The 132,188-nt window shown below is 33.8% G+C and overlaps 3 protein-coding genes across 7 annotated transcripts; 2 read left to right on the top strand and 1 right to left on the bottom strand.

Annotated features, from left to right (window-relative positions):
* Positions 1–16,589: 16,589 nt before the first annotated feature.
* LOC132552423 (centrosome and spindle pole-associated protein 1-like) lies at positions 16,590–100,066 on the top strand. Of its 3 annotated transcripts, XM_060216595.1 has the most exons (43): positions 16,590–16,643; positions 16,967–17,167; positions 17,865–17,984; positions 19,525–19,698; positions 31,775–31,930; positions 35,412–35,465; positions 37,458–37,550; positions 39,635–39,757; positions 42,097–42,195; positions 45,208–45,261; positions 45,921–45,989; positions 49,056–49,165; positions 49,448–49,523; positions 49,777–49,823; positions 51,344–51,446; positions 53,298–53,327; positions 54,829–54,897; positions 57,480–57,558; positions 62,673–62,769; positions 63,488–63,652; positions 65,395–65,610; positions 68,456–68,562; positions 69,132–69,225; positions 70,584–70,607; positions 73,038–73,164; positions 73,529–73,578; positions 73,740–73,837; positions 74,466–74,653; positions 74,994–75,047; positions 75,246–75,395; positions 75,774–75,911; positions 77,067–77,135; positions 80,010–80,096; positions 80,906–80,942; positions 81,979–82,067; positions 82,982–83,028; positions 83,179–83,294; positions 88,664–88,795; positions 93,903–93,992; positions 95,683–95,780; positions 96,152–96,260; positions 96,543–96,612; positions 97,272–100,066. In XM_060216595.1, exons 1-43 carry the CDS (start codon positions 16,599–16,601, stop codon positions 97,333–97,335), a joined length of 4,218 nt encoding a protein of 1,405 aa, XP_060072578.1. In that variant the 5' UTR covers positions 16,590–16,598; the 3' UTR covers positions 97,336–100,066. The 3 variants fall into 3 exon arrangements, with proteins under 3 accessions (XP_060072578.1, XP_060072576.1, XP_060072577.1); XM_060216593.1 differs by lacking the exons at positions 39,635–39,757; positions 42,097–42,195; positions 45,208–45,261; positions 45,921–45,989; positions 80,010–80,096 and adding an exon at positions 38,027–38,119; XM_060216594.1 differs by lacking the exons at positions 39,635–39,757; positions 42,097–42,195; positions 45,208–45,261; ... (1 more) ...; positions 70,584–70,607; positions 80,010–80,096 and adding an exon at positions 38,027–38,119.
* A 1,830-nt stretch (positions 100,067–101,896) lies between these two features.
* Positions 101,897–114,456, bottom strand: LOC132552458 (prolactin regulatory element-binding protein-like). Of its 3 annotated transcripts, none has more exons than XR_009554330.1 (10): positions 114,328–114,456; positions 112,420–112,618; positions 111,859–112,073; positions 111,409–111,492; positions 110,987–111,102; positions 110,149–110,325; positions 109,870–109,942; positions 109,220–109,379; positions 103,026–108,257; positions 101,897–102,985 (listed from the first exon to the last, which is right to left on the bottom strand). XR_009554330.1 is itself a non-coding variant. In XM_060216628.1 (9 exons), exons 1-9 carry the CDS (start codon positions 114,454–114,456, stop codon positions 108,172–108,174), a joined length of 1,239 nt encoding a protein of 412 aa, XP_060072611.1. In that variant the 3' UTR covers positions 101,897–108,171. The 3 variants fall into 3 exon arrangements, 1 of the variants encoding a protein (XP_060072611.1); XR_009554331.1 differs by having other exon boundaries at positions 102,846–102,865; positions 103,475–108,257; XM_060216628.1 differs by having other exon boundaries at positions 101,897–108,257.
* A 657-nt stretch (positions 114,457–115,113) lies between these two features.
* LOC132552473 (protein phosphatase 1 regulatory subunit 42-like) lies at positions 115,114–130,523 on the top strand. Its single transcript, XM_060216647.1, has 9 exons — positions 115,114–115,132; positions 116,170–116,398; positions 116,781–116,950; positions 117,605–117,743; positions 118,170–118,404; positions 119,326–119,460; positions 120,087–120,173; positions 124,939–125,053; positions 129,985–130,523. The coding sequence occupies exons 2-9, from the start codon at positions 116,264–116,266 to the stop codon at positions 130,127–130,129; spliced, it is 1,161 nt and encodes a 386-aa protein (XP_060072630.1). The 5' UTR covers positions 115,114–115,132; positions 116,170–116,263; the 3' UTR covers positions 130,130–130,523.
* Positions 130,524–132,188: the final 1,665 nt, after the last annotated feature.

Genomic DNA, 132,188 nt, shown 5'->3' with positions numbered 1-132,188 from the left:
TCTATCCAACTTGTTTATAGTAGACTATGATATAAGCATTATATCTATGAGGCGCTATTGTAATGAAAAAAAATTAAGGATTAGATAACAATAAGGAAAGTATACGTATGCGAACATAGAAAAAACGGAGAGATTATACAACCTAAAATAAATCTCAAGGACGTACAGACCGTACTGAAATAACCGATATTGACTTCGAAAAACTTCTATGCGCAACCGTATTGTAAATAATCGATAAGCATCAATCAAGGCTAAGCATAAAGCTTAAAACCACTCATGTTCATACGTGTCTATATGTCATGTAAAAAATATCTATGGCAAGCCAATTTGTCATTTTGTCAATATTGATCAAATACTTAACCATATTGTGTAAGATATCTTAATTCTTTTTATCACATAGTCGATCCAATAAATTCCTCCGTGTAGCTTTTTTTTCATTTGTAATATACGTTGGAACGCTTTTCATTGGCTGTGCCAGTCAGAAATCGATTATGATGTCATTATACGGCAATGACGTTACGTCACGAATTGAAAAAAATGGCACAACGAGATGGCTACCGCCAAGCACAAGCGACCACTACAAACGTAGTTCACAGAATTAGATTCCAAATGTGTTACCATTCGAAAACAAACGTTATGAAATCATAGCAAAGTAAATAAACTGCGACACATAACGTCGAAATCTAGCGTTTTACCTGGAAGGCGCTGTTTGACTCAAAGTAGGGTGAATTCAGTTTCAGTTGGCAGAATGACGAGCAATATTAACCAAAAGCGGCATGCCTGGAAACAAAAGACATTCTAAATCCGAAACGTAATATTGTCATGACAAGAGAATAGTAAGAACAGGAGAAAGCATCGATGTTTTACTCACCACTTTCCTCCAAAGCGGACAATAGTCGTTATATTTGTATGTGCACACAAAATTACGCATAATGCATACCAAATACACCGCCCAACTGTTTGCAAAGCAAAGATCTCTGCAGTCATAAAACGTTATGCTTCATAAGCGAGGTAATCAACAGAGATATGATATACAGTGTACTTTTAAGGACTTTCAGAAGGCGTTCGACACCGCCTCAGTCATAAAGCTTATAACAGCGAGACAGACCCATTTAATGGATCGGCAAGGGACTTCTTTTCTAAGATAGAAGGCAAATTAGTCACGGTGAATTGAAAAAATCATATTGGTAATGTGTAGGCCAATGGCTGCTTCTTCATGTGGGATTTTTATCATGATATAAAATAAGCAACGATAGTATTTTGACTTTAAATATATTTCATATAATCGAAAGGATAAAAGGATTAGGCACAAAGTATACAATTTATGAAGCTTTCTCCTCTAAATATTACAGAAACATGGGATTAGTAGACAGTTACAAGTAACTGCTATATAAAATCTCGTAGTAGCATTTTCACTCTCATCTCATTTTGAGGGATCTGATACCATTCATTGAGTATCTGTAGGTAACAAGCTTATATTAAAAATCTCCCAGTAGTATGCACACTCTCGTCTGATTTTGAAGGGTCGGATACCATTCCTTGAGTATCTGTGAGTTTAAGAATGTTTAGTAAAAAATTAACTCTCCTTCAGTCTTGTTCCATGACTTTCTAGCATCGATGACCATGCCATTGCTTTGTTTCTCGGGTGTAGCTCGAGGATTGCTTTGAATAGATTCAGAAAAATATCATTATCTACGAGATAAAGGTTCTCAACAAACTGTCGCCAAATTTCCACCTGATAACAACGAAAGGTCATTTATTCTATTTCGTTTTTTCTAGAGGTTCTATCTTGCTAGATGCTAGGTAGGTGGTTGGCTCCTTTTTTCAGTTTAATTTGCCAGGATTTTATTCAAATATAATCAAGCGATATGACATTTTCCGAGGCCTTTGTCAAACTTTCGTAACTTCAAGAAGCTGTATCACACAAAATCTATACTTCTGAAATCATACTGACGCTATTTTAATAGGTCATTAGTATCAATATGTCTTAGAATACCCAGTTATAGGCTGATGGCAGTTTGATGACTGTTCTCGGAGCAAGTCTTAAAATAGACGTGATAGTCTATACCTTTTATCAATTTATGTAAAACTTCGCCTTTTCTTGTGGGGGTCGTCTGGTCCTGATTTCAAGAAATTTTCTTTCTAATCTAAATCTATAAATTGATCTCGAAAAGCGAACGTTCGGAAAACTTTTCCATAGGACTGTAAAAAATTTCCGATACACGTGTGTTTGAAACATGTGCAACACGCAGGGCTTCGAAATCAGCGCCAAGATTGAAGAGGACAACAGACTTTGAACGATTATTAAGGAAACTGTCTGTCCACTCGGCTACAGAAAGCTCAGTCACACTTTTTTATCAGTCAGATGTACAGAATTATCACTTAGTATATTACAAGGAAGTGCACAGCGCTAGAAGCTGTCTTAGGGGAATTATACGTGCTTCTAATATAGGCTCTACATTTATGAAGACAACTTCAGAACTTGTGGTATTAGCGTCGATCGTAAATGTGTTCAAAAATAGACTAGACAAACGATGATCAAACCGATATGTAGTATGCATAATGACGTTAAATACGAGTAAAGAGATAATGTTGGGGCAAGGTACGTGGGATGTGAGGAAGACCATAGCTAGGCGAGGATAACTAGATCTACACAGAGGTCTCGAGACCCCTTAAACATATTCTAAGTGAGTAAAGTTTCCCTTTTGTCAGTTGGTTGTCATAATTCGTGGAGGTGCCGAACGACATTAAAATGTTTGTTTCTAGAATGGCCCAATAGTATACATAGCAGAAACACAAGAGGCAAAATGGCACAGAATGAATCTGTCACAGACTTTTAGTGGAGACTGAGTTATCTCATTCTATCATTTCCAGTTTTACCTCCATGTAAAATAAACATTCGTTTATACTTTGTTTCCTCTTGTGTCCATTTGCTAGTCAATGTCCAGACGGATCCAAGTCAAAGTGGAACGGCGTCAAAATACGTTGCTATGCTAGACATGGATCAGACTGTGTGGTGTTATAGGACAACTCCTGTGTTTTAGAGTGGAAGCCTGTATGCCTAAACAATATATTGATTGTGTGTGGAAGTGTTTATTTAATTAGTGTATAATTACACTAGCGTGTATCTTCAGATCCCTATACTGCTATGTAGATCTCTAGCCCTGATACAGGAGACGAAGAGGTATGAAATATGCATAAGACACGAGGTTGATGATGATGGTATTACAACCCAAACGACATGCATCTGTACTTTTTACAATTTTTACAACTTCAATTACATTTGTTTTGCACCTCAATTTCATTTTGCTATAAGTGGAAGCAAGGAATTAAATTGTAAAAATGCAGGTTCAATGAGAACGAATGTACATTATTTTACAACATTTATTTCATATAGAGCAAATGGACTTGTGTTTGTTAACAAATCATGATATTTCTGTGAAGACATTGAAAGTGATAAGAGGTGTGTAATGATAAAAGTGATCGAAAACCAATAAAATAACGATAGAGAACTAATTACATATTATACAATTTCTCAATAAACGGAACGTCCCTACTTGCCAACTTTCTCTATTTAGGATTCAGATATACAGGGAAAATTTTGGTAATTGTTTTAGATTTCAATAATTTAATAAAACCACCGTAATGAACGACTGAAATAATCTTAACTTAAGGTACTTTTTTCTGAGTCTTGGTGCTCCAAATACGCCCAAACTACCCGGTGAAATTTTCATTGTCTGTGGTGAGATATCTACTAGCAGGATGTTGTCAAATGTTGCTTTGTATAGTGGGAAAAACACACGTATGGGCTTTATCAAACAGGTATTGATTGAAAAGCGCTTGCGTCGTAACATGTAAATTAGGGCAAGCAATGTTGTCATTAATTCATGGGTGTTGATCCAGGACTTGACCGAATTAATTAATTTCTTAAATAAGACATCTTACCCGTTTGTTAAATATCATATCTGTATTTAATGTTTATGATATATATAATTTATTAAATGAGATATATGATAGGAAGATATATGATTTAGAAAACAAGATATTTTATTCAATAAATAGGATATTTTATTCCATTTTCTTTATAAGTTATCTATTCTAATAAATGATATATCTGATCTAGTAAATAACCTTATTTACTAAAACAACAAGAAAATATCGACATGTCAACATAATCATAATTCAAACTCAAATTCAATAAACCTAGAACAAAATATGAACAAAAGAAAAATGTACAAGGAGACTTAGGAACAAGTACTAGGGGAATAAGACCATGTGTTACGTAAGAGTAAGCGTCTTCTGTTTTATCGATGATACTCAACATTTATTAATGGTAAATCAAGGTAATTCAAGTCAAGTTCCAAATGTGAATAAGAACCATCATGCATACTAACGAGCATTAAATATGCACAACTTGTAGTACATTTCTCGATGAGATAAATATGACGACCACATACCTTTTACATGATCTTCATCAAACCATATATTGTGAGTCTATCTGTCAGCTATCTTCCTCTTAAATGAAATCCGGATATCAACTTCGATATGTAAACACTGTGGGCTTGGGAATGCTGGATATCGCTATGTAGCAATGGAAAATCCTCCGTAGGTAAATTGAAAGGTAAGATCCGAGGTTAGCTGCTGATGCTAAATATTCTGTCGTGTCCTTGATTTTTCAATTCTGATGTTATATTATTCTTAATCATTTCCTTTTTAGAATTTAGGAGTAATGTTTAGTATCTATTAAGAAGGCAGCTTTTTGATTTTGGCTATCTAGCACTGTTGTGTAACGCGACAATGTGGCTTCAGTGTCATCGTTCTTCCGCACTCATTGCGTCGCATTTTCAAGATATTGTGTTGCACATGTCTAGTTACGGGGTGGACTAGGATGTCATTCTATCATCATTTAGTTTCAAATGTAACATATAATGATATGTAATATAACGAACGGCGATCTGACTGTGACATAGACATGTACTTGTATAAGTAACACTGTTATGTTCTCATTTGATAACGACGAACTTATCTTTTCAAAAGTTTGGAAAATTGGAGATTATTTTGACAATATTTCACTGAAATAGGTATTGACCAAAAGTGTGAGAGCTTTGTAGCCCTGTGGGTACTTACCTCGTTTGTAAATACGTCCATCACATTTATAATTCATGAGTGCATTGATAGAAACTGCGAGTACCTGTGGCCTTTAAAACTGCATTTCAAGAATGCTGCACTAAGTGCAGTTGAAAATACATGCCACTGAAATCTTCTATCATGATGGAGCTGTTCCAGCCTTATGTTTGTGTTGTGTATCAATCTTGATCTCGGCTGACTGGTAGTTGTTCTGCTGTCCTCTTTATGGTGTTACCAATTTAATAGCATGATTTTATTCCGGGTTATTAACCATATATTGTGCTGGCATAACTTGAGTTTCTTAACAACATATTCTTCGTGTAAGCCTTCCCATTTATAGCAGTTTTTTTGTTGCAGAATCTGCAGACAGATCTCCAATTTGATATCAGAATCCTTGTCAGATATTCTGCCGACTGATCTCCAATTAAATGTAAGGTTCTTTGCTTTAGGTTCTGCAACATTCATGATGGAACTCTAACCAAATTTACCCTGAAAATCATCACTGAATAGTGTATGGAAATCGAAAGAAATTGCCACAGAAGGTTGACCGCCACCCAAACAAACTACGAAATATTTAAATGAAAACCTTAGAAAATTGTGCACGGTCACGTTTTCCTCACTTTTTTTCTTTCATCCGGGCCAACTACAGTGTTTAATATAGGATGAAAGATTATTAAGCAATTGTTGTAAAATAAATAAAGTTTATATGAATTGTTATCTAACCTTATCTATCTGTGTACCGATCACTTCTATGCTGACCGTCATGACCAAAGCCATTTTTTCAGCCAGTGAGAAGTGAATATCATTTTCGCAACACAAATTATACTAATAAATTAAAGTTATTTATCGCAAAATGGACATGAGTCGATTGAAAATTTCTCAGCTTTTTAATGCTATTCTTCATATTCTAGATTTAAAGTGGTAGGGTGGTATTTCAGTTGTAAATAGCTTAAACCAAGGACTTAGACATCTAAGTATATATATATATCTAAATCCGTACTGAAACATGCCTTTTGTTTTATGAATATTGAAAATTGGCAGAAATTATTTGTCTCAAAATTAAAGTGAGGCACAATCAATTTTTCTACTACTGTTTATTTAAAAAAAAAGTATTTTTAAGATTTTTGTATAAACACAGCAAGCCTATACAACTCGAATATCTCCAGCATAAACTTACAAAGAGATATAGGCAATTTCATATTCCTTCGTATTATAAGTCCGTGGATATGAAATTCGTTGTTTTTGTTTCCGCAAGCGGGTGTGGGATTTAGAATGACCTGGCAGCTATGCGCATGTGTACTAGAGCATTCCAGTTGCACTTCCTGTTCAAGTTTGATCTCGTCAACGATAGAAAGTATCGCAGATTATTTAAATGTTGTGAATTCTATTGGATTATTCCACATTACAAGAAGGACATATATGTAACAGTTGTGAGGTTACCATCCGTAGATATACAACAAGTCAAGCAGGAGCCTTATAATAACTGTGTTATCTTGTTGCTATAAACGCTTTCCAGACATCACACCAACATTGGCAAGCAGTTCATTTAATGTTTTGGTATTCAACTCACAGATGCAATGGCCGTAGATTTTCAAGATATCGGAAATAGAACATTTCGTCAATTTATTAACTTTTCTTGTCGTATGTCTGACTGAGTTTGAAATACATTTGGATATATTTAATTAACACTACCTCACAAAAAGGTAATAAATTATAATTAATGTACAGCACCTAAGGTGAAGTGATGCATGTACATTAGTCTGTGTTGATGTTAGATAAATTAATATTATGATGCATTTGTTTATTTTATGTAGAATATAAAGCGCAAAACCATAGGTATATCGTAATGTCTACAAGTGTTAGCTTCATATGAATAGTGATGTTATAGAATATATAGATTGATATCATTTTCTGATTGGTAAGGATATAGTGGCACTCCAACCCATCCTCTCAACTTGAAGACTTTTATTTACAAGTAGGTAAATAGGTCACTTTATAAAAATAGCAATAGAAAATGATAAAGTATCACTTTTTTATTAGACCTCATTGTATACCCTATTAAATATATATGTATTTACTGTGCATGTTAACTTATACATGTACATTTTGTATATAAATATACTTAAATGTACATTATAAGCAGCATTGGTGTTTGTAAAGAAAAGTTTCTAAGATGTGTTGTTGTGGCTAGTTTTTAATACAATTAGAATAAGATACACCAATACACTCTTTACTCTTTTCATAATTGGTTACAATACATTTACAATATATTGAATCTCTTACTTGTGCGTGATTTTATTGTGGTTGTCCATCTGATGATACTTCGGCAGTAGATTATTGAAGATTTTTATTTTCTATACTTATTTTCAAAAAGCATTACATAATTTCTTGTTTTTGTGGGAAAGAAATTGATATAAGCTCTTCGCATGCTTTTCCATCCAATATGTAATGTTTGTATGTGTAATATTGCATAAAGATAGTGTAAATATATACAAGTAGGTCTGAGCTGAGAAGTCAAAGGATGTGTTTGGAGTTTCAGTACATTCTTAGGTGGTGTGCTGTACAAATCGCCCTTCACCTATGGTCCATCTGTGAACAGTCGTTGATATTGCCATTGCCTATGAAGTCATGCATGGATCTTTCTCAAATTTCATATTTAGGCTCCTTTGATCCTTTGTTGTGCCTGTTTGATTTTGAAAATGACCAGGAAAACAAAATGGCTATCAGGTGGCCATTTTGGATTTGGACAATGAAATTTTTTTATCGCAGTATACATTCTTAAGAAATACTAGATGGAGCTTTCAAATTTGGTAAAATGGTTTTCCCTCTGTCCTTTGTGTCCTCTTGATTTTGGGACTGATCTAAAAAAAATGCCAGAATGACTGACAGACAACCATCTTGGATTTGGTAGTTAAAGAGTATAACTGTGGGATCTTTTGTCATCAATGATAGAGTACCATATGATCAGAATAGTATGAAATGGATGTGCACATCCTCAATTTATACTATCAAGCATAATCGTATTACAGATAAGGTTCATATAGTTGTACATAATATATAGATATATGTGTAAGAAAGATGACATATTATCGATGTCATTTATATATGCACCAAAGACCTAGTCTGATTTCCTAAAAGTGGTGCCTATGGGATCCATATATGATAAAGTTACAGTAGGAAAATAGTAATGAAACTTTAGTAAGTTCTATCAGAAAAAACTTAATGAAAAATAAAGATTTTATAGTCTAAGATTTAATATTGAAGATACACTTGTGTTATAATTCATAACAATTTCCTAGATAATTACTGGCAGTCATGTTTTCCATTCATTTTCAGATAAAAGTTCAAAATGGCCGCAGCAGTACAACAACGCCAGGGTGACGACATTGACAGATTCATCAAAGATCAGCGACAGAAAATCCAACAGGAGAGGCGTACAGTTAATGTAAGCATATAACACATAGCATATATATGATTAGTGTAAACTTTGAAAATATTATTATACGTCTGTTTAAGCAATATAATCAAAACAGTTGTATTGTATTTGTTGAGTGATAAGGTAAACAGTGGTATCTTATCTCTTAGGCAAACATTACTATCATAAATACTTTAAACAGGAAAGATTTCATAGGTTTTCTTTTCACAGTGAAATTTCTTTTTGTGAAATATGCACCTTATTTGTTATAGGTTTATTTTCAGTGCTTGTTCTTCTAGATTTTAAGTAATTACCACAATCCTCTGATGTATAATATCAATATAAAAATATCAATATTTAAACAGAATTTATTGATTTCATTCATCATAAGTAACTTGTGCTGGTTTGTTGACATTACAAAAAATTGACTTTATACTCAACTCTTTGTCTTACATTACAAATCAAGGTGCCAGAACGATTTCATCAATTCATAAACATTAACACTACTGGTGTGGACATTTTATACTAATCAGTGATGTGTCTTTAACAAAAACTGCTAGTAATGCAGGATCAACTCAAGGTTTATAACATGCATGATGTTTGTAGGCATTGTACATTTTTCTTCACTTCCACCAAATACCCCAGTTAGTTATAAGCAGTATAACTGATATATAATATATATCTTTACATGTACTTGTGGTGTGAAGTAACATAAAAATTAATGCATTCTGTGATTGATTTATAACATTAAATGTGGTCTAGGCTTTACTATAATCATAGTGTTTCTTATTGCCTTTGAGTGTAGTTTTGTCTATGAAATGGGAAGTTGATCCCGTAAAACTGAAAAGAAAAGTGTCTGTTTAGTATTCCGTGATGATATCATGAGACATAGCAAAATTAAATGGGAGTGGTGGCAATGTGGAGACTATGATCATTTACATACATAATTAGTAAACCAGATAGATACTAGTCTTGTTAGAAGGCATGTATAAGCAGAGTTTGGATTAATTCCTTTAGACAACTTGTGCACTATATTAGAAGTAACATTTTGGCACTACAGGGACAGTATGTATTTCACTGATATTGCTACTTGTAGAATATCAAACCCTGATGTCTTGCAGATTGATTATTAGTCTAAATTTTTATCCAATGATGAAATAAGGAGAAATTCTCCCTTGTCAAGTAAGTAGGAAGTGGTGAAGAGTGTAACACTTTACATTGCTTGTTAGGATGTGTACAGTGAAACAGACAGGGGTAGGAGGCGACAATGGGACAGATCAAGCAATAATCAGTATGCAGAAGAGGTATATAGACACAATTCTACCAAAATATCTATACTGCACTTGTTAATATCAACACTTTTATTTCTCTTTATTTAATTCAGTCTTATCTCAAAGCATTATCCAGATTCTCACTTATGATTTGCATCATACACCTGTTTTGGGAAAGCTTTCTGACTCTGTGCTGGATACTGTTTCAGTCCTCTCTACACACTTGTATTTAATAAACTACTGTTTCCATAATCATTTTTTAAACAAAACTCAAATTATTCAGTATTTTTCTCACATATGTAATATTCATCAGTTTTTTTTAGACTTACAAAATACTCTTTGTCAAATGCATCAGATAGATAATAAAGAAGATGAGAATGAAAATGCGTTTTCAAAACGATGTCCGTCACCAGAGATCAGCTTACGTTTAGGACAGTATGAGAAAGTACGCTTACGTCTAAATGCTGAACGTCAGCAAGAATATAATGACCTTCAGGTATTCAATTATGTTAGAGGCCATTTACAATTCTAATTTGGTTTAGATGGCTCCTTCAATTTGCATGAAGTTGAAATACATTTGTATTCAAATTTGATCAATGTTCCCAGTTGTTTGTGATTCATACTAGCTCCCTTCAAGTCACATAAGTATCATTCTGCATGCTTGTGTGATTGTTGTGTTTCTGATCTGTTATTTTCTGTTTATTAAGCAGCTTTACACGTACATTTACACCAATAGTAGGTACTTGTCACAATCACTAACACATCACAGTTACAAATCTTTAGATAGCATTGTATTTTTTTTTCTTCAGAAAAAGGCACCAAATGTTGGAAAAAAGGTACATCATTGTTATGCATGTCCAAAGGTTGATATTATATATACTTTTGAATGGAGAGGGTGTTTCATGGAATGATGTGGCGGCTGAGCCAAGCATGGGAGCTCAAGCTTGTCTAATGTTACATTCACTGTCATTGTTTGTTGTGTGGTTGCATTGATTTACTGGAATTTGGGGTATTGCGTTCAGATGTTTATTGAGCGAGCAATTTATAATCATCCTATCATTCTTGGTGTAGGGTGTATATCTTCGTACAATGTGTTGAAAATAATGACTGTGTGGACATTAAGGTTAACATGCATGCATCTTGTAACAATTGTCCTGGGATGATGTCTGGAGTAACTATTTGTAACATAATCCAACATTGGTCACAGGTCATTGTGATCTGTACATCATGATGTAGACATTCATGTTGTAATGATAGCTGTCAGTACGGAGGTTTCAGTGAACACTAACACAGCATGGGTTATGGTGATTGGTGCCTGGACACTTGTATAGTTTTTTGTCAAATTGATTGTCACCATGCTTGATTTAGTACCAGCCTCATTGATACAGCATCTATTGTATATCAAGGATGTATACATGTATTATTCAACACAAAAATCCATTATTCACCATACCATATCGCCCCGTATAACAATATTGTTGACTTGTATGGACATCAAAATTGGTAACCAACAACCTGAATTCATGTTTGTATACAAAATTCCCAGACAGGAGGAAAAAGATACATATATATTTGTACTTGTATCTTACATGTGTAATGGATAATATGTATTTACAGAGCACGAGAATGTAATATGTTATAATGTGTAAATATATGACATGATTTATTTACATTAAGTGTATATTTTGTAATATTCTGACTTACTTTGACATCAGCAAATAATGATTAAATGATATTTCAGGCTTGATGTTTATGACATGACATCACACTGTAGACAAAGCTTCGAGATTCAAGTGAAGGTACAAAAATGTACATGTATATTTGTATATATACAAGATTTCGGAAGATTTAAAGATTTCAGTATTGAAATGAAAAAGGTGTCTTGAATATACAGTATTCATAAAATTTCTTGATTGCATGTAAAAAAAAGGTGTTTTCGCCTCTATATGAAATATTCAGAAAAAAATTAAAATCGGACACATTTTAAATAAAAGGTGTTTCCTCAATTCACTTTGGGAACTGAAATAAAGTGAAAACTTGTGCAATAACCTGTGTCATTTTATTTGAACTACCTAGGAACTGTACTATCATTTACTTAAGATATTGAAGAATCCATTGATACAATGAAATTATTTTTCATTGATTGCATTTTAACAGTTAACATCACTTGTGTATTTATCTTAATTGTTGATTTTATTATCATGCACTTATCATAATTAACATACATATGTAGATGGCTACTTACTATTACATTGTAGGTGATTGATGATGGTGTGATATGATAAATATCTCCCCCTTTTGCCTGTATTATTTTGAGTGTATGATTTATTTTGTTTCATATGTAATGTATAAATGTGTTTGCATACCTGTTCAGAATTTCTGCAAGTTCTTCTAATATTGTAATTTATTTCCAGATGTACAATGTATGTTTAATTGTTCACATGTTTCCTTACATACTAAGCTGTCACATGAACATTCTTTTATTCTATTTGTATGATGTAAGCAGGATATCACTTATGAAAAATTCTGAGTTCAAATTATGCTTTAGTAGTAAAGAAATATTTGATCTTGAATTAAAAAATAATTCTTTTGAGGGGAAATAGCTGCCTTTCCAGTTAGATCTGAAGTTTCTAATTTTTTTTTTAAATCTATTCACCCAGTCTGGCAGTCACATGATATAATGATTCTGTTTGCCCTTCGGCCTTTGCATCGGTATTTCTGGTATGTGGAATTGATCGATTGAAACAAGGGAATTTCGAGAGTTGATGAACTATTTTACTATGAATAGATTCTGTAATGATAGAAATGAAGTGAAAAGTTATGTCACTTATCAAACATCAAAAGTAAGCCAAGAGCTAAAAAAGACTGACTCTGATCTTTTGGTTGCATCACAGCATCTCACGGCTGAAGGATAACTGACACAGTATTTTTACCAGTATAATTTTATAAAACGGTCTTCGGATATGGCTAACTTGAAAGACAGCTATTTCAGTGTAAGGAGAATTGTAATTGGCTTAGGTAACAGTTTTTATTGTTTATCTATTACATTAAGCTTAATGTTTTTAATGTCATATTCATTTCCATGATAAAGATGGTTGTTTACATTGTTAAATGTAAATAAAATGTGTCGTACCGACAGACAGACAGAGGTCACAGCTGAGTTGTAAACAAAATAGTGAAATATCTATGAAGGACACACTTACAGTGCAAAGAAATAATTTAACATGATACAGCATTTTTTCCTTCTTATTGTTACTTGATATATAGTGTAGAACCTTTCATCCATATTGATTCTGACCAGCCATTGTTGTGGAGAGCATTATTATACATGTATGCTGTCAACATATCAAAAGCCATGTAGGTAAACTGTCCCAGTTCTGATAAATGTTGAATTTCTAATTGAAGACATATATGAAACAACAAAATCAATAACGATATCCCGTGACCTTTTCTCTTCAAAATAGTGACATCTTTAACCTAAATATGTCCTTCTCTCAAAAGTTTTTCCTTAAATGGTAGTGTCCTCTGTAGCTATTTTCACTATGGTTTGCCAGATTTGTGTTGCAGTGTGTCTAAACTAATTTATATCATTAGACATTATAGTTTGTATTGCTTTGCTAGAACTTACAGCAGTCTCCAAGAGATTTGTACGACTATGATGTTGTTAAGAGGGAAATGAATGAGAACAAGAGACAGGCATATCTGGACTATCTACAAAAGGTACAGGACAGGGAGACATCTTTAACTGAACAAGGCTAATTTATGACCCAGAGTCATCATACATAGTTATACTCTGCTTAACGGGGAATTACATCTCATTACATAACACAACCCATTTTAACCATAAACTAGAAACTTAGTGGTTCTGATATCAACACATTAACTTTGCATGTCCTTACACTTAAGTATTTGAAAAAAATGTTTAAAGAAATTTGGAAAATAAGTAATTAATAACTAATTATATTCTGGGGTATACTGTAATTGAATTTCCTCTGACACAGAGTACAGACTGTCACTGTAGATTGTTCTGATTATAACTTTCAGTGACATTCCTTGCTAAACCTAACAAGTATGTGGTACTGTGGCTGACCAGTGTTGTGTAGTGATGTAGATGTTACTTGTGTGTACTACCCTCCTTTGATATTGTAAACTACACAACAGTGCTTGATCCAGAAGTTTTCTTGCTATATATGTTTGATTTATTTTTTGATGAAAATCAACAAAGCTACACATGCTTGCTGTAGTCATGAGAAAAAATCTAGATCCACCACTGTACAGAAACGATAGTTTGGAAAAATTTCATTTTTAATCTGACCTCTCTTTGAGTATTCTCTATTTCATGACTTTCAAATCTGCTTCATACTTATTGAATAATAGACATATTACAAAACATGTTTACCAATTTGATCCTCCCTAATATGGAAGAAATATTATCCGTTATTTTGTAAATCAATATTGAAATTTCTTTGCAATGCATAATTTCAACATTTACGAGAAAAAAGAAGACTTAGATTACTGTGTTATTTTAAGGTAAGAGGTTGTGAAAAGGAGTATAGCTGGTAGTATCTGATACTTTAGATATTGAAAGTTTTACTCTTGAAAACTAAAAAAAGACACAGATAAAGAATTTAGGTCAACTTAGAACAGATGTCTTAAGTAAGGTTAACCACAACTAAAATTTGGATTGAAGATTTAGAAAAAAAAATGTGTGGAGTTTGCTTTTAGCCAAATAATACTCTAGCTAGTTAATAACTGATTAAGTTTTCATTCTTAAGGTATGTACATGTTTGTGTCTCTTGTGATGCCCTGTTGGGAATCCAGTTATCTTATATCACAAGCAATGCCTGTTTGGAACTTGGTTATCTTACACCTTACAGAGTGTGTGTCAAGTGATGGCCTTTTGGGAAATCACTTATATATTACAGAGAGTGTTTCAAGTGATGCCCTGTTGTGAATCCTGTTTCCTTGTGTCACAAGTATTGCCCTGTTACAAATAATTTCCAGTTGCCCTGAAGAGGTCTTTCAATTCTTTTGCTGGTATGTCATTTCCTTGTCTCACCATAGGTTTTGAGAACAGAGGGATTCCTAGATAGTGATGTCAACCAAGGAGGAATATTCTTAATTTTACAAACAGGCTTGAGATTATTAGTTGCTAAACTCTCTACAAGCGTTGTATTCACCAAACTTCAGTATCTTCCCCCATAGATAAGGATTCCCATTTTTCACCCCAAGAGGATAAAAAATTATAAGTATCTTACAAAGATTATTTCAAATGATCCTTGCTTGGTTTTGTACAATAGTTGTGAAACTAAGATATTTCATTCAGAATACATACTACTATAACCACATGACATTGGGTAGGTTTCCCTGTGTTTATCTTTGGAGACAATTGCACCCTGTGGTTTTAGTAGTATGATGTAATCATATTCATAATAAAATTATTTTGGTTTTACCTTGATTGTACATGTATAATGTCACATCTTCGGATTATATCCCTTCGTCAGAAATATGGTACAATAATTAGAGCTATTTTAGTGACAGTACTTACTTACAAGTGTCTGTATTGTTTAGTTGTCATATCTTTGGTATCTTATCATTTGGTTTAAAGTTATGCGGTTGTTTGTTGCGCTGTTTCATGAGAAATACTCTATCTTCTCTCTGAAATATGAGGTAGGTAAACAGTGTTCCATACAGAGTGATTGTGTTTAATGGCTAGTTTGACAACAACTCACCATTAATCGGTGAATGTGTTTTTTGCCAGTGTATGATTTAGCCACTAACACTCACTCAGCTGTAGACGGCTGTCTGCCATTTAGCAGGTCCTACCAGTCTGGTTGGTTCACTTGTTAGTGGTATATTATCAGTCCTGTCTCATTTTCTGCTTCCTTGCCACTTAAGGGCCAGCCTGGTGCGCCCAGTGGTAGATTAACCTGGGATCAAACTGGACAGACCCAGCTTCCTGCTCAGCAGGGCAACAGAGGCAAGAAACATACTGTCAACTTTGGAGAGTGGGAAAAAGGATTTCAAGATGATAAACGCAAAGATTACAATAAATACCTCAAAATTAAACAGGTAAAGCTTGTGATCATCTCATGTGGGTGATTTTATATAAAGACTGATCTGTATATTTGTTCTTCAATTCCACAGTCATTCATTAGCAGTCATGACAAACTTTTAATTTTTAAGATTCAGGTTTTTAATGATAAAGGTATAAAAGTAAATTCCACATACAAAAACCCAACTTTAAATCTAGAAAAATTTGTAACGGTCTACAGTAGTTGTTTGTGGTCCATGGTATTTGATCAGAGGATGGATGAAGTACACAGTAACAGCATCACCTTACCATGTACTTGTTGGTGTCTAAGCCAAGGATTTCTAAAGTCAGATGGTGATAGATGTAGGGTTGATGGAATGCTGCACAGTTTTCTTCTATTTAGTAATGATGTAAATTATCAAATTATCTAAAGAGGGCTTCATTATAACTGAAATGCTGTTCTCACTGAAACTTTCAGGATATTTCATGAGACCTATGTACAGTTGTGAATTTATCAAAGTACAAATTTTATAAGCTATAACAAAAATAAAAAAAAAAGATTAACAAACAAAGATATGGAATAATGAAGTGGATGAAGAATGAAACAAGTTAAGATGGAACACTTGCATGCTGAATGATGGTTGACCAATTGTAAAATCTGCTTTAGAACCAGGGGCGTGTCCTGAAGAAGGAACCAACACCCCCATTAGAGGGCATGAAATTTGGGGAGTATGAGGAGTTTAAACGAGAAATGGAACCTGACCGCAGGAGACAATACAAGGAGGACTTAGAAAAGGTATGATAAAGTCAACTGTCTAGAATGCCAGCAGACAGACTCTACTTAACCAGAGATTCTGTTTCATCTAGAGAGTATTTTATTGGACAATAGAGAAATATGTTTGAAATCAAACAAGCTACGAGCAAATTAAACATTTATGTGATTACTCCTACACTAAACTTAGCTATCTCAAACTCTAACAAGTCAAAGACATTGTTTAACTTGGAGTTTTATCCAGTCCCAGTCAAATCTTCTCTCATAATCTTAATGGAAAGGTTACATTCCTATTGCTGAATATCGCAGTCAGTTGGTGAAATAACATTCTCCTGATCATTTCATAGCAAAAACGTGAACAAGCTTTGATTAAGATGAAGAGAGACTATCCCAACAAACTCCCTCTTACCAATATCTCACCTCGAAGAGCGGAGGCAACAGATCGCAAGGAATACCAAAGCCAAATCGATGAGAGGAAACAGAAACAGTTCAGTAAGATGTTGGCCCAACAACCAGCAGTGAGAGATGTCCGACCTCAGAACACACAGGTATCTATATAGATTTAAAAATTCAAATTTCCTGCATCAAAATATGTATGTTGGCTGTATAGCTAGAACTAACATGTCACAATTGTTATATTGTACTTAGTGTTATTTGTCCTACAATAAACCAAGGGAAAGAGGGAGGGAAAGTGAGGAGGGAGGGGGAGGGAGATTCAGAGAGGTGCATCACCTTTAGGATTGTACAGAACATTGAAGTAACATGAAACAGCATTTGTGAGAGATAGCATTATTTGTGAGTGATTTACTGAACAGTAATATTCTGAGATTTAGCCAAAACTTCAGAAATATCTATGATTTACAAGAAAAGGTATGGAAACAACATCAATTTCTAAGTGTAACAAAGCAATAATGGCTGTGATCACAGATAATCAATATAGAGATTAAAATTAATGTTATGACAGGATCTTAAGGAATACAGACTTCCATATCGTACAAAAGACATTAGAGACATGAGCTTAAACTAAGCACTTTTACATAACAAACATGCCAAAAATTGATTGATATAGTAAAGACTAGAATTATTACATTGCATCAGTTTTAGGAGTATTTGCCTGTCTCTCATTTCCTAATCTTTTCACCTGAAAATTCCTTTAGCAAAATGCCACTTACCCAATACTAATGAATGTTACATACTAATGTACTATGCCAGCACCACCCACCACGCCCATCTATTCTGTTCCAGCCCCGACGTAGGTCGCCCTCACCAGAATTCAGTGACCCAGGGATGCAGCTCCAGGCTGACCGTATACGAGCAAGGATAAGAGATCTACCTACACGTCCAGAAGAAGTTGAAGAGCTGCAGGTATACGTCAAGGTCATACGATCAATGACTGGGTCAAGGTCAATAAAAACAAGTGACTTATCAGACTACATGGCCTTTGATTGCCTTATGTATTAATATTATATATGTTGTAGGTTTTAGGGACATTGAAAAATCTGTTTCTCTTTTCAGGAAATCATTGAAATGTGGACTTTAAAGTTGATCACATTGCCACAGACAGAGCAAGAAATTTGTCTCTTTTTTTTTTATATGTATACAATACAGAGATTGTGTTCAGATGGACAGTCAGTGTACTGTCAATTGATTCTAATGGCTCTTCAGAGTTATGAGCTATTTAGGGTGAAAGTGTTTGTGAATGGAACTTGGTCATACATGTATTTGGTAGGAAAGTAGGTGTGAAATTCCTGGCTGGAATAGGAGCTTGCAAATCATGGGGTTTTTTTGTGAAGAAAGGTGACAGATTTGTGAATGTGAAAAAAGGTTTACACCCTCAAAATCCAAGAATGCACATCACAATTTTTGCATGTTAAGTCTTTTACAAAGCACTTTGTACATCAATTTCAGGGGATCACATTTATATTCACAAACAAATACACAGTCATGTTATGTTTTGTTCCTTTCCTTTATTTTTTTCTTTCATTTATCCATAATCACTAATGTTGGTGTTGACCAGAAAAATCTGCAAACCATTTCAGAACTGTATCTTTTGATGTCCTGGGGATACTGAATAAGAGAGTTTTCCCCGCTTATGAAGGAGATTTTTCTTACCAATTTTGGCAGAGTCTGTTTGAATGGGAAAGTCAACATAGTGTAATTATTCTCAGAATTACCTGTAAGTAGGTAACTGATGCTTTTTAATTTCTCACAGTTTCAAAACATAAAGAAAAACTCTTCTGTTTTTGTTTGGTAATTCTAATTATGGAAATTGTGAAATTTTAATTTAATTTGAAAAAAAATCTAGTAAAGTCATTGTTGTGTTAAAAATTGTGATTGGATATCTAATGTATTGCATGATTAGCCCTTATATAAAATATCCACCTTATAGAATTGTTTAAAACAGGCCAGCGTAGTTCCAGCAGGACATGAGAAGAAATGTTAAGAAATGGTTTATTTAAATTAAGTACCTTCCTACTCAGACTCTGTTATATCAGGAGCTTTGAAGATTATGACGAGCGAAACTGTAACTGCTGTACATGAAGGCTTCCTTTCTTCTGATTTCTTTTTAACAAAATACTAGTATAACATTTTCAGAGAATTTTGTCTTTTACAAAGAAAACTACATAAGTGATAATATGATTCAAAGTATTCATAATGTTGATATCATCAGTGTAAAAGATCTGGTATAATTTCATTCAATTTAAAACTAAATGGAAAGTAAATACCTTTTTTTTTTGTATGTAATGAGTTGAAAAAAATTAGTTCTCCAGATTGATAAAAAATTTCTGTATTGTATTGTAATTGTGTTGCCAAATTTATAGGTATACATTTATGCATATTTTTTTAAGATGGAAGTATTGGGGTACAACAAAGGTTCCATGTGATATCTGTTTTCTTTTATCAGCGAAGACAACAACAACAAGATGCTCTAAAGAGAGAGTTGGATGATTTTTCACCACGTAATTCATATGAGGAGCGAAGGCCGCCTGTGGACCTCAGTCCTAGACTCGATGACTATGGCCCAGGCTTCTCAGATAGATATCCCCCACCCCAGGAGGACTACAGACAGCAACCACAGGTGAGTTTTAATGTAGTATTACAGAAAACGAAACTTTTTTTCCAGACAAGTTCAGAGACACGTTCAAAGCAGTTTGATGGAAACTCAACACCCCAGAAAGATTACAGAAGAACATGATAATTTGATATTTTCTTTTTAAACTTTTGTTGAATTCACAGGTGGATATGGTGTGTCTCATAATGGGACACTACACAAACACAAGCACCTGTTGCTGTATGACCCCCAGCAGTGGTCAGAGGGAGTAAATATCATCATGTAGAGAATTAGACCTGTGTCAGTGGTCTGTAGTCACTGGGTTAGACCTGGTAGAATCAGTTGTGTACCTATACATTTTCTGGTGTGTGGTATTGTTTTATATATATGATATACAGCAAAACGTAGCAAGCATACATTGCAGGCTTGAAAAACATCATCTACATCATCATGTTCATTTCTCATATAAATCCATGGAAAAGAATAAATGTAATATAGCTAATTTAAGGCAAACTGTTTTATTGCGTTTCATTCAGTCTGAAGTATCTTTAGGTGATATATATACAAAAGTAATCTCGGAATGGAGGGACTTTACTGTTTCCCTGTGCATGGTGCTAGTTTTCAGACAAAGTTTTGCTCGTTACTGCTAACAGAAATCAGATTTTTTCATGGATGTGATTTAGCATGCTAACTAGTCAGATTCGTATCAGGGTCAAGGGTCAAGGCCACAGCCTCATTTTGAAGACAGAAACCAGAATAGGCCCGAACCTCAGACATATGATGAGGATGTGCGGAGACATGTGGAACATCAGCGCCACCTGAAGGAAGAGGCAAAGAGGCGCAGAGAAGTAGAACTTGAAAATGATGAAAATATTAGAAAGCAGCTTGAGATTGTTAAACGACGTCAAGAGTTGGAAGAAAAGAGGAGGATAAAAGAGAAACTTGAAAAAGATACCAGGAGGCAGATGGAGGAGGAGAGACAAAGAGATGCAGAGCGGAGAAAGGAAGAACAGGAAGCAAAAAAACTGATAGCAGCCAGAAGACAACTTGAGGAAGAAGAAAAAAAATTACGTGAGAGAAAACACCAGGAGAGCGTCAAACGACAGATAGAGGATAAGAATAGGCAAGAAGCAGAAGAGAAGAGGAGGCTGAAGCAAGAACAACAACAGGATGAAGGGATGTTTAAGCTGCTGGAGAAGGGGCGGCAGAGGGAGGCTGAAGAGAAACGAAGAAAACAAGAATTTGAGGAAGAACAGTACAGACAGTTAGAGGAGTCAAAGAGATTATTGGAGGAAGGCAGACCATCTACTGTCCATGTCAGGTTCGATGACTATGCAGAGGAGGCAGTCCCAAGGAGACAACGTCCATCCTCTGAGCACATCCCAGGGTATGGAGCTCATGAAGAGCGGCAGCTGGAACAGAGGAGGAGAACTAAGGTACATAGGACTGCCACTGATGTGGGTGAAAGGTGTGACATTAATGTGGGTTAATGTAGTAGGATAGAAGTGTGATGTGGTAATACATTTATGACAGAAAGCTAGGTCAACATCAGAACAATTATAAATACATATTAGTGCCATGCAGACCTATAGAGATGATCTTTCAGGGTTATCAGGAAGTTTTGAATTTATTTGCTTAAAGTCCTATCAACAGCTAGGAACTTTTAAACAAAATGGCTTTATAAGGAAAAGCCAGTAATTTGTCTGTATGTACATGTATTACCAGCACCTGGGACTCTATATACCGAGTCAAATTAGGCAGAATGTCAGAGGTGTCTTCTTAACAGCTTATTAACATTTGTGTCATGGCTTTTAACATTGTCTGTGTGTTACAGTGTTCACCTGTTGTAGGGACGAATATCTTCGGCCGTGTGTTATGTAATAAGTGACTTAAATCATGCTGCTGTTTATATATGTCTAGCATTATCATGTAAAGGTCATATAACAGTGAAATGTTGGCTATATGCCTAAAATTGATTACCTACCTTGATTTCTATACAGGTGAGAGATTTTTATAGTTGACATGTATTGTGAAAATCCTTATCAATGAATGATTGATTTGTACTGTCGGGATTGGTTTCAAGTAATTATGGATTGCTATTTCTTGTGAAAAGATAAAATTTGATTGAACTGTACAATTCTGCTCTGTATGTATTTGGATTTAAAAAGAAAAGAAATTGATTAATGATGTTGTAATCATTTTGTTGTGTTTCTTAAAAAGACAACAGAGGAACATCGGAAAGATAAGATTGTTGTTGAAGAAGGTGTTAGCCTACCAATATCTAGTCATAAACAACGAAAGAAAAAGTTGATGGAGGAGAGAAATCAAGAATATAATGCTATTCTGGCACAGGTATTCCTGCACTGTGAATGACTTTGTGTGTATGGTGATGACCTGGCCTATTATCTTTGTGTATAGTGGGGATAGTTTGTTTTGTTAGACTCGTTTAAAGTTGTATTGTTAATATGCAGAACAACCATGATGCAGTTTTAAGATTTCCACAAAGGTTCAGTAAACTAGAGAATATTTTTTATAGCTAACTTATGAAATAATTTTACACTTTTTAAAACAGGATGACAGGGGTCCAATAGATTTTAGTTTTTGCTGCTACACATATCTTTATTCAGAATTAGTGCATGCTCAGTAATAATTTTATTTTCTTTCTATTATTTAATTTTTGCAATTTTGTAGTTGATACCAATGGAAATAAAGAAATGATAGCTTAAACGATTTGTCACATGCGTATGATATGTGTTGATATTAATCTGCTTTTTGGAATTTTTAAAATTACAGTTATTTTCATCATAGATATGAAAAAGTTTTATTATTCAATCATTTGCATTTTGTAAATTAGGCAAGTTTTAAAATTTACCAAATTTATGTACAAATGCTACCACCAGGACAATAAAAAGGACAGAACCAAACAAGAATATTCAGGGGAGGGGTTGAGTCTGCGCGTCTCAGACTCGGGTCACAAACAGCGAAAAAAACAGCTTGAGGAGGAGAGAAATAAAGAGTATAATGAATTGGTCGCCCAGGTACTTCAGCACTTTCAAAGTTTTTTTTTTTTCATTTTTAATTAAGTGTTTTTTCTCGATAGATCTTGTTTTCAAGGCAAAATTCAAATATGATATTAAAACTTATTCATTACTTAGCTCTATGTGAGTCCCATACCAATCCTTGCAATATTCATTATTGTTCTCAAGTTTGTATTATTGTTACAAGGAAACAATATGAAAAAGAAAACAATCAGACATGAAAGCAAAATTAATTAGTTTGAGATATCACACGCTCGGGCCACAAGCAGAAGTGGAAAACACATAGAGAAGGAGGAACTCGGACAATGTCATAAAATGGTGGCCAAGGCACAGTCCTGATTTTACTTCTTGAAAACTAAAATGAAACAGAAATGGTTTTCAGTTTGAGTTTTATATTGTAGGGGATAGAAAAAGTAGAATTGTAGAATTGGTAATTATGACAGATTTTTTTGTGGTCATATCTGAAATTACACTCATACAGAGTAAAAAACAGGTAGATAGGGAAGTGGTCTTATCAGGGCAAGGGGTTAGTCTGTATATATCAGTCTGGTTCTAAACAGAAAAAAAACAGGAGGAGGAGGAAGGAAACAGATTATAAAGTAATGATAGCTCAGCTTTAAAAACACAATTTAGATTTCTAGAAATTTTCTATTTTTCTCTGAAAATTCTCTTTTTTTAAAGAAATATTGACATTTTTTCTGTACATGTATCGCCACTTACTTTTTTACAATATAATATTTGCCATTGATATGAGATTTTAACGTAACAATTTTTGATACATGTAGCTAGCTGTTATTCGATTTTGTTTTTCTGTTAATTAAACGTTAATTTATGCTAATTTGTAGGGCAATTTGAAATGAAAAAAAAACCACACAGGTATTACCAATTTGATAATTGTAAAATGTGGTATAGAATAGTAATTCTACCCACATAGCAGAAGAGTTTACCTGCTCTCCAAGTATTTTCAAATAATTATTACTTTTTTTTTGTTCATTATCAAGAAAAAAATCTGATTTTCATACATAGGACACAAAGCAAACCAGAAAGAAACCTGAAACATTAGGTGAGAGGGTGAGTCTAGGTATATCAGACTCGGGTCATCAACAGAGGAGAAAATTACTGGAGCAGGAAAGAAACAGAGAATATAATGAAATAGTTGTAAAGGTATAAATGCACATTTTAGACTTAATATAATTTTTTTGTGACAAACAGTTGTATATTTTTGTTATAAATTGGTAGTTATTATAAATGTATTTGTGTAAAATGATATGTTGAAACAAAGCTTTGTATTACAAATTAGATCACCTTCTAATGTTGAAGCATATTACATATATGTATCCTTCAGTTCTTTAAAAAAATTGTATATCTTTTTTTAAACAAATTACACACATTTTTAAATAGAATTTAAAGCAAGCCAGTAAAGAAACCAATTTATCAGGGGAGGGGGCCAGTCTGCGTATCTCGGACTCGGGTCACAAACAACGGAAAAAACATTTGGAGGAGGAGAGGAACAAAGAGTATAATGCAATGGTCACCCAGGTACATACGCACATTTTTGTGTTTCTAGATGTTCATTCTGTGACAAGGTGTCATGTTTTTTGTTGTAGACTACAAAATTGTAAAATGTTACAGGATTAGATTTTGTCATGACACTGTCAGATAAATATCTTATCATATTGCAAACTATATTTTGTAATATTGTTGAAGCATATTACATACATTAACAAATCAGTTATGTGTAAAGTAGTATATTTTTTAAGATAATTACACTCCTCATTGAATAGAATATAAAGCAAGTCAGAAAAGAAAGCTATTTATCAGAGGAGAGGACAAGTCTCTGTATCAGGGACTCTAGTCACAAACATAAAAAAAAACCCAAAGAAGACAGAAATATAACACAACAGTCACCAGTAGCAAATCCTCAGTATAAGTTTTACTTTGATGATGAAACATCTTATCCCTAAATATCTTTTGTGTAAAGTTTTTGTGTGATTTTGCAACAAGTTCAAATTATATATTATGATATTTTTCTTTAAAGATAGATGACAGTTGTGTGTAAAGATGTACATTTGTATAAGGAGACACAAAGATAAATTTTGAAATATAAGTAGTCATTTTAATCATCAACTACTTACATGAATAGGGCATGAAGCAGGCCAATAAGAAAACCAGTTTATCAGGGGAGGGGGTCAGTCTACGTATCTCAGACTCGGGTCACAAACAAAGGAAAAAACAGTTGGAGGAGGAGAGGAACAAAGAGTATAATGAAATGGTTGACCAGGTAGATTTGCACATTTTAATGTTGGTATTTTCATGTTGTTCTTTATCATTAAGTTTTTTGTAATTTTATTTGGCTGGGTATTGTTAAGTTATGTGCTGGTAATTTTATTTCATTTTCAGTTGAAATAGTGGTTTACAAAAAAGAATTATACACAATATACAGAAAAAGGAAGTTGTTGCTATTTTCAGCCTCTTTAAAATTCAATATTCTAGCTTAAACTTCAATCAAAAAAGAAAGATGGCGATGATTTGGTAGGGGAAGGTATAAGTTTACCTCTGTCCGACCGTGAAAGTCAACGCCAGCAGCTTAAAGAGGCGGTGAAGAAAGAATACAATGAAATGATTGTTCAGGTATATACCTAGTCCTTAAGGTCCACTCATTTTAGAACACTGACCAAGATAAACCAGAAAAGAAAAAGGATAATCTACAATTAGGGATATCAGGCAGATGTGGGTCAAATTTTAGCTCCAGTTCAATGTACAAGTTATATTACTTGTAAAAAGAAAACAAAAATATTTTCTTATTGAATGAGTTTAAATCTTTTTAGTTTTTAGTCATTTCTTTAATTTGAAAGTTGAAGGAAATATGTTTCAGTCTTGTAACATTTTTTTGAAATGTTTATAAAATATGAATGTGATTTGTACCAGGGAAATAGTTTGTGTACCCATAAAATAGCAGAAAATCAGAAGATGAGACAATGTAAACAGAGTAACGTCTGCAAACAGATGTCATGCCTCTATTGTAGCAAGGTAACAACACATTAGACAAGGACAAAAGCATTTTACAAGGGGAGGCAATTAGTCTACCTTTGTCTGCCCATGAGGAGAAGCGTCGTCAGATGATAAAAGAAAGACAAGAACAGTACAAGGATTTGTTGGCACAGGTACTTGTTACACTAGTCAATGTACCATTGTACCACTCAAGTGTGGATGTAGAATGTATTATATAGTACCTGGACAATTCATTTATTATTTTTAATCATATGTAGATTATTTCAAAACTTTAATGCTCCTTTTATATAACTATTAATTGTTACATGACAGAAAGTCTTTATGTTTTTCTTAAGATAAGTTTCAGACCTCCATTTGTTATCTTTATTAAAATCCTAGTTTAAGAGACAGCCAAACAAGAGGTCCAATATTGAAGGCGAAGACAAAGATCTGTCGTTTAATGACCATACAGACCAGCATAAAAATTTACCACAGGAAAGTACAGGAAACAGCATAGAAACAATCACAAAGGTACACCACAGCATACTCTGTAGTCATAGTCACCAATAGTGTTGTTTTCTTTTTTAATATTCTTCAGTTTAGCTTATGCCATTAAGAAATAAAATCTGAAATATTTATATACAATGTATGCAAGGTTACCTTGTCCCTTGCTTTGTTACCATGTCAAATAATGAAATTATTTTCAATTCTTGATTTTTCTGCAGTCTTAGTTTAAGCAGATAATTTTACAGAAATGTAATATTTGTAGAAAGATTCGAGACAAGATTTATTTACTATATTTTTTTAATCAATTATTCTGGTGATTTTGTGGATAAACATAGCTCAATGAATTTACCTTCACTAACTTTAACACTTCGTAGATATATGAATTCGAGGATTAAGAATAACAAGAAATCTGAAAATAAATCTTTTTAATTTAGGATTTTACAGTATATGGACATATGTATCAACATATTTATACCATACATTACTTATTTCATTGAATTGAAAACCTTGTAGAAAAATTCGGAGAAATCTGGTCGTAATCCTCTTGAAGGGGAGGCCATAAGTCTACCTATATCTGGTCATGAGAAGGAGCGGCGACGATTGATGGAGGAGAGACGTCGCGAATACAATGAAATGATTGGCCAGGTATCTGGCTTCTGTCTGATCTTATATTTAATTTCTAACTGTCTTTAGTTTTCCTATTGTCAGCATATCATGTAAACAATTTTGATTTGTATACAAGTGATCATATTACAGAATACATATAAACATTTAGTATTATATGGAAAATAGCAAGACTGATTTTTTGAAGTACCGAAATAATATGTGTCTTGTATCCAAGATACCGGTATTTTAAAATAAATTTCTTAAAACTAGAAAAAGAATCCTATCAGATTATAACAAAATAAACATGACTACAATATTTCGATTTGTGTGTAAAAGATTTCATCTAAAATTCAACTCTAAACCTCTTTTAGCTTAAATCGAAAAATCCAAACAGAAAAGGAACAGAGTCTACTTTTGTCCCAGGAGAGCTTGATACAAGAGACAATAAAGTCATGTCTGACCCAAAGCAAAGAGACTTTACTCAGGTACCAAACTGTTGACAGTCATTGATGTCTCCCAGATCTCCTGCTGTGTTCTTACTTTTACAACAACAGGCATTTTTGAACAAAAAACATTTATTCATCTTTCCTTTTTACGTAAGCATAATTTAAAAAAACATCGGATTTAATTATATGGAAAAAAAATTCACTGCTTTAAATCCTATCTATATGATCTGTAACCATTTACAGAATAGACTTGTTTTTATTCTGTAGCAATATGATAGTGAACATCAAGGAAGGGGGACAACTGCTTTTGAGAAAAAGCTCCAAGAACTATATAAAACACTTGAGGTATACCTGTCAATATTTAGTTTTAACGTACATTAGTATCTTTTTCCCTTACACATATGTTTAGAAAATGTGTACACTGTCATAGTAAGTTAAATTTTATGAACATTGTTTGTATATCAATTTTTTTTAACAATATGTTTGTATTAGCTAAAGATAGATTTTAACTTTCACATAAAGTTAGATTTAATGAATATTTATATACATTTGATACAAAAATGTACTTTTTTTTACAGTTTGTATTTCTTGTTATTGTAGTTAGTATTTATTACCATAGTGAGACACATTGTATATATTTACGTGTCATCCTACATGTAATGGACATCATAGTAGTAAATAATTTGTATGACATGTAGGAAGTGTTTAATATTATCCAGTATAGTGTTGTAATCTTTAACACAGGTATATATATATAGTGTTATATTTGTTTCCTTGCACTTTTTATTTTGCTTATGGTTTGATTGTCAGATAGATTTTCATGTTTTAAATTAGTTTCATTTTTACAATTTAATGAAGTTTATTTGTACTACAGCACATTATATAAGTGCACACTTTAATCATGTAGTTAGAATTATACAGAAACCTTTTTGTGTGACAGATGTTAATAAAGTGGAGAATGCCACCTGTACCATTTTGTAACTTATGATTTGATACATGAGGAACTACAATCATTGTGTATGAAGAGATTTTACAATCCTTGGTCTGTCTATCATCCCAAGGATGCGTCGATATAGATATGTATATCATAGTTAATATAATGTTTTCTTAAAACACTGATTTAATGATAGGTTTTCACTGCAAACACAGAAATGTGTAAGGTTTTCACTGCAAACACAGAAATGTGTAATGATGTATTTAATATTGATAAGAATGACTGCCTTTTGTCTAATATGAACATACTCTGATTGGAAATTAACAAATTATGTAAGCTGGTTTTTGATGGTGATGATCTTAATATGTTTTTTGAGTGTTTTTATTGAAATAGATTTATTTACTTACCCATTACTATTGCATTCCAGCTTTTACTTACATGAAAACATTTTACAGATATATCTGTGTTCCATTTTCATTGTTCACTTCACTCATTTCATCCATTCCCAGCAATTTTGACATGAACAAAACTTCTAAAAAATGCTTGCTTTTTAATCTAGACTGAAGATAATTGAAAGTCGTACCTGAAACAACAGTTCTCAGTACATATATAACAATACAGTCTGAAGATGATATCAAATTTTACCTGAAGTTGTTTACCTTGTTACTGTAAACAAACCTACCTGAAGCTTATTGTATAATTTCTTTTCTATTTTGTTTTAAAGATTTCTGAACACATTTATTCATAACTGTTTCAGGTTGTTCAAGTAAGGATCTTACACATTCGTTATAGATATAACATGGAGGAGGAATAATGTCTTCTCTGTATTAACTTTTTACTGAAACGATTTTTTGATTTATGTCAAGGTCATGAAATGTCTGAAGACAGAAATGTGAGGAGATTACAGAAATATGATAATAAAAAGATTGTGTTTAGAAGACTTCTATCTTAAACTTTAGGCTTTTAAGAAACCAGTGCCTATTGAGTATTTAAGTTAAGGAATTTTATTAACTGAAAAGTTCGATTATAGTGAGTTCTACCCTTGTTTGGCTACAGCCTGACCCCTATCCCCGGGACCTGGCCCGTCCTGAGCTGCTTGAATCCCTACCTCAAGGCCAGTATGAGGTGGAGAGAGAGCGTGTTGATTTTGACCGTCAACGCCAGAATGAGGAAATGTTATCCAAGGTAGATAACTCTTGTGATGTTTTGAAGCTAACAACATTATAGACTAGTAAAGCTAACGGTTCTATACACACCTTCCCTTTTTATATCACGTGTGTTTCTATTCCTATATAAATATTATACACTAGCCACCATGTTTGTCTATATACTGCCTGTGGCATCCTACCCTTGAAAACTAACATTTACCTTTAGCAACCATTCTCAGTTACCTCCCTATGTTCAAGTAAGATGACATGCCCACTGACTCATTTTTTTGCAAATATTCCTTTAAAAGATTGACCAGACTACAGGTATATTTTTGTTATTGCTTAAGTCATGCTATTTAAATCTGAAAGTACATAATAATGGTTCTTCCATTATGGAAAAATGATTTCTTCAAGTAATTTTGTTTTAAGTAAATCCTAACACCCAAAATTATAGGCTGGAGGAGAAAGTAGTCGGGATTGAAATATATTTTTTATGATCTTTACTTAAAGAATGATGTAGTAGAGAGGATGAGGTTTGTCAACCAGGTGAGACTTGTTTGTGATAAAGTGTTGTTATCATCAGCTTGCCAGCTTGTACTGATATACTGATTTTACATAATATTATACTGTATCGCATTTAATTTCTGTGAGTTCTTCATTTTTGCTTCATTGGCTTTTCTTTGGATAATAAATGAACCCCAGTGGAACTTCATGCTGAAATTATAAACCTCTGCAGTGTTAAGGTATAAGTTGTTAAAAACAGCACCATATTATATATGTGTAATCAGGTACTGATACATCTAGATATGTTTCTGGAGAAAGAAAGCTAAATACTGAACTCACAGACATTAATTGATAACCATAGACATTCTTTCTGCTCTTTAAGGTGATTGGTTCTTATACTAATACACTGTATTTACCTGTGATAACTACCTGTGTATGGCCCAATAATTACCCGGACAAGCTTGCTGGTGTGGTACATTCAGCTGATCTAGGTTAGAACTGGGTGACCGATGAAGCGTTAAACTGTTAAGTAGGATGATCATTTTTATAGGGTATTGGATAGTACAAATGGGTATGTCATGGATCTGTCAGGATAACACACATAAGTTGAGTTGTTTTGAGGTTACATATATATAATACAGTGGTGTTGTGAGAGTGCTTGTTTGAGGCTACAAATTTTATGTCACGTAATTTTATAGCTGAACATCAATTACATCGTGTAATTACTTGATTACATATAACAGCTCGAGGAGAACCGCATATTTCTAAATAGAATGTACCACCCCTGGAGAGAAAACCCCACACGACAGACACTCAAGGACGCTGTGCCTGTACATATAGTATCCACCAATAACTCTGGGGAGTGTAACGATAATGTCACACCTGATGATAACGAGGTGGAACAGGTAGAGGAAGAACAGGTAGACATGCACGATACTGCATGTATAGCCCTAATATATCTAGTTATCATTGTACACTATCCAGTGGTCATGTAGGTCATGGTCAACAGAGTTATGTCCCTTTTATAATTATGTACCTTTTTGGTATATTGATTAATAGAAGTTGATGCCTTGAATAGAATATTACTGCCAATTCATTTTTCAAAACAGATGACTTTGTCAATTGATTTGTGTTCCTTTAAATTCAAATTCAAAATTTGTTCTAAGTTTTATTTTTGACATAAGGGATAGTAATATACAGTGCGGAATCTAGCTGTTTTCCAGGGCCTACTAATCATGTTCAACTAATGCATGGAACAATTTTGATGACATTTGAATTCTTTTCTCTTTAGTCTAATCCTTGAATCATTGACTAAAATAAATTTTATGTACTAATGTACTGTTGTATTCTAATTTATCCTTACTTCTTTGCAGTTGATTATTGTACTAATTTGTGTAAAAATGGTTATCTGCTATAGAAGAAGCCTTCATACTGAATTTACTTACACAACATTGTGTATGCTGATACCATACATGTTTTATATCATTTCATGTACATTTTTGTTGAGATGGAATCATCACTTTGCTTGGTTTTTTAGACAATATTTATGTTCATTTAATGTTCACATTCGTTTCAGTTAATGCTGCACTGATACCCATGAGATATAAATGTTTGTATTGAATCTCTGTTTTATTAAGTTACTATTTCTGGTGAAGCACAGAGGTTGTTTCCACGCCTGGTTTATTTTTTAATGTGATACACATGGTATTATACTTCTGTTTTTTGGATACTCACCGAGGATTATCTAAAGATCAGACTACATACATACATTATGTGTATCTGGTATTTATTTTGGTTTGTGATGCACTATTTATGTTTGTACATGTTTAAGATTCTTAAAGAAAGTAATATGAAAATGGAAATTTCCACAGATTTTAGATATTTCCTCTTTTGCAAATAGTCATGAATATATCCACTGTTTGCTTGCAGAAACAGAATACAGGGAGAAGGTTGAAAAGAGAGAAGGATGAGGGACGCCCTATCACTCCTGGTGGTCTCCTGAATAAACTAGGGGTAGAACAACAGCAGCGTAGCAACAAACTGAACGATGAACGGAAGAAAGAATACAACCAGCTCCTAACAGAGGTAAGACTTCTTAGAGTATTCAGTACTAAAGATGGAGTTGGTGTGCACACCAGAGAGTCGAGAAAGGATGGAGGTACTGTTGAATGTGACCTTAAATAAGACCACATATTAGGGCATTACTTATGTACAGATACTGGTATGCAGAGTCTGAAACATGAATCCAATTCTACAATTAACATGGTAGATAGCAGTGACCTACTTTCAACCCAGTTTGCTTAAAAAAAAGTCTTGATACTTTAGTTATGGTACATTTGCTATAAGCAATGCCATGCATATCTGTACAGTGACAATATAGGTGATATAGAAACTTATTTTTAATCATCACCTGATTGTCGTCGTGAGTTATGCATACAACCTACTGATCCACCTGTTATTTCAGCAAGCAGAGGCTATACTTGACATGACCAAATCATATGCAGAAGCCTACGAAACTACAAGATCAGAGGTAAAGGGGGATAACCCCCTGTGTGGCTAATACCTCACTGTGTACCATAGTATGCTATACTTAAACAGTAAAGCTAAGATGGATCAGTCACATTTAAAACAGCCTAGTGTCCTATACTTCATCAGTAGAGCTAAGGTGAAACAGTTAGATTTACAAATAAGTTAGAAAGCTATATTTCATCAGTCAAGCTAAGAATGAACAGTCAGATTTACAAACATGCTGATGTCCTATACTTCATCAGTAGAGCTAAGGTGAAACAGTCAGATTTACAAACATGCTGGTGTCCTATACTTCATCAGTAGAGCTAAGGTGAAACAGTCAGATTTACAAATAAATTAGAAAGCAATATTTCATCAGTAGAACTAAGGATGCACAGTTAAGAGTTTCAAATAAGTTAGAAAGCTGTATTTCATCAGTAAAACGAATAATGAAAAGTCAGATTTACTAATAAGCTAGTAAGTTATGTTGTTTGGGATAGTGAGGGTTGAACGGCCAGATTTACAAATAAGCTAGTAAGTTATGTTGTTTGGGATAGTGAGGGTTGAATGGCCAGATTTACAAATAAGCTAGTAAGTTATGTTGTTTGGGATAGTGAGGGTTGAACGGCCAGATTTACAAAGAAGCTAGTAAGTTATGTTGTTTGGGATAGTGAGGGTTGAATGGCCAGATTTACAAATAAGCTAGTAAGTTATGTTGTTTGGGATAGTATGGGTTGTTACGGCCAGATTTACAAATAAGCTATATGTTATGTTAAGTTAGTTTGAGATATATGGTTTGTTACAGATTTACAAATAAGCTATATGTAAGTTATGTTGTTTGAGATATATGGGTTGTTACAGGAGTTTCCTGAGCTATATGGGTTGTTACAGGTGTTTCCTGAGCTATATGGGTTGTTACAGGTGTTTCCTGAGCTATATGGGTTGTTACAGGTGTTTCCTGAGCTATATGGGTTGTTACAGGTGTTTCCTGAGCTATATGGGTTGTTACAGGTGTTTCCTGAGCTATATGGGTTGTTACAGGTGTTTCCTGAGCTATATGGGATGTTACAGGTGTTTCCTGAGCTATATGGGTTGTTACAGGTTTTTCCTGAGATATATGGGATTTTACAGGTGTTTCCTGAGATATATGGGTTGTTACAGGTGTTTCCTGAGATATATAGGGTGTTACCAGAGTTTCCTGATATATATGGGTTTTTACAGGTGTTTCCTGATATATAAGGGATGTTACAGGTGTTTCCTGAGATATATGGGTTGTTACAGGTGTTTCCTGAGCTATATGGGTTGTTACAGGTGTTTCCTGAGCTATATGGGTTGTTACAGGTGGTTGGAAACACATGATCATTTTTGAGCAAATTTAGTAGAAAATTGGCATTTCTACATCAGACTTAATGTTATGACCACTATGTATGTATGGTCTCATATCATCTGTGAATATGGAACGTCATTTTAGTATCAAAAGTGACTTAAAATACGCAAAAATATTACACAGGTCACTTAATAACAAGGCAATCATGTGATAAATATTAGTATCGAAGTAGAACAGTCAAACATGGATGATGTAGACCTTATAAGAGCTTAGTTTCATGGCATACATGTATGAGGAGATAAAGGAATAGAAAAGGAACTAATATAATCATCTGATGTTTGAAAAGTTCTTAGGTAAATAAAACCAATTACCAGACATCTATTGTCAAATGGTAGCACCAGCTTTGTAGCTAGGTTTGTCAGTGTTTGGTATAGCTGGGTCTGTCAGTGTTTGGTATAGCTAGGTTTGTCAGTGTTTGATATAGCTGGGTTTGTCAGTGTTTGGTATAGCTGGGTCTGTCAGTGTTTGGTATAGCTAGGTTTGTCAGTGTTTGGTATAGCTAGGTCTGTCAGTGTTTGGTATAGCTAGGTTTGTCAGTGTTTGGTATAGTTAGGTCTGTCAGTGTTTGGTATAGCTAGGTTTGTCAGTGTTTGGTATAGTTAGGTTTGTCAGTGTTTGGTATAGCTAGGTTTGTCAGTGTTTGGTATAGTTAGGTTTGTCAGTGTTTGGTATAGCTAGGTTTGTCAGTGTTTGGTATAGCTGGGTTTATCAGTGTTTGGTATAGCTAGGTTTGTCTTTTTGATATAGCTGGGTTTGTAAGTGTTTGATATAGCTAGGTTTGTCAGTGTTTGGTATAGTTAGGTCTGTCATTGTTTGGTATAGCTAGGTTTGTCTGTTTGATATAGCTGGGTTTGTCATTGTTTGGTATAGCTAGGTTTGTCAGTGTTTGGTATAGTTAGGTTTGTCAGTGTTTGGTATAGCTAGGTTTGTCAGTGTTTGGTATAGCTGGGTTTATCAGTGTTTGGTATAGCTAGGTTTGTCTTTTTGATATAGCTGGGTTTGTAAGTGTTTGGTATAGCTGGGTTTGTCAGTGTTTGGTATAGCAAGGTCTGTCAGTGTTTGGTATAGCTAGGTCTGTCAGTGTTTGGTATAGAAGGGTCTGTTAGTGTTTGGTATAGCTAGGTTTGTCAGTGTTTGGTATAGCTAGGTTTGTCTGTTTGATATAGCTGGGTTTGTCAGTGTTTGGTATAGCTAGGTTTGTCAGTGTTGGTATAGCTGGGTTTATAAGTGTTTGGTATAGCTAGGTTTGTCAGTGTTTGGTATAGCTGGGTTTATCAGTGTTTGGTATAGCTAGGTTTGTCAGTGTTTGGTATAGCTGGGTTTATAAGTCAGTGTTTGGTATAGCTAGGTTTGTCAGTGTTTGGTATAGCTGGGTTTATAAGTGTCTAGTATAGCTAGGTTTGTCAGTGTTTGGTATAGCTGGGTTTATCAGTGTTTGGTATAGCTAGGTTTGTCAGTGTTTGGTATAGCTGGGTTTATAAGTGTTTGGTATAGCTAGGTTTGTCAGTGTTTGGTATAGCTAGGTTTATCAGTGTTTGGTATAGCTAGGTTTGTCAGTGTTTGGTATAGCTAGGTTTGGTGGACTGGTAGAAAGCATCACTTAATGGTCTCATTATGCAAAAATGTAGTGATCAAGCTTATGTTCAACTGAAAGACTATGACAAATTTCAGAGAGGAGGCAAGCCCCGTCGACCATCCTCTGAAAAGGGCACACGATACACAGAGGTAACAGGTTTATAGCATGAATTGCATGTTGTGACATCTACAATATACCAAAGCTAGATGTTTCTCATCAACTTGTTTTAGATGTAGCCTTTTGACCCTGATTGTTTTGTCTTCAGCAGCAATGTTTTATATCTGGCCTGTTATCTGCAGCCTTGTACTTTCTGTGCCATATTATATGCTTGTTTCAGTTATTTAATTACATTGCACTTTGGAGTTTGTTCTCAGTGTATGTTATGAATACCGTTTAAAAATGACTATTTCTGCTGTCTTTCATGTTATATCAAATATTCAACTTTTTCCCAATACCTTATCAGCACTTTCTAACATTATATATGTATCTAGATATGGTTTTTCATAGCTTTTAAATTCTTAAGTTTAGGTATGGTATTTTATGTCCAGCACCGGGTTTGATTACTGTTAAGTATTTAAGTAACATTTTTATTTGCACATTTTCCACACTGAAATCATCAAGATTTTTTGTATATTGTTTATATTTCTGCTTCAGTAAATGGAAATTTATGGACTAAAATTTGATTGTGCCAAATTTGGAATATGTACATTTTGTAGATAATATAAAATTTATTTTGTCATTGAAAGGCAATTGAATGATCCTTTTCTGATAAAATGAATTGATCCTTAGTAACATTTTTTGGTAATATTTTTGTGTTAGCAATTAGCACATGTGAGTGTTTATAATGAAATAGAATTTGAAATGATGAAGTAAAAAGTCCATGATGCTATTTTATGTGGTAGATAGTTTTCTGTGTTGTTATGTCAGATTTAACTTCTGTCCACAGGACCCTAGACCAGTCCGTGGCCGCCCTCCTCGGCCCGACTATAACTCTGTAGGTTTTTGTGTGTTTCTGTGTGGCATGACCACTCTTTTCTCCTCTTTGATACTGCACACTTCACCTGAATATTGCTGATAAGAGTATGCAATGTCTTCTTAAGTCATTCTTGTACACTAAATTAAATGAACACATGCCATACTGACACTGGCCACCATATTGCTGTTTGTAATGTCATGCTGCCTACAATGTATTTATAGACAGCATCAAATGGATGTATAGATTTTGTTCTGAGGTGAAATAATAGCACACTATTTAATTCTAAATGTTGTATGTCACTCCCAAATACACTGTCTACATTTTACACGTTTAGTTTTTGTCACATGGACTCAGAATTCAAATCTTTCTTTTTAAAGATGAAGACTGTTGTATGTTTGGTGTCTGTGACAAGTAACCATCACTTACACTTAGATTTGATATTTAGAACCAACTCTTCAGCCACTTTAGAGGGATGTCAGTAATGTTTTATGATAGTATCAACATTAAGCAGTTGGAACCTATGGTTAATCAATATATCTTAATTCCAATCATATTTTTTTTTTAAATGGACTAAAAGGACGGAAACATCTCTTTGAGAATTACATTATATAAAATGAATACATAATATGTGGGATAGTAGAGAGTACTAAGATATAACTTCTCTCTGTGACCAAAACTCACTTGTATGTATTATGTGCACTTGTATGTATTATGTGCACTTGTATGTATTATGTGTGGTTGAATGTCACAGTATACCACATAACAACACTTTGACACATGTAATTGGCAGTGTTTATTAGTACTTAGTACTTTACATTTGTGAACAAGGTAATGGCACCGTGATTGTGTGATTAGTGACCTGAGAAGTTAATTGTTTTATTTAATTACAACTAGCTATACTTTACTCATTATGTCATACAGAAACAGTTATATTTTAATTAATAAAAAAAGATATTGTATTCTTCTTTACAAAATTGAGAGATCTATACAAAATGAAGGTTATTGACATTGAGGTGTAACTATTGACAAGACCTCTGTAACATATCAAAAGAGTTAACAACACCGTGTTCTTTCAGGGAAATTATTGTTTGAGTTTCTGACAGCTAAGAATCTGTTGAGAGATTTCTGTGTGAACTACATCAATGTGATGATGGCACTTTTTCAGACACCACCTCGGACACAAGCTCGGTTTGAGGATTCCGGTCCAGAGAGTTTCAGTGGAGGACTCCCAGGGCAGTCAGCGGCACAGAATGAGCAGGTAACATTTAAGTCGGTAACATGTAGTGGGTCTGTAAGAGTTATTATGGTATCTTCATTCTTCAGCGGTAACAATCACTATACACTGTATTTTAGACTCCATATTATAATTACACACCCGCTACATGTTCTGCCTTCTTCATATATATATGAAAATGAGTTTATTCTAACATGTTTATGTTTACTTTCTTTCTCCTTTTTTTTTTTTTTTTTGTATTTTTGTTTAACAGTGTTTTTCTGAAAGGTTTTGCTTTTACAATAGAACATATTTAGTTTCATCAAAGGGCAGTGGAAAAATAAATCTAAAAATATCTTATACTTATCTGATAGTAGGCAGGATGGTTACTCTCCAATGTAAAGGCAGAGATGCTTTAAATGAATCTCATTCCAAAAATAGCTAATGTATCAGCAAATATATAAAGATTCATGCTGAAAATTGGAAACTCTTGGTAATTGGCATATGCCTTTGTGCTTTAGGACCAACTGAACTTATCATTTGATTCGCCAAGAAGCTGGTCGATGGAGTGGTTTGAACGTCCAAAAGACTATAATGACGTTAAACCATACTCCGTAAGTTTCTGTGCATGGCTTCATGTGCCATTCTCTAAGAGTTATGTCCCTTGCTCAAAATTTATTTCTTGAAAAGAACATGAAAACCATTTTGTGTTTTCAGTATCATACTGGAAATTATTCTTATGAAATGTCTGATTTTCTGTGAAACTTCAGTAGATGAGAAGGGATATCACTCGACTATGCAGCCAGCAGCCATATTTGCCTTGTTTGCTCAATTGCAGTAGATATATACACATATATCTGTGGTTGATTGCTAACTTGAGTTTCGAATATGTCTTACTTTAGTAGCTGTTGACATTCAGTATTCAATATTTAGTGTTGAGAAGCCTGTTTTTCAGTCTTTACTATTTAAGATATCTCATTTTACAACAAATGAGACTTTTGCGTAAAGACTGAAAAAGTTTTGTGTTTATGGCATTGCTTGGTGATAGGAAAGCTCTATAAAGATTTTTCACAAAAGTGTAGTGTAAAATATCTTGAATTTGTCTTCAAACATCTACAAGTAGTATGCACAATATACGATAGACATTTTACTGGGTTTTTTTTCTTCTTTTTTTTTATATTATTAATTCATATATATACATTATGATGACCTTACTTCTTTCTCTAATTTTATGTAGACTCTAAATAAGTTTCATTTACATTTTTTCCCAATTCTCAGTGTTTAATTCAATTTCCCTAAATTCTTTTATTTGTTTCTCAATTGTGCTTTCATGCACAATGTACAAGTACTATAATGTGTTTAGATTCACTGTTCAGTTTTTGTCATATTGAAAAAAAATCTAAAAAACTATAATATAATTAAACAATCAATAGTTGATTGTATATTTCATTAAATCAACACCTACAAGTGATACGTTATAGCTAGCAGCAGTCCTTGTCTGACTAGCCAGTAGTTCTTTGTAATCTGTTTATCGTGATGCACTGGGTGCAGAGGAATGGTTTTATGAAACATTTGGTTGTGGCAACTGTGTAATTGTTTAACTGTATGTTTGTTTTGATATCATTAATGTTTGTCGTTTATTCAAGATTTATTACAGTGTGTAGTTTTGTGAGCAATAGCTGTGCTGGACATGTGCAAGATGTATAACACTCAGTGTCATTAAACTTTTGACGACAGACTTGTTCAGTATCACTACTTTCGTAATATTATTGTTTGGTGAAATTTTTACAAATCATTTTAAACATATAAGTCACTATGCTGTATGCATTTGTGTAAAATTATATTTTGGTTTAAGTTTGATTGACAAGATATATCTGTATTGTAAACTGAACAATAAAAAGCTTTCAGAAGTTTGGTGAATGAGTGGCTACTAATATTTAAAAGCTGCTGAGGACTGCGGATTGGGTTCTGTTTTTGACTAACACTCTGTATCCCACAGTATGAAGTGGTTAAAAAAAAGGATGGGAGTTCTTCAGGAGCAACACCTTCAAGATAAATAAACGCAATGAGAACCTTAACCCTGATATCAGGTAACATCTTAGTCAGTCTTAAACATTTATATGATTTAGATGCGGAAAAGGGTGGAAAGAAATGACGAATACAATGAATTTTTGAGAAATAAAGAGAATGAAAGATCCAAATCTGCGGATAGGCGCCCTCCTCTGCCCAGGGAAAGGGAACGTCCAGTATCTGTAAGTAATGTATCTTGGTCATCATAAATATATAACAGCTGTTTATTTTTCCTGACATCTGACTGGTAACCAAAAACTGTCGCTTCATAATGTATCACAGCTTATTGTCAGACTTCATACTGGAATGTTGACACTGAAAAGGATTTGTTCTGTGGAGGAGTGAAATCTAGAATACATTGTTTGAATTGCTAGAATTCTGACAATAGGAAATCAACCTTTTGGATTCAGCGGCTATAATACATGTTTGACTTGTCTCATCCTTACAGGTATTTTATTGTGAAAATGTATGAAAATATATTGATTTTCTCATTGTGCTATGTGCTATTTTGTGGTTATGTATAAAGCCTTACATTGTGGTCATTCCTTCATATACTTGTGTACTGAAGTCCATGCTTATAACAGGTCTCTTTACATATCTGTATCAACCATAAAGGCTGTACTTCATTAAATCAAAATAGTTGGGCTGTAGGTCCATTACAAGATAAATCCATTGAACTATGTACCCAGGGGTACTGAAGTCACCAATAGTAACCGGTGGTGAAGATGTGGTGGTGAATTATAGATGAGTGAAATAGATCTAGGTGTTCAGGTAGTTCATGTATAATGTGCATGATATTCACTCATTGATTGTGTGTATTGGTCAGTTTGTTGTGGTCATAGTTCTACATCCACTCTCTGGTCATCACAGCAAATATCAGTCATTGATGAAGACCTGGTGCTGGGTATATTGGTCCAACTACCTTCTGATCTGTGGTTGAGGCTACTTAATGTTGGTCTGTGCAGTTACCATTAGTGATGGAAACCTCTCAGTTATCTGTGCAGTGTTGTTTAAGATGGGTTAAGGATTTCTGGACCAATAAATAAATAGGGGAGGATAATATATATACAGCTACACATGGATAGATTTCTTGGAGAAAACACAAGTTATGTTTTTGTAAGTATTTCTTGAGACATGTTGACATGTATGTGTATAAAGTTCAGATCAAAGTTGATGTAGAACTGATTAAGAATTTTATAAACTAAATATATATTGCTTCAGTATTGTATTCATGCAATATAATCTGTGTCTTAATGGTGTGTAAACACACTCCTAAAAAAGCTGCAAATTGTTGCATGGAATAAAGGGAGACCACTCTCTATGTTTTCATGACTGTTTATTTTTACATAGTGTGGATATAATATTAGATACTCCAACAGATAATGACTTTAGGCCTCTTTTGTTTGTTTTTTTTTTGTGATGATATTGAGGTAAATAAATTGTGGTGATATAAATTCTGTCTTCAGTGCTCAATCATTGTGTTGGTTCAAAGCCATTTAAATGCTTGATTGGCGTTCTATGGATAGTACTGATCTTGTTAAAATAGTTCAGTGCAGTACGTGTATAGACAGAAGCTACTTTGTAGGTAAAACTAGCATGGCCATGTATGTGATTGTTTCTCCGACATTGTTTTGGGATATTTTGATTCTGTTTCACATGGAATGAATTTTCTACTGACTGACCGTTGACTTTGGTAGTAAGGACCGTATACTTGTACTGTAAGTTTGATTTGACGTTAAACAGATAGATATTATGTTGTTGATAATCCTGTGATAAACAGTGCAACCTGTAAATAGATACACACTTACTAACCCCACTTAGCTTAATGGTGAAACGTAGAAGAAATGTTACACATAGTAAAAAACTTAATAACTTCAGTGAGCAAAATTTGTCAAAATGACATTCACAAATCAAAGGATTGTTTCAATTTCAACAATTTTTCAATTTAAAAAATAGATTTAATTGTTATCCAGTTAAAGGAAAAGATAGGTATATATAATATTTGTAATTTAGTATTATAATACCTATCGTTACTATAAATGAATGATAAAAATCAACTAATACATACATGTAGTTATCAACTCCCATCCTTTTAAGGTGTTGTAACTTGTATAGCACTTGAGGATCTGATTTACTAATAGCTGTAGTGAGTCTGTGTTCTGTCTCTTATGCTGGAAACTTTTCCATTCATTTATTGCTGTAATTAGATTTACCATTTAAGGTTTAATTTCAGAGAAAACAAAATGTTAAAGATGTTCAATAAACTGTATGGTATTTGAATTCAGAAATAAAATATTTTATTCTGAGAGTTTAATTTTGAAAATTAATTGTAAATAAGTGTAAAGAAAGAAAACAGTAGGGATAAGGAAAGAAAATCTTGATTTCAAATGTTCCAACATGGCAGATTATAAAATCATCAGCAATGTAGTTAAATTGGTAGATTAGACTTGTTTTCGAGTAGTAAATATATAGATTTGCTAGGTATTTAGAATATTTTGGTTTTAAATATACCTGAACACAGAGGCACGGAAGGAATTCACCGTCAAATGAGGAGGTTCCTAGGTTAGACCTTGAGGGTAGATCCCAACCACCTCGACCTACACCTCGCCGTAAACAAAAGGTACACAGTATCCTACTAAAACCGTCTTCAGGCTGAGACAACAAACTAAACGGCATCCTTTCTAATGAACTAATTGATCAGTCATTACTAAACAATGAAATAGAATGACATTTTTGCGTAAGATATAGAGTAGATTTTTCATGAGAAATGAATCTTAACATCTTCATGAAAAAACTCTATGTTGACATCTTTACTAAGAAACTCAAAGTTGACATCTTTACTAAGAAGCTGAATTTTGACATATTTACAAAGAAACTAAATGTTGACATTTTAAATAAAAAAAAAAGAATGCTGACATCTCTACTGAGAAACTAAATGTTGACATCTCTATATAGAATTTAAGAGTGGATTTATCAGACATATTTAGTTAAAAACGAAATGCTGACATATTTCTTCTGAGAAAAACGAAATATTCTACTAAACTAACTAAATGTTTACACCCTTATACCCTTACCCTCGAAACTTTATGTTGACATCTTTATTAAAAGAAACTAAATGTTTACACCCTTATACCCTTACCCTCGAAACTTTATGTTGACATCTTTATTAAAAGAAACTAAATGTTTACACCCTTATACCCTTACCCTCGAAACTTTATGTTGACATCTTTATTAAAAGAAACTAAATGTTTACACCCTTATACCCTTACCCTCGAAACTTTATGTTGACATCTTTATTAAAAGAAACTAAATGTTTACACCCTTATACCCTTACCCTCGAAACTTTATGTTGACATCTTTATTAAAAGAAACTAAATGTTTACACCCTTATACCCTTACCCTCGAAACTTTATGTTGACATCTTTATTAAAAGAAACTAAATGTTTACACCCTTATACCCTTACCCTCGAAACTTTATGTTGACATCTTTATTAAAAGAAACTAAATGTTGACGTTTTTTGTAAAAAAGTATGTTATGACATCTATACTAAACAAAATTAGCTTTGATAAACACATTGTATTATGAATACATTACTAAGAAATCAAATCCTTTCCACACTGTGAATTTGACATCTCGTTTATAGTGACTTCTTAAATTTACTCAAATGTAACAAGTCATGTAGTCTATACTAAAACTCAAGTGGAAGAATGAATGAGCACATTTTTTCAGTAAGATCTTTACATGTGCTGGCAAAAATCTTACATTATGTATCAAAGCACATGTATATGGTAAGATCTTAACATGTGCTGGCAAAAGTCTTACGTTATGTATCAAAGCACATGTATATGGTAAGATCTTAACATGTGCTGGCAAAAGTCTTACGTTATGTATCAAAGCACATGTATATGGTAAGATCTTAACATGTACTGGCAAAAGTCGTACGTTATGTATCAAAGCACATGTACCGGGTATATGGTAAGATCTTAACATGTGCTGGCAAAAGTCTTACGTTATGTATCAAAGCACATGTATACGGTAAGATCCTAATATGTGCTGGCAAAAGTCTAATGTTATGTATCAAAGCACATGTATACAGTAAGATCTTAATATGTACTGGCAAAAGTCTTACGTTATGTATCAAAGTACATGTATTCAGTAAGATCCTAATATGTACTGGCAAAAGTCTTACATTATGTATCAAACTATAACATATTTATTTTGATCTGAACTAAAACATTAATTGTTTGATGACATCTGTGAACTAAAAATGAATTGTTTGATGACATCTCAACTTAGATACAAACAAGTATGCTATATATAAAACTTTGAACCATCTATTATGAGAGAAATATATAAGTCAAAATGGATCAGATTTTAACATTAGAAATGTATTGTTCTTTTGTCTTAAGTTTGTAATTGTATATGTTGGTCTTATTTCTGACAATGGTACTGAGGTCGCCTGTTGAAGCATGTTTGTGTTTGTTTATAGACAAGTATTTAAACACTTTAATTAAGTCTATAACAATTTTAGGTCGCCTGTTATAAGAAGTATGTTTCTGTATACATTGAGTACTTATACATTTAGGCCTGCATATTTTTGTATTAAAATTGCCCTGGGGAACTAGAGAGTGAAAAATAAATATTTTGTCATTAGGGAAGAAATATCTTCAGGTTACAGTGTATATAAGTATGAGGACAGTATTATATGAACCAGGTTAAGGATACTTATGGGGTAATTAGAAATGGTACACTCTGAGAAACATGTGTACAAAATAAAGATTTGTGGTTGATGTGTCAGATGGATTTGAATATTGATGATTATTTCATCATTGTTTGTCTATACACAGTAATGATTTTGTTCCTATATAAATTCATTGTTACACACAGTTTTAATTCTTCCATGTCACTGACACTGTTATATAACTGTTGTGATGTATCTTTTATATAGACACAATACATTGTTAGTTGGTACAACACATTAAAGTTTACTCACATAGTGCTTTTTATCACATCTAGTTAATGGGTGTTGTTTTGTTTGATATATTATACAATATAGGTTGTCTTACATGGGTAAAGACAGGATATAAAACATACACAGTATGACGACTTATATCTAGGTCAGAGTTTGGAATAAACCCATTTCACAGGCACGCTTACCTTGATATCATCATTAATGAGTTGAGTTACGTCAAACACCAATCAATTTGTAACTTTCAGAGGTAAAAAGGATGGTGTCTAACAAAATTGAATTAAATTTTTTTTATAAGAAGGAAGTTATCAGTACGTACATCACTAGTTAACATGCTGTAGGATGACTTTTAGGATAGAACAAAATCTTATTTGGTGAAATCCTTAGGATTGTAAAGAAATATGGCAGTTCAACAGAATGTTTGGTACACAGATTATAATTCCTATTAACAGTGGTCAAACATATGCTGAAAAATTATGACAGCAAGCTTAGCAGATAATGAAGAAATGATATGTGTCAACAATTGGTTTTAATAGAAATTGAATGGAAGTTTTTTATGAATGGTAGAAATAATGATATACCAATGTAAACATGTTCAGAGCACATCCACTATATATTGGAATGTTGGCATGATTATATTTATTGTGATTTCCACGTTACAGCAACAGGAGAAATTTGAGGCCTCACTGCCTGGCCTAAAGACCAACTCTGCTCAGGTACAAACATTGACCATCTGCTTTCTCTCCATTTCTGCCGTTATTGTAAAGATGAAATTTTTTGGATGTGGAAACAATCACATACATCAAATAATTTGCAATATTTCAGTTTTCACAGTAGCACTGCTGCAGAAATACATTAACTTTATTTTGTGTCATGGCAGTGCTTTCTATTGCAGTAATACATGTGTAAATTATATTGACTTAATTATGGATTCAAATCTGTGAAACTTTTCCACACCTTGAAATTTCCTTTTTACAGAACAAACATGAGGGCATATTTATGATCTAGAAGTACAGTTATGAAATGTTACACTCTGCATTAATACTATACTTGGTATCGGTAACACTTAGTTGGCAATGATGAAATGATTTTCTGGAAAAGTTTGCAAAAAACTATAGAAGGGGAGATAACTCTCACTAGCGTCGTTTTGAAAAGGAAAAAGGGGTTAAATGTAAGACAATAACTTGATATACAGTACATATTGACAGGAATAACTGAACAAAAATTAATCAGAGTTAAAGAAATATTTAGCCATTATGTTGTAGTAGAAAGAAAAGTTGTAAACAAGAGAAACAGTTGCTATAATTGTCGTAGATTGAGAATATTTTGTTTTTTACATGAAACTCTAACCTCTATTCATTCTGTGGTGTAACAGAAAAGACGTAAAGAGGAGGAGAGAAATAGGGAATACAATGAAATGTTGAAAAAGCAGAAAGGCAGAGGTGTAAGTAGTGTGTAGTGCTGATTGCTGCTGCGTGATTCCACTATGTTTACACTAATTTTTATAATTACAGCGCCATCTATACCTACATCCACTGTAGTCTGATTTTAGTTAAATAGTCAGCACATAGTATCATTCTATTTGTTTCTAGATTTCTGCTGTGTTATCACTTATTTTGACATTTTTTTTTATTAGAATTATAGTATTCAATGTGCTTGGTCCTGAGACACATCAGTTTAACACTGAAAATAAAATTCTCTATCCTATCTAACTAATGGTTTAAAGGAAATTGCTTATAAATAATGAATAAATATTGATTGGAGTCAGTCAATGTTTACCATTGTATTTAATACCAAATATGATGTTATAATTTGTATGTGTAGTGGTATTTGTGATGGTCGGGGTTTTGTGATTATCAAGAAAAGTGGTTCCATATCATATGTACCACTAATTCCAAGTACTTAGTACAAACAATAGTATACAAGTTTCTGACTCAAGAGATATATTATCAACAAATTATTTTTCTGATAAATCTATACTAACACCACAAAAAATATCCTATCTTCATCTTTGTCTCCAGTATGCACAGTTCTGTTTGATCTAAATCTTCCTTCTAGTAATGGACAATGATTCAGAAATCAAAATAAATAAACAATCTATCTTTAATTGTTTAAATAATTATATTTGCTTTTAGTCAATCTGATAAAAGTGCAGATCAAAATTCTCTTTCCATTTCTGTACATATTAGGATCAGACAACACCCTATAAGGGTTCATAACCTTTGTACCCTCTGTACTTCTCTGAAGGTGAATGGTCATAATTGATGATTTTGTCTACAGAAAGTACTTATTTTGTCACAACAGGTCAATCAATGTGATTAAAATTCAAATCATTATTCTCTCTTCATTACTGACCACATATATAGGAGAGGGAAAAAGATATCAGAATCAGATTGACAACTAGATATACTTCAGCTTTTGTTGACATATTGAGACAAAATGATTTTCAAATAGGATTATACGAGCTCTTCTGCTCACCTTCATTTACTTGAAAGATTTGGTAAGCATTAATTTCATTGGCTAATGCAAGAGTTCCCCAGAACATGACCCCTTACAGGATGTTGTCAGATCTTATGTGGAGAGTAACAGAATGAAAATTAGGATCTGCATTTTAATCAGATTGGCTTTTAGTAAACCATTTCTTAGAAATAAGTAAACGTTACCTCCTCATTAAATGTATAGATAATACTATCATGGTATTCAGTGAATATTTTAATGATAAACATTTGATTGCAGTTGAGAAATTTACAAAAGTTGAGCTGATATATCTTTTTGTTTCACTTTTAAGTTTTCATTTGATTGATGTGTTGTTGCTTTAACCAAGTTTTATACATAGATGGTAGTCACATACTATGGTTTTACTAATCCTTTTTATTTCTGGTATTTTTTAATCTATGGCAGTTTGCAGAGAAAGTATGCACATTGTATCTATATCTAAAACAAATACATGTACACATATTCCTATTAGCATGTGTGTCATTTTTCTGCAGATTCTGTGCAGGGTACCTCTAGTTGTACCTTAAAAGTATATTGATGTTTCATTTAAGTTGAAGACCTAAAGAAATATTTTATTTGAACTTTAGAATTAAATATTTAATACTATTTGTAATCGAGGATAGAATTATACATGTATGTTTGTCATGCCTAATTACTTATATACACTTTGTATTACAGTGTATTATATGTTTGGTGTACCAGTATATCATCAGAACAGGGAATGTAATAATCTTAGAGGGGGGAGTTCTGTAGTTGTCTCTAAAATCTGTAAATATACTTCGTATTGGAATTACATACATTAAAATAAAACATTGTTGTTAAGTGTTCAATTGACTGCAGGGTAAAGCTTAAAAAAAATAATTATAGTGAAGGGTTATGCTGGGGTATATGTGGTGTAGTGTAGGGGTATGTTGGGGTATATGTGGTGTAGTGTAGGGATATGTTGGGGTATATATGGTGTAGTGTAGGGGTATGTTGGGGTATATGTGGTGTAGTGTAGGGGTATGTTGGAGTATATGTGGTGTAGTGTAGGGGTATGTTGGGGTATATGTGGTGTAGTGTAGGGGTATGTTGGGGTATATGTGGTGTTGTGTAGGGGTATGTTGGGGTATATGTGGTGTAGTGTAGGGGTATGTTGGGGTATATATGGTGTAGTGTAGGGGTATGTTGGGGTATATGTAATGTAGTGTAGGGGTATGTTGGGGTATATATGGTGTAGTGTAGGGGTATGTTGGGGTATATGTGGTGTAGTGTAGGAGTATGTTGGAGTATATGTGGTGTAGTGTAGGGGTATGTTGGAGTATATGTGTACCAGTACATTAGATAGAATGTCACAGATAACATGTTAAATAGTCTGGATACAGAACAACACCGATACCATTCATTAAGTGGTGGGTTATAAATAAATGAAACTTTTATTTAAATCTCCTGTGTTGACCTCGATGCGTTTTAATGTTCTGACTCGGTATACAGGTATTAGTTTTAGGGTTTAAGTCTGATGTGTCAATATCACCCCAGATAAACGACAGCCATTTCTAAATATGTCGTTGTTATGTACTACTTGTATAGAATTTTAGAGGTTTGTGTCAGAAAATGTAGGTGCTAGACTTAGATGCAAAGATGTAACAGTGACCTAACGCTACATTCCTGGGGAATACTTCACAGGATAAAGAAAAGTTCCAGGAGTTTTGGAATGTGTCGTTTGTGATACCCAAAGTGTCTCCATATTTCTATGATGTAATTGTAGTTCATGAGCCACTACTGGATTATTTCTGTGAATACTTTGTATAAAAGTGTACTTATTAGTACTTTGTTAGTAAAGAATAAGATTTCCATGGTATCCAGAGGGCTGGTCCACAAGACTACAATCTATCTTGTAGACCTAATGGAGGATATAGTCAGCTGAGGATGTATCTGATGTAGCGCTTGTGTACCTCTAGACGCTGTGTAGAGTAGTTTAGTGAAGTTGTTGTTGTTCAACACTTCAGTTAAAAACATGGCCTATTTGTTACAGAGGGGGCGAGGCACCCCCCGGGATGCACCCCCAGAAACAAGACGGGGATGGCAGACCCCTACCTATGATGAGATTCTGGAAAAGAAACGCAGAGAAGAACGACAATACAGGTAGGGTCAATGTTTTCTAACAGATTACAGAACTGAGAAGGTCGAATGTGATAATATTGTGATGCTTGTGTAATAAGATAGAGGCTTGTAGGGATACTGTGAAGTTGGAAAAGAATCCTTACATTGATATGATTGTGGAAAATGATCTTTATGAAAGTAAAAACTAACCCTACTGTAATGTTTTCATTGTTAAATGTTCAGAACTTCGACATTAAATGACCACAACAGGAATTAGAGAGAATTTCTGATGTGTCTAACTATATACATTATGTCACCATTTAGGAGACAAGAGGACCCTTATGGTGACAATAGGGGCATGAGACCTTACGCTAGTGAGGGGGCCATCAATAGAATTGGGGTAAGTGCTTTCTGTAGACCCTTTTATTGGTCTGTAATATTGTATACATATACATGGATCTGTTGAAGAGCAATAAATGTGTGAACTATAGAGTAATTATTGTTATGTATAAATTAATTCCAAACTACTAAATTATTCAGTGATATTAAAATTGGCCAAAGCAATGCTGCTTCAGATGAAAGTTCTGTCACATGTTAGTTTATCTCCTTCCTGTTTCTGAGTTCTCATGTTGAACTGTTTTAACTTTACACAGATAGATGATGTGAAGATGAGGGACCTGGATCGAGATTATGAGCAGAGGTTAGTTAGCATACTAGTGATATATACGACCTTAATGTTTCTGTAATATGTAAAATAACTTCAGTTGGCTGAATTATGGATTTGTTATGTAAATTATTCCTGTTAGACAATAAACTTTATCGTCTTTACTCAATAGATTATGGTAATGAATGATGAAATTCTTTTCATTAATCCATTATAAATACCAAAATGATGTACTTACAAGTTGTTTACAATCTTTTGGGTCAAATAAGTCATTATCAGACATTACATTGCATGTTTTCTATACCAAAAAAATAATGATATGTGTTTTAATCAGATGGTGTTGTGCAGTATCAGTTATTAACACTTATCCCATTTACCTCAATACACCAGGATTATCTCCCCTTGATTTTACCTGTAACCACTGATCTTCCTTTAAATGTCAAGTTCTTTATTCAGGAGTAAGAGGAATGAGAAATCAGAAAAATTGTCTGCTGACAAACAAGACTATCGTGATTTGGTATGAAGACACATTCGTGTCACCTGAACTCTTTATGTATTTATGGCTTTTTCCCCACACACACCATCCTCTGCTGCCATTGTCAACCAAACAAACAACAAATTGGATTTTTTTATAAAACCTTTTAGGCATTGTCAAACTAACTTATAATGCATTACATTGAAAACAAAAATGAAACAGAAGGAGTCTCTTTAAGGAGAATGTTTATGGTTTGTTTGGTTGTCTGTGGCTGTGATTTACGTGGTTAGATTCAGTGTACCCAGAGTATATTCTGTTTCAGGAAACATAGCCAAAGTCACACCAGGAAATTTTGTCAGATCTTTCACATCTTTTTATATTTTTTATTGATGTAGTGAAAGGATTCCATTGGATTTCTCCGTAATTATTTGGTAGTATTTCCTCAAGATCATGCTTAATAATTCTTTGAAATTTCTCTTTTGTTTTGGAGTTGTGTAATTATCTGAACAAGATGGTTGGACTGATAACGTTCTCCTGTGACACATGGAAATGTTTTTGTTGTACTGAATGTTGTACCCACAGGTATAACCTTCTATGTGTTACACCATCAATACTTAGCTGTCACCAGGTACAGTAATCTGTTGACATTGTGACACAGTGAAGGCTGTACCATACAGAAGTAGATATATATCGGTATTTACTGATTTACCTATGTCCTATAACTGAAAACATTTGGGTATTTATTTTATTTCAACATTTTAGAATTATGTTTTTTGTATATAAATAAAATCTTTAGCATCTCAATAGCACATTTTCATTGATTTCAATAGTATTTGTCTACTTGGTAATATGAAAATATCATTTGATTTATTGTAATATTAGGAAGAACAATACAATTTAAGAAACAGAATAAATAAAGAAAATGTTTTATTAATAAAATCTGTCTTGAGACTTTTTGAATGGAATTGAAGAAATACCCAACAGATTTCTAGATAAGACGTGGTTAAATCAGTTGTAGAGTTTTTTTCTGTTTTATGTGTCTATCACAGAGTAGTCATGATGTTATATTTCACATGATCAGGAGAGTGAGATTCCAAAATGATCGTGCAAAGGAACGAGGCATCCTAGACGATGATAATTGGTTAAGAACAGATGCAGCCAAAGAACAGGAATATTCCAAATTGGTAATGCTTTCTATATATGGAACTGACCATGCATGATGATGTTGTTATAGGTAGATTCCTATATATATATATCTGGTGCTGGGAAATCATCCATGGTCTAGACTTTATCATTATTATTACCAGTATATTGGAAATGTTTTACATTATAAAAAAAAGTAAAAAAAGGAGAAAAAAATTACAAAACTATTATCTGAATACCTTTTTTGTGATCTTGATCTACTCATTGTAATCATCTTTTTCATCTATCTATCTTGCTATTTCCTGCTGGTCTGTAATCTTCAAATCTGTATAATAACCCTCGCTCATCGTGCTTGTTGTCTGTCATTACAACTGTGCTGTTTGTCTGTAAGTTATCTGCCTCCTTATGGTAAGACTAGGTACCAGTGTATTTCTGTGATCTAATGCAGGTTAGATATCTTCAACGTCGTTACTCTTAAATATTTTATGTAAAATATAATTAATTAGACCTAGATATTCCAATAAATGAGTTAATTAGTGTAACTTATTATATACTGAGGCAAGATTAAGGGGCATATGTGGCTTAGATTGGGTTCAGGAATTTAGTATTTAAACAGTTTCCACTACTCTCACACACTCCAAAATACTATTGAAGTGCATGTTTATTTAAATTTTTATGAAAAAACTTCTGTAGGAAATAGCATTACCAGTAAGTCATATCATATTATAAAGAAATCCCAGACATAGGCATTCCTTGTTATTTATCACTGATCATATTTGTTTGGTGTATCTGCCTCCTTATGGTAACATTTGAGACTTTAGGCAATATTCCAGTGTATTTACTGTTAGAAATCTGTCATTATGCAGGTTACCCCTCATTTCTTGTTGTAATATTCTTAAAGAATGCATGTTACTACCGATTGTGACGTTTCTACTAAATATTTTATGTAAAATATAATTTATGCAACAAGCTGTAATTAGACCTGAAAAAATACTGTGCATATTTTACCAATAACTGTCGCGAGAGGTTAATTAAGTGTCACAGGTGGCTTATTATTGGGTTGTCCCATACACCCAATGATACCTTGCTTTTCCATCGATGGTACAAGATTAAGGCTAAACTAATTTACGCATATATATCAACAGTGTTTTCAAACTTAGCCGTTTAGGTTGTGGTTCATTTTCGTTTTAAATGCACTTTTAGTTTCTGGCGTTTGCATGTTAATGACAGTTATCACCATTCGTTTGTACACCTGTGGCATTTCCATCACACACTCCAAAATACTATTGAAGTGCATGTTTATTTAAATTTTTATGAAAAAACTTCTGTAGGAAATAGCATTACCAGTAAGTCATATCATATTATAAAATTTTGCGACATAGTTCATTCCTTGTTATTTATCACTGATTATATTTGTTATGTAACTGTAGTGTACATAACTCCGCCTAAAGAGATGGTAACATTTGAGTACTTTAGGAGATGCAATATTCTCATTCTAATTAATCTCGTGTTTTATACATGTTAGAAATAGCTGTCATTATTAGCCTCCGGAGCTTGTAATGCATTCCTTTTTACCCCTCATTTCTTGTTGTAATATTCTTAAAGAATGCATGTTAAAATCTGGAAAATATTATGGGTTATTTTATCATTTTTATTATTTCGTTTTATTTTTAGAAAATATCTTGGAAGTGTTATAATGGAATTTTGAGAAAATAGCCTCGTAAAAAATGTAATGTTATTGTGCCAGGTTTAAATATCAATAATAAAAACTTAATCACTTGATATGTATATAATAAAACATGAATTTCATAATTCAAGATTTTTATTATCATTTTTTAACCTAAACATGATAAATACTAAGCTCGTATGTATCCTTTTTGTACCGACTAAAGGTCAAAAAGATAAGCGGTCCAGAGCGTAAGGTAGGTACCTTGTGTCATTTTCATTCCAAATTGAGGCTTGCTCTTCACATGTTTTCTCTGAAACTGTGCACTACAATATATGGTGATGAAAACAAGATGATATCAACACACTTTTCTGAATAAGAATTATTGATTATTCAACATAATCTTTTACTTGTCTAGAGGTATTGAGATATTCCCACCACCAACACCCCACACATAGACCGAAGTTATTTTAATAAATCATTATGACATGGTGTTGCATTTCCCTGAACAGCAGTTTGATTTGACTGTATTTGGAAGAGTTAATGCCCCTTATTTGTTTTGTAATCATAATTTTGTCAGGAGATCAGTTTTTTCAGTTGCAATAATAAGTTTCAGTTTAAAAGTTAAGCTCAATTACATAAAACTGCGGTTTCCTGAACAACATATTGCTTCAACAATGTGTAGAGTTATTACCCTTTGTTTGTTAACTTTTTTTTTTGTTAGCATTTGAACCTCTTTTTTATGTCTCCTCCCTCGGTTTTTAACCAGTTCCTTATGAATGTGATAGGCCTTACTTATAAACATGGCGTGATGTTTTTATTTACTGGTTATTACCTTTTGTTTATTTTTGCATTTGAATGTTATCTTGATATTTCATTTCTCAGTTCATTTGAATCTAGTCCAGAAATAACTTCTTTCAATTTTCTGTGGATCTTTTTATAACTTTTTCAATATTCTGAGCTACTATGTGGTGCACAGTGTTAGAGAAAATAATGAAACTTGCCAGTTTGGTAATGTTAAGTGGTCAAAGGACAGAATGACATTTGATAATTTTTGTCTGAAAAGAAATAGATTTTAATATCATTAACATCATATGCTTTGTTCATGTTGCAATCACTTGTTTTCTTTGAGTGGCAAATTCATAACTTTTTAACATAATTTCTTTCTTTTTTCTTTGGTTTTATTTCAAAGAAACTAACAACTTAGAAACACAATGTGTTATGAAGTTATGATTGCATATTTCAGGTTTTTCTGGTATGTTTATATGGCATTGACAAATACTGCATATACTAGAGATTTGCCTTTTCTCAAGCAAATATTTGGATAGGCTGCTTATAAGCATTTTGAATCTACAGTATTCTGTTGTGGCATTGTTGATGCTGTAAGGAGACTGTTTACATGTGGCCATGTTGATGCTGTAAGGAGACTGTATACAGTACTCTGTTGTGGCCATATTGATGCTGTAAGGAGACTGTATACAGTACTCTGTTGTGGCCATGTTGATGCTGTAAGGAGACTATATACATGTGGCCATGTTGATGCTGTAAGGAGACTGTATACAGTACTCTGTTGTGGCCATATTGATGCCGTAAGGAGACTGTATACAGTACTCTGTTGTGGCCATGTTGATGCTGTAAGGAGACTGTATACATGTGGCCATGTTGATGCTGTAAGGAGACTATATATTTGGCCATATTGATGTCCTGTGAATATTTTATCAGAAAAGGACATTTACAAAAGGTTTGATTAATTCTAGGCTTACTTGGATTCAAAGTCTGACTCAGAACTTGAAGAGAACTTTAGATATCGCCATAGAGACAGTGAGGTATTGGTGACACCGCACGTGGTAGACCTAGTACTGGCTTTAGCTTCTCTTGTGGTTCTGTATATTCTGTATGTTAGTGACATCACACATGCTTCAGTAAACATTTCCAACATCTAGTTCTAGAAAGTTATGTACATTTTAGATCTGTATTACTGCTTTATATTATATTTTTGTTATGTATACAACACACAAACAAAATACATGACAAAGCTTTTTATCACTTGCCAAAATAAAAGGGCACAGTCCCTAACTAGATTGTAGATTAAATTGCAGTGTGTAAGGCATATCACCTTAATATGGGCATATAAATTATCAGTTAATACAATGTATATAAATTTTGATTTGCATGATTTTCCAGCTTGATTGTCATAGAAGCATGACCGTGTTAAATGATCAATCATGATATCTTACATTCAAAATGTATTTATTAACATGGATACAAATACATATAACTTCATTAGTCAGGTTTACACTATAGGCCTAAACTTTAATTACATCGAACTAAATTTATTTAAATCCAGAATCTTGTTGGCTAAAGTGGCAGCATGCATGTCATGGTGTCTTTGGTACCTTACAGTTTATTAAGGAGTAATTCTAAATATCAAAAACTTAATCTATATTTAGGTAATATTGTATCTTTCCCACATGATTGGGAATTAATCTAAATCTTAATGACCTATCTCTAGAAGTCTTTAGATATAAAAAAGGTAGATATTCTGTTGCTGACCTAGTTTTAATCAGGTATTATGTCCCATATTAACGACTTGTCACAATACTGGAATACAATACACATAAGATTATAATACCCAACAATACCCAAGTTCCATGTCATCATTCTTATATAAATTTATGTTAATTACAGGTGAAATGAATTATTATTGATAACAGATAAAGACATAACCCCATGACAGATATTTTAATATTTGAAAAACACGCATATTTAAAGTTATATTCTGCAATTTTTTCTTTCTTACTATTTTATTGTCTGTTTGTGTTATGAAACATAATAAAAGGTATAGGTTATTGAAAAAAAAATACAATTCTATAATGTGCTTTATCAAACTTCTTATTTTCATTTCTTTATGTAAGTGAAGAACATTTGTAATTAAAAAAACAACATAATTTTAGGTTATGTAAAAAGCACATTGAAGACATCTTCTATGAAAAACATTGCTATTTTAAGGGAGGTTATGATCATTAACATTTCTTTCGATACTCAATTTTTGCTCTGATATTTATTTGCGTTTAATAAAATGGCTGTTTGTATTCCATTCGTACAAGTTCTACAGTACACTGTTAGAGACAGTAACAGGCTATAATTAGCTGTGTAATCTTATCCATTTTTACCCAAATGGCCTACCTTTAATTACCTGAGATTTTACCTGGTAGTACAACTTATTATACAACTGGCATGTGCATTATATGTTAAAGTGTTTGCCTTCACTTTTTACATATAGTTATAACAGCTGTTGTGCCTATGTTTCTTGTTGCTATGTACAATGTAAACATCTAGAAGACAGAGGAGGCCATCCCCAAGTCAACCTGTCTCTGGTGTGGTATATACACCTTTCCCTTAGAACTGTGCCTGTATTCATTTCCCTATGATTCTACATACTGTACTACTTTAAAACCTGTAGAGGTACCACAGCTAACTGTTTGTTTATTGATCCACGACTATAAGCACACTACATTGAATCACCATTCTTTATATATATACACAGTGAATTAGATCTGCACCATTGAAAACTTTCCCTGATATATTGTGCTTGTACATAGCGTGCATGATTTTATGGTTACCTTGTCTGTGTGTGCTATGTAGAATATATATCGTTTCTCCTTATCATAGTATTACATTTAAATTGATTAGTTCTGATATTCTGAATAAATTCCTAAGAGGCTTTCCTATTGCTTAGAGATGTTTGTTGACAGTAAGTCGGCAGTCACACTAGGGTGACCGAACTTTGTTTTGAAATCAAGACAGATTATTCAATATGTTTCAATGAAAAACGTGTAACAATTTGTCTTCTTACGAATTTCTATTGTGTTTTAATACTTATTATAGGTGTATTGTATGTAGGTATCAGGAGAATCCTTATAACGATCTAGAGGTACTCCTGACAGGTAACTAGCCACTACAGGGTTTTGTTCTCCTGATGTACCTATATAGTGACATTGGCTGAGGGACAAAGTTAAAACAGTGGAGCTGGATTTGATATTAATGTGTGGATTACCTACCTGTTGATTGTGCTGAGTGTGTATGTTAATTTACCTCGGATATACCTAACCTACACTGTGTAGCTGGAGTTACACAGACTAAAATATTCTAATATATCTATATAAAGTAATCCATATCTCTGTGTGTTTTATCTTCAATATTTGGATGTGTTTCACATGGATTTAATACAATTCAACAACAAATGAACACTCTTTCCATAAGTCAGTTATGTGTCGAGAAAATATTGATTATATTGGAATCTGAAAAGTTCGCTGACCCTGAAGGTGTGTGTTATTGAGTCAGGTATGTGGAAGGAAGTGGTGATTATGTGTTAATTCAGTGTTGTGTTGAATATTGTTAACTGTAGGAACCACAGGAACCACCTAACCCTCGTAGAAAGGATATGTCGAGGCCTCCTGGGGATTTCTTTGCCACACTTCCTCTAGGTAAGTACTGTATTCTGGTCTGTTTTTCGGACATTAAATATACACAGAATTATTTCCTTACCTTGAAAATAATTGTCATGTGTTTCTATGCACATCACTTTTGATCCTTTCCTTGAAAATAATTGTCATGTGTTTCTACGAACAAAGATTTTGATCCTTACCTGAAACATAATTTTCCTGTGTTTCTGTGTTAATTACTTGATTGACTAACGAGTTCTAATTTTACTAAGGTGAGGTAGAATGCCTGTGTAGTGAGTGGTAAAGACCAGTAAAGGATAGATATAGGTACATTGATATCTAGGTCTTATAGTTTCAGTATAGAATAGTAATTAAAGTTGGTGGACAGCTGATCATGAAGCTTACTTTGAGCTTTTCTTTCCTAACCTTTGACTTATTAGTAGCTAATATTGTGTATGTAATATGTATTGGGTATGGCATAATTCATTGTTTTAAAGCTCTTCCATTTGTACTCTACATTGTGAACAAATTTATGATCATTTTCCTGTGTGATACAAAAGGAAAGTCCATACTTTAGCCCAGTAAGTGAGAGGCTGTGGGCAGGGTATACTTTCTGTGATGTCAGCCTAACTGTTGGTGGTTGGTGACTACATATAATGTAAGGCCATGTTAATGAGTGAGAACTACATTGTTTCCACATTTCACAGGCAAAAGTGAAGGTATGTTATCAAAGCTAACCCACACCCCTGTGTATGTGTTTGTAATCTTAACATAATTTATATCATTTTTTATATACATACCTGTTTAGCACCTGTAGATATGATGTCTGTTACGTGTAAAGGCATGTCAGTGACCTACCTATAGATACTGTGTTCATGTTTTTCTATGATATTCAATGGTGATGTATGTCCATTACAGAACTTTCTAGCAGAAACCCTGTTATTGATAAGAATTGATACCCACTGTAGAGAGATAGATAGGAGTGATTATTACCAAATAAATACTTTATGAAGGTGTGACTACATTTATTTAGTCAGTTGTAATAAAGACGGTTTACTGCTTTGTTTTAGTGATTAAAAGGAATAATTTAAGCTGATATAATGTAACAGCTCAGTCTACTTAAGGAATTTGGAATTTTATTACAAATTTAGATGTGAAAGGTGATAATTATTTTAGTTTTGGTTACTACCTAAGATTTGTATAACAACCTATTTACTTCTACAAAAAGTTTATAGTTGATTGTACATAAATTGCAGTATATGTGATGATGTTTAATTTAGCAGTAAACATTCCTTTGAAATGCTCTCCTGATTACCTCTTCCATACTGTACCTATCAGTAAACCCAAGTAAGAAACAGTTATATATTGAAGAATATATGTTATTATCTACCACATGTTGTACCAGATACATAAAAATCAAACAGAATCAAATTTCATTAATAAGCAAAATGTTAATGTAATGTTTTGGTAATAGCTGATTGAAACAGGTGATTTATCAATAAAAGGTGTGTCCTTCATTAAAGAAAACATCCTTTTGATGCATTAATAGCGTTTACATGTGCATGCAATATTAATATTTTAGAATTCACTTTGTTGATATTACCTATTTCATTCTGCCCTCAAAGAATTGCGACTGTATTTTCGAAAATAAAAATAAAACCCCTCTCAATTGCTTCTGATGATGGTGAGCTATTGAAGTCATTCAGCGTCCGTCGTCTGTCAGTCTGTCTGTCGTCTGTCGGTAAACAATTTTTGTTATCGTTATTTCTTGGAAAGTGAGTGACAGATCTTTCTCAAATTTTATATGTAGGTTCCTCTTGGTCCCTAGTTGTGCAAATTTGATTTTGGGACTGATCAGAAGAACAAAATGGCCAACAGGCAGCCATCTTGGATTTTGCCTAGTAAAGATTGTTATAGCTATTTCTTAAGAAGTACTGAATGGATATCTCTCAAATTCTATATGTATGTTCCCTTTGGTCTCTCCTTGGGCTCGTTTGCTTTTGGGACTAATCAGTAGAAACAATATGACTTCCAGGTGGCCATTTTGGATTTGGCAGGTAAAGATTATCATTGATATTTCTGCAAAGGAATGTTCAAATGTCTTTTCATTAAGAACAAAAGCAGAGAAAAGAAAGGAAAATATCCAACTTTCAAGGGCATATAAAGATAAAAAAATGATGGGCGCCAAGATCCACCTTGGATCTCTTGTATTTTTTTTGTGATTTTGCAAAAATATTATTCAATATTAAGAAAAGTGAAGTTGTAATTATATTTGAAATGAAAATTTTCCTGTGTACTAAGGTGACACAGCTATTAATGTTAAAACAAAAGCCTTGTTGCCAGGGTGTCTTCAGTTTAAAATCAAAGAAAAGACAGTTTCAAAAATGTTTTTCATTTGCATGCAGATACATAACATGAACATTGTATAAAAGGACAGCACTTGGTGTTGTTTGCTTTAAAACATGTTCTTTTTCTAAGAGATTTTTTTTCTTTTTATAAAATGAAACTATTGCTATAATAAAGATACCGATCAATTATCCACTGCTATCCTGTGATCACCATGTGTTTTAAAATCCTATTTCACTTTGACAGTACTGGAATATTCCCCATTGTTACTGTCCACTGTGTGTTTAATATGCTCACATTTCTAAACCATGCTGTATAAGCAGCTAATGAGTAATCAGTATCTTAATTAACATTGATAATGAGCAGGTACTCGAGGTAGAGGTGAGAATGATTTATCACAGACTTCTGTAGTTTTCTTCCCTTCGGTGGAGGAAGCAGGAATTAGTTAGAGATCTTTTTTTTATATGCACTGTTCAATTTTTTTATGTATTGACTGACCACACTCTCACTGTTGACCTAAGAAAGTGGTAACTCCCTGTGTTCCTAGCATGCTCATCACTCCCCAGTTTGTGTTATATGATGTGCACCTCTTCTGCTCCGTCATTTGAGTCTCACAATACTATTGTATCCCCCCCACCCCTCCCCATCATTTTATCAGGAATAGGGGTGTACATTATAACCTGTAGGTCTGTCAGTCCCATATTCCATTCCAGATCAAAGACATATCTGGAGAACCTATCAACAGAATTCATTCATATTTACCACTTCATTGTCATCATTCTTCACCTCCTGAGATTCTTGTTGACATGATATGTCCACTACAGAATTCTTGTTTATAAGTATAAGGTCTGTAAGAAATGATTTAGTAATCTATGATGTTGTGACAATTTTTCACCCGAAATATCTGTTGTCTTCATAACATTCACCCTGTCTTATTTCTACTGCTATTTTCATTGTGAGTCATATCCTATCATTTAATCATACTAAAATTTGTTTGTAAAGACTAACTTGATTTTTAACATTCTTTTTCATTCATGCCTTGTTTTCTCAACAGTATTTCAAACAAGATTAATCCCACACATGGGTTGTGTTGATCGCACTATTCTAGAGATGTTTTAACACCAGACTATCCATTCTAGAGGAAGTGTTTTATCAATTTACTGATACAAATATTCATGTACAGGCCTCTAAATCTCTGCATCCAACATGTTATTACTAATTTAGAAATGAAATGCTTAAATACGGAGAAATTTAACAGCTTAAATTTTTCTCTAATTATCCTCAACAAATTGCAGGTTGCAAAGCTTGCAGTCTACATGACTTTATATAAAATGCCTTGATGTAAAAGTCTTCATTCCAGTGACTAGTACATTGCTGTGTTACTGTCAGTGTTTGATTACAGTAGATATGGGTTTAAGGTACTGTTCAGACTTTGTGATTACAAATGGTTCCATTTTGAGGGGATCTTTAGGTTTGTGATCTGTCTGTATCCCAGCTGTGGTTATCAATACATTTGTATAACTGTGATAATATTTTGATTTGAAGTTTAAAGATTGTCACCTTGTGATAGAAATATTGGTATACTATTGAGAGTTTGTAGTCGTCCTGTTTAATATCAAAACATTTCACACATTTCATAATTATGGATATGTCACCAAACGAAGTTGGAGGTTTGTATTGTTTTTGCTCCAATTTTTTCTCTTATTATTTTTAACTTGGAATTAGTATAAATATATCATGACTGTATTTAGGCATGTCTATCCCTGGAGTTCATTAAAGAGTTGTGGAAAAAACAACACACTTATTACCTGTTAGCTGCATTTAAGCCAATGTTTGTATTTGCAACATATCAGTAAAATTTCCAAATTATTCCATGTAGAATGGAAAAGTGTTCATAATCACCATGATAGCTCTCCTACCACACACTTTTAACTATCAGTGTAAATCAGTACAAAAGATCGACTTTTCCAGAACTGAGGGGACCAGTATATTCCATTTCTATGAAATTTGGTATGACACACATTGGTGACAATAAACAGACATTCATTTTCTGTTGGGACAAGATGGCACCCAAATAGAGACTTCTGATTGGGTGAAATTTAGAAGTCTGATTTTCAAGAAAGTTATTGATATTCTTTGCAAAATGACTGCCCTACACAAATGACTAATGTGGAGAAATTCAAATATTGTTCACATTTCATCACCTTTCTTATCATTCTTATTTTAACACTATCCCTATAACAATTAGTTCTTGTTTTTATGTTGAGTTAAACAACATCAGAATGAAATTTAAACAATGTTTATTGCACCATCAGTGAAAATCTCCTTTGTTGACTTAAGATACAAGTTAGAAAGTACAGGTAAAATTTACGATGTATAGCGTCAATCTTTGTTACAGTGAATATTATCTGAACTGACTTAAGATTTCCTACACCTGTGATGTTCAAACTGAAGATTAAGTGACAATAATGATTACTTTGTATCATTCAATAAGCTGTATCATTTCATTTGTTGCTGGTATTTAGACTTTGGATGTTAACTGTTTTAATGTATTTGGCACCAGATAATTCATCACCATAATGAGGATGTTTGTTACAATGATATATTGAACTCAAAACCTGAGTATGAACATGAGAAAGGTGTATAGATGTATGGACCCTGGCCTAAATGTCCCTACATACTATGTAGTTTATAATATTCCCTTAGAAACTAGACTTACATATGGAGTAGTACTAAATGCACAGACATGCTATAAAATAAGACCAATACATTTGTGACATAAAGCTGACAAGTTGACTGTTCATTTAAAGGGCAAGGAGAGAGAGATAGTGCCAACAAGAGGAGGAAGCTGAAGTATCGTGATGAACTCCATCTTCAGATGCGTGAAAAAGTGGCCAGCAAAGAAAGGTATAGTAGGGATATCATTGTTGTGTCATTGTCCATGTTATAGTCCATATCATTGTTTATGTTATAGTCCATATCATTGTTCATGTTATAGTCCATATCATTGTTTATGCTATAGTCCATATCATTGTTTATGCTATAGTCCATATCATTGTTCATGTTATAGTCCATATCATTATTTATATTATAGTTCATATCATTGTTCACATTATAGTCCATATCATTGTTCATGTTATAGTCCATATCATTGTTCATGTTATAGTCCATATCATTGTTCATGTTATAGTCCATATCATTGTTCACGTTATAGTCCATTTCATTGTTCACGTTATAGTCCATATCATTGTTCATGTTATAGTCCATATCATTGTTCATGTTATAGTCCATATCATTGTTCTTTTCATCGTTTATATAATTGTTAATTTCATAGTCCATAACATTATCATATTCCTTATCATTGTACATAACACTAAAAATACCATTATCCCTGTCCAAATCACTGTATGTAAATGTGATCGCCCACATTATTCTGAAAAAAAATCTTAGCCATATGAACTAATTAAAGAACACATCTTTTATTGTTAGAACTTCTGTGATATTCAAATTTATGATTTGAGAAAACACCTGTAATATGTTGTTTTTGAGAGTGAATGTTCACAAATGGCAGTAGCAAGTTCATCTGACGAAACATTTATCACACATTTTGTTTCTTTGTTTACAGAGAAAAGAGAGAAGGTTTGCTTGTTTCAGCAACAGGACATCTAGATCCTGAAAAAAAACCTGTCAGAGTTAAACCCCTTGGTCCACCTGAAGTTTCCCCACGCCGAAGGATAAGAAGTCCTGAAGTCAAACCATATCATATCAATATTGTACAGCAACGGCAGGCGTAAGTTTTATTTCCATAGTGTTTTGCAGTAGTCAGGTCAAAAATTTTACCTCTGGTCAGATCTGTACATTTTACTTTTATAGTGTTATACGCTGGTCAGATCTGTACATTTTACGGCCATGGTGCTATACACTGGTCAGATCTGTACATTTTACTTCTATAGTGTAATACACTGGTCAGATCTGTACATAGTACCTCCAGGACACTACACACTGGTCAGATCTGTACATTGTACCTCCAGGACACTATACACTGGTCAGATCTGTACATTTTACCTCCGTGGTGCTATACACTGGTCAGATCTGTACATTCTACCTCCAGGACACTACACACTGGTCAGATCTGTACATTGTACCTCCAGGACACTATACACTGGTCAGATCTGTACATTTTACCTCTGTGGTGCTATACACACTGGTCAAATCTATACATTGTACCTCCAGGACACTATACACTGGTCAGATCTGTACATTCTACCTCCAGGACACTACACACTGGTCAGATCTGTACATTTTACCTCCAGGACACTACACACTGGTCAGATCTGTACATTTTACCTCTCCAGGACACTACACACTGGTCAGATCTGTACATTCTACCTCCAGGACACTACACACTGGTCAGATCTGTACATTCTACCTCCAGGACACTACACACTGATCAGATCTGAACATTGTACCTCCAGGACACTATACACTGGTCAGATCTGTACATTTTACCTCCAGGACACTACACACTGGTCAGATCTGTACATTCTACCTCCAGGACACTACACACTGGTCAGATCTGTACATTTTACCTCCGTGGTGCTATACACACTGGTCAAATCTATACATTCTACCTCCAGGACACTATACACTGGTCATATCTGTACATTGTACCTCCAGGACACTACACACTGGTCAGATCTGTACATTTTACCTCCAGGACACTACACACTGGTCAGATCTGTACATTCTACCTCCAGGACACTACACACTGGTCAGATCTGTACATTTTACCTCCAGGACACTACACACTGGTCAGATCTGTACATTGTACCTCCAGGACACTACACACTGGTCAGATCTGTACATTCTACCTCCAGGACACTACACACTGGTCAGATCTGTACATTTTACCTCCAGGACACTACACACTGGTCAGATCTGTACATTCTACCTCCAGGACACTACACACTGATCAGATCTGTACATTCTACCTCCAGGACACTACACACTGGTCAGATCTGTACATTCTACCTCCAGGACACTACACAGTACACACCTCCAGGACACTACACACTGGTCAGATCTGTACATTCTACCTCCAGGACACTACACACTGGTCAGATCTGTACATTCTACCTCCAGGACACTACATACTGGTCAGATCTGTACATTCTACCTCCAGGACACTACACACTGGTCAGATTATAACCAGAAAATATAAGGACAACATTGATCTCTATTGGATTGATACAACAGATAGGGAAAAAGGTCTACTTATGAATGAATTTGTTTATTGTTTTCAAAAAAATAACTTTAGTCACTCCAGCTTTCCTTGCATTGAAGAGTTTCTTTTAAAAGCAAGTAACCTTAGTTAGAAGAATTTTTTATGTAACCAAAATTTCTTAGCCTTCTGATATATTCTGAATGAAGAGCCTTCTGATATCTTCTGAATGAAGAACTCCAGTAGCTTCCTATACCGACTTTTAGTGATCATATACAATTGTGTAATACTTACCATCATGTTGATTTCAGGCCTCGTGGTGGTGGATATGATCCATCAGGTGACTTCGGATTGGGAGGGGGTGTGTCCTTTGGGGCTGAGAGTTCAGCACCACGAGGGCGTCGGAGAGATCAAGGAGGATATGAGCCATCAGCCTTTCTAGATGGAGGAGGATTTGACACCAGTCTGTTGGAGACACGTAAACCCAAGGGTTTATCACTTCCTCCAGGGCTACAGTATCAACCAACGTAAGTCTTTGCCATCATTCCATACTAGTATGAATCACACAGCTAAAACTTTCATTTCTAGAAAATGGTAATGTTTTAATGCTTTTTTCATTTATATAGGTTTTGGAGAAAAATAGAGTTTGCAAATGTTATAATATACCAGGTGAATTCAGGTGTGATACACTTCTGGACACCATACAAGCATTAAGATTGTCTTCAATATGATTGTTTGAAAAGTTCTCTTCAAATATCTTTAAAATACCTGGACCTATGTAAGACCCCAAAAAAATTTCCCTCCTGTAACCATATTGTGGACTAACAATCACAAAAGAGTAATGTATCTAGATGACTAGACATGCCTGATCTCATAAAGACAATGAAGGCAGAAGTTCTTTCTATTATGTTAAGAAGAAAAACACATGCAAATTAGTCATGGAGTACTATGAATTATGTTTTTTTTGTAATATATGTAACTATTTGTATTTGACCCAAAAGTATTGGGGTACTTTAAGAAAAATTAAGAGGTTATTGACTTTGTGTACATACATAACCAAACCTTTAAACCTGTAGGTTTGGTGATCTGGACCCAGACACAGGCGTCCCTAGGTATATATGTACTAAGTTATCTCCCCTAGCACTCACACCACAGTAAACTCTTCGTAACAAATGCTGTGACAGTTTGTCAGTAAACACTAATATATAGCATTTCTAATGTAGTCTTTCAATACGGGTGCTGATTGGTTTAGTGTGATGCTGATTGGTGTTTCAGTCAGTACCATAATACTCAAAAATAGTATTTTGATGAGCAAATTAAACAAATGAGACCATGTTAAATTTAATTGGACCAAAGTCACCTGCCACTGTCTTTATTCCTTTTGCAAATGACAAATGGCATTTTTCGCTTTTCAATGTCCCTGTGCCTGAAATATTGGTCAGGAGGATGAATATCAAAAGTCTTTAACCAAAGGACCTTAATCTTTAGGCAAGGTCACAGGGCTGAAATGTGTTAAATCTTTAGAACATTTTATCATTTGGTAAAGATTTTGGACCCAATAGTAACTTGTCAGCAGGCATAGCCTATGAGAATCTTCTCCTTAAGAATTTAAGATAACTGATACTCAGGAACTACATGGCAAAGAGTTGAAAATGTTCTCTGGTTGTATTTAGTTACAATCAAACAAACATTGAAGAAAATGGCCTTGTTTTAATAATTTGTGGATATATTCCAGAATAAAGTTTTTTTGACAGATTATGTCTAAATGAATTTAAAAAGTGCAGATTGAACCTTCAGGAGTAATAGTATGTCTTCGAGAGAGGATAATTTTAGGAGCTGTGAAGTAATGACATTTTGGCTCAAAATTGTTAAAATCTGTACGTTATAATGGTGAACAATGATAAACCCTCAACTCAGAAATTAAGGAAGAAAAACCTATCATAATTGATACACTAATATATACAGATATAGGCTGTTCTATTTGCTGATAAATCATCAGAAAACTTTTGTTGCATGTGAGCACATCAATTTACGTTTGCATGGCATGTTGATTGAATGTGATCAAAGAGACTTACTAAATTATTAAATACCTCCCCCCTCCTCCCTGGTACATGAATTTACATCCCCTGTTACACAATGTAGAAGGGACAGTGTCAGTCTAATGAAATAAAGTGTTTTACCTGAATTTAGGAATTACCCGGTATAAACAAACTTGTTACTACCCAAGTCAAATAACGATTATATCTCTTATTAATAAAAATCTGTCACTCAAGACACATAAAAGTTTTATGTAGATGATTAGTTAAATATTTACTAAATCAATATTAAATGCTTTCTTATCAGCAATTACAAATATATGTATGATATTAGTGAGAAGTCTGTCTCAAAATCCAAAAACTTAATTACTGTCACAATACACTTTAAGACAGTGTAAGTCTACCTGTCATTCATCAAGTATCACCTGTTTTTCTGTTCTTTATTTCTGTATAAGTCTCTCCGCTGTTTATTCCTTCTCTATAACTCTATAGATGAGATATGGATCAGATTACTACTGTGAATTGATTCATGGTGTATTGTAACTTTTCTGGAAGCTTGATAATTAGTCCTTTTATGACAGTCTAACTGTGAGATGGAAATTTTACTTCAAAATAAAGAAGTAGGTGAAATTTTTTATTCTTTAAACTATAAGATGTTTAAATTTTAATCTTAGCATTTTTTTTTTCATTAAATGGCATTAAGGTTATTTTGTGTGTAATATTTAGCTCCAATCAGATGAGCAGCAAGCTTGTACCCTCGGTATATGTGAATGGTGTGCTTTGTGTTGATACTGTACTAAGCATGTTGAGATAGGAGAGGCCTTTGGTTCTGTATTAACAGAAATGCTTGCTGTTTTTTGTTTTTGCTTACCTTGGATTTTAATTTTGGTATAAGGAAATCGAGCAGTCGAAGCTATTTGTAAGTATTTGAATAGGTTGATGTTAGCAGCGTTGGATTGAATTTATTGTCAGGCTGTTTATGTGGTAGGATATTTCTTTCAGATAAAATAAGCTTACAAGATTCATACCATTGCTTCAGATATTTAGTGTACACTTGTAAGTTCTGAAGTATAAGTATGAGATTGGATGGAAAATTTTAGTGGCCTGTCCTCTTCAGTTAAAGACAGGAAAGGTGTTTACACCTGTATTTATTCATACTTACTTCAAGTTAAAAATAACCAAAAATGTACTCTTGGAAATCTTCAGATGAAAATATACTATGTTGTTGTAAGCAGATTTTTGGATATGAGTGAGGAAGGTAACGAAAATGTTGTATGTATTACATATCTACATCAGGACAAAGACACTTACAGTGAACATGTGTTTTACTTTACAGTACCTATATCACGGGTCAGGATATCGGTGGTATCAACAGTCAAAACTCTATAGACGATGCGTACAGATTCTACGGTATGAGGAACCCACTGGACCCTGAACCCTCAGGTATCTATAGCTGTATAGTTGTAATGGTCATAAATTGTGAGGAATACACAAATTACACAATTTGATATCTGTCTTACTAGTTAGTCTCCGGTGTCTATGTCTCTGGAGACATTATGGTAACTGATGTCCCATTTCTTTCTTGTTATTTCAATATATGATTTTTAAATGTAGGTCCAGATCATTCTTTACACACCAAATTAAAGGACATTTTGTACATAAATGTGGTGTATAGTTGTCGATGGTGTTTAGTACCAAAGAATCTGCATATCAATCGTCTGTCACAGCTATGTCTAAATAAAAAAACGGAAAGAGAAATTCTGTCTGACAACAACTATAATCTGTAGTACTCTCCAATGTGTATCAATATGATTGTAAAAACCAAATGTAGTGCTAAGTCATGTGATGCAGATGTGATTAAAATCATAGAGAATGAGTATTTGATAGAGGTTGGCAGAGAACAAAACAGAAACCATAATACACTTCTGACATCTAAACTTGGTAAGGTACATGTAATTTCTTCAATGTCTCCCAGTACTGTATATAGTATGTGATTTTGTGGTTGGTTAAAGGTGGTGGATCTACTACTGTACCTCCTCTGAATCTTGGTGGAGAGGGTCAAGGATTTCGAGGACGTAGCTCCCCCAGGGTGACTTTTGATGAGAGGTAAGGCCTTTAGAACGTGTAGATAACACAAAGAAAATATAAAGATAAGATGAGAATAGTAATTAAAGTGTCACACATTTAAAAACATAGAAATATATCAGTTAAATATGCATATTATAATAAAATTATGTCCAACCAAGATAGACTTACCAGACACTATAGCTACAACTATTTAACATTAGATGTCTAGATAAGTGTCACAAATCACATCAAACAAGGTATGTATAAATACTAATCAACAAGCAATGTTATTACCACACAAGTTACAGTAGTACTATAAAATGATATGTTACTTAATTAGTGACATATAAAGTAATATGATATTATATAAAAGTTAAAATATTTCACATAATGTTCTAATTTGCTCATATAAAACAGATTATCACTGACTTGATTTCAAAAACAGGTTTCTTCCAAATACAAAACAACATGACAGAATGAATTAGATTTGAAACTGACACCAGAAGAGTCAAATTGATGTGGTATTAAGATGAGTGCCAATGTTTCATGGCTACCTAAGATAATAGTTACATATCACAAAGACGTTGAGGGACAACTTTCAGCTTTAATTTTTGGAATGGCTCTATATTTTACCAAGTCTGTTAAATATTTTTAGCCAAAAAAAAAAAAAAACAAATAAATTAATGAAAAAAGAATCATTTTTATTTTTTCACTATTGGAACAAAAAAAAAAAATATTGTAAGTTTGATCTTAATACACTGATATTTGTGTATTTGAAAAATCTCAGGAAATTGTGAGAAAAACATAAACGTATTCCATTTTTATTTAACTCCTTATTCCTCGGTATTAGAAACTGTTGTGTAGGTTACATTTTCTGTCATTAAATAGATATACATTGTCTTTCCTTATAAATCCAATAATTTGTCCTATGGATTTTGTGGTAAGATACTGTATCCTTTTACTGACATTCTGGTCGTATTTTGTGGTAAGATACTGTATACCTTTACTGACATTCTGGTCGTATTTTCTGTTAATATATCACACCCTTTTACTGACATTCTGGTCATATTTTGTGTTAATATATCACACCCTTTTACTGACATTCTGGTCGTATTTTGTGTTAATATATCACATCCTTTTACTGACATTCTGGTCGTATTTTGTGGTAAGATACTGTATCGTTTTACTGACATTCTGGTCGTATTTTGTGTTAATATACCACACCCTTTTACTGACATTCTGGTTGTATTTTGTGGTAAGATACCACACCCTTTTACTGACATTCTGGTTATATTTTGTGGTAAGATACCACACCCTTTTACTGACATTCTGGTCATATTTTGTTTTAAGATACCACACCCTTTTACTGACATTCTGGTCGTATTTTGTGGTTTCAGCCACCGTGGAATCCTGAAGGATAGGTAATAATCATGACAAAGCTATTTTGTCATCAGATACTTTCAGTTTGTTCTATCATTTCTAACCTGCCCATCTGAAGATGTCATGTATTAAAGAGAACCGTGTCGGTACTGTTTGAAGAAATGCATCAGGATCCAGTGATATAACATAAGTCTTAACTAATTACTGAATTCAATATTTGTCATTCTATTAAATTTGTTCTCATACTAGTTTTCATGCTTTATTTGTTCCATTTTTTCTCCTTTTTTTTCAAATATATTATTGTTGATAATGTATTTCTAATATGTCATCTGACCCTGGCTATTGTGAGGCTTTAAAACTTCGTCAAAATAAAAGAGATATATATATCTATAGCAGACTCATTGTAAACAGATTGAATAAAGCCTTGGTAGAAATGATAAATATGATGGTTCTTTTACACTGCATGGCATTTCTCTGATATGAGGCAGATCTTTGTTTATTTTTCCTGAAGTTTGTTGTGCTATCATATTAACTGCATGGTATCAGATCTGGAATTATAAAGACTGAATTATTTATTTACACTATTGTAATTTTTTGTGGACACTTCTATCATAGTTATAATAACGTGTGGAGTAAATGTATTAGGTGTGATCGTGACTATTTTTGTTCGGGGTTTAGGTCATATGGTGTAAAATTTTGTATACAAGAAAATGAGCAATTTCAAATTTATCATTCAACAAAAACTTCATCATGAAAAAAACAGCATCACCAAGTTGGCTAGCGGTGTGACCACCTAATATCAGCTGTAGCTTGTTAATTACAAAGGTAACAACAAGGTGAATGTGATACACCAGATTAATCGGGTGATTTATATGACTACTTGTTTGGCATTCATAGCAGCATAATTTTAACTGTGGTTTCCATTGCAACTTATGGTGTGGCATTCATAGCATGATAACCATATGATTTCCATCATGGCAAATGATTGTGTCTGACCCATTAATCATTTATTTATGACATTTTATTGTTTTATATTAATTGTGTGATAAGTGTATGTGTTTGTATACACATGTTAACATTAGATTTGGGTTTTTTTGGTGTCGTTGAAGTGGACTATTAAGTCATGTTCAAGGTTACTAAGTGACCATTCTTCTCTGCTGCTCAGCAATGCTTTAACATCAGTTTTCACAGAACTTTTCAAGGACTCTTTTTGTACACTTATCTTCCATACTGAAGGATTTCAGTAGACTTGTACACAAGATCCAATCATAACTGTCGACACAATGATGGAAATATCAAGAGATAATGATGTTTACAAACCTAAGGATAACTACTGGAATATACTAACCCACATAACAGGATATCACATGATATTGGTCGCAATAATGGCACTCTTTTGGAATGTGGTCAGCTTCTTAAGATATTTAAGTCTATAACGGATTAATATTTGAGAGTACTAACCCACACTACTGGATATCAGAGGATTCTGTCAATATTCATACGTATCAATTATCAATACTACTACTAAACCTGTCTACAACCTTCTCAGGAAACCTTTTTTCTCTCCTTATCTGTATGTATATAAATAACTAAAAATCAGTAAATCCTTGTTTTTCTCAAATATTGTTTAATATATATATATATATATATCTTCTGCTGTGTCTCAAAAAACATGTCAATCTGTACAGAGATAAATGTGACTGTACAGATGTAAAGTGATCTGTGTGATTGTACAAGTGAACAGAGATCTTTGTGACTGTGGAGATGTATAATGTGGTGTGAGACACCAAGTGTTTAGTGATCTGTGAGAATGTACAGATGGTTAATGATCTGTAAGAGTGTACAAGTGTATAGTGATCTATGAGACTGTACAGGTGTACAGTGATCTGTAAGAGTGTACAAGTGTATAATGAGATGTGAGACTTTACAGGTGTATAATGAGATGTGAGACTTTACAGGTGTATAATGAGATGTGAGACTTTACAGGTGTATAATGATCTGTTAGAGTGTACAGGTGTATAGTGATCTGTTAGAGTGTACAGGTGTATAATGAGATGTTAGACTTTACAGGTGTTAGAGTGTACAGGTGTATAATGAGATGTTAGACTTTACAGGTGTATAGTGATCTGTAAGAGTGTACAAGTGTATAATGAGATGTTAGACTTTACAGGTGTATAGTGATCTGTTAGAGTGTACAAGTGAATAATGATCTGTTATAGTGTACAAGTGTATAATGAACTGTATGACTGTACAGGTGTATAGTGATCTGTTATAGTGTACAAGTGTGTAATGAACTGTATGACTGTACAGGTGTATAGTGATCTGTATAATGAGGGGTGTCTGTGATACTGTTTTGTTTCACATTTGTCTGTTGTATAATTGTATATTAGACTGTATGGTCAGTTTAACATGAGTATTCAGTGTACTTAGTATGGCATTGATATTTGACTTTTAATTTTTTTATTGTCTAGTGCCCGACGAACTCCTCGACATAGAAGTCCAGGTCGAACAACTCCTTACCAGTTTGATGCTGATCAAGAAGATCGCGATACCAAAAACTTTAACAAACGGGAATATGCTAATGAGCTAGCTAGGCAGGTGAGACTGATCGAATTCACTTGTAGCCTAAAATACCTTATTTAGATTAGAAGTATACATCTAGAATAACTTTTATCAAAAGTGGAGAGAAAAAATTTAAGGAACTAAAAAAGAATCCTTAATTATAAGCTTTGAGACAAGTAGAGTTTTAGTTTTTGTTGATGTAGCTATAACTAGCAACCTGATGCAGAAAATGTTAGAGCAAGTAAAAATGTCATGATTGTAAGAGTTATCTGTTCTTGACTTTCAGTATTTATGAAACATCTATGAATATTTGGCAGCTATTATCCTGATCATTTACTAACACTTAACCAATGGCTCTGTAGAACCATCTCATTCCATATCATGCAAATTTATCCTTCAGATGGAGTTGGACAAGTTGAAGAAAGAAAGGCAAAAGCAAGAAAATCAGCTGTAAGTTGTACTCCTAATTACCCTGTACTATATCCTTATCTTTATCTCTAATGTAAAGCCATGTAAAATGTATCACATATTGTCTGTAACATGACATTGTGATTAAATTAACTATTTCATTTCAAAAAGATCAGTGTTGATTGTCTTTCTCTGTCTGCCAGGTACGAGAAGAAGATAGAGGAGGACATGCTCAACTATAACCCCTTTGGCCGGTCAGGTGGTGGGGCACCTAATGTTGATTCAAGGGGTCAGCCAATAGGTAAGTTCAACACAGGTTATTCTTTCTCTTCAGCCTATAGGTAAGGCTTTAAACACAGAAAATTTTAATTTGTTAGCCAATAGGTGAAGCTTCAAACACAGACAATTCTGATTTGTCAGGAAATAGGTCAGACTACAGACACGGACAGTCCTGATTTGTCAGGAAATAGGTAAGGCTTTAAACACAGACAATTCTAATTTGTCTGGAAATCGGTAAGACTACAGACGTGGACAGTTTTCATTTGTCTGGAAATAGGTAAGACAACAGACATGGACAGTTCTGATTTGTCAGCCGATAGGTAAGATTTTAGAAACAGACAGTCCTGATTTGTCAGGAAATAGGTACAATGTAAAGTTGCAGACTAAGAGAGTTCTGACTTGTGATCCAAAAGGTCAAGTAGACACAGTCCTGACTTATTAGCCTGCTGGTAAGGCTAACATAGACAGTTCTGATCCATCAGTCAGGTTTGTTAGATCGTTCTGACAAGTCAGATGTGAGTTATTCAGATATGAAGATAGTGCCCTGTACATTTACTGAGAATGTAGATATGAAATAAATGAGATAATGAATACTTAGTACAATTACATCTGTTACTGTAAGTGAAATCATGGCGTCATTAATATTACAGCTGATCTGCGACAGATGAAGAGGAGAGTTGATGACCCTTCATACACACCACCTCCTCGTGAATCACCACGTTTTAGGGCACCTGTGTCACCCAAAGATGATCTTATACCTCCTCCTCCAGCTCAGATCAATGCAGAGGGCGAGTCAACATATGCTCTTGGTGGTCATGGCATTTTCGGGAATCCAAGAGTACGTAATTCTGTATTTGATTTCTTGCTTTGAACATGACATCTGTCAATATTTCCAGATTTCAAATTAAATTTAAAGTTTGTTAAAGATTACATTCTTACATACATGTCTCTGCTAATGAGAACTGTTTCAATATGAAAACCTAAAACTAAATATTTTGAAAACTTCTTGTGCCAAAATGCAATGTTGGTATGAGTATTTGAAAAGCAACGTAGATGGTGATCAGATCAAGATTCTTCATTAGAATTGTTAACTTACATTTGTTGTTCTGAAGACTTGCCAATTTACTTTGTATGAAGTTTGTTCCTGAAATTATCAATACATCATATTTGGTTTTTAGACGGAGGAGGAAAAGTCTAAGGCAGACAAATACAAGGATGACTTAAGGTTACAGGTATGGAATCCCTCACTAGATAAAGTAAAAGTTATATTAGTGTACACAGTGAAACCTAATCACTTAAAGAATCTAGAAAATTTTTAATTTCAGGAAAATTTGTAATCCACTTGATGCTGACTAGGTTTTCAAGTAAAAATACTAATATAGATGAAGCACTTTCATGTTTTGCACGAAACATCTTACACCTGTTGTCAGATATTAGAAAAGAAACGACAGGATCAGTTAAAGAAAGAACAAGAGAAAATTGAGGAGGAGAAAGAAAACCGACGCCTGGAGGAACAGCGACAGAGGATACAGAGGGACTTTGATGAGGAACAGAGGAAGAAGCGAGAAAAAGAGGAAGAGGTAACTCAGCCTAGACATAGGTCAACATGGAATGGACAAAGTCAAAACGGCAAATATCTACAAACTTCCCACAATTTGCATTCTCATATCCCCCCTTTTGATATTTTGCTTTTTCCTAAATTAATGTAGAAATCCTAAAGATTGAGAATAATACTCTTATGATTTATAGTCAACATGTTCCCAAATAGACTCCAACACCTATGTAGTGAGAATCAATATAGCTGATTATAGTAAGTACAAATATGAGGCTATGAAGAACCATTGACTACACACAGCTTTGTAGGTTAGATGTTGTAGATAGAACATCAAACTGATCACATATGATGTTCTGTCCTTTTTGTTTTGGAAATTATCCAGACCTTGAATTTCTTTGATCAGAATCGCAGAAAACAGGAGGAACTTATCAGGAAAAATGAAGAAAAACGCAGAGAAGCTGAACGAGCTAAGCGTGAAAAAGCTGAGATTCGTCAGAGAGATCGAGAGAGAGAATTAGATGAACAGAAGAGATTTGAGTCGGTAGGTTTAGAAAAGTGTAAAATTGTATATCTCTGCTGTCAGCATTGAACTCAGAGACTTAAAATCACAAAAGATAATTTGTGGAATAATTCAATTACACTCATCTGTTGAATTTTAAATACACAGAAAAGAAGTTGTATATCCAAGTTTGAAATTAATAAATAGAATATATACTGGGGATAATAGAGGATAGCTGTATTATATTCCTTAATACTTTCCTGTATACAAAGCTAGTTGTTAAATACTGCTACTAGTGCATATTTACAAGCTCTGTGTGTTTTCTGTTAATATGAAGTCAAATTATTGGTTCCGTTAGAAAAAAGTATTTGAATTCTATGGATAGATACATTTATTACTGCTGTGCTTTTCTATTTAGTCAAACTTTGTTTGTCTCAAAGGTCTCAAAAAAATAAAAAATGAACAAAATGACTCACTCAGATATTCAAGTAAATGAAATACCACATGTATTTCAATAATATTTGGCCAACATGGATTAGGAAGAGTATAGTAGAAAGGTAGATAATGGTGATTAGCATTAATGATATATGTTTTCCAATCAAATTAATTTATATCGTTTTAACTTAAACTTTTGATGAAGTGTTAGTTAATGAATTGATACAGATTTCACTTTATCTTAAAATTACTGACAAGCAAAAAATTGAAAAAAAAAATTGTTATTAAGATAATTAGGCATTAGAATTATGCTGATGATATATATCCCAGATAAATTAAGTTATTTGTTAACTGCAGTATATCAAGGTTAGGGTTACTTCACTATGTTCTTCAGAGATAAGGATGTTTGGCTGTATACAGTATTACCACTGATAGAAATACATTATATATGATTAATGAATACAATTCAGAACAAAGTAATGTTGTCTTTTATTTGGAGAGGGAAAAAACAAGTAGATTAAGATATCTTTAAATTTGTTTTTTCATATCTAATTATATCTTTAAGTGTGTCATTTTTTCAGTTTCAACAAAATTTGGTTTTCAATTTAATTGAGATTGTCATGGTATTACAGTAGTACATCAACTTTAAAGCATATTAAGAAAACACATGCTAGTAATAAACCCTAGTGTAGAGCTTTTTTCTTGTCTAGCTACCTATACATAACTGGTAGATAGTGCCATCATGCTTTGCATTATTTTCAGCAACAACGTACATCCTCGCCACCAGTTCCATCTTTGCGCAGCAAACTGGCCACCGTGGATGGAGAACCGGTAAAATAAGCTTCTTTTTCCTTTTGTTATATACATGATTTAACTTTTAATTTATAAATTTATATCAAGCTTTTATATAATAGCCATTGCATTTCAGTCCTTATTAAGTTTACACCTCGTATACATGGTAATACATGAACAACAATTCTTTCTATAATTTTTGTCTGACAGAAATTTTTTCTTTACAGTGAATTTACTTGAAGATTTTTCCAGTTTTTTTAAATGTTTCAACATTAATTTTAGAATGAAATACTCAATGATGAAGCCTTCTCTCCCAGACTATATGTTTATAATATTGCCCTGTATAGGAGCAAGAAAATAATATACCGACCTTAGAGGTCCCCCCAAGCCACCCTCACAGTCGTCCTATTAGCCGTGAGGAGTCACAGACCAGCAATGGGTTCCACCCACATTACCGAGCAGAATCAGCTTATTTTTCACCCAAACCTCCACCTGGTGCCAAACGACCCAGTGTCGCGGTAAACCCAACACCATAGATTTCAACTTAGAACTATTGTTTTAAGATTCTTAATGTTGTCCTGTTTTTCCTGTAACATAATAAATGTATCAGGTGCACGCACATGGGGCTGTCATTATTTTACACTTTCTTTAGATAGTCTGTGGAACCTGCCTGTTTCAGACTTCATTGTGACAGACCCTTGTACTTTGTGATTTAGTGGGAAATATCAATATTTGTAAGCAGTCTTAATAGAGAAGACAGAAATTATCCATTTTCAAACCTGTTGCTTACAATTTTTCTTTTTGCAAACATTAACACCAACTTGTGATAAATCAGCTGTTAAAAGTGATTTGTTTTTCGTAATATTACTGTCTTATCTTTTATACTACCTCAAATAGAATCCAAAAGATGTCAGGATAAGTCCTCAACAAAATGGTTTATGCTCAGTAAACCTACTGATAAATGGTTCTTAAATGTCAGGATTAGTCCACAACATAATTAATTTGCCCAGTACATCTTCATATTGTTCTTGAAAACCTTTGGAGAGTTTATCTTTCAACAGTGTATGGTGAAAGCATGCTTGTGAATGTATTGTAGGTACTGCATGTACTGGTTAAAGTTGGCATGCCCCACAGCATGTAGGACAACCACTACAGTATTGTATTATATATCCTGCATGATGATATGGAATATCCTAACGTACATTGTATGTGGTAGATTATAAATACTGTAGGAGGATGTATAATAACTACACTGAAAATAGCACGGCATGTAAAGTTGTGCTTCTATAATTTCCTGTTTTCACATTTTCATGTCAGCTATTACAAATTGATGTTTTTAAATACAGTTAGACATTGACAATTCAAAGTCATATTCATCCTCCACCTGAATCAAAAACAAGTACCATGTCATGTTTAGCATTACACTACAACACTTATGTTAAGGTCACCCCACCAACAGCATCATCATCCACCAGAATAGAAAACAAGTGTCATGTCATGTTTAGCATTACACTACAACAGTTATGTTAAGGTCACCGCACCAACAGCATCATCATCCACCAGAATAGAAAACAAGTGTCATGTCATGTTTAGCATTACACTACAACAGTTATGTTAAGGTCACCGCACCAACAGCATCATCATCCACCAGAATAGAAAACAAGTGTCATGTCATGTTTAGCATTACACTACAACAGTTATGTTAAGGTCACCGCACCAACAGCATCATCATCCACCAGAATAGAAAACAAGTGTCATGTCATGTTTAGCATTACACTACAACAGTTATGTTAAGGTCACCGCACCAACAGCATCATCATCCACCAGAATAGAAAACAAGTGTCATGTCGTGTTTAGCATTTTACTACAACAGTTATGTTAAGGTCACTTCACCAACAGAATCATCATCCACCAGAATAGAAAACAAGCGTCATGTCATGTTTAGCATTACACTACAACAGTTATGTTAAGGTCACTTCACCAACAGCATCATCATCCACCAGAATAGAAAACAAGTACCATGTCATGTTTAGCATTACACTACAACAGTTATGTTAAGGTCACCTCACCAACAGCATCATCATCCACCAGAATAGAAAACAAGTGTCATGTCGTGTTTAGCATTACACTACAACAGTTATGTTAAGGTCACCTCACCAACAGCATCATCATCCACCAGAATAGAAAACAAGTACCATGTCATGTTTAGCATTACACTACAACAGTTATGTTAAGGTCACGTCACCAACAGCATCATCATCCACCAGAATAGAAAACAAGTGTCATGTCGTGTTTAGCATTTTACTACAACAGTTATGTTAAGGTCATGTCACCAACAGCATCATCATCCACCAGAATAGAAAACAAGCGTTATGTCATGTTTAGCATAACATTACAACAGTTATGTTAAGGTCACCTCACCAACAGCACAGAACATGTAGCTAGTTATGAATCACTTAGATTAGTCAGCGCTAGTCATGCCATTGTAGTATTTAGGATTTTATTAGATATAGTGCTAATTTTGAACCTTTAGATGATAAAGAATACCTGTCTGTTCTGCATCACAGCATCAGATGACAGGTGCCACATGTGGAGCAGGAAACTTTGTCTCCTACTCACCACCTGATTTCACTTTCTCTTTGAGAGGAGTTACCTGATATGCCACAGCTCCTGTTAATTGTTATGATACAGATATCTGTCTGAATCACCAACTGATGTTCTGCTGTGTTCATCTTCTTCCATGGTATTTTACTTTACATGTGAGGGTTCAAATTTCCCCAGTCTCAATTGTTCACCTAATTTTATTGTAATTTTCACCTTGTTTTACCTATATATTATGTATTAATGACACCCAGCTTTGATAGATATATGTAGATACCTCATTTATACTAATCCCAAATTTACCTAACACAGAAAAGTGGAGATGGGGGTGATGCTAGAACAGATTCGCCGCCTGTTCCCGCCCAAAGGACCCAACAGGAACCGCAACCAAAACCCAAGGTAACACAAGGTCAACAAGTACTGAGAGTAACACTGAAGTCATCAAGTACTGAGAGTACAGTCACAGAGTGCACAAGGTCACGGAGTGCACAAGGTCACAGAGTACATTTGGCCTAGAAAGTCAACAAGAGTCATCACCTTATGCAGAACAACTACAAATAAAGACATGAGATTTTATTTTAGTTATATTTTAGCTGATTTACTGCTATGCTATACATGTTATTGTTTTTCAAATCTGAGGATGCCTGCACACAGACAGAGATTTTTTTCATATTCTCTTCCATCATGTGTAGTGTAGTAGTAAAAATCACATAGAAATACAATGAGTTTTGTGTTTTGGTAAATTCTTTCTGTGATTGTAGCCAAATGAACAAAGCAGGATAGACTTGTTGAGGTAAAACATTTGATATTAATAATGAAATATGAGCTGGAAGATAAATGATATCTTGGACCAATTCTACACTAAAGGCTGTAGGGAAAACATCAGTACAATCCTATTGCATTTGATATTGATCGAATCATTTCTTCAACATAGTGCTTCTACTATCTACTAGGTATTAGAATGTATCAAATAAGTTTTCAACCTGTAGCATGTCTTGGACAGAATGTATCATTGAATTAAACCTATAGCATGTCGCAGATACAAATTGGATGTGTAGTTATTCATGCATGTCAGATCCATTATACATGTATAACCTATATAAAGCTTACACTTGCATGCTGAGACTCATTACTAACACAGAAATACAATCCACTTTCATGTAGTGATTTTAAAATTGGAATCAGTTTGAATGTTTTCTCCTCAACAGGCAAGGCCTCCACCAGAACCTCTACAGAGAGCTAACAGTAAGTATAATTAAATACCCTGCTAGAGATTCTAGGTTTATTATCTGACAACTTCTGAAATTTCCCCTTATTGTAGCTTTAGAATAAATCCTTCATGACTTACCCTCTTAGATTTGTAGATGAAGAGCTACATTTGTAGCAGTCCTTCTGATTCCTGAGATGACATAGATGAGAAGTTTGTAAGAGAGATAACTCTAACACATATTTCAGTAATAATGAGATAATGCCTGTCATTTATTATCCATCCAAATGAAGACCAGAACCAGATATTGTAAAAGTAATTGTCATCTGTCGTTTCATCTGTTTGTATCAACATTTCCGAACAATAACATAAATTAAAGCACATTGACCAAATTCAAACACTCTGCATTCTTGTCAGGAGTGCTTGCTAGCAATGCTTTTTTGGGGCGAAAAGGTCCAATGTCAAGGTCACTATTACTATAAATAGAAAATTTGTCTGGATCACCAGTACCAGACAATAAAGGAAGGTCAAGTGGACCAGTCGAACTCAAACTTGACACACTATTTTCTCATTTGGAATGCTTTGTTTGGATTGCTTTTGGAGTCAAAAGATTAGAAATCAAGGTCACTGTTGCTATAAATAGAAAATTGGTTTCCACCCTATAACTCAAGTTCCTTTAGACAGAGTAAATTCAAACTTCACTCAGTTTTCCTCATATGTGAAAGGTCAAAGGTAAATGTGGCTTCACTACAAATAGAAAATGTGTTTCCACTCTTAAAACCTATCGGACTTAAACATCTTGCACTGCTTTCTTAAACAACTTGTTACTTTTGGATTACTTTTGAAGTAAAATGTCAATGTAGGCCCAGATCACTGTATAAATAGAAATTTATGTAGACACAATAATTAATGTTTTACTCAATAATTTGAGATCCCCTGGACTGATGAATGTCCTAAATTACAAATCAGTCTCTGGACTAAGTATTGATTGTGGGGATGGATATCGTTCCGTGATACCTTATTAATAATAGCACCAGTAAGGTCATATGAAATGTCTGTGCTCCTGTTTACTAGGTTCAGAGGTCCTGCGGGAGCTAGCTAACATGAGACAGCAGCTGGAGAGTGAACGAAAGAGAGTGGAAGGAGCCCTCAACAAACAAAAGGTAGACCACACCACTGATTCTTGTTAACAGCGTGACCACAGTAGTATCTTGGTTGAATTGAATACATCTTGACCACAGAAGTATCTTGGTTGAATTAAATACATCTTGACCACAGAAGTATCTTGGTTGAATTGAATACATCTTGACCACAGTAGTGTCTTGGTTGAATTGAATACAGCTTGACCACAGTAGTATCTTGTTTGAATTGAATACAGTGTGACCACAGAAGTATCTTGGTTGAATTGAATACAGTGTGACCACAAAAGTGTCTTGGTTGAATTGAATACATCTTGACTACAGAAGTATCTTGGTTGAATTAAATACAGCGTGACCACAAAGTATCTTGTTTGAATTGAATACATCTTGACTACAGAAGTATCTTGGTTGAATTGAATACAGCTTGACCACAGAAGTATCTTGGTTGAATTGAATACAGTGTGACCACAGAAGTATCTTGGTTGAATTGGATACAGCTTGACCATAGAAGTATCTTGGTTGAATTGAATACAGCTTGACCATAGAAGTATCTTGGTTGAATTGAATACAGCTTGACCACAGAAGTATCTTGGTTGAATTGAATACAGCTTGACCATAGAAGTATCTTGGTTGAATTGAATACAGCTTGACCACAGAAGTATCTTGGTTGAATTGAATACAGTGTGACCACAGAAGTATCTTGGTTGAATTGAATACAGTGTGACCACAAAAGTATCTTGTTTGAATTGAATACATCTTGACTACAGAAGTATCTTGGTTGAATTGAATACAGCTTGACCATAGAAGTATCTTGGTTGAATTGAATACAGCTTGACTACAGAAGTATCTTGGTTGAATATAATGTTGATTATTTGTCCCTAATGTATCTAGCTATAAAGTGACTATTTGTGATAAACTTTGACTCATTTAAATTCCAGAATGAACCTGAGGTGTTTGACCCAAGATTAGTACAGAGACCCCCACCGTAAGTATTTCCAGATTTGACTTCCTATTTTTTATATTCATTATTTCTGCATCTGTTGTAATGTCTGTAAAGCTGGGTGAAAAAAGAAAGATTGCAAGGTTGTACATTAATTATTTCGTAATACATTTTTATTTAAAATTGATTTTTCAGGAAAGAAGTGGATGTATTTGAAAGAGCTACCCAAGGCAATGCCTCTGTCCCACAGAGGGTTTCAGACAATGCTAATCCAAAGAATATACAGGAGTTTCAGGACCTGAAGTATAAAGGTAAACCTGATTAATAGCATATATGTGCGCATATTGCCACAACCACCCCCCTCCCCACCCTCTCCACTCTCCCCACCACCACAGACACACCCACCAGGTTTACAGCAGTAATTTACTGGTGATTCATGACACCATGAAAATGGTAGGTAAATATGAATATTATGTCACAGAATGAATGCGAAAAGAATTCTTTTGGAATGGTAACTGGAAAATAAATGTTCCTTTTTATAAAGAATCACAATGGCAGTTTTGTTATCTCAAACTATAAAAGGGTAAGTGCTGTGTTTCCACTGCTCAGAATAAAACTGAACTAAAAGAATGTGAAATGACTGGAATTTCTTCAGGTAATGCCCTATACTAAGATAGACCTGCAGGTGTGAGATTTATTATATAGTGATGGATAATTATTAAGACAGACCTACAGTTGTGAGTTTATTATATAGTGATGGATAATTGTTAAGATAGACCTACAGGTGTGAGTTTATTATATAGTGATGGATAATTATTAAGACAGACCTACAGTTGTGAGTTTATTATATAGTGATGGATAATTGTTAAGATAGACCTGCAGGTGTGAGATTTATTATATAGTGATGGATAATTATTAAGACAGACCTACAGGTGTGAGTTTATTGTATAGTGATGGATAATTATTAAGACAGACCTACAGGTGTGAGTTTATTATATAGTGATGGATAATTATTAAGACAGACCTACAGGTGTGAGTTTATTATATAGTGATGGATAATTGTTAAGACAGACCTACAGGTGTGAGATTTATTATATAGTGATGGATAATTATTAAGACAGACCTACAGGTATGAGTTTATTATATAGTGATGGATAATTATTAAGACAGACCTACAGGTGTGAGATTTATTATATAGTGATGGATAATTATTAAGATAGACCTACAGGTTTGAGATTTATTATATAGTGATGGATAATTATTAAGATAGACCTACAGGTGTGAGTTTATTATATAGTGATGGATAATTATTAAGACAGACCTACAGGTGTGAGTTTATTGTATAGTGATGGATAATTATTAAGACAGACCTACAGGTGTGAGTTTATTATATAGTGATGGATAATTATTAAGATAGACCTACAGGTGTGAGTTTATTATATAGTGATGGATAATTATTAAGATAGACCTACAGGTGTGAGATTTATTATATAGTGATGGATAATTATTAAGATAGACCTACAGGTGTGAGATTTATTATATAGTGATGGATAATTATTAAGACAGACCTACAGGTGTGAGTTTATTATATAGTGATGGATAATTATTAAGATAGACCTACAGGTGTGAGTTTATTATATAGTGATGGATAATTATTAAGATAGACCTACAGGTGTGAGTTTATTATATAGTGATGGATAATTATTAAGATAGACCTACAGGTGTGAGTTTATTATATAGTGATGGATAATTATTAAGACAGATCTACAGGTATGAGATTTTCTTACAGCCCCGGAGGATCCAGCAGCACCTATTGGTAGGTGCCTTGTGTTGATGTGTGAAGTTGTTGTTTATCTGAGGAAAAATATTGTAGATAACATGTGATCAATGTTTTGTGTTTCATTCATAACTGTTTGTGTTATTTAAGTAGATTTATATAGGTGTGTAATTTTTTTGTTTAATATTTGTGTCTGATCAGTATTTGAAATTTTGATTACATTTCAGTTGATACTTGATGTGTGTTCTAATGATCATGGAGTTTGAGAAGACATTAAAGTTTTAACACCATAATTTACTGTAGTGATTTACTACAATTTCCTTTTCTAACCTTTTGCTGTACTTGTGAATACTCCCATAACTCACAAAAGAGATTTTGTTGTGTTTTACTGCCATGGCATTTGAAAGATTCAAGATATTTTGAATTCTTTTTTAGTTTGTTCTGAATTGACACCTAGAAATTGAAGTAATTTACAGATACAATTAAAAAAAGGATTGTCAACCTGCAGGCCTCTTCATGATTAAGGCATAGTGAAAATGAAAACATGAGATAAAGACTGGAGATATTTCATTGTACATTTTCTCTGTGATGTAGATAAATATGGACCATTATCAACTTGTATGTCGTTATACCCTCAGTGTGTTACCAGTAGTTAAAATAGGATACATTCAACTTATCATTTAATTTCAACAGACATCTTGTACATCCATTGGCAGTACTCTTTGTTTGTTAGTGGGCTTTTTTGTTGTTGTTGTACATTGTTATTTTTAAATGTTCTTTTTATTTTAACCTTTGACCTAATACAACAATTTGATAGTTTTAAGATTGAGATATTTTTTTCACTCTATATAATTTTTTTAGTATATCTTTGATATGAAAATAATTTACTGTAAATAAATTTTTCTCAGGTTCTTCTTGTTACTATACTTAATCTGAGATTTATTTAAAATTTAATTTACCTGACAATAGCTGTAAGAATTTTTCTCAAAGTTATATGGAGACTGATATTATTGGTGGTTTAATATTTCAGCTCCAACCTCTGAGGCCAGTGCTGGTATGTCAGATTATAAGTAGTGCCAAAAAATGCATATTGTTGGTTTGAGCTGAAATGAGTGTTGTCTTTAAATTAATTTTTGTGTTGATATTCTTCTGAAATACATTGATGTGAAACAGTTTTGAGTTTTAGTGCTTTAATTTTTAAAACATTTTAAATACTTTTCATACATTTTAATACCATACATATAAGTCTTTGTACCTACATTGTTACAAATCATTCCTTACCTGGAATATCACCTCTGTTTCCAGAATCAAAAGCTGCACCCCCTGGTATGACTATAAATGTTTTATTGTCAATTTTACATTAGTGTCCATGTATGTATGTACAGGTGTACAGTGGCAGTAGGATATGGATGAGGTCATTCAGACTAAGGGAATGGTATTACCAATATTTAATTGGATGAAATAAACCCATCAAAACATCATTCTCCCTAAAGTTTGAATTCCCTCATCCATGTCTGGCTAACAAGTGATTGATCATTTGAGATTGACATTCAATAAAATGTAAGTGAAGCGAATTCTTTTTGGTGTGGAGGAACCGATAATTAATGACACCTACAGTCTCCTAGAATGTTATCATATATAAATATAGTAGTGTTTAAGAAAGGCAAGACTATACTAGGTAATCAGTGAAATTGTGAACATCTTTGTACATTAAAAGCTAGGTGGCAGCTTTTTTAACTTTAGTGTACTACTGAAATATTTATAACATAGTATTTGGTAAGAGTCTAGATTCTACCTCAGATTAGATCAAACAAAATATCCTAAATACTGTTCTGTGGAAAATAACACAGTGATACTATTATTGATCTTTATTTGTTGTTGAAGTTATAGGCAGCTTGATGATATTTTGAAGTGTCAGAATATTTCATGGAATTATGAAGTTAATTTTGGCCTTTTTTTTTTTTTTTTTAACCTGGAGTTATCTTCCGTGTATTGTGTAAGATAGACAGCTGTACATTAGCTTCATGCAGCATAGATAATGTGTGAACATTATCTCCTCTGTAATACAGATAGCTGTGCATTATCTCCCATGCAGTATAGATAATGTATGTACATTACATTCTCTGTACTACATACAGCTGTACTTCTTGCCATCTTTTCCTGATATTTTCTATACCATTATGACAACATTTACTGGTACTTAAGTCTACAGCAGTGCTTCCATATATACAGATCATGTAACACTTGTCTTTATCATAAAGTTATACAAAAAATCTCAATTAGATTTGATTATTTATTTTAAGATTTGGAATAAAAGTTTTCTGAGTTAAGTATTTGGTTCAAAAATTCATATTGATAAGTTTGCCATCACTAATCTTTTTAGAATTGTTTTCATGTAATAGAATTGTTTGCTAACTGTACATGTGTAAACAGAATTTACTTTATGTTTAGCTATCATAGAACAGATGTGCCCTTCCTTATTGGTGATGTTGTCTTTTACCACTAATAGACAGTTTATTAATTAGTCGATGTATTTTATTAATTAGGCATACTTGCACACCTTTCATATTTTGAATGGAGCTTGTTGCCAAATTTCAGATTTAAATTGATCTTTAAAACTTTTTCATTATTTCTAATTTTAAGATGCAAATTGAAAAATTGTCTATCATTTGATAATATTTGAGGCTTGAAATTAATTCGGAAAATGATTTTTTTTAAAATTGGCAAGTATGGTTAGTTGTGATTGTATTTCCCTTACCTTAATGTTCCCGAAACGTAGGCATCCTAGACCATCTTTTGGCAGTGTGATTATGTTTACAAAATTATTATTTTTAGTAACTTTGTTGAATGTTCTGGATTCATTTTCAAAGATGGAACCTATTTTTACCGCATTTGTTGAAAATAATTTCAAATGTTGATGGGTAACGAAAAAGCAGAGATTTCTTAATGATTCCTTGAATGTGTATACTAGCTGTGTAACTTGCTTTCCTACAGTTATGAGTTAGTAACTTTATAGTGAAATGGATTTCCTGATATGGTACTCTATTGTTCATGACCAGAATCTACTGTTACAGTAAAGTTGTTCATTTTTACCAGGATTTGCATTCTAGTGTTTCATTGTATCATTGAACAAGTCAGAAATTGATATAGATGGTAAATAATGACAAAACAGCCAAAACATCAGTGTTCTTGTTATTTAGTATTCATGACATCCTGTAATAACCGTTACATATATATGGCCCTATTGACCTTTTATGTATTGACGGGCCGTTAAGATTGTAATAAGTAAGAATATTACATATACATGTTAGTATTGTTTAAACTGTATATCAAATCATCGAGTGTTTGTAAATGTTTACTTATCATATAAGTGATCATTAAAAAAACTAATCCTGTTACCGATAAAGTGATGGACTTGGTGAACAGCTCCTGGTCAACAGGTTGTTTTGACTTAAGTCTGTTTTGAAGTTTGTGTTTTTGTTAACAGAATCTTTAAAGTATTGACTAACTGTGTTAGTATATGTTGAGAGATTGTGGATGTTGAAGTATCTACATTATTCTGTAGATCTCTGTATTTTTAGAAATGTTTGTCAGTATAAGGATATTTCATCATCCTCATCATGGTATATGATACTGTAATATCAATCAGTTTCCATCGATTTATCATAAGTTGATACATTGTTGTGGTAATCAGTAATCAGTGCAGGTGTGTTAATGACTTACCTTTTTAATGTACAGATGTGCTCACGTATTACCTTGACAACTTGTAACCTCATTATGTACAATTGTATACCTAACTGTGACCTCTTTACAGACTGGTTTTCTCACCTGTAACCTTGTTATGTATAAGTATTCTGATAGGTACCAGTACAGTTGTACTTACACTGCTTTGTTATATTACAGGTGATACAGAATCACGTCGTGCATTTAGAAGTATGTTCCCAGAGCAGCCATACACAAACACAACCCTGGAGTCACAGCAGGACGCCATGCTGAGACAACAGAATGAACAAATACGCACACTTAAAGACAGAAGTAAGTTAGAAAGATACCATTTCTTACCAGATTCATGTAAACAAATGATGATCTGTGGTGTATTGTTATAAGGTTGGGACTATTTAAAATGTAATCTGTTATTCTACATAATGTAATAGCTAGATTCCAATTGATATTTGCCACAATTGCTGTTTAGTAAACATAGTAATTTTTAAATCAAACTTGTTTCATTAAAGTAAATATGTTGCATGGATTCAGATTATCTACAAATATCTTTATACCTAGAACAGTTCTGTACTATTTCTGCATTGCAATATAAAAAATCTTATTTTTATTGAAAAGTTAAGATTTCTTTTTTCATTTCAAACTTTTTCTGATGACCTTTCTGTCTTACTTTAACTTCAACTTAAGGAACAAGAACAGGTGAACCTTCATTAACTTTGTCAGAAATCTCTCATTTCTATAGAAAGTTTGTTTCATTTTTATAGAAAACTTCTGGTATTTGTATATTCTTTTCTTAATCTGTACATCTTTCTGCAGGAAGCCATATAAATTTTTTGGAATAATGTTTTCTTGAAGACAGCTGTGTAATCAAAGAGTCATCCATAATCGCTATGTTGTATACTTTATACACAGTAGAATCTGACCAAAAGCATGTCAGTTTAAACCTAGAAAAGGCTGTAACTATATTAGAATAAGATTATGAAGTTTGATGTTATTTAAGAAATTAACAAAATGATTTAATTTCATCAAGTGTCACGGGCAGGATTATTGTCACGAGAGAAAACACATGTAATAAACAAGCCACAAGGTTGGTACAAGTATTACTGCAAGGTATAGGAGGCAGAAAATGGCTGTAGATTGAACTACTGCTAGGTACTGTAGACAGGAAATGGCTGTACATTGAACTACTGCTAGGTACTGTAGACAGGAAATGGCTGTACATTGAACTACTGCTAGGTACTGTAGACAGGGAATGGCTGTACATTGAACTACTACTAGGTATAGGAGACAGAAAATGGCTGTACATTGAACTACTGCTAGGTACTGTAGACAGGAAATGGCTGTACATTGAACTACTGCTAGGTACTGTAGACAGAAAATGGCTGTACATTGAACTACTGCTAGGTACTGTAGACAGAAAATGGCTTGGATTGAACTACTGCTAGGTATAGGAGACAGAAAATGGCTGTACATTGAACTACTGCTAGGTGTATGAGACAGAAAATGGCTGTACATTGAACTACTACTAGGTATAGGAGACAGAAAATGGCTGTACATTGAACTACTGCTAGGTATAGGAGACAGAAAATGGCTGTACATTGAACTACTGCTAGGTGTATGAGACAGAAAATGGCTGTACATTGAACTACTACTAGGTATAGGAGACAGAAAATGGCTGTACATTGAACTACTACTAGGTATAGGAGACAGAAAATGGCTGTACATTGAACTACTGCTAGGTATAGGAGACAGAAAATGGCTGTACATTGAACTACTGCTAGGTATAGGAGACAGGAAATGGCTTTTAAATAAATTACTGCTAGGTATAGGAGACAGAAAATGGCTGTACATTGAAATACTGCTAGGTACTGTAGACAGGGAATGGCTTTAAAATGAATTACTGCTAGGTATAGGAGACAGGAAATGGCTGTACATTGAACTTCTGCTAGGTACTGTAGACGGGAAATGGCTGTAGATTGAACTTCTGCTAGGTACTGTAGACAGGAAATGGCTGTAGATTGAACTACTACTAGGTATAGGAGACAGAAAATGGCTGTACATTGAACTACTACTAGGTATAGGAGACAGAAAATGGCTGTACATTGAACTACTGCTAGGTATAGGAGACAGGAAATGGCTGTACATTGAACTACTGCTAGGTATAGGAGACAGAAAATGGCTGTACATTGAAATACTGCTAGGTACTGTAGACAGGGAATGGCTTTAAAATGAATTACTGCTAGGTAAAGGAGACAGGAAATGGCTGTAGATTGAACTTCTGCTAGGTACTGTAGACAGGAAATGGCTGTAGATTGAACTTCTGCTAGGTACTGTAGACAGGAAATGGCTGTAGATTGAACTACTGCTAGGTACTGTAGACAGGAAATAGCTGTACATTGAAATACTGCTAGGTACTGTAGACAGGGAATGGCTTTAAAATGAATTACTGCTAGGTATAGGAGACAGGAAATGGCTGTAGATTGAACTTCTGCTAGGTACTGTAGACAGGAAATGGCTGTAGATTGAACTACTGCTAAGTACTGTAGACAGGAAATGGCTGTAGACTGAACTACTGCTAGGTACTGTAGACAGGAAATGGCTATAGATTGAACTACTGCTAGGTACTGTAGACAGGAAATGGCTGTTGACTGAACTACTGCTATGTACTGTAGACAGGAAATGGCTGTACATTGAACTACTGCTAGGTACTGTGGACAGGAAATGGAGGTAGATTGAACTACTGCTAGGTACTGTAGACAGGAAATGGCTGTAGACTGAACTACTGCTATGTACTGTAGACAGGAAATGGCTGTAGATTGAACTACTGTTAGGTTCTGTAGACAGGAAATGGCTGTAGATTGAACTACTGCTAGGTACTGTAGACAGGAAATGGCTGTACATTGAACTACTGCTATGTACTGTAGACAGGAAATGGCTGTAGACTGAACTACTGCTAGGTACTGTAGACAGGAAATGGCTATAGATTGAACTACTGCTAGGTACTGTAGACAGGAAATGGCTGTAGACTGAACTACTGCTATGTACTGTAGACAGGAAATGGCTGTAGATTGAACTACTGCTAGGTACTGTGGACAGGAAATGGCTGTAGACTGAACTACTGCTATGTACTGTAGACAGGAAATGGCTGTAGATTGAACTACTGTTAGGTTCTGTAGACAGGAAATGGCTGTAGATTGAACTACTGCTAGGTACTGTAGACAGGAAATGGCTGTACATTGAACTACTGCTAGGTACTGTAGACAGGAAATGGCTGTACATTGAACTACTGCTAGGTACTGTAGACAGGGAATGGCTGTACATTGAACTACTGCTAGGTACTGTAGACAGGAAATGGCTGTACATTGAACTACTGCTATGTACTGTAGACAGGAAATGGCTGTACATTGAACTACTGTTAGGTTCTGTAGACAGGAAATGGCTGTAGATTGAACTACTGCTAGGTACTGTAGACAGGAAATGGCTGTAGATTGAACTACTGCTAGGTACTGTAGACAGGAAATGGCTGTACATTGAACTACTGCTAGGTACTGTAGACAGGAAATGGCTGTACATTGAACTACTGCTAGGTACTGTAGACAGGAAATGGGTGTAGATTGAACTACTGCTAGGTACTGTAGACAGGAAATGGCTGTAGACTGAACTACTGCCAGGTACTGTAGAAAGGAAATGGGTGTAGATTGAACTACTGCTATGTACTGTAGATAGGAAATGGCTGTACATTGAACTACTGCTAGGTATAGGCCGAGAAGGAATGGCTGTAGATCGAACTTCCATTAGGTATAGGAGACAGGGGAAACAAGAAATGGTTGTAAATGAACTCTGATGACAAATGTAAAGCTAGAAGTTGATGCTGCTTTTTAAAAGTGTGTGAATGTTTGAAACTAGATGTTTTTACCAAAGTATGCAGTTGTTGTAGGACTGGTCAATATTTGTTCAGTTGTGTGAAGCATCTTTACCATAATGGCTTGCTGATTTGACATATATATAGATTTTTTTTTTTTTTTTTTTTTTGTAATTACAAAATGTCTCTGAGAATTAGTTTGTAAATGTGTCCTCATGATTAGGATATTCATATTTAATGTTACTTGTTATATGAAGTTTACTGCAGAAAACCATCTTTAAGAATTATTCACTACTGTTCTGTATATAACCCTACATTAATATTTCATGTACTCCTCTGTACTGAAGAGTACTTCTCCCCGACAGGACGTTTCCACGCCTGGGAGCTCAACTCACATCGTCAATGTAAACAGGCTCTTCCTAGCTTCAGTAGTAGTTTATTACAGTTCTGTTGCAGTGTTATATTAATGTATACATGTAGTAATGATATATCTTCTACAGCTCTTCTATGGCTGTGTATTATGACAATTTTCTCTTGGCACCTGTTAGAGTTGTGAATTCTTCATCTTGTTACTCTAATATTGACACTAGATTTTAAAATCATTACATCATATGTTGAAATTATCCTGTTTTAGAAAAAGAAGAAAATCAGGAAAGGATACTTCCAAAGCTAGCTAAACAAAACAATTGTGACTTTTACTAAAGCAATCCCCAAAATCTTCTGTCAGGCTTAGTACTATAAATCCCATCTACACTGCAAACGACAAAACCCAAGTTTTTGTTTCAAAAAGACAGGTTTTAGTTGTTTGGTACAAGAGGACAACAAATTGTTTGAAATCAACATACCATGACCCTGAATTTATAACCAATAAAGATGAATGAGTATGATATGTTATCATAACTTGAAGAATTCACAAATCCTTTTGTTGTTATTTTCAACACCATCCGCTAAACTGAAGTATCATTCTGAAGTCATTACAGTCTTATTAAATATTTGATAAAACCTTATGATATCTGCTTATCCTGATGATCTATGCTTACTTCTGTAGTCAGAAAAAAGTAGCAATATTTTTTTTAGATTCTACAATATCTCTAATGAATCTTTGAAATAAACAACCTTGAATTATAGACATCAGTGATATTTGTACTTCACAAATTAATAAAAGGTATATTGATTGAATATTTCAAAGACATACTGGATGTTTTGCAATTATAGGAAAACAGACAAAACATCCAAATACATGTATACCCTATAGTAGACCATCACACTGATGATCTGTATGGAATACTTGACATCCTTCATCTTTGTCCAATCAACAATATATTTTGTAAATCTTTTCTAGTATCAAATTATAATTGTGTAATATATGACCCTATGTTGATATAAGAATTTTTTAAAAACATATATTACTGATGTTAAAATTGATTCAAGGTTGGACATATATATAATTAACCTGTTTTTATTTTTCTATCATTGATTAATCACACATGCTTTTTACATTTTCAAGACTTCCATTATATTTCCACTGTTGTATAATTAACCAAATGTCGTATCTGACAGGCTACGTCCCGCCTAATGACCTAGGTATGTCTGCGCGCCAAGGCACCGGCACGCCAAGATCTCTGCTCCAGGCCAACACAGCATTCATAGGTTGGTTCTGCATGTGTGTTACTGGGCATGGTCACCTTCTAACTCTACACTCGAAATGAGTTTTACGATTTTTCAACATGATTTTAACCAGTAATATTACTCTTTTCAAAGATGGATTTGCCAACAATATAATACAAACATACAAGGAAATGTACATCACTGTTAGTAAAGTCAGGGGAGGGAATGTAGTCAAATACATCACTGTTATTAAAGTCAGGGGAGAGAATGTAGTCAAATACATCACTGTTAGTAAAGTCAGGGGAGAGAATGTAGTCAAATACATCACTGTTATTAAAGTCAGGGGAGGGAATGTAGTCAAATACATCACTGATAGTAAAGTCAGGGGAGATAATGTAGTCAAATACATCACTGATAGTAAAGTCAGGGGAGATAATATAGTCAAATACATCACTGTTAGTTAAGTCAGGGGAGGGAATATAGTCAAATACATCACTGTTAGTTAAGTCAGGGGAGGGAATGTAGTCAAATACATCACTGTTAGTAAAGTCAGGGGAGAGAATATAGTGAAATACATCACTGTTAGTAAAGTCAGGGGAGATAATGTAGTCAAATACATCACTGTTAGTAAAGTCAGGGGAGAGAATTTTTATGTATTAAGTGAAAATTTTAATTCTATGAGGTCTAATTATAGTAATTCTATATAAATATTAGAGTGGGAAGGGCATGATATATGGTGTATATATTTTTATGAAGATGTGGGAGGGATGAGGCAAAACACAACTTTGTCATATTCAACTTATTTTTTCTAATTATACCTTGATGTATATGGTTGTGGGACTGGTGTATGAATTTTATGACTTATATATGGTTAATGAAGGATACCAGTTATATATACATACAGATTTATAACAAATACCTGTACTAATCCCTGAACTATGGTTTGCATCACTAATGTGTAATCAAGCATGATAGAAAAAGTCTACATTAAAAATGTGTTATTGTAGAATAACTTTTTTTAAAAAGAAATTTAAGGTATATCATTAGAGTAGAACCTAGATTATATCAGACTTTGTATAAATGTATATTATATTCACTTATACATTCTATATGAAGGTACATTAACACACTAATTCACTTGAACATTAACTTATTTCAGAGTATAATTAGTTCTCTTCATTAACACCTACTCCATCTTTTTTGTTATTATTTTCATGTTTTCTCAGTAAGTTACTCTCACAAACAAACGACGTAACAATCTATACCTACTCGCAAGAGCAGATAACTCTGCATTATGAAAATACAGACTATAGATTATGATAATCTTAGCTCCTATATGTTTTTTCCATATGTATCATTATTATCTGGCATGTATTTTGTTATAAATTACATTATACATAAATGATATCATTTTATTTTAAATGGTCTTATTTTTTTCATTTTTTTTTATCGTTATTTATTTATTTATACTTTTCTTCGTATTATATTATAAGAATTGCTTACAGATTTTCTAAATTGTAAAATAAAAATACTGGAAAATCATGATTAAATGAAATGCATGATCAAGATTGACATGTCTGTATAAACAAATAAAATGTATACTAAGAACAGCACATGTACTACATGTACAACAATGTGGTTTTAATATAATTGTTGGAATGATTTAGAAATGATACTAGGTGAATTATCAGTGTTATACTTGTTCTGACAATATCACTGGATTTCCCAACAGATGTAGAAAACGTTAATCACTTCCCAGAGGACTTTGACGACATGCCCAAAAGGAATGATTCTGCACGTCTCAGGAGAAGGGAGCGTGTCACACCCCTGGTATGTATTACATACTGTGTCATATGGAGAGGAAAAATGATAAATCTCTTCATATCTGAACAGAAAATGAAATAAAAAAAAAATAAGAACAAAATACACATTTACAATGCCCTCCCAAAATAAATTTAATTACCTCTAAATGCAGAAATCCCTTTAAAAAAGAAGAGAGAAAGCATGTATGACTTCACAATAGAACTAAATAAAAACACACATTTAGCTGTCAGATCTTAAATATCTCAACCTCAAAATTGGTTAAAGTGATGGCAAAAGAACTTTGGTAGTCCATCTTAAATTCATATCAAGTTATTTTTAAGACATTGCTTTGTACAATTATCTGTGAAAGTATTGACATTTATTTTCTTTGTCTACAGCATGATCTAGCTGGCCCGTCCAATGTGATGGGATCTGTGTCAAGTCTAGATGTTGACGGACTGCAGAGGAAGAATGATGCAAGGATTAGACGCTTACAACAAATAAATGGTCAGTTTAGTTCATAGTTCCTTTACTTACTGATGCTAATGGTAAGATGTGATCCACTGCTTCTCCAGACTTGTTTTAATAAATTGTATTACATGTATTTTGAATGTTACATTTTTATTGTTGGTAAAAAATAATCCCAATTTTTATACACATTCTGGATTCAACTGGCAGTAGGTAGTTCAGAATGTGTTTGTCAATTTCTTTCCTTCAGAATTAAAGCACATTGTAAGTTAATGTTTTTCTCTTAGAAAGCAAGTAAAAATAACTTTGTTTTTATTACAGCTGATGAGGTTTCAATGACAGATCCTGATGAAATTCTGGAAAACTTCATGGCCAAACAGAGATATAATAGGTAATGTATGAAATACAGTTCAGACAACCTCGGAACATGGCTGACTGGCATCCTAGATAGAACATTAACACAGTTCAGACAACCTCCTCAGAACAATCTGACATCCTCGATAGAACATTAACACAGTTCAGACAACCTCCTCAGACCAACCTGACTGACATCCTCCATAGAACATTAACACAGTTCAGACAACCTCCTCAGAACAACCTGACTGACATCCTTGATAGAACATTAACACAGTTCAGACAACCTCCTCAGAACAACCTGACTGACATCCTTGATAGAACATTAACACAGTTCAGACAACCTCCTCAGAACAACCTGACATCCTCAATAGAAGATTTACTTGTCTTAGAGTTATGCTATTATGTCCAGTCTTTGGAGCAAGCAAGTTCTAACCTTATTTTAAAAGAAAAAATATAGACTACCAGTATGTAAATATAGGTGAATAGCAAGCGAACCTCTTCTGTATAGGGACAAAATATGTATCATATGGTCACTCTTTACAAATAAAGTCATTTGGTGAATCAAAATATGCATTGGGCATTATGTTTCAAACAACAAAAGTTAAAAACATGAGTTACCTTTTTGTCTAATATTTAAATAAAAATTTTAATTTTCTGTCACCTAACCTCTATATGTTGTATTGATTGTTGCAGGCCACCATCAGGACAAACTCTCCAGGATGACACGTGGTTACAACCAGGCAACAAACAGTTATAGCAGCACCTGCTCTAGTGTTTAATACATATTTGTTTTTAATACATGTATTTAAATACAAGGATAGAAACAGACAATATAAGTACATATCAAACCTACCAGCATACAAGAACAAGACTCACAACAACAGATCTGGTGGACAAAGTGTTCTTAGTAGCTTATGGCATGTGGCCATTTGCTGACATTGGAATGTGTGAATGGTGGTGGCACAATGAAGTGGCATCAAAATGCCTGTGGCCCAATGATGTGACATTGAAATGGCTGCAGGTTGATGCTTTGACATTGAAATGGCTGCAGTCAAATCTTGTTTAACTGAAATGACCAATATGGAAAAAAGTATTCTTCACTGGAGGTGAATACGTTTGTAGTGAAAAATTGTCAAACAACATATAAATTGACAAGTTATCTGAATATGTATTCAGGTATGTTTTAGATGTTATTGTTGAAATGGGAAAGAGCAATCAGCTCTCTGAAATGGACATAATAAGCCTTGGAAGTCTGAGACAGCCTACTGGGACAAACATGTATAATGTGATCCGAGGCCAAATGGAACCAGGCTACAATCTTAATCAAACACCATTATAGGGTTAAGTTCTGGATGGCTGAATTTCCCAAACATAGTTACATTTCACAGAAGTTTGGGACATAATATCATTGATAGTCTGTATATGAGCCAAATCAATGATTTTCTTGACATACTGATATATTATACCTACTCCAAAGGCTATGTATGCATGTATACATGTCAGTTGAAAATTAGGTTGTAAAATTCTATTATATCAGTTAAGTGTATTACAGGAACAACAGTTGTCAATCTGTCTGTTCAGAACTTCAGAATTGTGTCATTTGTCAAATTACAGTTTTATTCATTCTATGATTTAATTTGTATTTTTAAAAAAATTAGTCAGTTTGTTTTAAGTATAAATGATATATCATTAGAATTTAAAATTCAAAATAATACTTTGATAGAACATTGAATTGTAGAAAGTTTGGGTCAAGACGTGAACAGAAAAAAATCACCCACATTGTGATCAGATATTGTAGAATTCTAAACTCAAAATTGATAATAATTTTAATTCATAGTTGAATTTTCTTACCTTTTTGAAATTTCTAACAAGTTAAAAGCAAGCTTCGATAATTTTGTTTTAAGTATTTATATAAACACAACACATAATTGCCTTGTATGTCAAAATCAAATATATTTACATGAATTTGTTGTATATATGCTTTATTTATTGTTTTCCCAGACTGTGATATTGATTTGAAATACTGTTCCATTATATCAGATGAACATTTATACAGCACTTGTTAGCATGTCCTGCACTTCCCAGTAGAAACACGTATATTACGTTATCCTGTACATGTGATATGTATTCAAGTTCTCACAAAATACTGTGTTATTGGTTATCCTGGATACATATATTATTATGATTGGGGAAAAAAGTTACATAATAACACATGTATCTTCATTTCTTACATTCATTTAAGTATTTTCATTTTTTTGTTGAAGGGAAATGGTAGTTGGGGAAACCTTGATGGAAGATGATATGTGTCATGATTATCCTTTTCTGTTTATTTATGTCAAACAGAAGTCTTTTGAATTAGATTAATCAGTAATTATACATGATATACCCATGACTTGATGCAAATTGTTTTAACTAGTTCCTTGATGAAGTATTTGTTTAAGAATCTTACATGAGAAGTAGACGACAAGGCATTGGGCTTTTGACCAAGATTCCTTTACACTTTTCAAGGAATTACCAAGTTTCTTTATTTTTGTCAATTTTCTTTCTAACTGAAGCTGAAAGACCAGTTTGGTGATAAACTGTTTTGATATTTATGTCATGATAAATTGAAAAAAATTTAATGTAACTGCCTCATGCATACACACTTTAACCATCAACTGTGTTAATAGTGTGTGGTATGACTTGGTATTTTACTTCTGTGAAGGTTACCACTGAACTGAACGGTCAGCAGCCTTGTTTGTGGTCCAGTCTGTAGGATAGGTTTTCATATTAAGTGATCCATTATCGGTGCTATCATTAAACACATGGGCTTATTAACAGCCTCAAACATAGGCCCACTGAACAGGAATCAGTTAAATGTACTTGTCTTTATTTGAATTTTTGAAATATACATATATATATTTTTTTCTTTAGTATAGCTTGACTAGAAATATTTTGCTTTACAGTTTTATCTAAGAAATTGAAATGGAGTATTAGTTTTGTCTTAGGAATGCCTGCTATTTTTACCAGATAATTGGGTAAAACTCACATAACTTGGGGTAAACATTTTCATAGGTAGGTTATGGTAACTCTTTTTGAAGAATACCTTAAAAAGATTAGAGACCATTACAGACAATTTTTATTTTAAATTAGTGGCAAGGACTGTGTTTTATGTTTAAAAGTTAATTTGATACCTAGTGTAGGGATAGATGTCCAAAGAAAACATTCATCTTGGTCATACCAATTACAAATACATCATTATTTTTTTGAAGTAAAATGTATTAGGAACAATATATCTTTTACAATAGGATAATATGTCATATTATTTTATGTTCATCCGTCCGAACATGAAGTGCATTTATACACAATGTTTTGTATTATAATGATGTAACTTTAGACGTAAATATCATATTACTAGATACCTATATGGTGTACAACTCTCATTGTAGAAATTTAAACATTCCTTTGATATCAGGGGAAAATTGATTAAGTAAAAATGTCACAAATAATATTGTGTTGAGTTATTCTTTCGAGAATGGTATTATCAGCTAATGTAACAAAATCACTGACAGCAGAACTCAAGGTCATTAATATTTGGAAAATTTCAAGATGGAAAGTCAGGAAGGATAGAAAGAAGATGATGAAAATAAATGTTAAGTATTGATTTTGAGCTTAAGTCTCAAAAGAGGCTGGTTCAAAACAATGAATAGAGAGAAGGGAAATTACTCTTCTGAAATTGATAAAGTTGCTGAATCTTTAAAAAGACATTGTCCAGTCATGCTTATAAAGCTTAGTTTCAAAGGGTCTGGGTTCGTATGCATAAAAATTCTTAAGTGGTTAAGAATATGCTTAAATTGAAAAAACTCTGCTTAGCAGATTGGATTTTGTGCTTGGCATCTTGCTTATCTTTGTGAGTGGGTTGCATAAAATTTATCTTTTAAGAATATTCTTATCTTTGAACAACCTCTGAGCCAGTGGTAAGTTTCTAAGCAAGTTACTTAACCCCAACAAAATGGCCGCCGCTAATGGATAGCATAGTGCACCCCAACAGTTTGCAAGGGCGTTGAGACGAGAAAGACATTTTAGAGACAGGTTTGACCCACTTCAAAACTTCGATGCATTTGGACTTTATCTTAGATTTGATAGGGAGGGAATTCATTTTATTACCGATACTGTTAAAGACGATATCGCGCCTTTGACGGGAAGAAACCACAGCTTACCCCCACATTTGCAGGTTATGATTGCATTAAGATATTATGCTACTGGGGAAATGCAACTTTGTAGCGGTGATAGTTTTAACGTTTATATTTTCACGTTGTGTCAAAGTGTATTGGTACATTTGCGCAAAGCCCACTAACTACTGCTAACTTAAATGTCGTCTGCAGAACGATGTTCGGAATGAATGGATTTTCGGGACTTATCGGAATTCAACCATCACGTATACACGTAACCTACCTGTCATCGTTGTCTGCCTCTTGTGATCGGACAGCTCCGATTTTCCTTTCATTTGGAGATTATGCAATTTTTTCAACTTCCTCAGTCGATCGACATATGGTGAAAGACGCACTGATAGCATTAGCTATCTTTTTCCAAGTCTCTCGTTTCCTCAGGGATGTTATCCCAGTCACAAACTTCGATCTCAGCACAGCTTTGTTTTTCTCCACGAGTTTTGTGAGATAGAGACATTCGTCGGTAGTCCAGTTTGGTTTCCGTTTCTTACAGGGCGTCTCTCCCGTTTCTTAGGCCATTTTGACTACATACAATTTCAATGCGATTGAAGAAAGCAGACGACCGGGCACGTGTTTTTATTCACGTGCCTTTGTTTGTAAACAGAAAGTACAGGAATCGGTATGTCGCCTCAAAATTAGAAACTAGTATTTTAAGAAGGTTGCAATCTGCTTTACTAAAAATAACTAAACATGATGCTTAGAATTTTTATGCAACGGAAAATAAGCAACTTGCTTAGTAAAGTAGATTGAAAGTGTGTTTAAGTAAACATCTAAGAAAAATACTAAGAATTTTTATGCATAAGAATCCTGCAGATCTCAATGATAAAAATGATTCGGAGAAATGGAAAACAAGGATATACCACGATATGCCCCATCACTTTTTTGAGGCACATACCAGTATGAAAGCAATAACAAACCATAAAAATCATGGTCACTTTCTATCATTTTGCTTATTTGACCAATCTAAGTATCAACCATACACTACTAGGAATCAAAGGATAGAAGTTTTAAGAAGATTCATCAAGGTCCTGAGAAATAATCTGAGCTAGATAAATATTTAGGAACAGATAGAAAGATAAAAGTGGTAGGCTAAAAACAACTAAAACATGGTTTGTGTATGATACTGATTTATACCCACATCACATATCGTACATGATCTGTAACATCAATTACACAGTTATAAAGGATGTACAAGGTACTATAAAACTGGACAGGATTAACATGGATCACAGCTCTACATTTTTACCTTCTTTTAAATCAAATCAGATTTCAAATTTACATCACCATTCTGTAATCTGTCATCACATTTATTGAAAAATTGAATTATTAGACAACATTCTCATAAAGGTGAAAGTATTATAATAGTTTGAATCATATCTAAGGATTCCTGCTGATAAAGCTACCCAGTTTTATAGCATCTTACATCAACACCACAGATAATTAATAGCATGATATTATCAATAAATAATATATAAAAGTAAAAATACTATAATCCCTAAAACTGGTATCACAGTCGCACAACAAACACTACAAATACACAACAAAGTTATCATCCCTAAAATTTCACTTTCTAGATCAATCCAGGACATTACCCTACAATAAATACACTGTTCAGTCACCTAATACACTGTTGAGTCACCAAATACACTGTTGAGTCACCAAATACACTGTTCAGTCACCTCATACACTGTTGAGTCACCTCATACACTGTTCAGTCACCTAATACACTGTTGAGTCACCAAATACACTGTTGAGTCACCAAATACACTGTTCAGTCACCTCATACACTGTTGAGTCACCTCATACACTGTTCAGTCACCTAATACACTGTTGAGTCACCAAATACACTGTTGAGTCACCAAATACACTGTTCAGTCACCTCATACACTGTTCAGTCACCTCATACACTGTTCAGTCACCTCATACACTGTTCAGTCACCTAATACACTGTTGAGTCACCAAATACACTGTTCAGTCACCTCATACACTGTTGAGTCACCTCATACACTGTTCAGTCACCTCATACACTGTTCAGTCACCTAATACACTGTTCAGTCACCTCATACACTGTTGAGTCACCTCATACACTGTTCAGTCACCTCATACACTGTTCAGTCACCTCATACACTGTTCAGTCACCTCATACACTGTTCAGTCACTTCATACACTGTTGAGTCACCAAATACACTGTTCAGTCACCTCATACACTGTCGAGTCACCTCATACACTGTTCAGTCACCAAATACACTGTTCAGTCACCTCATACACAGTTGAGCAACCTAATTCACTGCCCATTCATTAAAATACACTGCTCAATCATCAAAATACACTGTTCAGTTAACAAATACACTGTTCAGTCAACAAATACACTGCTTATTTCTTAAAATACACTGTTCAGTCAGAAAGATAACTTGTTCAGTCACCTGATACACTACTAAATTACGAAAAACAAAAATTCTGGCATGGTTCATCCACTGACAACAAATACATGTACACTGATGAGACAACAAACACACTGTTCAATCACCAAATATACTGCTCAATCATTAATGCTCAATCACCAAATATACTGCTCAATCATTAATGCTCAATCATTAAATACATTGCTCTATCACCAAAAACAAACCGTTCAGTCAACAAATACACTGTTCCACTCTTCTCAGTAACCAAAATGCACTATTTAGTCACCAAATACACAGCTTAATCACAGAATACATTCTACTCTGTCACAAGATATACAGTTTAGTCACCAAATATACACCTCAATCACCAAATATACAGCTCAATCATCTATTGCACTGCTCAATCACCAAATACACAGCTCACTCATTAAACACACTGCTCAATCACCAAATACACAGCTCACTCATCAAATGCACTACTCAATCACCAAATACACAGCTCACTCATCAAATGCACTGCTCAATAGTCAAATACACAGCTCAATCATCAAACACATTGCTAAATCACCAAATACACAGCTCAATCATCAAACACACTGCTCAATCACCAAATACACAGCTCACTCATCAAACACACTGCTCAATCACCAAATACACAGCTCACTCATCAAATGCACTGCTCAATAGTCAAATACACAGCTCACTCATCAAATGCACTGCTCAATTACCTAATATGATGATTAATTTCCAAATATTCTGTACATTCAAGCATACATACAGGGTTTCTAAGTAAAGCTGAAAAATAATTTTTTAATGTCCTATTTACAATATTCTGGATCTGTTAAAAGTTATTCTTAACACATTCTATCAATATCATGGGGATCATTGCTATTTTTTCATGAACTACATGAATAACATTTGAAATCTTCATTGAAAATAATGCTCAACATGTGATCGTTATCATCCCAGGACATTTCAGGTTTTTGTCTTTAGCTTCAGTAACCTACTACAATGTACTTAGTGTTACATTTCACCCTAATTTTTATATACCACAGTACTTTCATTCCAGCTCAGTTCAAACATGTTTTCAAATGTTTCCAGTGAAATCATACTTACATGTACAAATCATATTTTATATAGAATTATCTGTACTAATATTGAAACAGTAATACGAAATAGTGCTTTGGTACAACTTTGTACAGAAATAAATACCTGCAACAAAATACCATAGATCCTGCTGTGTAAATCGTACGTAAAATGTCTATCCAGATAACCTTTAATTCTTCAACATATCTTTAAAAAAACATGCATCTTTAGTTTCTAGAATTTAAACCAATTGAATTTATCTTTATATTGTTGTTTTAAAACATCAGAATTGTCTTAACTTTTTATGATAGTTTTATCTTTAGGTCAGATTTAATAACAAGTACATGGAAAATACATAATAAAGTGGCAACAACTTTTAAAAGACAAATCGTAGATACAATTTCTAATCAAGTCAAATTTTTGTGTTCATTTTCGCACCAATAAGGTAAAATATTAACTCTGACCAGCAAAGGAAATTTTTCTAATGAAAAAATGATAGCTAGGTACACATAATATAAAATTATATAACATCTATGGAATAAGTTACAATCATGGAATACAAATACAAAAACGTGGGCGTGCGTAAAGTTTCCTTAAGTTATATCATATAAAGCTTTTAGATGTAAGAACTTTACAATTCTTCCCTTTCAAATAGAGATCATGACATTTTTCTCGGCATGGCACATACAGAAAGTTCTCTAATACTTAGAGATTGACCAAGCAGAGAGGCCACTTCTTAAACTTTAATTTCTCAATGAGATCCAACATATCCACGTTTACAATGAATGGAGTTCACTCATAATGTCATTTGACTTACTTTTAATTAAATATTTCTTTCTTCTCCACCAAATAAAACAAGGCAGTTGAAACAATACAAATCCCCTCGCTCCCATTTATACTGAAATTGTGTCACATTTAAGATTTTCTTAAAATAGATACGGTAACCATTATGTAAACCCTGGCATGCTGAAGCACCAACTTATTAAAGATATTATGATACTTGACCAATATGTGAAGTTTGATTAAAATTGCTTGAGAAATGAAATTGCTAGAGTGATGACAGAAAGTGGACATATATGTATGTACATACCAGAACGTTTTATCCCCTCCATGGTTACCTCGAAGGGATAAAAGTAGACTAAGTATGGATCAAATTACTTAAAATCCTGTTTTAAAGTGTTGAAATACAGTACTTACTGAAGGTAATGTAATTCTAAAAATAACTGAAAGAAATATTGACAGCTAAATCTAAAAATTTACTGTTTCATGGGATTTATTTTTACCCAAAATGTTTCTTATTCACACTTCATTCAAGCTGACAAAAAAATTTGAGTCAAATTGCGCTTTTTTGTAAAGAGATTCTTTCTTATTCACAAAATCCACAAAAATTTCATGATTTTCATCTAAAATTAGTATGAAAACAATCCAAATTTTGCCCCAATTTGCACATATGTTAATAACTATACACAAACTAGCACTTACATTTTCTGTGAAATTCAAGCTCAACACAACTTCTTGGTAGTGATGTGAAATTTGACACTTTTAAGTGTTCAAAGAAAAGTCAGAGTTTAAAAAAAAAAACTTCATTTGTTGAAAAGCTCGATAACATCTCTTCTTTAAGTGAGTGACAATTTAAATGTGGTACTTCTAGAATGAAAAGTGGTCAGAAAACTCTGGACATCTAACAGAGGTTTACTGACAAAAGCACTATACCACAATGTGAACACAACATATATCTAATTAAATGGCTGGGTCAATATTACTGTTTGGCAATCATGAATAAAAAGGTACAAAGTAAAGAACAATGTAAAGATCAATAATTCATACAATCAAATTTGTGTGTGCATGTTCTGAAAGTGTACACATTTTGCAGGTGTTATGTTTGATTTTCCAGGCCAAATCTTGTGGATGCTTCTGCTAAGACATTCCCTATCCCTCTCTGACAGTCCACCCAACCCCTAGTATAGGACCAGGCCCACCTGACAGTCCACCCAACCCCTTGTATAGGACAAGGCCCATCTGACAGTCCACCCAACCCCTAGTATAGGACCAGGCCCATCTGACAGTCCACCCAACCCCTAGTATAGGACAAGGCCCACCTGACAGTCCACCCAACCCCTAGTTTAGGACCAGGCCCACCTGACAGTCCACCCCACCCCTAGTATAGGACCAGGCCCATCTGACAGTCCACATAACCCTTGCTTTATGTCAGGCCCCATTTGCCCAGGCCTATCTTTTGACACACATATTACTCCTATTAATGCACCAGACTTTCTAAGAGTCACAAGGCCCTTCATTAAATCAAGGTCACTGTTACAGCCCATACAACTCCTGAAACCAGGCCTCAGACTGAAAAACATTCTTTAACTTCAGGAAATTTGCAAGGGTCAATATTGAACATTATATCAACTCAGTTCTAACTTATAGGCTATGTCATTTACTTTACAATAAATGTCATGTTAAAAGAGTATTATTTTCTTGGAATTAAATTCCCTCAACCATTTCTTTTTACTGTGGTAAATAACTATATTAATCTCTGTATAGATATTTTTACAGTGTTTCTACAGTAATCTTTATGATGGATGCAAAAATGTGTGAATCAACATCACATAATCATTGATTCAGGAATAAAATCAATCTACTTTACATTAATACAATTTCAACAAATTACATGCATCATCATATCTTTCTAAACTTTCACACTGATACAAATATAATGCTGAATAACAGCATCATCTACGATTCTACTCACACTTATGTCTCGTCAGCTACTGCCTCCAAATTTACATTACAAAAATTAACTTCTTTCAATTAGTATTTGCAATGTTATTTCCTCAGTAATGAAATACTATAGAAAAAACAGTAGCCTTGGTAAAGTAATCCCTAGTGAACCAATAGTTTCAACATTTTTTGTTACAAGTATGTCTAACAATGAAAAACAATGGAAGGAGCAATCATGACAAATCAGCAAGGTTTTACAAACTCAGGTAGGTTGTCACTTATTGATTGATAAAAATATGCACTGAAATGTTACGTGAAAAATCAGGTTATGTTTCACAACCTTATATATCACTAAGGTCACACTCGGACACAATGGAATGAAAACTTTGGGTTGATTGAACACACCATTTCTGACACAACATATTGCACATTTTTGTTGCTAGATTTTCAGTGTACAGGTTTTCCTGTTGTAAAGGCAGTACATTACTGAAATAATTGAGAGTTTGTGAACACTAATCACTTTCCATCACCTATTTACACTTTGTATTCTATTACATATCACCTCACCAATAACATAAAATACCTTCTGCTTTCACTAAATTTCATTAAATATTTCCTGAACTGATCACAATAAAAATCATCCTAACCAAATTGCTTAAAAATATGGTTTAAGCCAAAACAGAGACCAATACCAGTAAACCCTGATGATTCCAGCAGATAAAGGTAGACTGAACTGATCCATGGCCTTGTGGTTGTAACATTAGTAAAATCCTGATGGATTCCAGCAGATACAGGAACACTGTACTGATCAGTGACCTTTACAGCATCAGTAAAACCCTGGTGATTCCAGCAGAGATACAGGAACACTGTACTGATCCATTGACCACATGGTTACAGCATCAGTAAAACCCTGGTGGATTCCAGCAGAGATACAGGAACACTGTACTGATCCATTGACCATGTGGTTACAGCATCAGTAAAACCCTGGTGGATTCCAGCAGAGATACAGGAACACTGTACTGATCCAAAGCCTTATGTTACAGCATCAAAAAAACCCTGGTGGATTCCAGCAGATACAGGAATACTGTACTGATCTATGACCAGCTGGTGACAAGACTCTAGCTGCCAATAATCCTCAGTCAGGATTTTCTAGGAAGTTATGAATATTGTTTATCCTCAGATTCCGTATTCGCCGAGCATCACAAACAGCATCAGTACAATCAGTAAAGCACCAAACACAATCAGTAGTACACTGTAGGAATCTGACATGAAAAAACAAATTAAACACATATAATTACTGTTATCTAGATTTCTGATAGATTTTGGTGGTACTATTAGCTGAGGCAAATAAACATTTTCCAACAACTACAACAAAATTTCACCAAAAAGAAGCTGGAACAAAATCTGTCACAAACATAATCTGAAACTAAAGACAGACTGAAGGACAGAATGTGAAATTATCAACAGACTGACAAATTAAATGTGAAACCAGTGACAGACAGAGGAAATGAATGTGAAACAATTGACAACAACAGACTGAGGAATATAATGTGTAACTAGTAAAAGCTTGAAGAAAAGAAAGTGAAACTAGTGACAAACTGAGGTATAGAATGTAAAACGTGTGACAAACTAAGAAAGAGAAAGTGAAACTAGTGAAAATATGAGGAATAGAATGTATAACTACTGAAAAGCTGAAGAATAGAATGTGAAACTAATGATAAACTGAGGAACAGAATAAGAAACTATTGACAGGCTGAGGAATTGAATGTAAAACTAGTGACAAAAACAGACTGAGGAATAGAATGTGAAACTAATGACAAACTGAGGAGAAGAATAAGAAACTAGTGACAGGCTGAGGAATTAAATGTGAAACTAGTGACAACAACAGACTGAGGAATAGAGTGTGTAACCAGTGACAGTATGAGGAAAAGCAAGTGAAACTAATGAAAAACTGAGCAATAGATTATAAAACTAGTGAAAGACTGAGGAATAGAATGTGAACCTAACAACAAATTGTTGTATAACAAACACTCATTTTAATATATACCAATTTTTTTTACACTTAATTGCCAGACAAAACGAATTTTACTCACTAAACGAGAACTATCAGTGAAAAAATTGCTTTATAAACCACATTGTATGTAAACATATTCCCATTATTCACAGCTAAAATAATTAAAAGTTTACCTAACCAAATATGTTCTGGGTTACCATGAACACTTACTTCTTGCAGCTACTTGATGCATGCGGATAGTATTATCAGCTGAGATACTTAATAATGTAAAGTCCTGGTTTCCTGTCACTTCACGTGTTCCCTCAGAACTTGGCATGAATTCAATTCCTGTCACAAATATACTGTGGGCCTCTTTCTTATAATACAGTTTCTGAAAAAGAAAATAAATCAACTGATTGTAGCGATGAAATTCGACCCATTACATGAAAACTGAGATGAAAGACCATGATTAAAGATAAATGGACAAAACTACCATTGTTTATAAACAGAACATACATATTTCATTTCAGTTTTAGGTTACATGCTACATGTCACATAATCACATAAATTTCCAGATAAAATGATACTTTTACTCTTGACTTGACCACTCTTTATCAAGTATTGGCATTAAAGATCAGTTACTTTTTTATCTATGTATACTTATGTAAAACTGAACTTGAAAAATTCTAAGTATAAAGTATTTCTATCCTGATATGAAATCATTAAAGGATTTCAAAATCTAATTCTGTGGTTCAATATAATGGGTTTTGTGATGATTTTCTTTCTAACAAAATGATAACAACAAGTCAGAAGGAAAGAGATAATATGTTACAGAGGCTGGATTATAATTGATCACTGTTTTTACGCAAAGTAATATATACCTGTAGACTGAAAGATATGTACACTGCAACACTTCCTGATATAGTTCCAACTGCCAGGTACACACCATCATCACTGTAAAACATGATAAAACATGATAAAGATAATTAATAATTATTTATTCAAGTAAAATATTGAACCACACATAAAATTTCTTGTTGAAGTTGATCAGCCGAACTTTTTAGACTTTTTATGACATAAGTATAGAAGTAAGAATTAAGGAGTTTGTCACATGTACATGTGAATTTTCTTTGCCTGATGCTATGTGAGTACATATTTACCTCAATGCTAGACTTGACAGGACTTCTGTACCAGCATTGACCATAAGTTTGGGAGTAAATTTCTCACTATTCCACATAGTTACAAAACAAGGCAGTGGTTTTTGAGCAGACCTTTTGGTAGGTATACTAATGGTGTATAGGTTATATTTGTCCTTCTTTCCCTCTATCAGACCATATCTGTAAAAACAAAAACAAATACATAAATACAGGATCATAACTATGGTAACAAAAAATACTCTAATTTGTTCAATTACAATACCTATATCTGTGTGTGACTTTACAGGGACAGTGATGTTTACCTACAACACCTATATCTGTGTGTGACTTTACAGGAACAGTGATGTTTACCTACAACACCGATATCTGTGTGTGACTTTACAGGAACAGTGATGTTTACCTACAACACCTATATCTGTGTGTGACTTTACAGGGACAGTGATGTTTACCTACAACACCTATATCTGTGTGTGACTTTACAGGGACAGTGATGTTTACCTACAACACCTATATCTGTGTGTGACTTTACAGGGACAGTGATGTTTACCTACAACACCTATATCTGTGTGTGACTTTACAGGGACAGTGATGTTTACCTACAACACCTATATCTGTGTGTGACTTTACAGGGACAGTGATGTTTACCTACAACACCTATATCTGTGTGTGACTTTACAGGGACCATGATGTTTACCTACAACACCTATATCTGTGTGTGACTTTACAGGGACCATGATGTTTACCTACAACACCTGTATCTGTGTGTGACTTTACAGGGACCATGATGTTTACCTACAACACCTATATCTGTGTGTGACTTTACAGGGACAGTGATGTTTACCTACAACACCTATATCTATGCTCATCTGATTGTAGTGGCCACTTGAGATCAGTGATCTTGCTACCGTCTTTAGAGTTCCACACACAGGCACAATGGTCTCGAGACACTGTCACAATCTGTCAGACAAGATAGGAAATGACTGGTAATTATTTCAATAATATAATGAAATGAACTACACAGATTGTTACATAGTAGGACACACAACTCTAATTATTATACCGATTTTCCCTTCACTTGCCTGCTATCATGTTATCATTATTTTTTGGACATGTATGCATCTTTGAAAAAAAATACCATGGTATCAAGGATTTTTCACTTTTATGTTCTTTTTTATTTAATTTTTTTAACATGTATTTGTGTTAGCCTCTATCAAGTACAAAAGGATGTACCTTATAGTACCAATAACATCATATCTTTCTCACCTTGTCACCTGGTGGACTTATATCAATATCATCTATATCATTTTTGTGGCCATGAACTTCAAATGATTTTTCCAATCCTGGAAACTGAAGATAAAGAAAAGATTGATAAGAAAAGAAAGTGTATTGATCACAATTCATTAATGAAATAGTTTGTCTAATTATGTCATATCTTATATATATTTGTACATGTAAAGAATGACTTGCCTAATTTTATGTCATCTATTCTTGTAGAAAAACTGAATTTTTTTTAAGATTTTAAAATACATTATTTAAGTAATACCAATCTGGTTTGTAATTCAAATGACTGTTTGGTCATTGAGCAAATATACACAAAGCTGGTAACACATATCTATATACCACCAGTACTTTATATTGAGGTACCCATTAAATATCTACACATCCTGAGATAACCATCGGTTCCTCATAATGAGATATCTAGTATATACTTACTTTCCACACCCTGAGATAACCATCGGTTCCTCCTGTAGCAATAAAGCTTCGATTTGGACTGATTTGAGCAACCTTCTGAAAACTGCTGTCTTTATTGAAGTCTGTTTTAGTACTTTTGACTTTATCTATTTCAAACATGATCTTCTTTCCAGTGCTGTTTGGGGTGTTATCAGGGTTGGAATCTCCTTTTTTTCTTTGCCGTAAATTTCCATCGTCTTGAAGATGAAAAATATTTTATTACATGTGATAATCACAGATGTTGAAATATCAAAATCATTTCAGTTTTTACACTTAATTCAGATGCCACAATTATTTCAGATTTTATATATGACAACTTAATTACAGATACACTTTAATCATGCAATGCTGATGATATCAGCTGCATAAAGTAAAAATTCATGAAGTAAAGGATAAAACCTCAAACAAATAAGTTTGTCAACATTTCATGATGGGCTAATTACAATAATTATAATAAGTAAAAGTAAGCAGGCAAAACCACAATATTATAATAAAAATACTAACAGTGAACAGTACATTTATATAAAACAGAATATTGTATACCTGATGTCTTCTTTTTAGGAGAAACAACTTTGTATTTCAGTGAGTAAACATGACATTCATCATCCAGTCCTGCCGCGAAGTGATGGTTTCTTCCATCATAGACGTTAGTGCCATTCATAATCGCCTGTGATCCTGTGTCATGTCGACAGATACTGACTGCTTGAAGTTTTCCATCTTGAATCTTGACTTCATATATCTCCTGTAAAATATAAAATTGTAGTAACAATCAAGTATGTGCTTACTTTCACTTATCAATGACAGAAATTTGTCTTAAAACAAGAATTCACTCTTGGACACATCGAACAGCCTCTAAAATGCTATTACAGACATACTCTCTATAAACAACATGACCATCATCTAAATACTTACATCTACCAGTAGTTAAAGCTATACCACATGGTTCACATCTTCCATGTTTTCATATTAGGGTGTTCTTTTAAGATGTCTAATTTCTGGTCTAAATCCATGAGCCAGTCTATGAGTGAAAGGAAACTCAGGTTACAGAGGTTGGAAAACATATCCATGATTCAAGAGAATGTACTGAAACTCCAATGTATCCTCTCATTACAAAGCATGTTTCTCCACTAGTTCACATTGGTGTTTACAGTATAGGTAATTCAGTTTAAAAAAGTGCCTTCTGCACCACTCAATTGTTTCATATCATATATTGTCCTGACATTAATTGTTGATCAGCCATTCGCTCTGAGTTTCGGAGCAACCATTTTGTCAAGCTGTATCACATGAACTATTGACCTGCATGACCTCTTACTCAAACAAGAAGTCCATGGACCTAAATGGTCATCTGAATACAAAAACTTTTAGCAGGGAAAAGGTTTTTTTTTCTTCTTTGAATGAAATCTTATTAAGAAGCTGTTTTCCATGATGCAGATGGTAGTTTTATTGAGGAGCAGATAACAAGTTATCTATTTTATGATAGTAAAGATGGAGCTCAATCCAAGTGGTGAAACTTAAGAAGTTTAAAAAAGGTGTTGCACAGGAAAACCATGATTGCAAAATCATGTTACAAAATGGCCTCCCTGGCTGCTGTATCGAAGTTTTGACAACGTAAAATAACAATAATACTTTGTTGGTGACCTTTCCTTCACATTCTCACCAATTTTTAGCTCAATAGCACCAATGGAACTGGAGAAGAAATTTAAAACATGTTTTTCAAGATGGCAGCCATGATGGCCATCTTGGATATCTGACATGCCAGAAAAATAAAACTTGGTCAGTACTATCTCAGGATCATGCAAGTTTGAGCTCAATTCCACTGGTAGAACTTGAGAAGGAGTTTGAAATGTTAAAAGTTTATGTATGGCAGATGGCGCACAGCTGCGGACAAAGCACGATGGCTATAGGTTATTATGACCCTTCAGGTCAGATGACCTACACAGTAATTATTATGTTTGCTGTAACATCTACAAACATGAGATCCCAGAGGATCTTTTCTACTCTTTTCTCTTCCCTTCTTTGTTGATGTCTTTATTTGGTAGCAATTCATCAAAGAAATAAAGCTATCAAGGTTACTTTAACAAGCTTGACATCAACTATTACAGCCTTTCAGCAGATGAATCGGCAAGTGATGGCCAAAGATTTTTAGGTAAGATGTTAAAATGACTATTTTTATTGGTTTTGAAAGTTATTCATCACATGCGGTGCGATTAGCCAAATAATGGACCTCGTCAAAATTTTGTGAACGGTGATCTGGACTAGCGACCCTACAAAAAATACTGTTGTCAGTAAAGGCCACATTTGTGGCTGGGCACTAGGCTTGCACAAACCCGTCACTTTGGTAAGTGATGTGTTACATTTGACGTCTGACTTTTACCCGACAGCTGCGGACCAACAAGCCGGCACAAGATTACGTGTATACTCCAATTGTTATGACGAATTAGCAGCACTTACGATTGCATTAGCGATACCAGTTTTTGCGGCACCGCCACCACCAGCTACAAGGAAATGTCTTTCGTCTAAGGCTTTAACAACGTAAAGTGGAAATTCCGATCTTGCCAACAAGCCACCTTTGTCGGCCATCTTGCCACGATTTGCTCCGGTTTGCTACATTAAAAAATATTTTTTAAAGTTTTACATTTGAGTCTATTATTTATTGAGTTTTTTTATTTATGAAAATAAGATGAAAAAATATGTGATATAAATTTATATTTACAACACATTAGAAATGTAAACACAGTGCGGAATGAATTAAATAGTTCCGTTGATCAGGGTGTCGCAAGTGTTTTAGAGATGTTCTGAAATAACGTTTTTATAAAATTTCAATGTATTTTTTTAAAAATGAAAATGAGAAAATAATGGTTACAAAATGGGCATTTTCCGAACTTCCTTTATCTGGTAAAACAATGATGGAAATTGTCTTCATGAAGATTAATTATTGAATACTAAGTTGCCTGACAACAGGTCACGTGACGATGCTGTAGGTATATTATATTCCTCCGCATAGAAAAAAGTCAAACTATAAATCTTTAATTTATCTCAAAATAGGATGTATTTCATTATCCATAAGAGTATTTGACACCTCTATGAAATCAAATGCATATTGACTGTTTATAATTAGAAAACTGATGTCACACTGAAATAGTATGACGAGTTATTTCTTATAGGTGGAAGTAAGGATATGTTGTTAGGCTCATGTTATGAGAGTTGAAGTTGAACACAGATGAATACTTCAACCAGCATAACCATATCTAGCGATGTAAGTATTTATCGGTTACGGCAAAAGTAAAATGGCATTGCTATACATTAATTCGTTTAACTATTTAAACGTTCGACAACCTTGTTATGTCGAAGATTTACTGTTTGCTGCACGTACATGAGGCCAAGGTGTCATATGTACGGAAACCTCTAGCCAAACAGACATCATCCCCCGCCGCCAGCGCGTCTAAAACCAGGAGAAAGTGAAGAGTATGCTTGGTTGCACACAACACGGCAATCACACTGGCAGCGCATTAGGTATCACGGCTCTCGGGGGCACATTTATGCTTTCAGTGCAATTGGAACTGATCACGACCAAACCAGATATCAATTGATGGTTTTTAGTTGTCATCCATACTTTCACAACATTTTGTGCAGATCTTCGATATTTGACCTTAGGTTAGAAGTTATTCAACTTCATTTAACGTTGTAAACTTAATGTATGCACAGGTACTACCCTCGTCTGTCAAAACATTCCTGAACATATGATAACACAATACTGACTCCTGACAACACCACATGTACTTGATTTCAGTATTTGACTCTGATAGAAAGCTGCTACAAGTGTAATTGCAAACTCATGCAGACAACAGACATGCATTTGCTCAAAGCATCATGTCTACTGATATACATTGGCTCACAACATAATGGTTGATTTCTAATTCCATCATAGGAAGATGACATCAGGCTACTATTGTTTTGCAAATCATCCCAATGTTGGATTACCTATAAACTATGTAACATGTTGTCATGTATTTAAACATAAGTAAGCCCATTGCTTAGCTGTTCTTTAGCAAGTGGTAGAGAATCAGAAGTGGGTGGAGAAGATGATATGGAAATACTACCCATTTAACATGTATTTCATGTAAATCAATGGTTGTGTTATTACACCATCTTACCATGTCAGTGAAAGGCAGGTAAATGCCAGTACAAATTGTTATCAGAAAATGTATGTGTGATGTTGATTTTTTTAATTAAAGGTTTTCTGTTATATCCTTTTATCTAAGATTAAACACTTTCAAATATTTTTTTTTCCAGGAGGAAGCTCAGGGTGTTTTTTAGAATACATCTGACACTGAAGACCTGAGTTTGTTGATCATTAGACCCACAGTCTCACTGAACTTTCAACATCATGGTGAAGCTTACACTTGACCTCATTGCCAGGGGCACCTCTGGGTATACAAAAAAGAAGCGGGATGAATCCATGCAACAGTATCTTCGACGACTGACACATTTATACTTGGAAGACAGAAGCATTGATGATGTGGTAATGTATTTTTGTGTGGGCAACTGCACATGTTTTAATCAAACCCATGGAAAAAGAATGATACGTTTGGTCATTAGACCTCAATCATTTCAACTATAGAGGGGATTTATAGTTTTGCATTTCTTTATGTCATTTTGTGCCTTTTACTCTGCCATCTTTCCATCTGAATGTAGTATACAGGTACCTCTTAGAATGGTATAGTGCTGCTGCAAAAAATGAAGTAAAGTATGAACTCTGACTAAAGTCATTTGTCTGCTACCTCCTATATAATTTTAGAGCTTGTAAAACACATGTTAGATCTATTGTTTTCTTTCTTTTCCCACATCATCCTTATGAAATATGTTTCACCAATATCCTAACATGTCTAATTAATCAATTTCAGGGAGAAGATATAAGTATGTGCCGTAATCTGACTGTATTGTATTTGTATGACAACCAGTTAAGTAGGATTCCATCACTACATCACAACATGAACCTGACAATGTTGTATCTGCAGAACAACGATATATCCAGAATAGAAAACCTGTCACCTTTGACTCGTCTTCAGAAATTGTGAGTAGATGTGTGTGTAAATTAGTTTAAATGTGTTCTTCTTGATGTGATCAGTAGAATTACATAAATGCCCAATGCTTGTCTAACTTTATCAGCAATGGTAAGAAGACTTAATTCATATGTTATTATCCTGAAATGTTGAGTGACAGATACAGCAATTTCCCTACATGTATCTTTCCATCAAACTTTGATTATCACTGTATAATAGTGCATCCTTGGTTAACATTGAAATTGTAGTAACATCGTTGATCAGATAAAATCTTTTTAATGTAAAACTTCACATTTTTTGCAAAAATTCTACTGACTGAACTTGTGGTTAGACTTCACGTTTCAGGAGCTAGGGGAAAGCTTTTTTTCAGTCTTGCTCCATTTCATGGAATAGGGAGTAAGGACATATATGTTTCACAGATATTCTTAGGGCTATTAGAGTAAAACTTCTATTTTAGCCCAGGACTGCAGGTTTTTTAAGGGGCACCACCCATCAAATTATTTGATGATTTGCTGAGGGAAGTAATGGACAACAGACTGAACCATGGATAGAAGAGAATTATTTTGGCGTCCAAGGGTCAAGTAGATGTTTTACTGGAATAGCCCTTGACTAACCATGATCTTTATTCCCTGACAAGTAAAATGAATTTCTGTTGCTTCTGATAGGTATTTGGGAGGTAATTGTATTACCGTTTTAGAAGGTCTAGAAAAAATGGATAAACTTCAAGAACTTCATGTTGAAAACCAGAGGCTACCGCCAGGAGAGAAGCTTTTATTTGACCCAAGGTCCTTAAAAGGAATAGCTGTAAGTATGACAAGTTACAATTTACTGTTGTTGTTATAAACATTTGATGCTGTTTATCCTTGTGATATGTTAGTGCCTCAAGCTCCTTAGAATTCATTGCTTTTCATCAGTAGATGAGGTGAATAGGAGATAAATATGTTTACTTTGTATTTATAAAAAACTTTATGTTTCCTTATGAAACCTGTAAGAATATGTTTCCACTATATGATTGGTCAATTTCTGTGTTTTAAAATATGTTGATTTGATAATCAAAATTCTCAACACCTCAGGTTAAGAACTTCTGTAATTTTTTGCTCTATCTAATTTTTGTGTTTTTGTTGGGGAAAGGGATATTTTGCCTCTATTATTTGCTTGGAGAGATACATTAATATCTAATGGGAGAGGCACACATCTGATATGATTTTATATCGGCTTTGTCTGTTACAGATGTCCCTTCAGGTTCTCAATGTGTCTGGTAATGGGCTGGACAGTGTCCTCGACATGATTGGTCTGAGAAATATCTCCCAGTTTATGGCCAATGACAATGAGTTAAGTGATATGAAGGACTTGGCACACAACTTCAGCAACTGGCCTACTTTATGGAGGCTTGAACTGATGGGAAACCCTGTATGTCACAAAGCCAAGTACCGAGACAGGATCATTGTCATGGCAAAAACTCTAGGTAAGGGCACATCAAAAGTATTCAGCTATATGTGAGAAGTTAATTTTTCAGGTTAAGGCTGACATTATGTGTAATCTTAATTTTCTTGTACTGCATGAATATCATAAGTTATTTTAAACAGTCATCTGATATCATGCTTTTGTTGCAGGCCTAAAACATGAGACTTTCCTCTTGGTTCAGAATGTGTTTGATACTAGCAACCTTTTTTTTTGGAGGGGTGGGGGAGGTGTAAAAGTTTACTATTACTGTAGCCTTTTTTTTTTTGAGATATGGAGGATTACATTTCACAGAATATGCAAAAAAGTTGCATGTACAGTTTTGTGATTTGGATGAACAAACAATTAAAATGCGAAAATAGAAATCAATTTGTTTCTGTTTATTTGCTATGATTTCAAATAACATATTAAATTATGCTGTGTGTAACATTGAGTACCATGCAATTGTAGCCCCTAGCGTAATCCTTGTCAGAAAACTGATATGATCAACCTTATTGGGACATTTTGTTTTGGGTGAAATTTAGATAAGTCAAAGTATTTATCACAGTTCCTTTAATTTCAAGATAACAAACTTTTTGTGACTTACAATACAGATAAAAACTGAACGGTGCATTTCAATAAATCACATCCATCACAAGTTTACTTAGTATAAGATTAACCTAAATCACAAAGATGTCTGATCATACCTAACAACATTTCATTTAACATTCCATCTTCATTTCTATTGACTAGAAACTTGTAGTTCCAAGTATTGATCAGCCAGAATTTGTTGATGAATATTCATTTTGTGTACTTGGGGACTTATTCAGGTGTCATACTATGTACAACACTATGTTGTGTACTCAGGACTTAATCAGGTGTCATACTATGTACAACACTATGGTGTTATTTAATACCTGAACTTTTTGTTTTGTTAACTTTGCAGAAGTATTAGATGGAAAGGAGATAACAGAAACATCAAGACAGTTTCTTAGAAAATGGCATGCAAATAAAGAAACACAGAAGAAGAAACGAGATGAAATATATCAGAGAAGTGCATACGCAGACTTAGGAGATAGTGGTGAGTGATACCTGTTGTGGAATGGTTTTCTTAATTTTAATGGCCAAAGATATTGGGAAATCCTTATATAACTTGATATGGTGTCTGTTATTCCTATCAACACACAAAAGTGTAATAAGGGGTAAGGTTAAAACATGCACGGGTCAATATCAACTCATATTTCATCTATTTCATGTCTATAATTTTAAAATCAAACTTTCACATTGTTGTTTGGGATTTAGATATATACATGGATAGACTAGCCTGGTATTGCCAATTACCTTCTATATTCCTTTACTTTAGGTATAAAACCAATACTGACAACAGACAACTTTCTGTAAGCCTGACTGGTCAATGTGTGGTATTTCTGATTCCAGTCAGAGATGGACTACAATGAAGTAACATTTGTTGATAATTCTTTGATAGGTAGTTAACATGGATGGGCTTATTACCAGGCATGAGCTTGTTACAGGATAGCATAGATATGGTAATAGAGGGGGTAAAAGTTTTTTTTTTCAATATTCTATAGCTTTGCTGGTAAATTTATGGTATAACAGATCACAGTACCCAAAAGATTGAACTATTGATTTGGTGAGTTGGTTGTATATATATATATATACATTGTATATTGCTGTTTATCTGTTCAGCAGCCCACAGATCAGCAGAGCTACCACCTGTTAAGGATCCCGCCCGCCCAGTGAAGAGCAGTCAGATCCCAGGTTATATGATGCCAGGTATGTTGAAAGTTTTTATCTGATATTGTCTAACATATATATTTAACTGTGTCTGTAATCTCACCCTGAGGCACAAAGTATATGAAATATAAATCACACAATAAATATTATCAATGATCTGTCACCAAACTTGTCTTATCTTGTGTTAAAGACAAACATCTCATGATGTGGAATTTCAAAGTTTTAGAGTAATTTTGAATTGATTGTTTTATTACTGAAAGAATTGACAATGAAATGTTCAACTTCAGTGCATTTTTCTGTTAGGCTAACTAATCATCGACAGTTATTTTACTGTCTTTGACTATCCACCTGACTCATTTCCCCTCCTTACAATCTGTCAAATCCCTACATTTATATCTGTATCATACATTTAATTGTTGATGGTGACGGTTTTGAAATTTTGATGTGACATTAATATACCTTGGAAATTTGGTTACTAAAGGAAGTTATTGCTGACCCCAGTTATAAAACATTGTTGTTGACATGATCAGTATATGCATGATTGCCTTTCACACATTATAATGTATGTTTACCACACCTGATAGTAGCAGACACCCAATTATTACAAAGCTTATATCCCTGTGTGCTTTTAAAGCTTATCGCCCAGTCATCACATTTAAACTGCTTTGGTGTTGGTCAAAAAATATGCAATACCCTTTCTTTACATATTGAATAAATTTACCAACTTTTTATTTTTTACATCACCCAGAAGTAACAAGCCAAATTAGAAAAAAATACATTCCTAATAAAAAAATATTTTGATAAGAAGTTTTTTTTTAATTGGATACATTCCTTAGTCCATAGAGTTTGTGAGAAAAATTATAAGCCTTGAATATATACAGACATGACAGACAAAAAGGTTTACTTATAAGTATTAATGATATACAGACTGTATTATGTGTGTTAATAGTTACTAAGAAAACTTGTTTTTAATGACCACTGATTACTTTTCAGACATTAGCCAATTTACTGATATCACTGAGGTATATGTTACATTATAGGATAGTCTTTTGTCATTCTCATCCCTATCATGATTTATCCAGGTGAACGTTAGACAAGTTTATAGCAGAGATCCTTGTTTGCATGTGCCTTTATATTCAGCTAGAATTTCCCAGTGATAATCTTTAATTTACACCTGTATATGAGAATACCTGTACAGAATATCATTACACTACATACAGACAGTAGTAGTACAGACCTATTCATTGTTTAATTTGATTTCTACATCTTCTTTTCAATCAAGTATTTACCGAACATGGTTGATCTAGATGTGGTCTTTCCACAGTCTGGTCTACCCACTCTCAACAGCATGCTCTTTATGTAGAATACACCACTTGCTGTATGATGTAAAGACATTTTAGTTACATTAAAGGACAATATATAAAGTGTGCCTAGTAATACCATGTGACTATCTTCTTAATGACAGCCAAGACAATATTGAGGACCCATATCAGAGGAGGTAGGATGTAGTATACTGGACACTGATGACCACTTATAATGCTTCCTATCTTCTACAAAGTTTATTTACAATAACAACATGTGTCCTCTGCCATGTAAACAAGACCTGGCCCCAGTTTCACGAACATTTCTTACCTAAGGAAATTTGTCAACTGAAAGTTTTCCATAGGAAAGCAGGACAGAATTCAACTCTTTTAATTTTGACATTTTACCTATCTTCAGCTTTCCTATGGACAAATTTTAGTTCAGAAATACACTGTGCATGTGTCCTGCAGTTAAGGAACTTTCGTGAAGCTCCAGCCTAAATATCAGTGTAACAAATTAATTTTTTTCATGCTTTTTTTTTCGTGGTATTAGAAATGGTGAAGAACTTAAATAACATTAAATGACTTTATGCATACTAATTATTGACTGGTTATTAGCTTTGGGAATTGACTGCGGGCTAATGGACAACAGGCCTGTGTAGCTGTAGTATTATAGTGTAGTGGAGAGCAGTGTTTGGCCAGGTACTTATCTTGCATGTTTTATCCTATAGGGCTCATGATGAAAGGTGAGACTCGCATTAAACTGATATCATTATCATTGTGTTTGAACTGTATTATATATTAGAAGCTTGCATTGCATGTATTGTTGCATGGTTGTATTGGTTTTGTATCTTAACAATGACAAACACTGTATTGTATTCATAAAACGGTTTCATTTTCATTTTACATTTGTAAATGTATATTATGACATCTTAACACCTGACTAATTATGCCAAGTATTTATGACATACATTAAATGTACCGGGTACATATTATTTCAAATCACACAAAAAAAAATATTCTTGATGAGAATGATTGACTATTAATACTCAACATTGTAAATAAGAAGTTAGGAGAAAATGTAAAAATCTTGTATCTATCTTGTGAAAGTTTCACTCCCATTGTTTAGATCAATTGTTGATTTGCAATAAATACATGTAAGGAGATAAAGCATTTTTTTAACACTGCATAAAATTTGTTTTGGAGTGGATCCTAATGCTTGATTTAGTGTGAAATATGATGAGATGATGTAACACAAAGAAACATAACTGATTGGTTTTTTTATAACACAAACTGTGTGCACTGTTATATCTGATAGTGACAGTTAGATTCAGGATTAGTTAGTGTGGTAGCTAAGTAATATTGGGAAATAATGGCTGGTGAGTATGTCCAACTGTTGATTGTAATATGGAGTAAACAGTTGAGGAAAGTTAAACCAAGAGTATTAATGTGTTCTATAAGTAATGGGACTCCCATTCAAATAGTCAATAAAATTTAAACATGAACAAATGCAACTATACCAGTACATTATAACTATAACTTAACATGTTGAAGGTGCTAGTTATACAGTTCATATACAACTAAACCTAACCTTGTCTGCATGCTGTTGGAAAATGTCAAATGTTTCTGTAAGTGTGTTGGTGAAAATGTTATGTTGCTAAGGTGGCCATATTTGAATTCTGTTTTACACAGGTTCTGAAGCCCGTAGATCAGCTAAGAAGCATAGAAGTGGTAATGCCATAACATTTTGAAAACATGTGTAGTCCAGAAACCTCTTCCTTGCATTCCTTTCCCATGCAAATATAACTGTCCTAAGTATTAGTGCTAGACATATAATCAGTGAATTCTTGGTTAGGGGTACCTACCTAACTCGTAGTTTGGATGGCTACACTTTTTTGTGTTGCCAGTATATAACATAAATATGCTGTTGGCTGCAGTTTGTTGACTGCAACATATAATTTTAAAATTTTCTTGTGAGAAGTAGATTGTGTATAATACAATGCCTGCTAGATAATGACTATCTACTCAAGTCTATTAGGTTTCACTTTTATTAGTATCATGACAATGTCATGCAAGAAATTATTACTTAATTTCAATCTCAATTTCTATTTATATATACATACATGTAGTAAATATGTCTTAGATAGTAGATATGTATGCCTTGGTAAAAAGAACGGCTTGTGATCTACAGGTGATGGGTAAATTCTACTGTTTTAGAAGGTAAACTTGCATGACTTATCTTACTGCGAGAACATAGAATATGTAAGGTTCTTTGTGGGACGGTAATGATTGCTATTGGTTATTTATTGTGTGGAAAGCAGGTAACAATTATTTCTGCTCAAATCATCAAAGCTAGCCAGTATGGAAGGAGGTAGCTCTCCTTCAGTCTGAAATTCTTTTGCTTTTGGTATGGTGATATCATTAAAACAAAACGATGTAAAAAGTGATGCATGCTTTGGTATTGTTTAATGGGTCCATCTTTTCCATAAAAACCGCAAACAAAATGTACAAAACTTTTCATTGCTATATTAGATTATAGAATGAAGTCAAACTTTTAGTATGTTAGGGTGTTAATATTTTATGTTGTTACACTGTCACCAACTATGTGCACTGTGCAGCACAGATTTCAAATATCACTGTTTTTCAAAGTTCTGTTGGACTAGCCTGTATAGATATGTAATTTTCATACATTCATTAAAATTCTGTTGAGCTAGCCTGTATCTGTATCTAGTTGTCACATGTCTCAAAATCCTATTGGAATTGTCTGTAAAAGGGTATATATACACCCTGCTGTCCACATGATTAAAGTTTTGAAATTTTGAATTACCTATATAAATTCAGAAATTTCCAATGTTGTAACCCTAGAAAATGAAAAACGATCATATCAACCAAATCCAGAATACATGACAATGTGTTGAAATTATTTGATGATATTGTTAAGGGTTATATTCAAACTAAACCACATAATCAGTTTTCTTTCAGTAGCTTTTAACAATATATATTTATATCATGTAGATAACCATTGAGTATAAACTGGGTTTGTACTGGGTTTAGATAGCACTGAACTCAATGTAGAATTTCAGTTATGTTTTTAGAATTACTTCTTATTATTGATTCAAATGTAAATTATCAATTAAGAATTTGCATATTGTCTAACAATCAAGAGCATAGGTACTTAATAATCACATAAAAAAATACAGTTAGGGGAAATATTGAAGTGTCGTTAAATGTGAATCTCATGCGTGTAATTCAAAGTTCCTTGAATGTTATTTTGTATTTGTTTGTGCAATATATTTTGATGATTGTTACATTTGTGTTTCTGATCAATTGGTAACGGAATGTATAAAATGTTTTGTTGCAAATAACATGAAAAATAATAGCTCATTGCTTCCGCAGAATTTGTGGATTTCAGTTTAAAATCTATGGTTATGGGAAAGTTTTGGTTGCTATGTGACAATTAACACCTTCATATCTTTCTTAATTCTTGTGTTTGTGTCTCCCAGGACTTCCCAGGAAACAGTTCGATGAGTTGTTGGCCCGAACTGCCACCATGGAACCTGCCTCCAGGGAGAAAGAGCCAACCGCAGTGAAAGCCAAGAGTGGGGTACTTAGATCAAAGTGAGTCTTCAGGTTAGGTCACTTAGGCATGTAAGAAGCGAGTTTTTACTAGTAAAGAGCGCAAGTAATACTCTTAATGGTATTAGTTGAAAATTACAAGTGGAAGAAGTTAGTCTCCCTAGCAGTTGATTGGAAGAGTAGCATTATTAGAACAGCTGAGTAAGGTGCCAATTTCAACCCAGGTGATTAACCTAAGACCAGTTAAGGATGTAAACTGCCTTCTTCTGAGTCAGGCCAGTTTTGGAGGTAGACTACTTTACTCTGAGTCAGATAAGTTGAAGAGGTAAACTTCCTTACTTTGAGTGCAACCAGTTAAGGATGTATGCTGTCTTACGCTGAGTCAGACCAGTTACAGAGATAAACTACCTTACTCTGAGTCAGACCAATGGAGGATGTATACCACATGTTTGAGAATTTTTCCTGTACAGAAGAATTCCATACTAATGGGAAACCTATAGAATTTTGTTTAATTCAGATTTCTTAATACTTCTCATCGGATATATGAACGTACTCTGATAATCTTAATGTCATTTTTTGAGAGAAGACAACTCTTACACAATTTCAGTTACGATGTGTTAAAATTTATATAAACCTAGGGACATTTGACTTGTTCAATCATGTGCTAGAAATGACAAAGATGGAATGAGACTGCACTGGAGTTAAATATCTGAGGATAATATTTAAATTTATTTGAAGCCTTCTTGATTACACGACGATCACTATGTATTTCCTGTCAGATCTAACTCTCTCAGAATATATTAGTTCTGTACTTTAAGTATCTATAGTATCTAAAGTGATTTAATTACTTAACTGTAGTTGATTATATAAATTTGGTAAGTATAGAGCTTGTTGAAAAGGAAAGAGTGAACAGCTGAGCCCCTGATTTTGATAACACATTGTTTGCCTGTTGTTAGAACCATAGTGATGACCTGACAGGCTGTTAAGGTAATGTATTGTCCCTCTGCTGTGTGATTGTAGTTTGTCTACTCACCTGTTCCAGTCCAAGTTTGGGTTGCTTACTGACATGTTTGAGTCTGTATCATCTGTGTGTAGCCAGAGGTCATAGGTCACTGACTCAAAGTCATATGGTTTTAGTCAGTATCAACACAAACAGGTGACATAGCTTAATGTCTTTCACATCAAATTCACTGAATTTTCTATGTAGCACAGCCACCCAGTGATAGGTCAATGCCATGGACTTAACTACATTTACAATATACACATGACAATGTTATTGTAGGTGTGCTGCTTTACATTATCATGCTGGAAGATGCTAGTCTGCCCTGCTGTGAATACTTAATCATAAGAAAAAATAGAGTAATTTTGACCATTGTAGTAATGCTGTTGAGTCTTGCCAACTGGTTTAAAATCCATGTAAGATGCCATCATTTTGAGAGCCATGATTCTGTGTTTGCATTTTTCCTGCATTTAATCACTTGCTTCACAAAATTGTCAGCAATATTTTCATGTATTTGGTCACATGTCTGTCAGCTGACCATCACATGACCACTGTTGTACTGCTGTAACACTGCCATAGTATCCAGATGAACAAAAGTGTCCAGGCCAACCATAGTTACTTTGTATCCAGGCCATTGTTTATAACCTGACATAGTCTACAGACCAGCAAATGTGTCCAGGCTAACCGTAGTAAATTAATATCCAGGCCAACATTAGTGTCCAGATGAATCATAGTGTCTAGACCAACTGTAGTGTCAAGACCAGCCATAGTGTCCAGGTTAACCATAGTAAATTAGTATCCAGACCTAACCATACAGTCCTGGCCAATTATGTTGTCCAAACCTGCAACCATAGTGTCCATGGCAATCATAGTGTCCATGGCAAACCATAGTGTCCATGGCAATCATAGTGTCTATGGCAAACCATAGTGTCCGGACCAACTATAGTGTCCAGGTCAACTATAGTGTCCGGACCAACTATAGTGTCCAGGCCAACTATAGTGTCCGGACCAACTATAGTGTCAAGGCCAACAATAGTGTCCAGGCCAACGATAGTGTCCGGACCAACTATAGTGTCAAGGCCAACAATAGTGTCCAACGATAGTGTCCAGGCCAACTATAGTGTCCAGGCCAACTATAGTGTCCGGACCAACTATAGTGTCCAGGCCAACCTGTCCAGCTAAATGCTTTTGACATCTGTATTTGTTTTCATTATTCATAAATGTTGATAATCCCAAGTCCAGTCATTTACATTAACAGTTTATATTGAGGTGATTCACACTAAAACTGTGACAGTGTTAAGTGTGATATAAATGTGTATACGTTTTCAATATTTATTAGTCATACATACATTTTACCAATTCTTATTTGGAATATAGGTGCCAGGACTAACACATCTAGCTACAGACTGAGACAGACATATGATAACTTACTTGTTATTCTATCATAAATTGAAATTGGCCATTCATTACATAACTAACGTAAGATGAGACAGTGCATACAATATAGGGGTGTGTCACCTCACATTTGTTGGAAGAGAAGGAACAACAAATCCCCTAAGTACCTTAGTTCTCGATACCTACTGTGTCACCTCTATACTACTAAAGGCCTACCCACATTTCCTCATGATTTGGTTTATATTTCCTTTCAGACTTCCAGATGCATATGAAAACTTGCAATCTATGACTGTACAAACATGGTTTAGCTGAGGTGCCTGTTGTAAGGTTTACCATTGTTATATCCTAACTTATGGTTAATTTAGAATAAAGGAATGCCTAGGTGTTCATTCAATCAGTTATAATACAATGTGTGTTTACATAAACCTAACTTTTTGTATGGTAGGTAGACTGGCAGGGAAATATTTCATGAATTTTGAAATTTTTTCCCTATTATTATCATTGTTGTAATAGTCCTTTTAAACTCTCAGTTACATTTCAGATGTAAACATTTCAAAGTCTTAAGTTAATATAATGTTACAAATCTACAGCAAAATTTGTAGAATTTTTTAACACAATTCAAAATAAAGATGAATTACTTGAGAGATGCTATCAGGTTAAAATCTTGTATTTCTTACTCTACACACCTCTCCATTAATCTCATCTTATACTATGACAGTCTAAGATCATGTTTAGATGTGTTAACTTCTTACCTAGTGACCTGTAGTAATGTAGCATTAACTTATAAAGTTCAAAACTTATTAAACTATTAAAGATACAAAACTTATTTCACAGTAATAAACAACAAGAGACCAATGGATTGAGTTCATTCAAAAATCTGTTGCAACTACGGTACAGAGAGACTATTTCTTATCTTATTTTAACATAATAGTAAAAAACCCTCATCATAATTGTGAAAAATAGATGTTTGTAAAATGTCTTTTAATTTGCTGTACTTTTTTGGTAATTATAGAATCCTGCCATACAACTCTCACTGTTTACATATAGACATGGAAGACACAAAGACCTCTTAACATTCAAGTTGATCTCAGTTATTGTTGTCTTCAGCAAATTACTTGAAGGTTTACTGATGTACTGGCTGTATATATTACAATAAGGGTGAGGGTTACTGTTACACACACAGTGACTTCTATACATATTGGACACTTAACATTGTATGTGACCTAACATTAATTTGAAGATAAGGTTTGGTGAGTTTGCATGGTGTGTTTTCTCTTTTTCTGCAGAGACTAATTGACTAATGAAATACATTATGTTGTTGAATTCATATTTTTGTGTATTGTAGGATTACACAATTGTAAATCCAATCGAGCAACATTTTCTGCTCAGATCTCTATAAGTGTAAAGATGTAAATCTCAGCAATTCTATAACCTTTGTTTCCTTAAGAGTTTTTATCAAAATTAATATTCATAAAGGACCATTATATTTCAGACAAGTTGAAATTTCAAGGTCCAATGGCCAAGGTTAAGGCCACTCACTTTTTTTTAAAGAAATTCCTTGTCAATGCTTCATGCGTTTTATTTCTTGAAAGATTTTTATCAAAATTCACATTCATATAAAGGATAAAATAACAATTACAAGATTCAGGGTTGTAACTTGCTATTTTTAGAAAATCCTTGTAAACTAGACACATGAATATTAGAAAAAGAAATAAATAACTAGATGCACATATGATGAAAATGGTGTTAACATCATATAGATATGTTGATATGAATCTTAGCAGGGTTCTAATGAACCAAAACAGAACTTGTCTTAGAGATACAGAAGATATTATCTTTGCTTTCTCAACATCTGTAGTTATAGCTTTGTTAGGCAATAATGAATGGTCCCAAAACAGTTCTCCTAAATAATGAATAGTCCCAACATTAACTTTTAGAATAAGGAATGACCCAACACAAATTTCCCTAAATAATGAATAGTCCTCAACACAGATTTCCCTAAATAATGAATAGTCCTCAACACAGACTTCCCTAAATAATGAATAGTCCTCAACACAGACTTCCCTAAATAATGAATAGTCCCAACATTAACTTTTAGATAATGAATGGTCCTCAGCACTGATTTCTAAATAATGAATGCTCCTCAACACAGACTTCCCTAAATGATAAATGGACCTCCACACAGATTTTCTAAATAATGAATGGTCCTCAACACAGACTTCCCTAAATAATGAATGGTCCTCAACACAGGCTTCCCTACATAATGATTGGTCCTCAACACTGATTTCTAAATAATGAATGATCAGCAACATAAATTTCCTTAATTAGCCATAAATGACTCTAATTGACGATTAGTATAAAAACAAGACAAAAACAATTTCTTAGACAAGAAATGGTCCCAGACACAAATCTCCTGAATAATAATTAGTCCCCACAACTGATTTCCAAACTCTGTTTACAGATTTACAATGTGGATGAAATTTACTCTCCTGTGGTAAGATTTTACGGCGTTTTTTACAGAATCTTCCAATATCAAACATTTGATATTTAATTGTTTATATATTCTCTTTCTCCACAGGCATGCTGATGAATTTGCTACACTACCACCTTCGTCAGTGGCCTCAGCACCACTCAGGCGACGCCCACTAATGAGCATGACCTTTGAACTGTCTGGAAACCTTGACAGCACCCAACACATACATCCTGGGATGATCATACATTGAGTGACTGATACAGACATGTGTGATTACACAGGTCAAACACATCACACAACAAAGACATGTGACATTGGTGTTCTGTTTCATAGCAGTGTTCAATGCTAGGAAATCAACTGTTTGATCTGTTGTGCAGCAATTATTTGACACTGAAGCTTTTGAAGGGTGCTTAACCTTTTTTCAGTATATAGTATCTGTTGTGTCACTGTACTGGGAGGGCAGTTCTGACCAGTAATCATCGGAGGCTTAATTATTTGTTGTAGATATTGAAATCAGACCTTAGAGCTGGCCCAATATTGTATGTGCCATATACTTTTGTGCCTGGTAGTTCACAGTACACAGACTGAATGGATAATAATTACAACAGATCGAGGCTTCAAAGAAACAGATTGCTGGCCAGGTCTTCAATGACACAAACAGTTGGACAATACATCTGTTACTAAATCCAGTCTTAACAGCTGATTTAATGGCCTTTTAGTAATAACATATTTCAAATTATCAGAAATATATATTTGATTCCCTACAACGTTTTGATATTTGTTTTTCCTAATTACTTATAACCTTAAACAATTAACAGTAATGCTACAAAATGGCTGGAGATAAACATATAGAAATATCTAGAATTTCAATTTGTGATACAAGTAATCTGATGTTGTAGTAAAGAGATTGGGAACATCTTTGACCTTGTTCAGAGGGATGACAATGGTCTGGTTCTGTTAGTGGGACATACCTGTGTCCACTGTGATACTGGCTTCACAGTAATGTTAAATGAGACCTTAATACATTTTGATCAATCATTGTTTAATAATTCTAATAAGTAATATTAAATTATTGACATAAAAATAATTGTCTCTGTAACTACAAGTCATATACTTGATAGTTAATTTTCTGTGCAATTTTGTGTGTGAGTTAGGTGTAAATTAATTATAATTATAAGTTGTAGGAAACTTGATGTTTTAAAACATAATGGTTCTGGCATTTTAGCAAAGGCTAGGCCTTTTGCAACCCCATCAGTATTACAATGTTAATGGTGATATTTGTGTGTACATCACAGTATTTATATTTGTGTACATGTTAATGTGATGTTAAAACAGGACAATTTGGTTTTACAGAATTCTTAACAGCAAACTCTCAAGAAATTAAATTTATACACCTCAGTTTTTATCAACTTTTGATTACACATTGTAACATTGTTTTCTGAGGGTATTCAGACCAGGTTTTCCCCCTGGTTTTGATGATGTGTGTAGTAATAAGATTCCGCTTTGTTACGACTCCATCCTTGTTAGTAGGGTAAAGGTGCTATACCATCATGCCGTCCACTTCCTGTTTCATGATTACATTGTTGTTTAGTGTTAATATATTGCTTGTTAAATCTGTGATATACAATAATTCATTATTGTTTCAGTGAAGTTTTATGTCTGACTTTCTAAAGAATGAATTGTCACTACTGTATTGTTACACTACAGGCATACATCAGTTTAATGTAGATGTTTCAGGAACAAACATATATGCAAGATGCTTATGAAACAGAAAAAATATCATACTTGTAATTGTTTTTTTCATTTTAGTTAATTTATATATCCATTCAGAATTTGATCAGGAAATGTTGTTGAGGAAGCCAGTACATGTATTTTGTCAATATTTTATGTACAAATATCTAAAATGTGTGTGTAACTGGGGTAGTTGGATGTCAGATTGTTTGTAGTGAGAATCAATTTGTGGGAGAGGGAGAGTTGAACATAGCTCAAATTTAATATTCTGAAAAATATGAAGTTTCAGACTTAATGTAAACATCAAAAGCATATCAGTATTTGTTTGAAACCTGGATACAGCCTTGAACTTGTATGCTTCACATGATACAGTAATACACTGGTACATGTGGCTTGACCAGCGGTATGGGTTTCAGTAAGGTATGGACAAAGGAAGTCAAAATTGTTTGAGGGTTAGGTGACAAGTCAAGTCTAATTGTTTGAGGGTTAGGGGATAGGTCAAGTCGAGTTGTTTGAGGGTTAGGGGATAGGTCAAGTCCAGTTGTTTGAGGGTTAGGGAATAGGTCAAGTCCAATTGT

This window comes from Ylistrum balloti, unplaced genomic scaffold, assembly GCF_031769215.1.
Source record: "Ylistrum balloti isolate Yb309-2 unplaced genomic scaffold, AGI_CSIRO_Ybal_v1 Utg370248, whole genome shotgun sequence".
NCBI lineage: Eukaryota > Metazoa > Mollusca > Bivalvia > Pectinida > Pectinidae > Ylistrum > Ylistrum balloti.
This window is presented reverse-complemented; position numbering and strand designations above follow the sequence as displayed.

Coding starts and splice junctions, on each gene's coding strand:
- LOC132552458 (XM_060216628.1), bottom strand. CDS start 114,456: ATGGCCGACAAAGGTGGCTTGTTGGCAAGATCGGAATTTCCACTTTAC. Junction 111,103..111,408: donor TAAGTCCACCAGGTGACAAG/GTGAGAAAGATA, acceptor CTTGTCTGACAG/ATTGTGACAGTGTCTCGAGA. Junction 110,326..110,986: donor CATAGATATAGGTGTTGTAG/GTAAACATCACT, acceptor TTGTTTTTACAG/ATATGGTCTGATAGAGGGAA.
- LOC132552473 (XM_060216647.1), top strand. CDS start 116,264: ATGGTGAAGCTTACACTTGACCTCATTGCCAGGGGCACCTCTGGGTAT. Junction 116,951..117,604: donor TTGACTCGTCTTCAGAAATT/GTGAGTAGATGT, acceptor TGCTTCTGATAG/GTATTTGGGAGGTAATTGTA. Junction 120,174..124,938: donor CCCAGGTTATATGATGCCAG/GTATGTTGAAAG, acceptor TGTGTCTCCCAG/GACTTCCCAGGAAACAGTTC.
- LOC132552423 (XM_060216595.1), top strand. CDS start 16,599: ATGGAACCTGACCGCAGGAGACAATACAAGGAGGACTTAGAAAAG. Junction 19,699..31,774: donor ACTACAGACAGCAACCACAG/GTGAGTTTTAAT, acceptor GTTTGCTTGCAG/AAACAGAATACAGGGAGAAG. Junction 65,611..68,455: donor GGGCTACAGTATCAACCAAC/GTAAGTCTTTGC, acceptor TTTACTTTACAG/TACCTATATCACGGGTCAGG.